This window comes from Parasteatoda tepidariorum, chromosome 5 (genome assembly GCF_043381705.1).
Source record: "Parasteatoda tepidariorum isolate YZ-2023 chromosome 5, CAS_Ptep_4.0, whole genome shotgun sequence".
Classification (NCBI taxonomy): domain Eukaryota; kingdom Metazoa; phylum Arthropoda; class Arachnida; order Araneae; family Theridiidae; genus Parasteatoda; species Parasteatoda tepidariorum.
The window spans coordinates 90,806,694-90,919,928 of record NC_092208.1 but is presented as its reverse complement, the minus strand read 5'-3'; the positions used below and the strand labels follow the sequence as shown (position 1 = coordinate 90,919,928).

Below are 113,235 nucleotides of genomic sequence, written 5' to 3'. Positions count from 1 at the left end.
GTTTTTGTGTCTGATTTCGTAACTTAATTAATAGTTAGCACTAATTAATTAGCATATTTGAGGTCACCCCCAGGAACCATTAAGATTGACACTTAGTTCCTGAAAATCCGATCATTAGAACGAAAGTTATTCAGGGTGATATCTTTTTTTTTGCGGACTGTACAACATAAACAAACTAGTTATGCATCGATGTTGTCAGGTACACAAAAGAAATTAATAATAAATCTAAGAAAGGATTATATTTCAACAAATTCAATGTGTGATACAGCGCTGTATTTAATTAACTTCACTTTGATTAACATTCTAACTCATGTAGAAAAACTTAGCTCAACTTTGACACGCCATTTCATTTACTGACGATCAGTTGGCGCTGACGTCATAGGTCATATGTGCGGGTATATTTGATCGTCTTCTTCTCGAAGTGCACGTACCTAGAGCTCCTGAATGATAGTATAAGAGCCTTACACGTACCCAGTTACTTTATTTCAAGTCACGCTTCTTTTTTAAAATTTTTCTTCGTTTTCGAAATTGGCTTTGTTAATTAATGTTTACCATATTTTGAGAAAGGCTTCAAAATAAATGACTTACGTTATTAATATTAAGAGTTTTTTTTTTAATTCGTTTAAAATTTTCAATTTTTGAAAAAGTAGCCAGTGTTACAATTGCTACATTTGGCTACTGACGAGTAGCAAAATCTCCTTATTTTGCCCTATATTGTGAGAGTAGAATCTTGTGATCAAAATTTCAACCATTTAATAATTCGAGGGAGCACTTTACTAGAATTCTGTGACAGTTGAAATTGCAAATTTGAATCAATCATTTCCTTAAAAGCATAAATTTATCGCAATTATTTCGCCAAATAAACTTCATTGCCAATCAAAATTCCAACTAACTAGATGCGTCAAATCCCATCTGTAGTCCTGTACCTGGTGACAATGCAAGTTTCAATCTCATCAGAAGGCGATGAAATAGGTTCTTATAGATTTGAAACAACAAGGAGTGTCACTTACTTAGGAAAAAGAATTTTCATTGATAACAGAATGTCTTCTGAAATAAAAAAACCGACTCTATCTGACGAATGGAGCTGTCTATGGGCTGAGAAGATTTGTAAAATCTAGCTTTCTTTCTAGAAAAACAAAGTTCTTAATTTACAAAACTCTATTTGGGCCCGTCTTGACAAATGCTTCTGAAACTTGGAGGAAAATCGTATCGCAATATTTGAGAGAAAGATTTTGCAGAGTATACTCGGTAGTGTAAATGAAAATAGTAACTGGATATTTCACCTTGAACTGTAAAAGATTTATAAATAACTTGGAATTATTAAATACATAAAAATAAATTAAATGAATTGGATGGATCACGTGATTCGAATGAGTGCAATAAAATAAAATAAATGCAATGCAATAAAAAAGTTATTGCTTTTTAGACCCACTGAAACAAGAAAGCAAGGAAGGCCGTGGTTGAGATGGGCTGATTTGGTCGATATTTTATATGGAGTGATTTTAAATATTTTTTAATAAAATAAAAGCGTTATGTTAATAATTAAACATCTTATATAAATTTAATTTTTGTAGAGTCCAATAATTTCCCCTGGAATAACTATATGAAGTGATTCTAAATATTTTTCAATAAAATAAACGACGTTATGTTAATAAATAAATAAACCAACTTCTATAAATTTTAATTTCGAACAGATAGAAATAAAACAAAGATAAATAAGTGAATACAAAAATACTCTTCCGTACATGTACAGTCGCTGGAATGCTGAAGAGAGTTTAGTCGTCTAATTGGCAAATCAGGGCTACTCCTCGATTTATCCAGTGCTCTTGGGGTTTATCGGTGGGCAAGAGCATAGATATCACAAAATTAGTAGAGTGCCCAGTAGTCGATAGAATACCTCGTCTCTCGCTCGTCTTGTACACTGGGCACAAGTAGCTGTTTTTTCCAACGAAATCTTCTCGTTTAATGGGTTTGAGCCACACCTGGAGAAATATTCAGGTAATAATTAAAAACAAGAACACTGTGACGAGATACTATGTTCTGTAAACAAAAGGGTAGGATTAATCAGGAAATTTACGATTGAAATTTAAGAGATAGAAGCAATTATTATGCAAATGTTTAAATAGGCAGAACACCTAATAAGATTTGAGCGAGTCGAGACACTGAGATATTCTTGTCCAAACCATCTAGTATACGAAAAAGAGTAAGACTGTCTGGAAAAAGACCTTAAAATATTAGAATAACAAACTGGAAAACCCTAATCTGGAACAAGACAGCATGATATGGAATTCTGAGGTAGGACAGGGCCCACTTGTGACTGTCGTATCACTGAAGAAAAAGAAAGTGTGGTCTTCGTATATAAATGCATCTTAGTATATGAAAACTGAAATATAACTGAAGTTATTCAAAATTATACTTTTCTACATGATAGAATTTACATATACTGGGAGTTCAAAAAGGGGGAAAACGATCAATTACAGCGAAAAAATTGTATTATATTAAAAACCTAAAAAAACAGAGAAATTTTCAGAAAATACATAAAATGATATCAAACTTGACCCCCAAAATCATTTCTGGAGAGTCGGGCGTGGTTCAACTTCAAATTTTTAAATCTTCAATTTTTCATTTCAGATTTGGATTTTCCAGAAAAAGTACTTTAATTCGATTTGAAGGTGTTTAAAGTTTGGTTCACAGATGACACTGCAATCGCAAAATTAAAATGCGATAAAAAAAATTTTTTGTAAAGCCAGCTATTTCAAAAATACATCTTCATTTAATAAATAAAAACAAACTTGTTTAATATTTTCAGAAACCTGTCTCATAACACCAAACTTGACTCCACCACAACCTCTAAAGTTTGGTTTCTTAAGATATTCGACCGCTTCTTTAGTTTTCGAACTCTCGTACTACTTGATATGTATACTGTTACCGAGAATGGCCGAAATCACATAGTCATTTTGCGAAAGTTAGAAATATTTGTTATATCAGGTTTGATGTTAATTAATTTGTCGATAATATTATATTTATTCGATATTTTAATATCTGCTGAGGATTTATTACATCAGTTTTCAGAGTACTGGATAAACATCAGTGTAGGGCATACCGGGCAGTGGCACTTCACTTACCAAAGCAACAATGAGATTGTCAACAACCACCCATTTCGGTCATTCACAGTAATATGTATAATTACGTGTACAAGTATGCGTACAATGAATGCTTACTATGGGTACAGGATCGTACAATACTTTAGGTAAGGATTCACCCAGAAGCCAGCGATCATGGTCCCAACGAGCTCCATCCAAAAATAGACCTCTGACATACACTCCTGAAATAAAAATCATTATCATACCTTTTATTAATCCTACGCAACACTAAAGAATTCCTTTTGTAAAGAACATGGATCAAAATAAAGAATATTGATATGATACTGAATTCTTCAGAAAAGCTAATTCTTATTCTGCGCCTTTCTAAATGCTTACTTAGTTTGTTTTTTTTATGTTGCGGGTCTTTGTTACCTTAATCAGTATTGCATCCTGACAAAATGTTTTGTGTTTGTTGAACTGTGTGAAAAAAATATCTTGTTTCATAATGAGGGTGATATGAGAGTCAAAAGAGATCACATAATTTATGGACAGCTCTACCAACATGAAGTCATAAAACAATTTGCCTTTATAAATTGGGGCATCATTTAAATTTTAAATCGAGAAAGCGAACATATTACTTCCTGCACCAACAATTTTAGGTTAATCACAGTACTTACTTTATTGGTGACACCAGATTGTTGATTTGTGATGTAACACATACCTCACATACCTTACATACATACCTCAATAGATTTACCTCAACACATACCTCAATAGATTTCAGTATTACAGCCACGCATTATTTTCAATAATTGGTATATTCTAGTACACTAAATGGCAGCACTTCAACGAATCTTTTCTACATTTTAGTAAGTGGTTATAGTTTTCTCTAGCAGCTTCGAAGTGGAGACACCTTTCCTCCAAAGCCTCTCACTTTTTTGTTCAATTTTTCTGAATAGGAGAATGAGTATAGCATAGGTTCTCAATATTTTTTGGCTCACCTTCCATTTTGCAAAACAAAATCTTTTCTTTTCTTAACAAGATTTATTAAATACTTTAAAAAGATTTATGGTACACTTTTATTCCTATCGTTAATTTATTGAAAGTTCCTACTGAACAGAGATTATATGTTTGAACCTTTTCCTTGGCGATTTTTTTAATAAAAGTAGCCTTTAAGAGAAAAATAGAAAAAAATATTCGCTGCGAAGTTCAAATTATAACTATAAATTAATTTTTAAGCACAATGTACTAAAAATTTTGAGTTATTGTAACACTGTATTCATGATGAGTAAGAAAAATGGCAACATAATCTATAAAAAATTCGAGGAGAATAGTTTAAATTTTAAAATAAAATAAAAAAAATGCCACTTCTAACTGCTTAAGAATTTTTTTTTTACGTAGAACAGCAAGCAAAATGCTATTTTCGCTGTAAAATCATCTAGTAATTGTTATTATATATATATANATTTTGCTGACTTCCTGTTAAGAAAGCTTGGGTGAAGTAGAAACCAGATATCCAAAACACGTTTGGTGGTCCATTGTCAAACCAATCCTGTCAATTCGATTGAAACAGTAAGAAATTAATTTTAAAATTCACTCCATGCACTGGATTCGTGAAAAGTTTATTGGGAAAAAGTATATACAGTGAAACCTCTCGGGAGAGACAAATTTCCGTTCCAAAAGGGTCGTTGATGGAGGTTGGACATTCTTAGAGGTTACCTCCATTGACTTTAAATTTGTTTTTGAAGGAACACGATTTTTTGTAAAATATTTTAATTTTAGTCAGTGTTTTCTTGGTGTGGAAATGTCACTTCTGTTGACGTCATGAAAAGACGGATCCATGAATAAAATTTATAGCGTCTATAAAATTGATTCCAATTGATATAATTATATATAAAAACAAATTTACCAAATATGAAGGATGAAGTTATTTTAAATAAATAAACTATCTTTAAAGCTATTTTAATTAAATAAATAAACTATGTTTTTTGTTCAAGTTTGCATTTCATTTTATATCATAAAAAATAAATAAGAGGTTTTAAAAAATAAGAGGTTTATTCATTTTTTTTAGATGCTTGTTTTTTTAAATAACTTTCTTAAATTTAACTTTCCACTCTGAAAGTAAATCATTGATGGCTATGTCTTCAGTGAACTCTTTCTACAACATGAGATTGTATCGTCAAAAAGAGCACTCTAAATAAGAGCTTCACTCATATATTTTGAATGCATTTTAATCAACTTATTTCTTTTGTTACATTTTTTGTTTTAATGTTTCTTCATGTTTCCTTATTTGACCTTTACCAAATTTGGTTCAGATGTATGCCTGATCGATGGGAGAGGTCTCAATGGTCTTTCCTTAAAGGTTTCCTTCAGCACAAAGTTCATGGAAAAAATTCCGTGCCTCCCAGAAGTGGTCGCTACGTAGAGGTGGTCTTTCCAGGAGGTTTCACTCTATTGAAATAATACACATCAGAAATAAGTTTCACCATGCAATCTTACTTGATGGCATGCCAATAACTTATCATATTGTTTCATCGTACTTCAGATAGCGGATGATTGTAATTTAAGTTACCCTACTTGAAACAACGCACATTTCGGTGGGTAAATGTAATAGAACGGATAAACGAAACTTTTCATACGCGAAAAAAAGAAGAAAATATATACTAATTAGTGCCGTATAATCAATTTACCCAATACTGGTGAAAGAACTGCAAAAAATTATTATTATGTTTGGAAAGACTAGGAAATTGTGAGTAAGAACTGAGCTAAAGTAATATAATTCAATAAAAACCTTACTGAACTCATTTAAAACGCGTTTTGAACACGTGTTTGACAAAAATCGAATGAATATAATAGGCTATGATTAAATAAAGGTACATTTTTGCTTGTGGCTTAATATTCATTTATTTATTAATTGTAACTTGTAATTATTACTGCTACAAACAACTACAGGGTAGCTACTAAATACTGTTACAAATATTGAATCATTTTATTGGAAATTTATGGAAAATGATAACACAAATATGATGAACACTATAATTGAAAATTTACTGTATATATATATATACACACAGTAAATTTCCAATTAATAGTGTTCATCATATTTGTGTTATCATTTTCCATTTCAATAAAATAAACACACAATGATTCAAATTGTCTTACCTGGAGGAATTTGAGTCTTTGAAAGAAATCTGCAATGTAACTGCCGAGAGGCTTGAGGGAGGGGTAGGATTTACTCATCCACATGTTGGGAATCTTACCTTTCAAAATGCTTTCCACCACTTGCTCCAACTCACATGACATCACTACTAATCCCTGACAAGGAATAAATTAAAGTTAAAGAGATTCTTATTTCATTCATTGCGAAGGACGAGATAACTCGTCTTCTAGGAATATTCACTGTGCGCTACAGACGACATAACTCGTTCTTTACACAAAGTTTTTTAATATTATAGCAGCATTTCCAGCGACTCATTTACAAAGATTTAGTATAGATTATTATTTTTATTTTATTATTTTTATGACTGTAAACGCAAAGTGAGAGTTTTTATTGGTTTCAATTGGTTATTAATTTTTAAAGTAAAAAGCACAAGTTTTAAATAAATTTGCTTTTTTTTTAAAAAACATTTTAGCTCAAAGGGTGAGATGCCGCGATGAAAGTGTTCTGCTTGCACATTCTTGTAAGTTTTAAAGTTTCATGCGCCTCTTTTAAAATCAAAAATACAAAGTACAGTTAAAAGAAAAACCGAATACTCTAAACAAAGTGATAATGGCTTATTTAAAAATAGTCATCAAAAGTTTAATCTCGCTGGGAGACGATCGGTCCATTCCAGAAGGAGGTGAGGGTGTCTCGGATCAAGACAATAACTCCCACAGGCTTGCAGTAATGTGCAAAATCTTTCCTGTCACTTGTACACATTTGCCGGAGACATGCAGGGACACAACCAACCAGGGCTGGATTACCCATTAGGCCAGACTAGGCCATGGCCTGGGGCCTCCAATGATTAAGGGCCCCCTTAAAATGGTTTTTCTTTAAAAATAAATTTTAAAAAATTGAGAAAAACAATGACTTTTCAATTTTTTTCAAAATCTTATGATTATTTTTTAGTTCTAATTTAATAAAATAAAGTAAAATTTTATTTATTACTATTTATTTTAATTATAAATATGCTTTCTTAACTGAAAAGGTGTATAAATACTTTTATATTTGAATAAACAAAAAATATATGAGAAAAGAATGCAATCTAAGGGACCCAAAAATTTGAATGGCCAAGGGCCCCGCGTACGCTTAATCCGGTCCTGGACACAACAAAATTTCACATTTCTCAAATATCTATGCGTATATACATAAAACTCAAAATAAAAGAACAGTTTTCACTTTGAACAATAAATATCACATACCAACTAAAATAATTTATTTAAAAAAATTCGATATAAATATGCTTTTTCAATAACATAACACATTGGCAAAGGAGTCCTGATTAAATCTCATCACGTTTTGAGGTGTGATCGCGAGCCAGCCTGTCAAGTGCCAACAAAACCTCTCGACTAATTAAGCTGTAGTATTAAGAAATTCAAGAGGATTAAATGTAGGAGGAATAACAAAAATTAAAAATAGTCAGCAAATTTGTTTTTTTAAAGTTCGAATATAAAAAAAAATTATACAGACATTTCCCAGGTATATGAATATCTTTGAATAATAGTTGTGTAAAATTAGAGAGTTAATTTTCCCATATTCATAACAAAATATTTGAAGGTTTGCTTTCTTAGAGGAAAACAAACTTCAGATTTACTGTTTATATTTTTTATTCGATGAACTTGTCTTCAAGGTGGCTCAGGGCATATAGCACGCACATTCTGATGAGACGATCGACACATATTTATATCACAGAGATGGTTGATCAGTTTGTATAATGCCCTTGGCATACACCGACCATTGCACTGCAGTAAAAAATGCACAGTGGTAGATATAACCTTAGTAAGTCTCTTTGCCGTCAGATTAAATATGGAAGATTTCCGTGGTATTTTTTTCTCAATGCAAATGCAGCTTATTTTCACTGAAAAAGTTATCAGCAAAGACGATTGAGTTGAAAAAGAGGACCTAATGTAAAAGTATTTTTTTTTTCTTTTTGATAGGGCAAAAATTTACAATATTGCAGCATTGAACATTTTATTTTATTTTATAACCGTCGTCGAACAGTCGACCCAGTTTTGGGTTTACGACTGCTAATGTTCTCCTCTTAATTTTGTAATGTTCAACTTGTAATTTTGAACAAAATCCAGAAGATAAGGGAACTCCTGGATCAAGTATGGGGAGAAATTGGCCTTCGTCGAAGACTTTTTGATGAAACTAACCCACATTTGCTTTACATGGAGAGAAAAACCACAAAAATCTCTCTTGGTCAGCCTGACGGTAAGGGAGCTCTAACCCATGTTACGTCTACCACTGAGGATGTTTTGCGTCAGCACTGTGGTCGGTGCAAGCCGGATGCGGAATTCGTACCAATCAGCCATCGCTGGGATTTGAATTCGGTTCACCTCAGGGGAAGGCGAGCACTCTATCTCCTAACTGAATTCAACACATGACGCTTAACTGAATCAATTGACCATCAGCAAATGTTATTGTCTTCTGGGCACTTTTGACAACAATCCGTTTCTTAATGGGATTCAATACACTTAGTGTTTCTCCTTGTGGGCTGCACGCTCTTCTTAAGATCAGTATTAGAATTGCTAATGAATGACTAAAGAATTTTACCTTGATTGCCTTTTTAGTGTTTACAAGAGAATTTCGTATGGTAGTGAGTAGTGAATTGAATCTTCCCATCTCCTGCACGAGGACTGTGTTCATACTCTGTTGGTACATAGTCGGATATTTGAGCAGAGCCTGGCCTATGTCGAAATTTCCTGGGAGACGATTCAATATGTCCGATGCGACTTCTTCAACCATGCTTTCCGAAGACTGACCGCTACTTCCTGACACACGAGCCTACAGGATGCATGAAGAAAAAAAACAAGCTATTAAGATTTACGTCTTATACTTAGTAGAAGTTGGTCATTGCAATTTCACAAGGAGTTCTGTAACTAGCCCTGTACAGTCCACACACAAAAAAAAAAACGAATCACCCTGAATAACTTTCGTTCTAATGATTAGATTTTCACGAACTAAGTGTCAATCTTAATGGTTCGAGGGGGTGGGGTGACTTCAAATGATCCAATTTACAAGTGCAGATGATATTTTAAGTTACAAAATCAGACACATTTTTATTGAGAAATTAAATTTTGAAAAAGTCGTATTTTTAGAATTTGATTTCTCGAGAACTATTCAACCGAATTCCCTCAAATTTTGTATTTCTCCATATAAAATTAAATACTCAGAAATGATGTAAAAAAATTTCCTTCCTTACAATAAAGTTTTTTTTCGACTATTATTAAATAGAATAATTAAAAAATAATAAATACTTAAAAAAATTTATTTATTGCATGGAATTATCTTTGGCTAAGCGAATTTTACAAATGTGTGCAAAAATTTTTCAGTTCGCTCCAAACTTTAGCAAACTTACGAAATACTCAAAAAGTACAATTAACATTAAGTAGTCTAAACTTTGATGTGCTCTCCTCACCGAACTATTGGAACCAAATTTTCTAAATTGCGGCTACTCCCTATATTTTGGGGATCAAAAATTTCAAATCTGTCGGGAAAAAAATTATTTTTATTAAGCGATAGTACGTTTTTTTGTGTGATTTCGCAATTTAAAATATCCTCTGCACTTATTAATTAGCATATTTGAAGTCATCCCCTTGAGCCATTAAGACTGAGTCTTAAAACGTGAAGGTCCGATTATTTTTATCAAAAGTTATTTAAGGTGGTACATTTTTTATTTCTCGCAGTGCACATTAAGAATAAAAATTTATAGAAAAGAGAGAAAAAATTAAAAAAAAATTCCGAACTCCGAACAATCGTTATTCAAGTCAGGAAGTCAGAAATCGAAAATTGTCCGTTTATTCATCATTAGAAAGCGTATGATTTTTGTTGCTTCATCATTAACTGGTTAACTATTATTTTGTGCAAGAAATACAGCATCGAATTCATACATTTGATCAACATTCTTAACACAGATATTTGGGTTGCAACGATTTATGGAATATAGCCTTCCAATAAAGTGAACTGGGTTCAAATCCCAGCGATGATATGAATTCCGCATCTGGGTTGCACCAACTCCAGTACTGACGTAAAATATCCTCAGTGGATCAGGGGTTAGAGTCCCCTTGACGTCAAGCTAACCATGGGAGGTTCTCGCGGTTTTCTTCTTCATGTAACGCAAATGCGGGTTAGTTCCATCAAATAGTCGGAAGACAAATTTCTCCCAATACTTGATCCAGGAGCTCCCTTTTCTTATGGATTGGGTTCAAAATGACAAGGCTGCGGAATTGAACATTAATAGTCGTAAACCCAAAAAATTGGGTCGGCCGTTCAACGACTTTTACAAGACATATATATTTAGAATCCTTTCCAATACATAAAGAAGTTATATCACAAATTAATAAAATCTGACGAATGAAAAGATCAATAACAGTAAAATGTGGAACGCAAAGTATTAAAAATAATTAACATCATCAAATAAAACTGAAAAATGATGCCTTTCAACTAACAATCAAACTAACCCTAATAACTTTAATTCTATCTTCTCTGCGGTCGACTTCGATAGTTATTCATACGCGTTTGATAGTGTTTTTTTTTCTTGCCTTAATATATTTATTGAGGTCCTTAGTTTGTATTTACTTAATTTAATTTAAAAAAGTGTTTTGAAAATGTGTGGAATATTGCCTTTAAGGAACACCAAAAAGGAAACACAAATCATGTCATTTTTCTTTTTCTTCAAAAAAAAAAGTGACGTTGCAGTACATTTTAATTCACAGAAGGAACATATTTTAAAACTTGATTTGAATTGAATATATTAGTTAATGTCATTCATCATAATAAAAATCACAAATATCTTACAATACTTTAACACAGAAATTTACTGAATTTATATTTGTAACACAAATAATTTTTGGAAATTTAAAAAAGATATAAAATCTTTAAAAAATAAAATCTTAAATTGCACAATTATAAAAACGTGTCATTACAATTTCAAAGCATATAATGTATCCTTTTTTGAGAGGGGTATTAGCAAAAAATACTAAGAGGAAGTGATTTTTTTTGAATAAAAGCATCCCTAGTTAATAAGACTAGAAAAATTGAACTAAGTAAATGAAGTAAAATATTATTTAGTCATTAGATTTAGATGATAAGTAACATGCATGTAAACAAAATATTTTAACTTTTTGGAACATTCTAAAAATAAAAATCTAATATTTCAATTTCTATGTTTAACTAACTTAAGTGATTTGAATTATTAATAATACACTGATGTAAGGAATAAAGAGAATTTGCAGACTAAGTCGATTATCTCCGGAACTCCTGGACCGATTTTAATGAAATTTGATCTGTACATACATTTATACAATATGAAACAAATAACCATTCAGTGATTGAAATACACACGCATAAAAAATTAGGTTAATAGGGGGTATGGTCCCCTCTTACAGATATACAGGGTTTGCAGCGTGATTTCATACTTGAAATAAGGGAGTTTATTATTTCCTGTGGCAATTGTCCTGAATTGTGATGTGGCAGTTTCATACCTTCCGACTCCAACGAGTGTTTTGCATGATCATGCGTGTGTATTACAATTGTTGAATCTGTTTCATATTGTATAAATGTATGTATATATTCAAATTTTAATGACAATCGGTCGAGTAGTTTCTAGAGATAATCGATCCAGTCTGCAAATTTTCTTAATTTCTAATACCAGCGTAGATCAAAATTTAAAAATACTCAAAACAAACTTGTGTGGTTATATTTTTTCACGTGACAAAATAAAAACTTGTATAGTACCTGAGTGAGAAGGATGCTATCAAAAAGTAGATTGGTCTCTTGTTGATCTTTGGTGATTTCAGCATTCGGGTGCATACCAAAAACGTCAGGTTTGGCAACGAGTGGCAAGGAATTGGTATAATCCAAGTAAGATTGATACTGAAACGCAAATTCAAATAAATTCAATGATACACGGTGACAGAACTGACGCTTCAAGGCCCCAAAACCAGAAGTTTTGTAAATATTACAAAATAGTTATAAAAAAGTGTGTGTACAGGAAATTATTTGGAAGAAATGGGATTCCATCAACTCTACGCGAATCATTTTATCGTAAACGCGGTTTTTTCACGAATTATTTTACCATAAAGATGAATCCTTCACAAAGTTCGACAGTCGTGTTATCTAAACTAGTCAAGAACTTTAAAAGTTTTGTTTACTTTTCTCTCACATTCGATAAAGAAGTTTTAAAAATATTTTCAAGATTACTTATTTGTATTATTTATGTATTATCCCTTTAGTAAAATAATTAAAAGGGATGTTATCGAAATAAACTTTGGATTTCTTATTGTTGAACTGGGAAAATATGTCTCCCTGATTTGATTTTGAAATATGTTTTACTCAGTATACGTTTAACTAAAAAAAACATGTAGATATAATAACAATCATAAACGACCTCTTCAAATTTTTTATAATGTATAAGAAAAATATTCGATTTAATATGCAAAGTGATAAGTTGAATTTATACAAGCATTTAAAAATCTTGCGGCTAAGTTATTTTTATCAAAATTAGTATAAAAAATTCCGTTATTCATTCTTGGGTCAACAACTTAAAAGCATGGTTATGGAAAAGTATCATAACCAGAATTTTAAAAGATTTAAAATGATACAAAAAAATTTTTATTAGTATTTTTCAGGAAGAAGATGGCGTTATAAATTTTCTACCATGTTAATTATCAGTGATCTAGAGATCACTGATACTTTACATGGCAGAATCAGTTAGATAGATCAGTGATCTAGGCAAATTTCTCCCAATACTTGATCCAGGAGTTCCCTTGTCTTCTGAATTGGGATCAAAATGAAAAAGGCTACAGATTTGAACATGAGTAGTCATAAACCCAAAATCGGGTCTGCTGCTCATCTGCGGTTATAAAATAAAAATAAAATATTTTCTGAAGGAATGGACAGTTTTTCAAAGGAAAAAAAAATTACTTTAAAGGAAATCTATGGTTTACAATTTACTTTTAAAAAAATGATTGGAAATTAATATCAGATAAATTAAAAATCAGAATAATGAATGAAATAAGCTCTTACTGATCCTTCTGGAGGAGAATAATATATTCCAGCTGTATCAAATCGGTAATTGTCATCGAAGACAGATTCCTTGCAGTAGAATTTCGTGAGAAGGGTGTTGAGTGTCCTCCTGTCCCAATCATCGGTCACACGTCCTCCGTAATTACACTCACCGGTCAGGTATTTCAGGGCATCGAAAGGAATCTCATCCTACAATCACAAAGTTTTGCATGAAAAAAATAATAATTTTACGTGCAAATATATTTTCCACAAAATAATTACTTCATTCATAATTTACCTTATAGTAATCTTTAACTGCTTTCAGTGACAGCTAATAAAATCTTTCTTCCTGTAGTTGTTGCGAATTTGTTAAAAAAAAAAATTTCCTGCTGGCCCTGATCAACGTGAATAAAATACAAATAATGTCATAAAAAAAGACATTCTATTTAATTGAAGTAAAAGAAAAAACGTGAAAAAAGAGCAAATAAATGTAGCTCTTTCCTTAGTGAATAAACCACACTGCACTTGTTTGTCTCGTTATTTTTCTACTGTCACTTGGTGTTTCGAAACTGAGGAAGTGCTTTTGAGTATTGAGTATATCCACCATATTTTTGACTTACTCTTCTGCGTAGCACAATGTATGTCCTTTTAAAAAAAATATACTTTAGTTTCGGTTCTATAAACAAGGACCAAGGATAGTAAATAGAACCAAAACTACAACATATTGATTTTTGCGCCATTATTTGTGTTTTATTCACTTTTTTCAGCTTCATTCAAAAGCAGCACAAAAAAACTTCATTTTCACTGTATATTGAAAAAAAATATATTTCCAGCAACGTTCTTAAATATGCATGTAAACCAAACTAAAAATAAAATTTGAAATTATTTTTAAAAAGAACGAAGTTTAATAGATACAGAGCATTCCGTAATGATTGTGTTTTTTTCCGGTGTGTTTAAAGAATCCAAATTAAATACAGAGATGAGAAAATAGTATGGTTCACAGCCTTACTTAAATTAAAAATTAAGTAAGGAAAATACTAAAGTGACATATTACTGTTGTAGAATGGAAGGTAAAAAACTTCAAAACCAGAGTTTGATTGTGTGATGGAACTTGAAGGTGAAGAACTATAATTCTTCCTCTGACAATTATTATAGGTTTTGATATTTTCAGTTCAGTTTTTCTCAGAAGTAATTCGTTGGATTTTGATAGTGTTTTTCGTATTTTCCCCTGATTATTTAATGTGTAACTCATAATGCGTATATTTTTTGACTATGTATTTGACAAAAATTCTAGAAATTCATTTGAAGAGTAGCTATTACTGCCATGCAATTGAAAAAACAACATCTATAAATTTCGAGAAACATGACTTGTCAACTAATTTCTTTCTATTGCTAATGCTACGCATGCTAAAATAGAATTTCAGAAAACTGATAGAACAAAATTTGATTTTTGTTGCTATAGGCAGCTTATCAGAACTTTGGGCTACAGTGCAGAAAAGGTGACTTTTTTAGAGACAAATATGTTAAATAATGAGAAAGGAGCATTAATTATTAAAAAAAGAAAGGAAAGAAAACAAACAACAACACTTACAGGATATTGATTCAAAAATCTGGATAGTTGTTTGGCGCTAATTCTTAGATCAGTTTCGTTGAACTCATAAGGAATATTCCAACCCAAAGGACCGAATTTTCGTCTCTCTTGAACCAAAGCGTGGAAGAATGTCAGTGAATACAAAAGCTTCTTGAACACTGTCTGAAAAAGTGTTCATTGGGAAATTAATAGTAATGTTTGAGGACTTTCTATTCAAAAGTTTTACTGTGATAACTGCGCCAAATAATATGTTCCAAGCAGATGCAAATTAGAATTTTTCAACTTACCTAGGCTAAAATTCAAATGTTCTCTGTTTGTGATTTTAATGTTAGAGTGCTTCGCATTTTTGAACAAAAACTAGTCTCTGACAACACGAAAAGAACTTACAGTAGGTGCTTAATTTTTTTCCAACTTTTTCTATTGTACAATAAAATTTAAGGGACAGGTATTAAAAAAAGTTAAAGTAATTCACCCCAGTCATGACACATCTATTTATTCATAAAATCCTAACGCTGTCAACATATTTTCTCAAATAATATGAAACAAATGATGCAAGCAACGAATAAGAAATCAGTAAATGTAACTTATAATTGGGTAAGGACACCACATACATAGTTTCTTACTGTCCAGAATGATTAAATATCTAAAACAATGGCGAGAAGAGTGTTATAGACTTAAAGAATAGAAAGAAAAAGATAACAAACTTAAAAACTATTAAATTTTATAGCCTATTTTTTATGAACCAAGATGCATAGTTAAAAGAACATGCATTAACATGCTAATAAATAAGTGATACTTTATATAAAATAACAGGAGATATATACATACTATTTCAGCACAAACATTTAAAAAAAATTTGTATTTTATAGTCAAAAATTTTTCGCTCATTACGAAATTAAAAAATAAATATTTAATGCAAGAAATCACCCTTATGTAAATGAGTTTCATAGACGGGGTTTTTAAAATCAGTTCTAAAAACACATTCAAGGACCCAAAGTGTTAAAATTACATTGATGGGTCACAAAAATAAACATTACATTGATCTGTCTATCGAAACTTTATTTTAAGGGTACAAAATCCATTAAAAAAATGGTATGTTTGTCAAGCGAAAGTACGTTTTACAACTTAATTTATCACTACTTAAATAACATATTTAAAATAAGCTCTTTAAACTATTATGATTTAAACTATTATTAAATTTGCTCTTTAAACTATTACTATTTTAAACTATCTTTAAACTATTATGCATCCTAGTGAGTGAAAATCCGATCAAAAGTAATTTAAAGTGATACCTTACTGCACTATTCGCGTCTTCAGTTATGATTCACAGTGATTGCCTCAACTTGTGAATCAAGGAGTAATTAACACTTACTGGTTGCATGCAGCCATCAAAGAATTCTGATTCGCAGAGGGGATCACTGAGGTAAGAGCGAATAATGTTGGCCTTGAGACCTTTTGGAGGTTCATTCGTCATTTTCACAGAGTTCTGAAGAACCATTACAGGGAAATGAGCAGCGGGATACGATGTCAGCCACAGCCTGAAATCCTGATGAGTATTTTCAGTTGTCAATTCCTCGCAAACCTAAAAATAATGAAATATTGACAGTCTAGAAAAATGGGTTAGGTTATGTGATTGGACATACTGTAGCGCTACATCGGTTAAAGCTGATTTACTCAAATTAAAATAACATGTCTTTATCCACTCTGAACTCTTAAATTACCTTGATGCGAAAGACAATTTATTAGTATTTATTTCTGTATATGTATAGCACTGTATGTATACTGTACTGTATTACTGTTAAGCACTCAATTATATTAGAAAAGGTATTTTACCTTTTCAAGAGTGGGCATCCATGACTTTGCAAGATGACAGTTTTGTAAGACAACCCAAGAGCCCAAGGATCTACCGTCTTCGATGAGTTTCATGGCTATAGGACCTTGCCCTTGTCCCAATGAAAGTGAATTCAAGCGATATCCACTGAAACCCTAAATATATACATAATGTTAAGAAAGTATTTATAGCAGATCTATGCAATATAACAATAGATCCTAAATTATTAAATATTTTTTAAAGTTATTGCTGAAGTGTTATTTAAAATATAATCTCACGAGGGAAGTCATGATAATGAGTCATAATAATAAATATTAATAGATATCACTCTTTATAAATATCGTCCACGATAAATGTTAATAGTTATCGTCCACAGTAGTTATCATTAAATTTTGTAATAAATCGATATTTTAAGATAGCAGGTCTTAACATATCGGTATTTTTTTAATTCTCTCGGAGACTATATTAAAAATAGCTTTCGATATATTATGAATACGATAAATATTGTAGTTATAAATATCGTTCACGATAAATGTTGATAGTTAACGCCCACAATAGTTATCGATAAATATTGTGTCATGCTCAATCAATGGAACCTCTTTCTTGAGGAAGAGTACCTTTTAATTTACTGAAGTGTTTCACAGTTCAAGGACATTGGCAACTGATTTGCTTTGGTTCTCTTCCATTTGATGGCCCTTCTATTTGTTTCAAAATATAATGGAATCTTGATTACCAGAGATTCTTTCATCCTAATAATTCCCCTGCTTAATTGAAGTTAACTCCGATTTTTTTTAAATTTTATTTATTACTGAAAAGAAAATTTTTGAACAGGAAATGCAGTGTGGGTATCTCGATCCTGATTGGTTAGTGAAGCGTGACATTTGCTTACGTTAGCAAAAATTTTCTTTTCCTTTTATTTCGAGTAGGACAAGCCCGTCAAGTTTCAGTTCTCTTAAGAAGTGACACATTCTAAATTCTTTCTCAAAGATTTCAATTCTTTTTCTACATATTTACACAGAAACTTAACACAAAAAAGCCAGGAAGCCATGCGGAACATAAACAAACTAATTATGCATCGAAGCTGCCAGGTACACAAAACAAAAATACATCACTTACAATAAAATACATAAACGAGTAATAAATCTAAGTTAAGTAAAAGAAGTATCAGAGAAAGTATTATATTTCAACCAAGTCAATGTGCGATACAGCTTGACTAACTTTAAGTTAATTAACATTCTAAATTATGTCAAGAAACTTAGCTCAGCTTTTGCTGATAGAGATCAGCTGGCACTGACGTCATAGGTATGTGTGTATTGGAGGTCTTCTTTTTCTTGAAGTAGAAGTACCCAATTGGAAAATTGAAAAAATATTCAAGTCAAACGCTTAGAGAGAAAAATTCAGATTAAAAGTGCAAAGCAGCAGTTTTCAAAAAGTGTTTCAGTAAACTCTAGCGTTTCGCGGATCGCTAGAGATACAATTGTTCGGAGAGTGAGGACTTTTTTGTGACACACAAAAACCATTTAAAATCCATTGTATCTCTAATAACATCCACAACTATTTCTGTCTTACATTGTATCTCTAATAACATGTTTTGTGACACACAAAAACCATTTAACATCAATTGCATCTCTGTATTGTTTCGCGGATCGCTAGAGATACAATAACATCATTCTTGTTAAGTTACAGGATGTAGGAAAACCATTGCAGGAAATCTAATTAAAAACAATGTATTACATTGAATGACAGAACAATGTATGACAGACAATGTATGACAGAAATAGTTGGCTGAGTACTCGGAGAGGATGCGGCAAAGAAAGCTGTTTCTAGCTTGTCGAACAGCTAATTTCTAAAGACGTGAATCATGCTGAACTTTATTACATAACACTGGATTGGGAAATTGGCATTTTCGGTCAATATATTTGATAAACTTAAGTCGGACTTGTGCCAAAACTCAGTGTTGTTCCTTTAGTGTTCCATAATCGAAAAATATTGGTAATCGCTGAGTAAAAAGGAAAACTCCGATGTTCAACGGGAAATTAGAGGAATACTGTACTTGCTGTAAACTCTTGAGAATAACTCACTAAACCATGTTTTCATGTCATCTATTGAAGTGTTCTGCAAAATTATGTTTAAATTCATTGTGTTGTTAATAACTTTACATAAAATTGAATGGCATACCTGGTCATCGGCGAATTTTAAGAGTGCAGCGGTAGGATCGGCACCAGGTGACAAGACGAAGACCAAAGGAGAGCAGCAGTTGCTGTCCATGAAAGCTTTGCCCAAATCAAATGGAGGTGGCTCTATAAATGTCTGACCGAGATTACCAAGAACGAACTTTTGGACGGCAGGAATCATCTTATCAAAACGCACGCAACGCATAATCAGTAACTTCTGAAAATTCGACAGCTTGATGTTCCACTCACCAGGAATAGGTTCATCTTCCGGCGTCTAGAACAAATGATACGAAAGAAAATAGGTTTTTGACATGACATTTAAGATACAGCGGTTAAATTTTGGGAAATATTTCAAAAGTAGCATGTAACTATGATAGAATGTTTTAAGGAATTTTAGAATTCGGTGCTCCCCTGGCCTCGTTTATCCAAAATAAACGATGTAGTGTTATGGAGATGATTTTAATTTGTTGTGACTGGTCTACTGCAATGATTATACTTTAGAAAACATCACAATACTAATAGAAAGGCATTTTAAAGATTTTTTGTTCTATTTACTAGAAATGAGTTCATCTTGTTTAATCTTAACTCTGTTATCGTGAATGGCCGAAATCAAGAGAATGTCATCTTTCACCGGTGAATATCAACAATCGCATAGACGCTTTGGTGAATGTCCGAAACATTTGCTACATTCAATTTGATATTGATTTATTCGTTGATATTATTATATTGATTCGATATTTTAATAACTGCCGAGGATAGATGAGGAAAGAACTTCAGCGTTCGGAGTACGGGTTAAATGTATACAGAGCAGTGACACTTTTGACCTTAAGAAACATTGATGTAGGGCATACCGGGCAAATGTACACCGGGAAGTGGCTCTTGACCTTAAAAAAACATCGATGTTGAGCATACCGGGAAGTGGCACTTCACTAGACCAAGTAAATATTTCGGACATTTACCAAAGCTATTATGTGATTGTCAACATTCACCGGTGGAAGTCAACAACCACCCATTTCGGACATTCACAGTAACATCTCTAAAGAATATGAGAAACAATCATCATTTGATGTAACTGGTCCGTTAAAAAAGTTGTATTTTTAGAAATGTCATTTATTTATTTATGAAAGCCAATTAGAAAATAATCATCGGAATCTGCAATTTGGCGCATTTGAATAAAGTTTATGTTTCAACTTCAAGCGAGGTTTCTATGAATCTAAGGGCAGTTCAAGCTAGTGTATTAATCTCCCACATGATCCACAGCAACAGATATGAAATATATAATTTATAATAATTTACCAGACTGTCAAAAAGTGCTCTGAAGGCCGCCTCCTCTTCCACAATGGATTGGGCGAGTCCCCTAAAGTTGTCCATGTCACTGAGTCGGCAGATCTCGTCCCAAGACTTACCGGGCAGCCATGGCAGGGGATTCGGGTGAGGATTGTCCAAACCTATTCCACCGGTAAGCAGAAATCGCCACTCCTCATTGTCGATTTTTCCTTCCGCTTTCAGAATGTTCACACACAAAAGGAAAGAGAACAGTAGCTGTGGAACAAATATTTTCTGTCACACTGCTTACTGATGACATTTTCCATAAGTACAAATTATGTGAAAGCACTTTACTACCATCATTTAAAAAATAAAGTTTTTAAATTAAAAAAAGCAAGGGTAATTAGTAGGCTATTTTTTTTCCAATAAAATGACGGTTTCACTGATCATGGTCAAGAATTTTGGGCTAATTCAATTTTTTGACCAAACTATGTGCTTCCTCAATAGAAAGTGTATCAAAATGATGCTAAAACATTACAATAAATTCATGTATCTGACATCATACTTGTGGTTTCTCTTATTTTCTGGTACAAGAGATAAGAAGATAGTCTACTTTTTTCTTTATGATTTAAATTTTTGGAAATGAGGATTTTAGGTCTTAAAGTGAGGGCCGAATATCAGTTGCTCATATATTGTTTTGAAACCAAAGTTTAAGTCACTTTTATTTATTTCGGATGTCAATATATATTTCCTTTTTTTAACTGGAGGTCTACAAATCAGCAAATCATGGGCGCACAAAGCAAAAAATCAGAGTCCAGTATTTAATGTCATATTTTTCTAATGCAAGAAGTTGTTGTGCTACTTTCTATTTCATAATATGCTGGATCCTAGAAATTTTGAAATTTTTTAATCACAACTTCATGTCTAATGTAAAAAATGTATTTGTCTGCATCTTTCATGAAACTCTTTTTATCCCTCAAAGGGACCTTTCAAATATTACTGTGACATTGTGTCACTTAATTTGGATTTTGTTACAAAATTGGACCTAAAATTAAGCCGACCCCTGATCCCTCGCCTTTCTGTCTGTCGTCCTTCACGGCTTTGACCTTCGGCGGCCTTTGATGTAAGCACATGGGAGGTGGTCGGAGGTGGTCGCAGTTAGTTTATAATTGTGATTTCGTTTAAGCTTTTTATCAGTTCACTTCGGTTCCCCTCTTAGCCACGATTCTTGCTGCATTTTAGGAAATTTCACTTTAATTTTTAACCTAACGATATAAATACCGCCCATTTTTGGAGCCGGAATTATTTGAAACGTGATCATACAAAACAACACTACGATCCTTTAACAGGAACTTTTATTTTTTCCACCCCTCCCCCCAGAGGGTGCTTCTGCTGTCATTCAATGGCAGTCTTCATTGTGCAGAGTTTTCTTCGATGTGACCATCTCTTCTTAAAAAGTCAATTTATGGCTTTCGATATAGTTAACGCCAAAATGGGAGTATTTTTGAGATAGCGTCAGGGCCGACGCCATGTTGTGGTGTCTTCGATGCTATGTCTTGCCCACCGCTCCAGATACCCACGGGTTGTACCTCTGTTGAAAAAATTCTCTCATTCCTGAGTTACTGTGCTATGTGATGTCCGCATGATTGCCATGATGTCGAAATGTTGTGACTTCAACGATCTGAATAAAATAATAAAGTGTTAGTGCCCATAAATTGGATTTATTCTTCTAGTGGATTGAACTTTTTTCTTGTAGGTGAAAAACAACTTCTATGGAGAGCAAGAGGTATGTCTTTTTGTGAAATGTATTCTTCTTCTGGTTTAAACAGAAATTGCAGCATGATGTTGTGTGCAAACCTATATAGATTTGCTCGGCCATTATCCCCTCTCTCTTTAATTTTATTATCATTAGTTGTTTTTTTATGTATTTTCAATACAATAGCACCAACCCACGTAACAATTACGTAAGCATGTTTTTAACAACTTTGGTCTCTCATTCTTCTCCTAGTAATCAGCAAAAATAAGCAAATCGCAAACCTTCCCCATGCTTACGTAAGAAAGTAGCAACAATCGTTGTTTTGAGCTTATCAAATTTTGAGATTAAATTGAAATAAGCAATGCAATTTCGTTAAAAGCAATATTCTGGTTTCAATTAATTTAATAAAACTTTGATAAGAATATGTTTTAGGAATCTTTTGCTTTTTCGTTCAGTAGTTCAAATTCTACATCTTTGAAAATCGCAGAAAAAAAAAATTTGTTTCATTTTTTCTTTCTCCAACTTTTATTTCAAATTTTTTGACATTTTTATCTGAGTGTGATTTGTTTGCTTTCAAATTCTTCCTGACGATTTTTTTTTGCTTTTTAAGAAACACTTTAAAAACAATACGATTTTAATGTCGTGCGTAGGCATTGCTTATACCCCTCCTACTCGCATGTCAGTAAAAATAAACAGATCACAGAACCCCTCCTCCTCTAGGTAGGTTCTTAATGTTTGGACGGCCCTTATACTCTCGTATACTCTCGATATTTCGAAACCTTGTTATGTCAAAAAAATATTTTTCCCTTGGCATTATATATCCGCATGATGTTAATTTGAATTTCTATGTCGATGAGTTTCTCCTAAGACCTTGTTAAGTCTAATTTTTTACGAAATAAAAATTGAATTTTTCCAGGAAAATCACAATGTAAAACTATTGTAAGTCAATTCTTTTCTGATTAGTGCATATTTATTTTCGTCTTACTCTTAAAAATAAAATTATCATTGTTGCACTTAGACTTATAGTTAAGTATCATTACAAACCTATTTGATAGTAGTTATTTTGTTTCATGACTCCATTTTTTAGAATAATACTTTAGAATACATTTTTTCGCTTTTTAGATCATATTTAGTTCTGAGATTGCTACCTCAAAAACCCGCTATCTCGAAATTTTTTTAGCGTCCTTTCAACTTTGAAATATCGAGAGTATACTGTATTTTTTTATAATAGTGTAGGCATCTCAAGGCTACACGATTTTTTTCTCACCGTTACCATGGTATATAAAAAATCAAGCTTTTTTTTCCCCAATCCAGTATATTCCAACTTTTTTCTGAAACGTACAGCCGCGGAGAAAAAGCAAGAATTTTCGTAACCATATGGTAATGGAGAGTTGAAATATGTGGAGAGTAGAAAAAAAATTGTGCAACTTTGAGACACCTATTTTATTTACAAAGGATTATCAAAACATGAATCGTTTAATTTCAATTGTTACGCTAAATTTTATCTTCAAAACGAACAAACCTTGTCCTTCTCAAACAGACTCCGGCACACATTAACGTACAAAGACTCCATGAAAAATTCTTTCAGAATGGAGAGTCTCTCTTCTACGTTGTCTGTCACTTCCGAGTTGTCAATAGCGTTCACATAGAGGTTGATGAACCAAGGCAACGAGTACTGGTACATGGGATCAATGCTCGCCAGATCAGCGATTGTGAAGAACAGGATGGAAGAATGGACAGCGATGGGTTTGTACCCAGACCGTGTCTTGTCTATCTCTGCTTCAGTCTCTTCAGCGAAGACCTGAAATTCACCGATGCTGTTGTTAATTTTTTTTTAAAGTCTAGTAGAATGCATTCCAAGTGAAAAGTGTGATGCATAGACATGTATGTGGCTACTGAAATTACTTTATTTTACTACATTTTATTGAATTGAAGTAAATCAGAGTTAGNCAAATATGCTAATTAACTTGTGCAGACAATATTTTAAGTTAAGAAATCAGGCACAAAAACGTTCTTTCTTTGAACAAACATTCTTTTGTTTCAAATGATTTCTGACCCCCAAAATAGCCACAATTAGGAAAATAGGGTCCCCATAGTTTGGTCAGGAGAGCGATCCAAAGTTTGCACCCCTTGATGTAATTTTACCTTTAGCGTATTTCACCATATATCGAAAACTTTTTTGCACACAATTATAAAATTCGTTTGTTCAAAGATAATTCCATGTAAAAAATAAATTTTAGTAAATATTTATTATTATTAGTTCATTAAATAATAGTCAAAAAATTTTGAATTGTACATAATTTTTTACGTCCTTTTAAAATATGTAATTTTATGTGGCAAAATATAAAACTTGAGCGAAGTCGGTTGAATAATTCCAATGAAAAGTAGGAACAGAAAAATGAGGAAAATCGCAAACTTCAGAACCGTGACACCCTTGCATTTATTGAGAAAAGAGAAATTCTCTTATTCGTTGATTACTTACAAAAATTGGCTCTTGTATATTAAATACAAATATATAAGTTCCATGAAACACAAAATTAACATATAAAATAGATATATGAAGAATCTCTCTTTAATTTCAATGCACGCATTGCTTTTGTCAGTTTTTCGAAGAAGTATATAAAGCAATTCACTCCTCCAAACGTCACATTTTATGACCAATGGTTAAAGTTGAAACGATATGAATAGTAGCAGCTTTACAAACAACAGATACGTGAAGTTTATATCTTAGTAGAATAAATGAATGTTCTATATTCAAAATAGATTACAGCACAAAGATATTTAACTTTTTTCGAATTGGCACCCACTTTAAGAGAAAAATAATCTTACTTGTTTTTGTTGAATTTCATTCGATAATTCTTTACTTGATGATATTACTTTGATGGCTGTTTCATCTTCCAAAATATTTGAACCAGAAGTCAACAACTCGAGAATTTTGTCTTCAATTGATTTCAGTTGCCTTTAATAAAAAAAAGTGAATAAAATAAATTTTGATTTCAGTAAGCATTTGATCTCTACTTAACAAAAATCCCTAATAACCAATTTGATTGATCCATGAGCTTCTTTTATTTCATAAGAAAAGTAAAATCAAAACTTTAAAATATGATTGATGTGAAGAATTGCTGTTTTTCTTTATATATAAGCATTTCATTTTTTATACATTTTTGGAAGTTGATAATTTGTTTGGAAAAAAAGTTAAAGAAAGATTTATGAGATTTGAAACAAAATTTTTAAGAATAAGGGCCGATTTTTTAGGCTTCATTCTGTCATGAAAACAAATGGTAAGTAGTTAAGAAAATTGTAATATACTGGGCACCAATTCGAAATTTTTAAAAGCCATTTTGATATCCTTCAGAATTTTTACGTAAAACGTATTAAAGTTAAGTAAATTACGCAAAACGTATTTCTAAGTGAGAGAGAATAGATGAATCAATGGACTATAGCATGCCAGAATTATGTCAGTAGAATATTCTATAGAACTATAATACATTTTTAACTTAAGTGACATTGTAGATATCCAAAACGTGAATATCTTCTGCAACTTCGTTCCAAATTTAAGCAGATATTGGGTTTGAAGTGCGCTTCTGCTCTTCTAACAAAGAAACAAACAAGCTCGTTACGTAACAGAAACGGTTGAACTCATTTTATGACTTCGGGTTTTGGGTATCAACAAAAGTTGAGGCAAATATTTACAGAGAAAACGAAACCGTTAAGAGGTTCAGACCTCTACGCGTTGAGCACTTCAAAAATTAAACAAATGAAGAAAAAAAATCTCACCTTTTGTTTTCCGCTCCTTGCAGTAGAAGATGGTTCTTTTGCTCCTCCAGTTCAGGCTTCTCTCTAGCAACTACGATTCCCAAGAGTTGGTCTTCCAGGCCAGCTGGGGTGATCATGAAATTGACCACAGTCACTTTCACCGATGTCTCGGGCAGGTAGTGTGGATTTCGTAATTTAGTGGTGATGTAGAATCGGAAATCAGAAGAATATTCGATGGTGGAGTCGCCTAGTTTTAAACACACCATCCCGCCTTGACGGAATGTTTGTTTCAGCAACAAAGGTTCCAACACAGGATCCAGTTCTTCTCCAACATTCTCCAGAAGGACCTGAATATGATATTTATTATGTTACCTTCAGAAATAATAATAAAAAAATGGACTAAACTAATTTAATTTAAAGAATTTCATAACAATTCATTCGCCATTCATGTCTTGACCACAAGAGAGCAGTAAAGTTTTTAAAAAAAGTTGATATCATAGAAAGAAATGCATTATTCTCGGTTCACTACATTCTGAAACATTTACAATTCCCTAGAAATCTCTAGAAATTTGCATTTTCCCTAAGTATATGATGCACCACATGTATGATTAACGTTATTCGTAATTAATAGTTCATTGCACAGCGTTGCGACTCAATCATTATCGTGGTTAGTTCAATTGTTGTCACTATAAACACTATCGGATAGCACTAGGCATTGTTCAGACTTACAGTTTTTGACGGACAGATTCGACATGGCTTTTGCAATCTCAGATCACACTTGAACTTCATGGCTTCAAATACATTAACGTAGAAGAGTGTGAGAAACGGACTAGTCGAATTTATCCTGTGATCCAATTTACATAACGATGTTAATCAAATGATAAATGTATGCTAATTACTAACTATTACAGAAAAATATATGCCAATTCTTCGCTTATGACGTACAATGTGCAAAATAAAGAACGGACTACTGTAAATATAGTTTTGATCTAATGATCAGATCTTCACGTTCTAGAGCTAATCTTAATAAATCATAAAAGTGACCTCAAATATGCTTATTACTTAGAATAGACATTATTTTAAGTGATATTTTTCACTGATTTTATTAACATACTCTTCTAATTGTAAGAAAGAAGTTAAGAAATAACAAAAATGGTAAATGCTACGCTAAAATAACAGGCGTGACGCAAATTCAATGTCGTTTTGTTTAAACCAGCCAGTATAATTTTTAAAATACAAGTAAAATATGAAAAGAAAAAACAATATACAGTGTGCAAAATAAAGAAACGGATCATCATTAAGTAATAACTTTCGATCTAATGAATGGATCTTCACGTTTTAGGGCTCAATCTTAATGGTTCAAGAGAGTAACCTCAAATATGCTTATTAATTAGAACAGATAATATTTTAAGTTACAAAATCAGACACAAAAACGTACTTCTCTGATCCAACATGCCTTTTCTTTAATGGATGGATTCGGATTTCTGATCCCCAAAATATAGGGTTAGCCCTAATCCGTTAAATATGATCCTAATAGTTTAGTCAGAAGAGCTTTCCAAAGTTTAGACCCGATAATGTTGAATTTTACCATTTGCGTATTTCGTCATATCTCGAGAACTTTTTAAGCGAATTAAAAAAAATTTGTACACTATTATAAAATTAGTTTCTCCAAAAATAATTCCACGCAAAATGTAACTTTTTGTATGCATTTATTTTTTTATTATTTTATTTAATAATAATCGAAGAACTTTTGAATAGTAAGGTTTACAATTTTTTTACATTATTTTAAAGAATTCAATTTAAGATTGCAAAATCCAAAATTTGAGCAAAATCAGTTGAATAGTTCCTAAAGAATCGAATTTTAAAGAAGTCGTATAAAAGGAGAATCGTTTATTTCAATCCCTCCGCCCTTGACGAATCATCGCGCAGCTACTAAAAGAGTAAATACTAAAGTAGACGAAAACCTGAAATTTGATAAGTAACGGTAGTCGATCGATGGCACGTTAAAAGTATTAGCGTAGCAGACTGTTTTTTTTAATTTCATTCATTTATTTATTTATTTTGGTCCAAACACTATAAAAATTATTTCTAATATCTTGAGAGAATTCTTTTATTTGTATATTTCTATTTTGAATAAATACTTCAAGAACAAAAGAAGGAATTACTGGATTTCCAAATGTGATGCAGTTCTCGAGGGTTCTCACGAAATCTGAATCTGTGAGTTTGATGACATGCATCTTGTTTGCTTTTTCCATGTTTTTGATCCATTTGCTCGCCTGTCCCTGAGGATCAATCAGGAGTGGCCATCTTCTAGCATTCCTGTATAAAATTATAATAATATAAAAATTGTAAATGGAAAGTCAAATTAGCAATCGATATCCTCTCAGGATCGTTTCAATGTTGCCAATCAAGGCACTCCTTTTTACGAATATAATCATGTGCGCTGAAGAAGAGATTATATCTTTCAGAGATTATACCGAATAAATATAATAATATCAACGAATAAATTAATATCATTTGGATACTAACAAATATTTCGGACATTCACCAAAGCAACTATGTGATTGTTGACATTCTCTTGATTTCGGTCATTCACTGTAGTGAGGGGGAGTTATGAAATGAAATTCATTCTAGGTGAGCATTAGATTTGACTCCATATTGCACGATTCTATTAAACATTTAAGACTTGCGGCAAAATGCGATAATTTTTTGCCAAATTAATTCTTTTCTAGGGCATTTTTAAGGAGAGATATTAATGATATGGAGGTGAAATATTTTAGTTATTTTATTAGTTTTGAATGAAAGATACACTTGTGCTCAAAGTTTGTGAAACCGAAGTCTATGAACAACGTTATAAGAGTAAACTGTTGAAAAGAACGACAATTAAAAGAGATTACTTACGTGATAATGATGCCATTTTCAGTAGAAAAGCTATCGGTGGGGAGACCAGCCAAATTCCAATCTCTGATGAGAACGGGATCTCCCAGAGCATCTTGCAGAGAAAACTCATCTGAGCAAGGTATGCCACACTTCTGACACAAGGAAACCCAAGTTACGCATTGATCCTGAAAATGGAAATATAATGTCTCAGAAGCATCTGTCAGAGAGAACAAAACGTCATTATACTAATTAAAATGCTTGTTGTGTCCGTCAGAAAGCTTTTTTGTTCGATTTGAGAACTTTTTTTAGTGTTTCTATAATGTAAAATAGAAAATTCCCATTGATTCATCCGATAATCCACCAAGTGAGGATTTGTATGAAGCTAAGGGTCTGTCCAGACATTTTGTGAAAGGTCCGTTTTTTCAAAATTGTGAAAAAATAACTTGCAATTTGTGAATATAAAATAACCGCTAAGTTAAATTTTTTCAACCAGGGTCCTGCTTTTGTGAATGTGTGCAAATAGGGTCCTGTTATTGCAAAAAACTTTTTCAAGGAGTTTTTAAATTGTAAAGACATACAAGATTATGTTCAACACTGTAAAATTATAATTAATAAAAAATTAAATTTTAAAAAATAAACAGCAATTGCTGCTTCTAAATTAGAGATGCAACATACACATATTTGGTATTTAGCCTATACTGAAGACAAAACTTAGTTCGTTTACATCTGTCTTTCTTTCCCCCCACTCCCCAGGGAAGGGTTTATTCGATTAACAAAACAATAATGAAGATAAATAAATTTATGAAGGGTCCGATTAAAAGATAAATTATTTTGCGAAGGGTCTGTTTTTAAGTTAAAATATTTCGTGAAGGGTCCATTTTTATAAAAAGATATTTTGTGAAAAATTCGTTAACGGACCCAAATTTCTTCTAATTTCCAAATTTCTCTAAGCAATGAAACAGTTTAATAGAAAATTCGTAAATCACTCTAAAAAAAAAGGAAAAATATATTTCATTTATAATTTGTTTCTTATATCACGAGATAAGACATAGATAATAGAATGAAACGTTACAACGTCGAAAAATAATGATTTTAGAATTTTTAATTCAAAAAACTTTAGTGGTTCGAAATCAAAAACGTCCTATATCTTGATTGCAATCCCATGCAGAAAATGATTTTTAATAAATATTAATTAGTTTTTATTATTTTATTTAACAATGTCCAAAATTTTTGAAGTATGAGATTAAAAAATTTTTACATCATTTTAAAGAATGCAGATTCATAAGCCTAAATACAAAGTTCGAGCGAAATCGGTCGGCAGAGAAAACAAAACGGAAAAAAAACTACTTGTCTAAATGCAGAGGTAAAAGCTCCAAGGTAGGCAACAACAGCAGAAGCGATCAAAATATCTCCTGTCAGATTATCGTATTGGATACCCAGTTGATCAGCAGCAATATTCCAGCGATCCTTTTCTCCTCCTAAGCCTCCAATCAAAAGTTGGGCACGCTCCAGCTGAGTAGCACACAGCTCTACCTGCTTCTCTAGATCTAAAATAGAGGTTTCATTTTTAATGTAAATAATTAAAATTTCTTTTTCAAGTTGGGAATGGAAATATCGAGCATGTGAGCTGTCAAAAATATGAAAGCGTAAACATACATGCTTTCAAATTTGTGGGTGAAAATTCTTTGCTTGCGTGGAATCTTGGGAAAAAATGAATGGCTAAAAGCGAATAGTTCAACAAACTAAGTGAGTAGTAACTTTATACTTATGCAGATTGAGTGAGAATTATTTTTTTTCATTGCTAATGTTACTCATTAAAAGATGAGTATTTGTCGAGCTGTTACGCTTTTTAAGTATAATAAAAAAAAAGTATGATCGAAGAACAAAAGAGAACGTTGATGACAGTTATGAAAGACTTAACATTGAAAGAACTTGACGTCATACATATTGTTTTGTTTCTGCACATTTTTTCAGTGCAGATCATTTATTTCAGTTTAAAATTTTTATTTCGATAACTTAATATTGACTAAAAATTTTATTTCTACAAGAGGAATTAGTTTTAGAGATTTAATAATTGGTCTAAATTTTTCAGATTTTGTGCTGGGACACATTTCAAGGGGTTTTAACTTAGTTGTTGTTGTTGTTAATTTACGTCACACTAGAGCTGCACAATGGGCTATTGGCGACGGTCTGGGAAACATCCCGGAGGATGATCCGAAGACATGCCATCGCAATTTTGATCCTCTGCGGAGGGGATGGCACCCCCGCTTCGGTGGCCCGACGACCTGCGCGCGAAGTCGAGCACTTTACGATAGCACAGTTTAACGAGGACCCATACCGCACACTCTCGGTCCCTACGCAGACTGATCAAGTGGACACCCACCCGCACACTGACCGTAGCCAGTGATGCATGACTTCGGTGATCTGCTGGGAACCGTGTCTTAACGATCAGTTCACTGCGGGACTTTAACTTAGTAGAGAGCGAAGTGAGCATGGTTTGCGAAGTAAACCATATAAGATTGCACGGCATTCTCTAGAAATTTGAGAGCAGCAGCAAAAAGGGGGAGGAACCCACCATTATTGAACAAACTTCTTACCGCGACTTATGCTTTTGCCAAGTAAAAATACAGTTTTTTTTGCGAATTCTTAGTGTAACGAGTTTATTTCAAAAGTAGGATTCCAGAAACATTTCTTCTCATCCCATTCCAAAAATCAGTTTCAAACAGGATTCATCTCTCCTATTTCAAATCCACACAAAGGAAACACAAATTTCTTTCACTCAATTGCTAATGAAACTGAAATACATGTCGTTCCATGAAATCAATCATTCAGCTAAAAGTCAGTGTCCAGCAATTCAAGAATTTTCTTTACAGAGCCTATGTACTGCTTCAGTTCTGACTTCGATTTAAGCATTCAAGTCTAAGTGTGACTTCCGGCCTCTTCCTACTCAAATGATTCTTGTAACTTAGAATCTTGTATTATCGTCTTGGAATATAACCCTTTGAACCAAGCATTCTAATTCTCTTAAGTCAAATGGCAGACTTCAGTTTGCTCATTAGTCTATTCTTCTAGTGCTGGTGGTCTCTAAAGTGAAAAAATTAAGCAATTATCATCCGACATACAGTTCCGATCTTGCATTGTTACACGTTATCTCTTTTTCCAAATTTAAGTTGGTATTTTTTAAAACGCAAAATAAGTAGCACCTGAAAGAAACAATAGGATGAAAAAAGATTATTCTTCGTCTGTTATTATTGTAATGAGATATTTTTAAGATCACATTAGGACGAAATGATGATGAGCAATGATTATGGATCATATATAAAAATCTAATGGATGGTGTCTCAGTTTTCATTGTTGTCAATACATTTTTATTTTGTCTGATACATAAATTAAGAGTTTAGGAGGAATTATTTTTATTATTATTAGAATAATGTTGCATTAGAATAATGTTGCATTTTAAGATAAAGTTACTTAAATCGGTAAAACATTTTACAATTATTATTATTGGGTGCAAATGACATCAATATACTCTGTTATGAATGACGGTTAAAGAGATTCATTAAATGATTTAGAACTTTCAGCTTCACGCACACAAAGTGATGAATGCAAAAATTGTATTTAAAATATACATCCGTCCGTTTGGTAAGCAAAAATATTAAATTGCAGTTGGGAACTCACCCAATTTGTCATAACAATACAGTTTTGAATATAAGTGTTATTTCAAAAAAATGATTACTTTTAAAAATGATTTATGTTGTCGTATTCTTAATAGTATCATAAGGAAAATATGTGGACTTAGGAAGTGGGGGCACAAGTGTTCAGTTTAATACATATATTTTTAGTTGAAAAATTTCAGCTTTTTTGTGACAAGAAACAGAAATTATTGCGAAGCAATCATCGGAGCTTCTATTTTAAATATCTGCACCCTCTGCTGACGATTTTGTTTTCGCTATGTAATACATTCATACCTTTAAAGTTATATATTTTCTCAACAAAATTATTATATAAATTGTTGTAAATTATCGGTTTGTTCCAATTGTTCATAATCACCTTTGCATTATGCTATCGAAAAATTTGATTTCCAGGGAAATGAGGCATGCTAGATTAGATTTAACAACATAAAAAAAAATATGGTAGGAAATTTATGATGATATATTTTCTCTTGAAAGGGTTCGACCAAAACAGAATTATGAAACATTTAATTTTGTCAATTGAGGAATTAAGAAATATTTCAGACCTTCTTTCTCTTTCTGGGCCTCGTCTAGTTTTTGCTGCAGTTCAGCCAATTTGGCTTGAATTTCTCTCAGGCTGTCTTGTTTCACTTTTAAAGCAGCCAATGCTTCACTGAGATCGCTTTCAGCATGTGCTAGGGCTTCTTTCTTCGGTGCCACAATTTTCACCACGCTGTCGCAAAATTTAAAAATATCAAAATGACTTTCAAGCTAATTTTAACTAATTTGATAGAAATGAGACCAAACAAGAATTTTGTGCGAGTACATGATAGTAAAGCATCGTTAAGATGTAAAATTTTGAGTATTTCATCTACGCTGGTGTAAGAAGCAGACCTTGGTCGATTAATGCCTGATTTTCATCAAAATTCGATATGTACATACATTGATACAATACAAAACAAATAACAATTGTAATACACACCCATGATGGTGCATAACATTCGTTGGAGTCGAAAAATATGAAACAGCGGTTGCAGAATAAANAAGATTGGCAAACGATTATTAGCGAAAAAAATATGAATGAAATTTTATGCTACGCGTGCGAAGTCAAGTTCCTTGCAAGTTTATCACATTTTAATATTAATCGCCCCATTTAATTATTTTTTTATTGTCGCCAAATTATTTTTTTAAAAATAATTAATTTTAATTTTTCTCAGCTTCTAATAAATAAAAGCAGTTGAAACTTTAAATGTTTCAATTAAAAAATATGTAGATTAATATGGTATAAAAAAATTCATACCTTATAATTCAAAAATTTTTCATCCTCAATTTAATTAAATAATAAAAAATAATTAACAATTATTAAAAATTTTTTTCTTCATGAATTTATCTTTGGGTAAATGAGTTTTATGAATGGGTGAAATTTTCTTTGAATTTCTTTATTAGTTTTAAAAATATGACTAAAAACTTAAAAAGTGAAATTAACATTAAGAGGTACGAACTTTGCATCGCTCTCCTGACTAAACTATGTGGACCATATTTCCCAGATTGCGGCTACCCCCTATATTTTGAAGGTTCAGAATCCAAATATGTAAAAAAAATTATATGTTTATTAAGAGAAAGTACGTTTTTGTGTCTGATTTCGCAACTTAATTAATAGTTAGCACTAATTAATTAGCATATTTGAGGTCACCCCCCGGAACCATTAAGATTGGCACTTCGTGAAAATCCGATCATTAGAACGAAAGTTATTCAGGGTGATATCTTTTTTTTTTTGCGGACTGTACATACATTGATACAATACAAAACAAATAACCATTCAACCATTGTAATACATGATCGTGCATAACATTCGTTGGAGTCGAAAAATATGAAACAGCGGTTGCAGAATAAACAACAACAAAAAATGGGCTATAGGGTCCCCTCTTACAGATCTTGCAGCGTGATTTCATACTTGAAATAAGACAGTTTATTATTTCCTGTGGCAATTTCATACATTTTGACTCTAACCTAGTTTTACAACTGTTATTTGTTATGTATTGTATCAATCTATGTACATATTCAAATTTCATTAAAATCGGGCATTAATCGACCAAGACTGCAAATTCTCTTAATTTCTTACAACAATGTAAATTAATTACTAATAAATTAAATTCCTTCCAAAAACTGTCAGAATAAATTTTCATTTTCCATAGTTCAGAAAGTTGTAATTTAGATGCGTTATTTGTATTTCACATCAGCTAGGTTACTTAAAAAACTTCATTGTTCTATTACAGAACAGAAGAAAGAACATATTTTTTTAACTAGCAATAAGTGCAGTATGTGTCGATGAGTTAAAATCCGAACTACTTATTTTATACATTTCAAACACGATCAAATTTCGATTGATTAATCAATCGAAGTTTGATTAATGAGAAATTTCCTCCAGAAATATCAAAAATTAAAATTTTTGACATTTCTGCAGGACGTACGATATTAAGTAACGAAGAAATATTAATCCTTTGAAGCAGAGGGGATACAGGTGTCCCTTTTACATGCATTTTTTCTGTCCCTGAGTTGCTAGCAAAAATGCATTTCGGTATTTTTTTAATTATTAAAAACAATCTAATATTTACTAAAGAAATCAGTTAGGAATAATAATTTGAACTGAAATGGAAAGTTCAAAAAATGTAGTTTGAAAAAAAAAAATTTCTTTTTTCATTCATATTCAAAAATGTATCATTAATCAATTTTGTAAATTAAGGAAATTTCAATGATGAATAACTGCTTCTCTTAAATCTAACTGCAAATAAGTGTGAATTAAAAAATTTTTTGTTAGCAACTTGTGTTTGCCGTATTTGAAAGATTTTACCGTTAAAACAGAAAAAAGCCACCGGTGTTCAATTTTGTATTTCATAACCACAAATTATCAAAATTCTAAATATAATATTTTTCACTTATTTTGACCTAAATTGATACAAAATAAAGAAAAAGTATGAAAAATATGTTTAATAAAAAATCTACGTCAAAGGGTTAAATCAGATTTTTCTTTTATTTCTTGTTTCTAAAAAAAGTGCTATTTTAAGTGTCTATTTAGTTATCTTATCTCTAAAGCTCAAAAGCCGTTAATATACACATTACCTAGTTAATTTGCAGAATACCTAGGCAATTCATTAAAGTACGGAATCAAGAGTTTTCTGCAATTAACATTAGTGTTAATTGCTAGAGATTGTAATGTTTGCATTAACGATCACTATATCGATAGAGATTAAAAGTTTGCTTCTTTCATTTGTTGGAACTTTAACTTGACTCCTTGTTTTGACTTAAATCTTTAGACTTTGGAAAAAAAATGGCATTATGTTAATTTCCACAATTGCAATAATATTTTAAACTGTTTGATTCTTTGTATTATAGTTTATAAAGTGACTGATTCTTTCAACTAATGCGTTTCATTGTGTTTAACTTGACTCTTCAGATCACAAAGTAGAAATAAATGACATTACGTAATTTGAAGCGTGCAGAAATGTTGCTGTTGTGCCAGCAAAAGATCTTATGTTTGCTTTAACGAGTGTCTATAGTTAGTAATGTGCTGTTTATCTAGGCAATTTATGAAGTGAAATAATTTTCGATGTTTTAACAGATCACTAAAAAATTACAAGTTAAGAAAAGACCATATTGCGGCATAGGATTTAAGTAATCATCATATAGTTCCGTTTTACTTATTTATCAAATTATACGAATATGCTTTAAAAACAATATAAAAGAATTTAAAAGTTAAACACGTCAGACAGAAATTTAATTCCTACTATCTTTTGCGATATATATCATAGAATTATTTAAAAAAAGGTTATAGTTCCGTAGTCTAACTAAAATCCTAGACTCAGCGTCACATTTCGATAAATAAGGAGACTATATGACGTAGCAAAAACATTGGATTTGATTGAACCACTAAAAATGGCGCGTCTTATACTGACTTGCTCGTAACAAATCAAATGCGAGGTAAAGAATTTTTACTTTTGTTATTCGCTGCAGTAGAAAATAATCTGTAAGAAAAAATATTTATTATTATTTCATCAGTTTCTTTAAATGCGAATATAAAGTATTATTTAAATATGATGCAACTCTCTACTTTTAAGGGAAACAAAACAGTTATTTTTATTCAATAAGTTTTGCAAGGTTTAGAAAGAAAGCAAGCAAAGAGGAGGCCGTGCAATGTCGTTTTAAGAGTTGGCAGTGTCGATATACGTTTGCGCTGGGAGATTAGCACCCATTTGGCGTGCAATTAGATGCAAACAGGCTCTCTGCATAAGAATAATGGTTTTTTCTTAACTTGCAAACAGAGTATAGACAATTTGTATGCACTTCAGTGAGGTCACCTAAGTATGCGATGAAAAGAGGAATCTTACGCGTCATATGAATCCATGGCGATGACCCATCGGCATAGACCCTCAGCAGCAGTGGAAGCACTTTTGATCTTTTCAGGATCGAATTCTGGGTTCGATGTGTATTTACTTCGAATTTCCTTCATCGCTTTAGGGTTTATGTTGTCCTAAGAATAACATCAAATATTTTATGGAAAATAAAAGATTTTATCATAATCATACTAAAGACAAAGCGTTCCATCCCTGTAACTTTCTGTAAGCTGTGGAAAAATCTGAAATTCATGTACACTATTTCACATTTCAAACAATGTGACAAATTGATCCAAAAAAATGTACAAAGGGATCTAAATATAGGAGGGAGTAACCAAGTAACCCTTGTTATCTGGTTATTAGAAAAAACTACAAGTTAAACCTTAAAACAAAGTGAGCTTCATCCCAATGTAAAAAAAAAATTGATTGAAATCATAATTTTTATTTTTGAATTTAAATATAATGATAGGTCACATTTTTTAAATACTTCAGAAGAGCTGTTTTGGTGAAACATATCATCATTTCCATACAATGGATATATTAATGCGTATTATTCTGCTATCTAGATGTAAATTCAATCAACTTGTAAAGTATGTATCTGAAAACAATTCTAATCAAACCCTTGACCACAAAACTATCCTACTGACGCAAAATGTAGTCTACAACTGACCACACCATTTAAGTATTACGCCCTCTTATAATTTACCACTATACGAGGACAAACATATTGTCACAAATCAATATTTTGTCGGCAACAACTTAATAGGGACATAATTTGTCACTTAAATATAAATTTGCATTTTCAATATTATAGGCGTGACGGTTGATTTTTGAATGAACTGTCTTTAACGCGCATTACTTCATTCTTTTTCGACTTTACATCCTCTAGTTTGTGGGCAACCATGCTGTAATAATGCTTGTTTGGTATTATGATGTTGCGAATGAGAACAAAACTTTATCATTTGAAATATTTTTTTACTTTTTATGTTATTTGTTAAGAAAAATGCGATTTCTATAGGGCAAAATCAATGGTCGCGCCACCGGACTCTCTAAATATAACAAACCACTGACAATTAAAATAAATATCAGGCACTCGCTACTTTTTCTTAGAAAATGCACTACATTCGCATTTTATTATAACTTTTTTCAAATTTTGGAATAACATTTTGAAAGCTACTTATTTCACATTTGTTCTTAAAAATTTCATTGTAATGTTTTAAGAAATGCTTCAAAAGAATTGCCTTACTTAATAGTTTCTTTTTAATCATTTGAAAAAGTGATTTTAAAAGAGGCCACTGTCAGAAATGATATAACTGGCCATAAAATTTCCTAATTTTGCCTTATATTAACCAATACATATAAGGAAAGATAACTTTTAGAGCAGAAAATTATTTTAAAAATGGAAATAAAATACAACATTATTGAAAAAACTATGAATAGAAAATAAAAGCGTGGTCCATATCGCATAGCGAAGACTAGACTAAGTAATAAGCAGGTTGATGTAAAAATGTCAATATATCACTTCAATTGTTGCAGTTACTAATTTTAATTCTTTAATAATCACACGATACATTGACTAAATGTGGTAGGGGTTTTCAATAATTTAGAGTTGATCAACTTCAATAAGGATAGATTAAACAACATAAAAAAGTAGAAAAATAAGCTTTGGAGCACAATATTAAATTCACCTATTAGATAACTTATCGGAAATAAGGTTAACAAGTTACTTTCGAAATAGACGGGATTCTATTACATATATAAAATATGTCACACAAAAATATTAAATAACTCTAATAATGGTTGCAATTAGAAATTACCATTTCTATATAGTTTGTATTACAATTTGGTTCAAAAGGTCACTTAACTATGATTACAAAATAAAATAAATACAAAACTGATTTTACTTTTTTGTTTCTGCATTTTTTTAAAAGTGATAAATTTATGCAATTTGGTGACTTCATTTGAAAAGGATCTGATCTGGGAAAAAATTTAACTCATTTATTCCATAACACTTGTATTAAGAAAATTCAGAATGAAAGAAAAAATTATGATCTGTTTCTGTTTTAATTTACCACAAAATTCTTTCGAACAAATTAAATGATTTGGAGTTTTATTTTTCACTTACCTTGTCATAGTTTTTCAAACTTTCTAAAAATTTCATGTCCCCTAAAAGCTTCTTGGAGGGTCCCCAATAATCTTCAATCATTTTTCCTATAAAGGTGGTACACGAGTTCATGCGCATAAGTGTACAAAATTACATATTGAAGAAAGAATATCTACCAAATTCATTTATTTGCAAATAAATCACAAAACTTAAATTTCATTATTTAGTTCACAAATAAAAAATCAGTAAATAAATGCTCGTTTAAGACTAAATAATGTGCCTTTATGTAAAATGTTATGTAACTACAACCCTTAATCTATGTCTTTAGAATCCTTTTACAAAATGAAATTTAAAAAAAAATAAGAATATGCATTTGGGCGTTGATATTTAATCAAGAAAAACACTACTGAAGTGTAACGAATCACTACTGATGAAAGAAAGTCTCTTTGATTGCAAGAGGAAACGATAAGAAGTTGAAAGTCAGTTAATAGAGTTATCTTTAGTGTGTAAAATAAAACGTCATTAAAAAACTTAGTTCAAAAATCAGAAATAGTAAAATCTTTTATATAAAGCGTTTCTGTGTTCCTTAGTAGTATGAAAGGTCATTCAACAGAATTTATTTCACACTAAAGAGGTAAATATGCAGCTAAAAGTAATAACATGAAACTGTTAGCAAGAATTCAAAGTGCTTCAAGACATCTTTCCCTATTTTTTCAAAAGCTTGGAAATCACTTTTAATTAACTCTCACTTTAAGGTTTTACCTTTAACTGTATCTCTTTTATATGACGTAACCTCTGACGTCTTACCATTTCCTGATATTCAGCCGAAGGCTCCTATACTATGACCTATCAGAGCTGACCTATCAAGCAATATTGGAGCAAAAAAATTCACAAGTTAACGTTATGTTAGTATTGTGCTTATGTTAGCTCTTTGGAGCAAAAATAGATGATGAGTCGGCCTGTCTAATTCAGGGGCTCTAATTCAGCCTACTGATGAAGATGTGACACTGAGTATCGGTTTTAATAAAAGATTCAACTTGCTGTTTAAAAATAAAACACTGAAAAGGTCGATGTGTTGTTTTTTTACATAAACTGAATGAAACAATTTTTATTTGTAGTATTGACATTAATTGAAAGAAGATACAAAAAAAATCGCTTGCCAGTTCCAGCAGGATCTTTTATTCTGTTGGCTTTAATTCCTTTGAGTACACAGATGGCTTCCATGACGAGTTTAACACCTGCGGGAGGACTTTTCATTGACTTAACTAGAGTAATATCCTGAAAGAAACGCGTACCTTTTAATATTAAATTTTAAAAAGAAATCCATAAAGACTATTTTAGTAACCGTGCCGCTAATAGGCCACGGATTCTGTTCTCCGACCTCGCAAGACTGACTCAGCCTTTTATCCATTCAGTGAATCGATAAAAATGAGTACCAAGCATGATAATAGACTAAAAACTGATTATTCCGCGTACGGCTGACTACCCAATCAGAACATCTACTCCTACGTTCTAGAACTCAAGTTCAAGAAAACTGAGACGGTCACAGTAGGCTTTGACCCTCCATGGGCCGTCGTACCACTGAGTTTAATTTTAGTTTTTTTTTTTATTAATCAGACATATCAAGAGAAAATAACTGTTTCTTGTTTCAACATTCTCATCAACCATTATAAGTCCAAAAAATTCTATACATGCCTTATTTTTTTTAATAAAAATAATATTAATATTCTTATTAATTCTAATAATATTAATTTTCTTACATACTTTGATAGATAATCAATTCAAACTCGGGTTAATTTTGTTTAATGACAATCAAAAAATCCCAGCCACTGTTCAGCCGTTAATGAATAATTTAACAATAACTTGTTAGAAGAAATCTTTTCTTATTTGTTATTTGTTGATTTGTAACGCATGCGCTCTGAAACTCTTGCTAACTGGAACAATAAGTCTGCTTGTAAGTTGGATTAGCGATTTCGCATAGCGTGTTTACCTTAGAATTCAATCGTCGAATTCTTCAAGGTTTTATTTATTTTTAGTACTTTAGCTTTATGCGAGCTTCAGGGAGCATAGTTTTCTTTTCCCAACTATTTTGGAAGTTGAGGTATGTTCTAATTCAGTTTTCATTTTAAGGTTTCTAATAAATAGTTTATTTTGGCAGTTTAGTTTTATTTCATTATTCGATGGCTCATACTCGTATTAGTTTAATTCACGTCAGTATTTCCCACAGCCACTGATACCAGAGGTACTGAAATCTCATCTATTAGACGGAATGCAATTAAACTATTTAAGCTTTCCTAGTGGAAACCGGAACTTGAAATGAAAGAAAAATAAATGCTTAAATTCAAGCATAAGTCCGTTTAGATTATTTCTTTCAATTAAAGTTTGTAAGAAATAAAAACACATGCACTTATTAAGAATTGTCAATAACTGGAGCAGATATCAATAATATCGATAAATAATTCGTCTCATCTCTTTACTGAGGGGTTCCTTTTGTTGGCGTGATGATGCTATTTTTAAAATAAAAAATGATTAAAGAATTGTTTTTTCTTGTCTCACTTGATCGACAGCAATGTCTAAATCAAGACCATAAACCCATAGGTTTTTAAACACCTAAACACCACACCAGGAATATTGCGCAGGTGGCTTTTTTGACCACCAATTAATGATAACGCTGAGGCATGAGTCAAATTGCATTACCTTGGGTGTTTTTAAACAACAAAAAATCCAGGAGGTTATGTGTTTTTAAACAACAATGAACCACAGCAGAACTGTAGTATAGCTGGCAACTAATTGATGTTGAGGTATCAACCAGACTCAAAATGCATTTCGCTCATAAAAGGTAAGCTTTAAGGATGAAAGGTAGACAATGCAGCCTGAGGAGGTCCAGGATTATGAAGTGCCAAACGATTGAAGTCTGACTTTGACTCGGCACACAATACCTTAGCTAAGGCATAAGGGAATGGCTCTTTATGAATAGGATGGCCCTAGACATATACGCTCCAGTCATACTTGTTTCATTCTAGGACCTCAACCACAATCAGGCAGCAGGACAGGATTCTATGAAAGCAATTGCACTTAATCTTGCGAACTAGAATAAAAAAAACACAAAAGCAACTTTTCTTTTTACAGAGATAGCGAGTAACTCTATTTTTACAGAGGTCTTCTTTGCAGGAAAGTTAAAAGTAAAATAATCGTGACATTTATATGATTTTATACTAACAAGTGAAATATAAAATGTCTGCCTTACTGCTGGTGTCAATATGTCAAGAGCTTCAAGAGCAGATTCTAGAATTGGCACAGCCTTTGCCAAATCTGAATCACATTCATCCTTGATGGCCTGGGCAGCGGCTGCCTGCTCATTTGCCAAGGATTCATCTTGCTTCACCTTCTTTTCCACTTCGGCAACGTCTGCTGATTCTGCTTGAACAACTGCCATCTGCTCCTCCACCTTCTTCCCTGCAACCACTAGAGTGGGCTGCAAGCTGGTCAATTTCTCCTGCATCTGCGCCACTGCACCAGCTGCATTCTGCAATTCCTGCAAACCCACTTCATACCTGTTTTTAGCCTTCAGTATAGCCCTGAAATATAATTTTGAGATGAAGTTTGAGATGAAGAAGTGGATTATTACAAACAGAGTGTGACATAATGACCATCATCCTTAATGTATATTATCGGAATTTGTTTATGTAAAAATAATTGTGACTTTAGAGGTCACAGATTTACATTTAATTGAGAAAGGAAAGTAACTAAAAATATACAGGAGAAGCTAAGTTATGATATACATGTACTGCAACTCAATATAAAGTATAGTATACTCTCGATATCTCGAACTTCAAGAACAATAGAACAATATCGCACAATCGAACTTCAAGAACAATATCTCGAACTTCTTTTTATTTCTTTACCTCGGAAACCTTGTTATATCAAAAAAATATTTTTTCCCTTGACATTATATGTCCACCTAATGTTAATTTCAATTCTTATGTCGGAGAGTTTCTTCTAAAACCTTCTTATGTCGAATTTCTTTCGAAATAGAAAATGAATTATTTTGGAAAAATCATAACATAAGTTTATTATAGAAAATTATTTTCTATTTAATGCATAACTATTTTTGTCTTTATCTTTTAAAAATAAAATTATCATTGTTGCATTTAGACTTATAGGTAACAATCATTACATTCTTATTTATTAGTAGTTATTCTTACGTTTCATGATTCTACTTTTTAGAGTAATATTTTAGAATATATTTTCCTACTTTTTAGAACCTATTTAGTTCTGAACTTGTTATCTCGAAAATCTATCATCGTCCTTTCAACTTTGAGATATCGAGAGTATAATGTGCAATGATAAGTCATACTTTTTTCAAAAGTGATATTTTTAGATTGAATTCTTTCCTAATATTTTTTTCAGCAGCGTACTTTACATGTCTCTTCAAATTTCTGCAAGCGGGCAGCACAATACACAAATATCTTGAAATTCAATTTTTTCTCATGAAAACTGATCGTAAGGAGCGCTCTCTTATACATTTTTTTTTTAAAAATTGACTTATCATTATATTCACTCAACTCTTATGTAATTGTAATTTAATTTACTCAATGGGCCTAAATAAATTTTGCTTTTGGTTTTCCAGATAAAGTTTTGCCGTTATGGAAAGAGAAATTTTTTGAGCTTCAGTATTTTACATATATATATATATATATATATATAAACTGCTGTTTGTAGAAAATGCAACACCATGAAAGAATCATCAGAATCAAATGAAATTTAATGCAGNATATATATATAATATATATATATATATACTTTTTCTCTCGTAAATTAATATCTTTACTGTCTAATAACAATTCTCATTCTTAACTAATTTATATATTTTAAAGAAATTCATAACAATATAAAAAATTTACATTCACGATTATGTCTAACGAAAGCATTGGTGGTTGCGTATTCTTCTTGTGAGTAAAAAGTTTTCTGATCTTGTAAGAAAAAATAAAAACTTGTAAACTTGTTGATGAGAAAATAAAAAATAATGAAGTGTGTCCCAAACTTCATTCAAGAATTGAATTAAAAAGAAAACACAGTTTTTTTTTTCAATATATTTTATATATTTTGATATTTTTTATATATATAGGTATATTCTCCTCAATATATTTTTTCTTCTCAATATACATATTTCAATTAAAACTTAAATGATATAGGATAGGGTTATGAATAGAATAGCAATTTGGGCAAATTAACCTCCACAGCTTTGCTGGCACATGCGCACACTCTTTTATTGAAATTGGCCCTTTTGCATAAATATGGCTAAGTTTCGTTGATGAAATGTTGAATCTCCTCCTTCAATGCACGGGTAGGTGAGAGATTATTGATGATTGACCTTTCATTTCAAATAACCCTATAGAAAGAAGTTCAATAATATTAAATCGCATGATTGTTGGTGGTCAATTCTGTTGAAATATTTCTGCAGTAAATGGATTGCTTCATGGGCTTTGTTCGATGAAAACGTGTTGTTCATAATTGTAAGACTGAATTTCTACAAACCCTAAACTGCCTGCTGTCAAACTGTCTTTTTCTCTGGTTCAAACGATAAATAATTAACTTTCTATTTAATTCAAATCTTGCGTAAATTTTGAGACACCCTTTAGGTAGCGGATAAAATTCAAACGAAGTGACATACTTTCTTTTCTTCTCGAGTAAAGTCTTAAAAGTTGATATCAGTTCTAGGAAAGATGTTGGGGTGACATAGTTGTGGCGCTGCAGTTTCGAGAAATAATGTTCGGAAAGATCCTGGGTGGTGGTGTGAAAAGTCTTGCACATGTAGATGCAGCCCTCCCTCTCTTTGTCTGTCAAATCAACATCTTCCAAAAATTTACTGGCAACTGCTTCCAACGCATCTTCAGGCCACGCCTTAAATTTAAATATGCTTTCAGTTATTAAGATGAATATTTGAAATAAGCCGATATTTTTAGATTTTAGAGAATTTTGAATAGTTCTAAGCACTTTTAGATATTTGTATTTAAGTGACACAAAACTCCATTTTACCAGCTGTCGTATGGCTAATTTTCCCCAATCTTTAGTGAATAATAGTGAAAATGGCGTAAAATTTCAATATTTTTTTTAATTGAAAAGCTTTATTTCATTTTTTAAGCATTCAACTGTGGCTCCATTCCATAGCAAAAAAAGAGATTCAAAAAGAAATTTTAAAGAGCTTAAGATAAGATATTAAGTATTATATTAAAGAATTGAATAACATTAAGAATTTAAATGCATAGAAACACTTTTATTTTATTTTATTTTTTTACTTAGGAAAAAACTTTCATTGAAAACAAAGTAGAATAAATTAACTTTCCTTACTTATCATAGACCATGATCGATAAATGAACTTGTAAATTTTAATATACTTTACATTATTACATACTCTTTAAATTAAAGATTCGTTAATTTGTAATTGTTATTCACCCCTACCATGTTTCATGCTCTCCACAGTAGGGGGCAGTATTTGTAAAGGTTGTTTCAACTTCCGGTAGGAGATTCAGATAGAAGAATTTCTGCTGGTGTAAACTAAATTGCGTAAATCCACATCTCAATAATTAAGTAATTGCAAATCAATATAGGATACCTTTTACCAAAGTTCTTTTTTTTAATCTTCATCTGATATTTCAAAATAGGAAGAACACATTTTTTCTCAAAAATACAACACAAAAATTAAATTCAGAATAACTGAGTATTCCGAGTATATACAAACAAATCCGTGAAAACGTAAAAAAACGAAACAATGCTATGACGTTAGAAGAGGACCTCAATACTTCTGGTAGGGTTTGTTTGCTTTTTTAGTATATATGGTGAATATTATAAAAAGAAATCAAGATTTCAATTCTCTCTCATTAGATGGTAAATACAATTTTTGCATGTTACCCAAAAGTCGGTTAAGACTTTTGTTTTGAAGTCTTCTTTATAATTATTTACCTGAAACCAATCAATGGTGCAACAGTTGACCAGAGAAGGGAATTTTCTTAGCCTTGTGCGAAAGGAGTCCCCAATGGGACTCATGGCCAAGACAATGTGCAACTGGTCCCTCACTCTCTGGATGAACATGTTGAACAGAGCAACAGGAGTACCGTCTGTTTGTTGGGATTTTTCACGTTGCCTAAATAAACAATTGCAAATCAATTCCATTCATGTTGCAAATTTTTAACATCAAATATTTCACTATTTTAAATAAAAAATGTAGTAAAATTTTTTTTTACAAATATATAGTTTGTGAGTATCTATATAGCTTTATTTACTTTAATTCAGATTTTGTACAAGAAATCTCGCTTTTTTTGGACAAAATACTCAAGAACAGCTTAATTTTAGATAAAGGTCACGACTTTGACCTCTAACATATACTAACAGACGCGTCGATATGACTTTTATGCAGTTAAAAATTCCAACACTCATTTTCCTGCCTTGATACTGATTGCATGCAGATTTTAGCTCTGAGTACAATAATTAACTGTTAAACTTCATTGTTTTTTAATTCTATAATATCTAACTTTGTGCTGTACTTTTGGCCTACAAATCACTCTATTCAATAATATGGAATTTAACACATGCATGGTATTAAAACTATGTTTCAAAATAACCGATGATTTTTAAACCATAATGTTCTTGGTAAATCTTTTTAAACAAAACAGCTATTTTCAAAATGGTTTAAGATCTCGAACTATCATATCCATTTACTACACCTCTGATTTTCTGTATCACACAAACCTATGACAATGAAAAGAACCAATGAAGAGTCATTTGATACATAGTGCCAAATGTGGTTAAGAACTAGATTCTACATGGTTTTGATTCCCTTTATTACATATGATTTGCTAAATAAAGCAACGAGAAAAAGTTGATGTAGTGCTCCCTGCAATAGATCATCATGTCAAATTGTTTCATTTATTGTAGCAAGCCCTAAATATTTAATGAAAATTATTACGAGCAATAATTTTATGCAACTTTACAGTCTTAAATCCTTTTCTTTGTTCTTAAGCATATTGTTCAAAGAAAGAGTTGCACGAGTTTCTACTCATGCATATTAAAGCAGACAATAAGGTCATAAAATCATTTCTCATTAAATATTCTAAAATGCATTCTGTGGATTCAATTACGAAAAATAAGGAGTGTTATTTACTTGTCAATCTGTCTCATCTTCTCGCAGATCTCCTGTTTCTCGTCGGGTGCGAAGAGGTTTGGAACCTCTCCCACATTCAGGAGGTTGTTGATGTCTTCCAGGAAGGATTCCTCCTTAATCTGGTTGTCACTGAAGAGAAAAACGCCGTGCTGATCGGTGGCCGTGGATTTCCGTAGGATCAATTTGAGATCGTCTCGCCACTCTGTCATTGTGTAACTCTTACTTATCTCCACCTGAATGCAAAAAAAAGCCTAAATTAATTCTAACACCTTTTTACACAACTAGATCTTAAAAAAATCTCTCTGTTTTTCTTGAAATTAGTTCGGGCTTACTGTTAGAGGCCAAGGGATCTCAGAAAATAAGTAATTACCTAATACATAAGGAATTTTGCAATAACAAGGAAAAAATCAGTTATAAACATTTTGCCTACGAAAAAAAAGCTCCTAAAAATTTCGGCTTAAAAGAAAAATATTTGAAGGTCCCGTCATTTAAAAATGCAAGCAACAGTTTTAAGCTGATAATATTATACAGTTACTTAAAAATTAATAAAAATAATAAATAACTGGATAATATTATACAGTTACTTTTAAAAATGCTAATTAATTAGTGCGGACGATATTATTAGGTACGAAATCAGAGACGAAAACATGTTTTTTCCGAATAAACATACCTTTTTTCCCGATGAATTCGGATTTCTGACTCCAAAAATATAGGGGGTAGTCGCAATCTGGGAAAAATGGTCCCAATAGTTTGGTCAGGTCAAGTCTTGTCTCCTTAATGTTAATTTTGCTTTTTACATATTTCGTCATATCTCGAGATTTTTAACTGAATTAAAGAAAAATTGGAAAACAATTGTAAAATTCGGACATCCAGAAATAATTCCATGCAAAATATAACTTTTAGTACATATTTTTTTTTTATTATATTATTTAATAATAGTCGGAAAATTTTTGAACTATAGGGTACATAATTTTTAACATCATTTTAAAGAATGCAATTTTAAACGGCAAAATACAAAATAGATTCTGAGATTCTCAAATGGAGGCTGAGAAATAGAATTTTGAAAAAGTCAATTTTTCAGGAACTAACTATTAGACCCATTTACTCATATTTTGTATTCTGCCATTTAAAAATACATTCTCTAAAATGATGAAAAAAATTGCGTACTTACAATTCAAAATTTTTCCGACTGCTATAAAATAAACTAACAAAGAAATAGTAAATACTCACAAAAAGTTGTTTTTGCATAGAATTAATAATCTTTGGCTAAATGAATTTTATGATTGTGAGCAAAATTTTTTTTTAACTCGTTTAAAACATTTTTGAGTTAAGATGAAATACGCAAAAAGTAAAATTAACATTAAAGGCTCCACATTTTGAATTGCTCTCCTGATCAAGCAACTGAGAACCTATTTCCCAGATTGCGGCTATATTTTGGGGGTTAGAAATCCGAATAAAAGGTGAAAGTCATTCATAACAAAATAAGAATGCCTCACTACCCACCAGACAAATAATTTGGTTTTGTAGCAGGATAATGTTCTTAATATTTTTACATTTTTTGTAGGCATTTATCACTTATATAAGAGAATGCTTTTTCTTAATTGCAAATATAAACCGTTTACCTGAAAAAGTTCGTAATCAGATATGTGGGCAGCTAAGTGAGTTAAGGATTGCCGGCCTGATCCTCCAACTCCCACCAGCAAAGCGTGGCTCCGTCGCTGCTTCAAAACTCTCGATATGCGGCACAAATGTTCAACGGCGAATCTATAAAATATCGATATAATGAAATACATAAAATTCTCTATCACTACAAATTTGCGAGTGAGTGTCAAAGAGGATTAAGCATTCGTCTTCCAATGAGGTGAACCGAGTTCGAATCCCAGCGATGGTTGGGCGAATTCTACATCCGGCTTGCACCGACCCCGGTGCTGACGTGAAATATCCTCAGTGGCAGGCGGATCATGGGCTAGAGTCCCCTTGCCGTGGGATTTTTTCCTGGTTTTCCTCTCCGCTCAACGAAAATGCGGGTTAGTTCCATCAAAAAGTCCTCCACGAAGGCAAATTTCACCCAATATTTGATCCAGGAGTTCCCTTGTCGTCTGGATTGGGTTCAAAATGACAAGGTTACGGAGTTAAACATTAGTAGTCGTAAATCCAAAACATTAGGGAAGCTGTACAACGACAGTTATAAAACAAAATATCTAACGCAAACAGGGCGGATCCTCTTAACTACTTCGGTTTGAATGCTGATGTTTTCCTCATAGGTGATGACCTCCGAAGCAAGGACAGAAGTTCAACCTGTTCTATTGCGTAACAAGCTCTGCTTTGTATGTTCAAGAAAGAAAAAAGCAATTCGAATGCTACAGAACTGGTTTTTCGTTTAAATTCAGAGCGAAGATGAGTCTTTTATGAGGAAAATATTTACGCTTTGGCTTTACACACAGTCAATACAGTGAAACCTCACCAGAGCGACCACTCTTCGTTTCTCTGTAAAATGGTCGTTGATGGATGTTCTTGGAGGTTAACCTCCATTGACTTCAAAATTGTTATCGAAGGTACATGATTTTTTGCAAACGATTTTAATTTTAGTCAGTGTCATTTTCTTGGTGCCACTTCTGTTGGCGTCAATGAAAAGACGGATCTATGAATAAAAAATGATCCCAACTGATATAATTATGTGTAAAAAAAAACAAATTTACCAATTACGAATGATGAAACTATTTTAAATAAATAAAAAAATTATGCTTTTCGTTTACGTTTGCATTTAATTTTAGATCATAAAAATTAGTTAACTCTAAAAAATGAGGAATGATTTGCTTGTTTTTCCTGAAATAGCTTGTTTCTTTCTAATTTAATTTTCCACTCTAAGAGTAAATCATTGATGGCATCGTGTTTAGTGCACTCTGACTGCAACATGATCGTCGTTGTATCGTCAAAAAGAGCTCTCTCTAAATAAGAGCCTCATACAAATATTTTGAATACATTTTAATTCGTTTTGTTAAAATTCCTTATTTGACCTTTGGTATCTCCTGGTTGTTTTCACCGACACAAAATAGACGGAAAAACTTCCGTGTCTTCCAAAAGTGGACGCTACATAGAGATGGTCTTTCCTGGAGGTTTCACTGTAGTTAACGTGAAAAAATGAGAATTTGACTGGTTGCCCATTTTAACCACTCACTTTCGTAAAAAGAAGTTAACTTCTTCTTAAAGAAATCTCCCGGTATTTTTTAAAAAATCCTGCCACGCACTTCAAAAGTCTTGACTCATGAAATGAACATTCACAGCGATGTCAAAAGGAATCTCATTTTCTTCTCGCAAACATTTTTGCCTTTCATGAAGCACGTACCTGCGTAATGAAGTCTACAATCATTAAGCAAACGAAGCTTTCATACAGTTTAGTTCCAATTCTTTACTGTAGAGTGGATGTAGCTTCGTTATAGCATTGAAGTATAATTTTTGGCCGTCTGAGATACATCCTAACGTTGTTATGAAGGGGTATTTCGCCCATAAAAATATACAAATTAATTTGAAGAAAAATTTATTTATTATTTAGAGAATATGACCATACTTAGAAATAATGAAAGAAAGAAAGAAAGTCCCTCAAAGGAATCAAGAGAATCAATTCTCTTCACATTAAGAATTTCTGCAGAGATAAAAATTCAACAGTTGGGGCTGAGAGGCAGAAGTGAATTGTTCCCAACGGACAGTTAGGGGCATGAGAAGAGATCCATGGTTGACGATTTATCGAAAGATTAAATAGCAAAAGCAGAGCCAACTTCATAATTCAAAATAGTTTTGATTAATTATAAATTTAAAAAAATAGGAATAATAATAAATTTTTTTTGCAAAAAATGATCGCCTGATAAACAAGTTTTGATTCACGTAATTAGTTACTGAATCCTAAGATTTAGCAGAAAGTAAAATTAGCATAAAAAAGCCTTTCGACAACTCTTTTAATTAAGGAATCTAGAGGGTTTTTCAAAAATAATTCACGATTTTTTTAAACAAGTATTAATATTTAATTTATTTTGAGGTATAATCCACTCGCTGAAAACCTATTTTTAAATCTGAAATCATCTGCAAGTATTTTAATTGAAATTATTTATTTAAAGTATTGTTTTTCTCAATTCAAATTTTTTCATCTTGCATGCAAGATTACTCAACTTGTAATGAATCTAATAAGTTAAAATTTGGTCATGCTGCTTAAATTGATGCTAGCACTTGAATATAGATAAAAATTCATGATTCTTTTCCTCGAAATCATTTCCTTTTTTCTAAAAAAATCCAAAGAAAATTATTCAAAATAAGTTTCTTTTAGTTTAAAAAATACTTTTTATTTTTGAATTTTTTAATCTAGTATGGGTTTAAAAAAAGTATAAAAGAGTGTTATATATTTTATTTCTTTAAAATAACCTTTTTTTATATAAAAATACAAAAGAAATTAATTCTTTTAAACTTTAAAAAAATACTTTTCATCTATCAATTTCTTTGAACTAGAATAGTTTTAAAAAGACTATAAATTATTGCTCATATAAAGTTATTTCATGTCACTAACATGATTTTTATGACTGTGTTTTATTTGATTGTGTGTTCAAAACAGCATAATATCTTTATTTTCATCTTCAAATTTACGTTTTGAAGTAAGTTAAGTAATAAAGGTTCTTTGATTTCTATCAAAAAAGTGTTTACATTTAAATAATGGTTGTACTTATGATAAATTCCAGTAAAAAAATTCAGAATCCTAAGTTAAATTTCTAAAAGTTATAGAAAGTCGAAAAAAGTTGTACATAGATGCCTTCCTGATAAAATCGAAATTATCAAGAATCCTTACACTATAAGAATAATACATTTAAGATTGAAACTACCTCCTACATTTTAAGTCACAGATATCTGAATTAATCGAAAAAAAATATTATTCAGAATGATTTGAATTTTATATTTGATTTTGTAGTATTAAATACCATGTTGAGCATTTAAGTGACATTTTTAAGGTGTGTCTCTCAAACCATCAAAGTTTCATCTTTCATATTCTGAATTTCAGTGACATATTTAAGGTTCATCCCTCAAACCATCAAAATTTCAGCTTAAATTCTTATTTCAAAATATCATTTCATTTTCAAAATTTTTTCAAAAGAACGTAGTAAAAAATGCAACAAAAAACTACATGAAGAAATATATCAAACTTGGAATAAAAGTTAGATTTAAGGAAAAAAAGATTGGAATTTTTTTTTCCGACTGGCTTCAGAAGGTCGAGAGTTATGAACACAAAAACAAACCGTAAAAGATTTCCATAGAGAATATTCTACTCAAAAGTACTATTTCTATTGAGAGAATATTCACTCAAAAGTATTACCTCTATTGTGAGAATATTCTACTCAAAAGTACTTCTTCTATTGAGAGAATATTCTACTCAAAAGTTTATGAAATGAATTCAAAAGTAATTTTTTGTTTCATACTAGGTTACATCTTTTATTTGAATTTAATCCTATGATTGTATTACTAAAGCAAAAGTAGAAATTAAAGCAAAAGTAAGGGGCGATGTTACGATTTTTTTACGTAAGAAAATCGTAATAAAAAATTATGATGAAAAATTGTAATTAAAATTATCATGTAATAAAAAACGTAGTAAAAAATGGCACAAAAAATTTGAGGAAGAAAAATGTCAAACTTGGATTTAAGGAAAGAAAAAATTGGAAAAAAAAATTTCTTTAGAGGGTTTTATTTGTTGAGAGTTTTAAGCATTGTGAATTTAAGAATGTTGGAACTTTTTTACGCAAACATGGAAGGGGATTGTGTTTTGCTTATTTCTGCTGACTACGGAGGGAGTCCAAAATGATCAAAAATATGCTTACTTAATATTTGAGCGGCCCTCAGTTAAATTAAAAGTAATTCCAGTCATAATTTTTTTATTTTGTATAAATTATTCTCTATCGTTACCTGAAGAGTACTAAACTCATGGGTTTTTTGCTCATGTTATTGAATTCATCCAGATACCCTTCGATGATTGTCTTGAGAGAGTTGAAGTCCTGCACCTCCATGTAGAGACGATTGTCGGCCTTTGGATCACTGAAGTCACAATACATGAGGGATCGCGTGTCATCCTCTGTCACGACACCCCCTTCATCCTCACTGTAGTTGGATAACAACTGATCGAAATCTTCGTGGAGTACAGATTGACTCACAGTTTTAACGCAGTTGAAGAGCCAATTTCGATCTGCCTCATCTACAAGACGATCGTAAAACACCCGCAAAACCTGAAATGAAATCATTCCTAAAAAAACAAGCTTCTTGGTGATAATGAATGGTATTTTGGGAATTTTCAAATAATTGTTTGAGAGAGGAAATATTTTTTATATCATTTAAAAACAATCTCTCACACTTAAACCAAATCATTATACTGACTATCACATAGCATTTTTAGTAATCACGCGGCAGACACGTTAATATGAAATTTTTAGCCATTTTTTTTAAATCAAAATGCAAATTTTTGGCCTTTCTACGAATTCTCAGGATTAATATGGCTCTTGGGGCAAACAAGCGACGTACAGCGGCAAAATAAATGAATAACTTTCGATCATTTTTATAGATGTACATTCTGAAAAGTGTATGAAAATACACTTGTGTCCATAAATTAAGGATAATTCAGAATCACACGGAACTCCAAAGTAAAGCTTTCCCCTGTAGAGTTATCCCTCACATCTTCAAGAATATGCCGTTAGATGACATTAATATAACGAGAGTGTAAAAGAAGGATAGAAATGGCAAAGAAGTAAAATTAATCACAAGCGTTCTGAAAGTCACTCACTATGCCATAACCGAATAGTTACGACACATACGGACGATTTTTTGCTTCGCAGAATTATCAGCCGTCTAGAATGTGGGCGTACTCAGACAAAAGTATCCGTGGAACTAGGAATTGCTGTAAGTGTCATCTTTAGACTTTGCCAACAGTTATAAGATGATTGAAAAGTCAGTAGAGGTTACAGTACAGGCTGCCCCCCCCCGAGTTATAATGCCGAATGAAGAGTGGTAGTTGGCAGTAACTGCCAAAAGAAGCATGGCAATTGACTTGTCTCATCAGCTACCACAGTTTCAAAGCAAAACGTGTACAGACGTTTAAGAAATATTTGTATAGATGATTGCAGGCCTTTAAGATGCGTTCCACTCATAGACACTCACTGTTACCAGTGATTAGCCTGGAGTAGTGAACATGAAATGTGGCCATCGTCAGAGAGGGCTTGTGTGATGTTTTCCGAGAAGTATAAAATTAACTTGCAGTCTGATTCACGCCGGACACGTAAATTAAAGATCACCAGGAGGTACTCGCTACCATCAAGTAAGCATCAAACATAACGGCGGTGCACGATTGCTCATTTAGGATGGATTTATACTAAGCTGCAGAACAGACCTGCCTTTCAAATCGAAACCATGACTGGCTATATTTGACATCATTCTGGAACAACATGTACTTTTGTTTAGGGATGCCATAGGTGCAGAATTTCTTTTTATGGGAGACAAGGTCCATCCTCTCCGTAAACGAATGCCTTCAATCAGAGGATATCACCAGCATGGAATGGCCTGCATTATCACCTGACTTGAATCCTATAGAGCATGTGTGGGGCATTCTTGGCTGACGAGTTGCAGCGCCGTTAACCATCTCCTACTTTGCTGATCATTGCCTGCTGCGTGAAGTAGTCAGCTCTAAGATTTGATACTCAGCATGCATAAGCCTTGTATTTCATCGAGTGGGAGATATACAATATGTTATCAATCATACCAACTGTATATTATCAAGTTTTTGTAAAGGAGATATTTTTTATGATATATATTTTTTATAATCATGCCTACATCATCTTTTTTTATTCTTAATCTTCTGTTTGATAAATTATCTGTTCTTTATGAATAAATCACATTTGTTTTGTTTCTGAACCTTTTATTTACCGGACCAAGCATTATCCTTAACTTATGGATGTGTATTTCAATGTATTATGTATGTTATTTGTTACCATGGCGAAATATGCTTTTTTTGACACAAAGTCGTGATTTTTCTGAAGAAACAGGACAATTTTTATTGCATTCGATTTCGCGTGTAAAAATAATCTCCGAAACCGAAATTCATGCAATTCTGATTATTAGGGGGTCGACAAAGACAAATGAACGTATGGCATGAAAAATGGGATGCCGACAACTTTTGGCGTTGGCAGAAACAGGCAAAGCATCTCTCCGGAATCGTGCTGCCTTACAATTAAACGTAAACTTACAATTGTGTACAATGAAGTAAATGAAACCCCACATTTAAAAAATAAAAGTGTTAGCAAGATTTTCAAAGTTATTCGAAATTTCGTCTACCTACGCGAAAATTCGTCAACCTACGCAAATAAGTCAGTGTGAACCCAGATTAATAAAATAAATATTAAGTGGTAGTAAGATTTTATTTATTGCGTAAATCTCTTAATAGACGCGATGGACTAAATCTTACTTTAAATTAATAAACTAAATGGAANCCTCTCTCGGAGCTCTGCCACTCTGATTTCCATCTATTTAGGTTGGTGGATTTGATGATTGTTTTGATCTGGGCCTTGGAACTTGGGACCTCTAAATTGATTTGGCTGAGATTGACGGCTTCCTTGGCTGCCTGATCCGCCTCCTCGTTGCCTAGGATACCAATGTGAGCCCTGACTCAGTTACATGTAATGTTTAGCCTCCATAGTTGTTTAGTATTTTCTGTTAAGGCCTGGTTTCTTAGGACAGGACGCCGTCAGCTGGAAATCAGCGCTAACCTCTGATTGGTCCATTTGTGAGTTTGATAGTATACGTCATCGAACGCTCATCTTGAACTACAATTGCCGTTCAACTCAACTGCAGTTGGATTACAGCGTGACGTTAACCACAGAAGCAATGGCGGACATCCTACAGCACATAAAAATCAGCCAAGATTTTGATTTTGACATTAAACATAGCTTCTTCATTAAACATAGCACTCTTCATTTAGCTCAGTTATAATGTGTATTTTCTTGGACAAAGTCATTATTTGTTCTCTAAAACACTGGTCGACAATAACAAAGTCAATACAAATTCAAAATAAATATTTGTTTACGTTATTAACGCATGCGCAATGAGAGATAATGTCTGCGTTTGACCGACTGCTCACGCTGAGCTAACAAAAAAGTATTTTTTTGGAGTCAGCTCTACGCCAACTTTCCGCTGACGCCCAGATAAGGCGCTAGTTCTAAGAAACCAGGCCTTGAGCTAATAAACCAGTATTTTGTTGGCGTCAGCGAGACGTTGACGTCCCGCTGACGTCCAGATAAGGCGCTTGTCCTAAGAAACCAGACCTTAAGAGCGGTAAAAGTGATTAACTACAATCTACATATTTCCTTCTATATTTAGTAAAATAAAAAATGTATGTGTGGTCTGCCTGTGTATATGACATGAACGGAGCGAAATGGGAGTATTAAAGTCAAGAAACTTAACTTGAAGTTAAATGTAAGGAATAATTATTTAGCGTGGTGTCAGAAAATTATTTATTTCACCCGTAGTGACAAAATAATTGCATGATTATTTCTTACCTCATGAACCCAGATCCGTTTGAGGGCGGTAACAGTTTGGACTGTCTTCGGAAAAGAGAGCAGCAATCCCTGGACGACCCGAGAGAAGTCACGTAGGTTGAAGGTGTAGTGAGATTTGGCTGGAGTGGGTAAAAGTTGAAGGATGGCCTCTTTGTAGATGGTCAGAGTGCCATCAATCACATCACCTATGCACGCTTTAAAATCTTCACCAAAACCCCTAAGAGAAGCAAACATCTAGCATCATCCACACATAGAACAACCCTTATAACTCTTTACCTTTTTTTTTGTTATATATATAACAGTCATTGAACACCGGATCCAATTCTGAGTTTACGACAACCAATGTTCAACTCTGTAGCCTTGTCATTTTGAACACAATCCAGAAGATCTCCTGGATTAAGTATTGGGAGAAATTTGCCTTCATGGAGGACATTTTGATAGAACTAACATTTGCGTTACATAGAGAGGAAAACCACGAATACCTCCCATGGTTAACTGGACGACAAAGGGACTCTAACCCATGATCCGTCTATTACTGCGGAATTCGTTTCGACCATCCATTGCTGGGATTCGAACCCGGATCACCTCATTGGGAGGTGAGCGCTCTATCTTCTGAGCCACCAGCGCTCTCTCTATTTTTAGTGGAAAGATCCTTGCACTACAGCCCTTGCAGAGCCCTGGACTCTCTAAGATTTTGGACTATTATTTTCTGTTGGGCGACTATTTCTAGTAATTTCAGGTCTTCTTCACATCTAATGCTGGGTTTTCCACTAGACCTTGGTTCTCCTGCTTTCTGTCTTATTATCTTTTGACATTTTTTCCCGAGTTCATTCTAAAGATATGTAACCCTAAACAAGGAGAGCACCCTGGTCTTCAAGGTCGAGTTGGACTACCAGCCCCACACAAGAAAAATACTCATGTTACGACACGTTCAAGTGATTTATGGGAAACCAACATAAGGTTTTTAAAACAGATAGGATTCTTAAATGACCTCTAAAATTGAACCAATAACCTGGATATTTTCAATGCGAAACTTAAGTACCCATTTAAACTTGTTGCTAATCATGGGGATATTGCATTTTTGCATCAAATTGATTCATAGTATATTTATTTTGCTAATAAAACTTTTCTGATTGTTGAAGTTTGTAAGAATTAAAAAATGCAATTAAGTAGAGCAAAAAATAAAAATAAGGTAAAAAAACAATGTTTTGAAAAAATTAAAAAAAATTAATAAGAGAGAAAAGTTTTGAACAAATTGTATTATAGTTCATTAATTTTGAAAAATTTTAAATTTTGTATGTCACCGATTTACAATTTTATAATTTTTTATAGCCTATTCAAAAAATACTTGTCACAAATTTAGGAGTCTTCCTGAAATAATTTACCTTGTTTCCATGTGCCACATCAATATTTTGTTAAAGATTGTTCTCATAATGTCATCCTGGAATTCATTGATTGTGATGGTGTTAAAGTGTCTTAAGAACCGAGGAGTGACTGGATTACGTCCTCCACCTAAAGAAGAATAACAATCATTTTTAATTTTGGAAGTATATGAAAAATCTCAAAGAACTGAAGTGGAAATGACATTCAGTTGAAACAAGAATTTAAACAAAACTCTACAAGCTTTGAATGCTCAAAAATAGGCGCTCATTCTCAAGACTCGCAACACGTGAATGAATAAATATGAAACGGAGAACGTAAAGTTGCCAATGAAAAAACGAAAAATAAATAAAGGTGAAAAAGAGAACTAGGCAAATCGTAGTGGCCAAAACAGACAAAGCTGAGTAGGTTGTATTTCCAACCACTACAGGGAGTTAGTGAGGAACTTATTTCGTTATCAAGCGAATCGCCGTTCATATGAATGAAACAAGATAACAAGGTATCAAGGCAAGCTGATGTGACAGGAATGGAAAAAATTTTGAAATTATCGAAATTGAATTGATGCTCAAGGTTCTGACAATGTGCGGCACTCGATGAATTATTGAATTCTTAATGACGAACCTTTCTATCATGTTCTTTTAATCCAAAATAAAGCTTGCCTCATTTTACCGATCTAGCGAAAGTTGCAGTGTCAAGATAAGTGGTAAATGCCTCGGTGATATTCAATACTGTCAGTGAATATAACTGAAAATGACTTAAGAACCAAAACTGATCAATTTTGTAGCAAGCAGGGGAGAAAAACGGTATAACAACAAGTGTACAGTAAGGATTAGAAGAAGAGAGGGTTGAGTTCAGTAAATTCAGCAAGTATCTGAATCAGCAATAGAAGGGATAAATCCACAGTTAGCAGCAGAGGAGAGGACAAAGTTAAGTTTGGAATTTAAAAAAAAATGAATCTTAGCAAAGGTTAAGCACTTGTAAAAAGAAAATATTAAAAGCAAAAATTTTCTGGTTATTAGGGTGATTAGAATTAATATAAAGGAGAAGCAAAATTTTTACAATAAACAGAAGTGGAAAAAATGATCAGAGTATTTAGTTTTTGTTCCTCTTTAATTTGAACAACATAAAAAAGTCATATAAACATTTTCATTCATTTTTTAGTTTTTTGAATTTTTCAACCTAAAAAAAATGGATTATTTTTAATCACTGTGTTTTGTATGAAGAGAACTCATTAGTCGCTGCAAGACTAAGTTTCTTAATCTATGAGGGATGTCTTACCAGGGGGATCCATAGCAGCAATGAGCTGTGTGTCTACTAATTTGATTGGAAGGATTTCTTTCATGTCATACCATGTCCAGTGATCGAGCCACTGGCGCAACAACTCTATAGGGGGCTGGGCACCATATGTCTCCAGTTGAGGCATGTTAAGATCATCCACAAATATCACCTGCAAATATCATAAATGCGTTTTAGCATACTGTGTTATGTTGCATTCCTTTATAATAAAAAACAAAATATACAAGTCCTTTCGTAACAACCGCAGTCAGTAAAATCTCCATGTAACAAATATGGCACATTGCGAGAAATTTGCTATTCCGATTATTCGGTGTAAGCTGCCTATAACCAAGTTATCCTCCAACTTTCAAGAAAAAATCATGTACAAGTTTTAAAAAAAAAAAGTGAACCTTTTGTTGATTGCAATACTTTACTATTTTCTTCTTCGCAACTTACAATTTAAACAAATATTCAGTACTATCAATGAGATCAAACTAACTAAAATCTGTATGACTAAAAACTATATTTTTTATTACATCTAGCAAAAACTTCCACACCAGTCTATAATCTGTAGATAAGCACAGCTAGTCTAGGTATTTCAACTCAAAATAGTTGGTCAAAATAAAATAGAAAGTGGAAAATATGTTTATTTCATCTTTTAATTCCTTAGTTGCTAGTTTTATATTAAACATGGGCACTTGTATGTAACGACAAGTTTATTATTGAGCATAATCATTAAAACGGACACTGTATAAAGATCCCTGTCAAAAATTGAAATAAATTAAACAATTATAATTATTCGACTATGTTTGTGATTGTTAACGAAGCAGCTAAAATGTATGTTTTCAAGCATCAAGAAATTTGGTCACAGTGGTTTCATTTGTTATAAAACTGTGAATTTTCTTCCTATTAAAAAGCTAGATAACAACATTTTTAATTTTCAAAAAACTCTGGATTCTCATATTTTTTCATTGTCAATTCAGACGAAGAAAGATAAAAGTGGACAAAATTAAACCTAACATTTAAGAATAACAGTTATGCAAACAGCTAGGTTTACAAGCATTAAAAAATTAAATCACAATATTTTTATTTAAAGAAAAATTTAGAATTTCTTCATATTGAAATCTTTCTAGTACCAGATTTAAAAAAAAGTATTTTTTTTTACTCCATAAAAGTTATAATTTCATATGAAATAAGGGACTCTAAAAAACAATTCTTATTGAGTTGTCCATCAGATAGTCTTAGGCCATTACTTCAGTTTTAAATTGATTGTTATTTTGGTTAAAGTTTTGTACTTTCAAAATGAAAAACGCAGACACATTATATTTTCTTACCATTTTGTGTCCGAGTGGAGGGCCATAAACACCTTTTCTTCTCTTATCCAACTTTCCCATAATAACATTCTGCGTCTGTCCAGCACTTGTTTGAGCAGAAAAGTTTATGAATAGAGGTTTATAAACATTGGTATTAACAGAATTCAGGAGGAAATCCTGGAAGAATACACAAATAAAATGTAATTAAAGTGGAAGTTTGAAAAGAAGTTCCATTTGTTAGCTTGCGTTTCATTCCCTCTTAAGTGGTTTCGATTTTGCAATGTGTGCCTTGATTGAGTAATATTACCATGACACTCTTAATTTCTTTTTAATTACTTTTTTTTTCAAAATGAGTGACACAACGATGCATTTGAAAAAAACAGCCTGTATAGTTTAACAGCAGTGACCTTTAAAAATAAACAGTGAATTGAAATGACTCACAGTAATGTAGACAGATTTCCCAGTACCAGTAGGTCCCACAAAAAGAACAGGCTTCCCATGGTTCACCAACAAATTCAAAAGGTTAGCATAGCGTACAGTGTCGACTGTGGCCACAATTATCTGATTCACTTGGATATCTTTGGGAATGGCAGGTGCCTTGGCCACTTCATCTTTCCACTCCACCCACCTACCATCACCATCTCCCTGAAACAGAAATCAGCAGTCACTTAAAAACTGGACATTTTATCTATCAATCTCTGAGACTGTTTGAAAAACAATAAACCTCAGCAAGCACAACAATCAATTAGTTTTTCCATGATGGTCATTTGGTGCTAACCTTCCACATTCTATATTTTTTAAAATCCTTGCTAAAATTAAAAACAAGCATTGCATGGTAGGGATCAAAAAGTAATGTTTGATAAAGAAAGAAAAAGCATTTTTTTAAAAATTGTTTCACAAAGATTCTAAAACTATGCTTTAAGAGCTATCATGACAAAGCACTATTACGATTATTAATTAAACTTTTTTACACATTGTAAGATTATTGAAAGTTCAACCTGCATTTGAATATTTTGGAGTAAACAAAAACACAATGTAACTTTGGTAAAATTTAAAGTTGATGTTGAATTTTGTACATAGATATAATAGTAATAGGCATAATAGTACAATTATTTAGCATGAATGAAACCATGATTCAGCTAAAGACGTTCGTATGGCCAATTGCAGCAAATTTGCATTTGACTATAATTCAAAACGATGACATTACAATACGAATATATGATTTAATACTGTGGCTTAACAAAACAAAATTTCAAAGAGAGAAGAAAATATCGATCATTGTAATAATAATGCTTATGATCAACAAAATAATTATCTTTTCAAGTTACCTATTTCCTAGATTAGGTTTTGAATTGTCTGTATCATATAAGTATGCATAGACACGCACCTAAAATTAACGAGAAACCTGAACCTGATTTTACAATGAATTTTGATTCTGTGAGGAAACAAATAAAATATTGTGGAAGGTGTTCCAACTGATTCCTATCAGGTACAAACAATCCCAAAGTAGAAAAATAGAAAAAAAATGCTTGATTGCTTGGTGCTTTTCCTTCAAAGCTTTGCACACTCTGTACTGCATAAACTGAACAATTGGTATCGACTTTCGGTACACTATCTGCTTTTTTCACTTCTTGCATTTTTTTACTAGTGACAATTGCTTTAATTAAAAATATTAAACACCAATTACATTTTTTATAATTTGATAGTAATTTTCTTTAAATTTCTTTATTAATTGCTAGAAAAACCTGTGCAGTTTCATTTATTTATTTACATATCTACATTTTAATCTTAAGCAAAAGAAATTATTATCAATTATCATCAATTAATTGTTATTAATTAATTTTTTCCAAAACAAAAGAAAAAAGCCTTTTTCCTTTATCAGTATTGCAAGTTTTATTTCATCTTTGCATTATTTATAAATGCATGTGCATTCCTGAAAATCTGTTTATCTATTGATATCACAGTAATGACAATTTATTTTAATAGAAATTTAATAAGTGCAATCCTGTACGTAGTACCCGAGGAAAACGTTTAAAACACACAACTGAAACGCATTTTGTCCACTTAACAACCTTCCGTTAAAACTTAACTTCTATCTCCTGAAGTCTAAGACCTTAGAACCTACTTCTTTAACATATTGGCAGTCGAAAATATTCCAATCTGCGGGGAAAAGTTGGCGCAGAGGAAGGGAAGTTTCGTGTACTTTGTCATCTGGTAATTTGCATAAGGAATACATTTCATCAGATAGCTTACTCTAAAAAAGAAAAAAAAAACATTAGAGCTAATAATAAAACAAACTTTCATTTGATTATGGTTTACTTATTGTGTACTTAAATCATGATTCTTAAATCAAATATTAGCATTTGAAAAACACTTTAACATTTTGTGTAACAAAACAAAAAAACTTTCAGCAGCATTCAACTTTAATTCATCCATAGCAAACCTTTTATATGATCAAAGAATACGCGTAAATGAGAAAACAACGCGAATAAAGCAACGCGAATAAAGCACAAAATAAAAATACAGAATTGGACATATTATAGTTTCGTTTCGATAAACAAGAACCTTCCTTAGTGTCGAGATACTAAGTGATATTATAAAAGTACAGAGGTTAGCACGTGTAAAGTGGTTTAACCAATCAGAGCAGAGGAGCAAGCTTAAACTAGAATTGAATGACCATTTCTGTAGTTTATGTGTGCTTTATTCACAATGTTTCTTGCTTAAGTCTCCGTAGCACATTGAAGCCATTTTTTATTTATTCTCTTAATTTTTATCCAAGTGGAATGCCACTTTTTATGCAGGGTATAAATAACAATAAAAAATAAATCTGTATTAATTAACGCTACATTATATAATCATGTTCAAAATTGAAAGGCAGCTGCACAAGATTGTAACTAATTTAATTCCTGGTGTTTTCACATAAAAAAAAGCTTAGTTACGTCTGTATAATTCAGCACTGGAAATAATTCAATTGATAGCAGCTAACACACGATAGGTTAAGATTTGCTACAATCTGTCCCCATGAATTAAGGCTTTAGTGCATAGCGTAATTTTTGTTTTGAATTTATATTATAGATTGTACATGGTTTAGAATCGCAAAAACACGTTCCAAAGTATAATTAAAAATTAAATTAACACACAGTTTCGAGTAGTTAACAAACTACTATTTTCGACAACGTTACTCGAACGCGTTGATTTTCCTTATTACTTATTAGACATCATGGGATACCTGCAAGTTTCGCAGTCTGGGTCCTCCTGATCTCTATTATGACTGGCTGTTGAAACGTGGCATTTGTTTACGATGGAACTGTTCTTTCAATTCTATTTCGAGTAAGCCAAGCTAGTCAAGCACCAATTCTCTTAAGTCACACATTCTATATTTTTTCAGAAGCCGGCCAGGTGGCCGAGTGGTTAGCGGGCCTGACTGCGGAGCCAGTGGCTGCGGGTTCGAATCCTGCTCTGGGCATGGATGTTTCTTTCTCTCTCTCTTTGTGTTCTATGTCCTTTCTCCTTTGTGTGGGAATGTGCGAATGTGACCCGTCCTATAAACGGGTTTGTGGTTGTGTGACGTGGGCGACGCTGCTCCACCGCCGTGGCTTCGCCACAGGTGCCCACTGGGTAACGAGAAGAGGGTGGCAGTTCTGGCACATTCTGAGGCCAATAGACAATAGTTCCAAGTGCCCGCCATTAAAAAAAAATTTGAAAAAAAATATTTTTTCAGAATAATTCTTTCGGATAAATTCTCGCACAAATATTTAAATTACTTCGCTATTTATTTATTTCCTAGCACAAAGACCGGCACGAAGCCATGGGGAACATAAACAAACTAATTGTGCATCAAAGTTGCCAGGTTCGCAAAGCAAAAATGTATCAGGTTTACAATAAAATCTACAGACAAATAAAAAATCTAAGTTAAGTAAAAGCCGTAGAAAAGAAAGAATTATATTTCATCAAATTCGATGTGCGATACGGAGTTGCATTTCACATTAATTAACATTCTGACTTGTGCGAAAAAACTTTAACACGTCATTTTGCTTTTGCACTGACATCATAGGTCGCATGTGTGTGCAGGCAAAAGGAAATGATCATTTGGGTATTCGGAGTAATGACTAGCCGTCACGAAAGCACCCACCCTGAGCAGTTAGTGTACACAGGGCAAGGCCCCGAGTCACGCAAAATTAAATAGCACCATAGTCACGTTCAAGAGCAAGGAGACCAATAAACGGGAACCGCAACGATGAAGCAAAAGACCACGAGTCCAAAAACCCCTCCGAGAGGTGGCATCAAATCCTCTGCAGACACAGCTAAAACAGTGTCGACAGCAGGAAGACCACCACCACACCGCGATCCACCGAGCTGCCCCAAGCCTGGAAGGTCCTAAACCAAGGAACTTTATTAAAATTTACAAACAAATTGAGCAGAAAAAATACATTTCAAAGTTGGTATGTACAGCAGATTGAATGGAGCCATCAGGCTTACAAATCGATGTTGTATTAAATTAGCTCCAATAGTCGGCTCTCCTTTGGATTCTCTAGACTACTCTCTTCTGTGACATGCAGTTCCTTCTGAGGGCACTATGGTCTGTCAGTCCGCAAGATAGAGCCGAACTGAATGTTCGTCTCATGACAGTTGACGCACTTAGGTTTACCTTCACAGGTAGCAGCATGGTGACCTGCCTCGTTACACTTTGAGCAAGATTCGTTGTGGCCGCAGTCTTTGGCCATGTGCCCGAGTCGGTTACAGTTGTAGCATCTGAGCTGTCTTAAGTACTCTTTTACTTTATGACATTTCCAACTGATGTTGACACTCTCTCGTTTTAGGAGCCTCTTAAAACTCATTGGCCTCATAGTAACGTCCCATTGCACTCCTTTTTTAGCTTTTATAGGGAATGTTACTTCAAATTCCCCTTCTTTAAAATCATCACTGTTCTCTCTTAGGCTTTTGGAGAGGTTTTCTTTGGTGATTTTTTCAGGTAGCTCAAATATTATAATACGCGGTTTGCGTCTAGGAGGCACTTCACAAGTCATTTTGTTACTAAGGTCTTTCTCTTTTAACAGTGCTAGATCTTGTCTAGTCTCCAACTCTACCATCATGTCTCCCTTTTGTGTTTTTCTTAGCTCTTTGACTTTAAGTTCTATTTCTTCAGGATCAATCTTTTTCTTCAAAGCCTCTTCGATCGCCTCTGGAGTAAAGTTTTCTTTTGATTTAATCATTAAGATGTGTATTTTTGCCTTTTTCGAAAGATGTGCTTCTCGGGTGAGTTTCACTGCATCTGCGTATGTTTTCGCCTTTTTTTTTCATTATCGTTTTTGATCATCTCGGGAAGTGCTCTTTCAGCCTCCATCTGCAAACCCTTCGTTTACGATTAAACATCATTTTGTCTCGCATATTCAGGACAAACTCTTGTGTTATACCCATTATCTTTATGACTGCAGTCGTTGTTAACATTTTCCCTGTTAGCTCACTAAGAGTCCGATTCAATTTTTCCAGCAAGTATTGGGCCGTGGCCGTCCACTCTTTCTGACTTTCTTCAGAAGATTCTTCATAGCCAGCAAGAGCAAACTTATCTTCCGAGCTCTCAAGCATCTTTAACTCAATCAGGTAGCTCTACCATGTGTGGGTATCTGTGATCTTCTTCTTCCTGAAGTGCATGTTCCCAATTCATCAAAGTAAGTATTTAATAAACGTGGTAAAAAAAGCTTTCTGCATAACCAGTTTTTTTTTCATTAAATAAAGCTGTAATCAAGAAAACATGACTGATTTTTATTTTTTTAAATAATTCCAACAAAATCATTTGCCGACTAGAAACAAATGCGTTTTAAATACAATAATGCTTTTAATGTTAAGCCTATGTGAAATTAAAGGGGCAAATTTTAGGTTCACTGGCTAATATTACCTCGTCCACCCGCTGTTCAAATTTCAGAGTTATAGCCCAAATAGTTCTGAAATTTAAAACAAAAAAGGCAAACAAGCTTTTGCTTCCTTTTATTATAACAGACTTTCATTCTATGAAGATTTCACATAAAATAATAAGATTATTACTACATTATTCTTATGGAGTTTTTCATAATATTTTTCAATTGATTTCTGTAATATTTTACATCAAACTTATGATATAATGAGATTTAATACAAAATGTACATAGAGTATTCCATAACCCTATATACGTTTAGTTTTAGACACCTGTATAATAAGTGAAAAATATTCACTTTAGGAGTTGCAAATTAATATTTAGAATGATTAAATCAGAAAAGTACCAAGTCAAACTACTCATATTTTAAAAATAACAAAACAAAAGAGTAGTTAAAAAGAAATTTAAAAAAAAACCCACTTTACTTAAGAAATGAACTTAGAATAAGGAAAGAGCATTTTAATTTATACCAACATATATACTAGTCTTGATGATTTTAAAAACGTACTGTCAAAGACTTTTGCTTTTCCTCACTTAAATGTTAATTTGTGATCCCTGACGTGAATATATTTTTAACTTTAATGTTTTACAAATATTCCAAAACTATATTTGAAAGGAACACCTGCTATAAAACCCCATACGTAATGAAAAGGATAAAAATTAAAAATATATTTAGAAAATTAACAACTGATTTAAAAACAAATAGCTATTTATTCAAAAGTAACAGATCTACACATATTTGTTTTAAAAATATTAATTACTAAAAAAGGTAAATAACTTACGTTTAAGAGATCTTGGAAAATTAAATTCAGTTCTTTTCGGCCATATTCATTAGTTGTAGAACACAAAGACCAAATTGCAGAAAATAAGAAACAACACTGAAATAAAAAATAAAACAATTAAACATAGTAAGACTATTTAGTCTTCTCTAACTTAAATTCATGCTGACAACCGACCCATGCGATAATTCCCTCAACATTTTCTCAAAAATACTTAAAACTAAAATAGTTATTAAATTAACTTATGCTTTAGAATAAAATTTTGGTAACGTAGTGTAATTTAAATATTCTAAAAACTCTTCTAATTTCGGATAATAGAGGATAGAAAATGATTTTATACAAAATGATACAAAATAATGATTGACAAAATGATGAAGTTAAATTGAATTTTCTTCAAAAATAAAATTGCTTTCACAATAAATTTTCAAAAGGAGGTATAAATAAGACACAGAAAGGGAGACACTGTTTCATTTATTCTATTGCAATATTGTTCTTCCTCTATTCAGCCCATTCCCGACCGTAGTTTCATGTTCTGTACGATAGAGGGTAGTATTTGTAGAGGTTGTTTTCAACTTCCGGTAAAAGAATTTCTGCTGATGTAAACTAAATTGCATAAATCCGCACCTCTACGATCGGGAAATTGCCTATTAATATAGGATAATTTCCCAAAGTAATTTTTTTACATATCATCATCTGATAATTTAAAATAGGAAGAACACATTTTTGTGCAAAAACACGTCACAAAATTAAATTTAGAGCAACTGAGTATTCCGAGTATATACAAACAAACTCGGAATGTCAAAAAAAGAAAAAGTCACGTCAATGCTATGACGTCAGAAGAGGACCTCAAGACTTCCGGTAAGATTTATTTGTTTTTTTACGCTAGATGGTGAATACGGGACATTTCATAATCACTACACATAATATATATTTTTGAAATCCTTGCCCAAAGGAAAGTAAAAAATATAAACGTTAGCAGTTACAAACCTTACATATTTCTTAAAGGCAGGAGAATGTGAAATACCATGTATATAAAGATTGATGAAGTCAAAATTTTAACATTTAAAAACATACTTACATATTTAAATAATAAAAATCTAAAAACATCTTATTTTGTCCCAAGCATGCTTATACAGAGATAACAGCAGAGAAAAGATTCCTTTAAAACTGGTTTTACATTAAAATTTGACAATTATTCTTAGTTTTATTTAGTCCAAAAGACGTGAAGTCTAGTAGATATATTGAATTGAAATTAACATTGCGCGAATTTTTATTTACTTTTGAACACGGGATTTCTTTAAAACTGATTACATTTTTAAAAAACGGCGTTATACTTTCCGAAAATACCCATTGCTTATAGCCATAACAAAAAGAAGAAGAAAAATTCTCTTTTAGTACCAACAGAGCGCTAATATAATGAAACTATTTTACGAATTTTCAAAATTTCCTACGACGAGGAATTCTTATTACAATAATGGCATCGCATACATGCTGAAAAATATCATCCTAAAATTCGGTAAATTTTACCTAAAACTCATTAGGCCTAGCACATATTTAGAACAAACATCGGGTGGACAATCTATAATTTTTTTTATAACTTTTTTCGACACAGGATTCCTTTTAAACTTGTTTCATATGAAAAAAAGGAAGTCATAATCCTATTTTTCCATTTACCATTGTAGATAACATCAGTAACCATCGGAAGTGATATGATCATGCCTACTTCGATGAATGGCTCACATTGAACAGTTGAGAAGTTTTTTGTGACTACGTCATCGTCCACCTCACGCCGTAGCTTCTTAATCTCATTTACACAAAACGGGATCCTGCCCTCACTCGACTACTAACAACAACACAGGAGAGACCACACAAAACCGTGAACTTAATGCAGCTCTCACGACAAACCCTCCAAATTCGGCAAATTTAATAGAGTTCTCACCACAAGCTCTCAAAGCTCGATGAACTTAATACAGCTCTCCCGGTCTTTCGTAAATACGGCAACTTGTGGTATCAGTTCATTGAATTCTATCCCTGATAAAATTCTGGTGGGGAAGTGGCATGACTACCACTAATATAAGTAAACATCAATTCAGCAGTGCTAACTCGACTCAATCTTGAGGTTAATTAGTAGACTATAATTAGTAAATGTATTTATAAAAAAAAAAATTTAAAAAATTCTATTAACTGCAAGGTATTAAGTTATTTCTATTGGGTTCACATGTACCGCTAACGTAAGGAAGGACAATACACAAACTTTTTGTATTTTTATAATTTTCTAATAACATCGCAATTTTTCATGGATGTGAGTCTTTGATTCCTTTACGAGCTGCACAATCATTACAAGTTTCGCACTAATTTTCAACCCCTGATCGCGATTCATCCGAAATGAAACGCTCTAAAACTTAATACAACGTGTTCAAGATTCCGAAATGCGCTAATATGCATTTCTTTCATCACACAGGTAACCATTGAGCATAGTAGCATAAGTTGCAGTTTTGCACTCTTTCCATCATTGGAATCCTCAGTTTTTGGTACGAAACACCTTTCCCATAGCGTAGAGAATCCTATACAGCCTTCGTATCATTTCGTTGCTGAACTAAAACATGATAATTCACTTCCTCATTTGAAATTGTCATCATTTCTGAAACATGTTTTATCTGAGTATCATTCAATGGGATACCTGCAAGTGATGTAGTGTGTGGTATCTCGATCCTGATGGGTTGCTGACACGCGGCATATGTTTACTTTAGCAACTGTTCTTTCGATTCTATTTCGAGTAGGCCAAGCCCATCAAGTATCAATTCTCTTAAGTGACATCTCCTTCACAAAAATATTTTTTCAAAGATTTCAATTCTTTCGCTATATATTTCTTAACACAAACACAAGTATGAAGCCATGTGAAACATAAACAAACTATATATGCATCGAAGTTACCAGGTATGCAAAATAAAAATGTATCACGGTTACAATAAAATACTTAAACAAATAATGAATCTAAACTAATAATAAATCAAATCTAATTCGATGTGCGATACGGCGCTGTATATAATTAACTTATCGTTAATTAACATTCGAACTTATGTAGNTTAAAAGTGTATAAATTGAAATTTTGAGTGCACATGAAGGCATCTGGAAATGATCGGGATTGTGTTTGTTGATAATTTATAGTTATAATAAAATTTACTTTTTATTGTTAAAAGTTTCATGTACTTCATTATTCAAGTGTCTATTTTTGAACCTGGGTAACCGTTACCAAACTTCAATTAAAAAATCACAGCCTTGCCAAAGTATGAAGGGTAACGGTACAATAAACAAACTATATATGCATCGAAGTTACCAGGTATGCAAAATAAAAATGTATCACGGATACAATAAAATACTTAAACAAATAATAAATCTAAACTAATAATAAATCAAATCTAATTCGATGTGCGATACGGTGCTGTATATAATTCACTTATCGTTAATTAACATTCGAACTTATGTAGAGGAACTTAGAATACATTTGCTGATAAGGATAACATTAGATTTAAGAACTTTTTGCTGATAAAGATTAGCTGGCGCTGACGTCATAATTCACATGTGTGGGTATAAAAGATCTTCTTTTTGACGTGCAAGTACCAACACAGAAGAGACCACACAAAACCTTGAACTTAATACAGCTCTCAGGACAACACCTCAAACTCGATGAACTTAATCACATGGTTTCTCACAAATTGTTGTTGCCATCCAAAAGTCCACCTGGGCTATACCTCTTCCATGAAGCTAAACACTCTCATGAAATCCAAGACTGGTAATGGACTATCAGGAAGATCTTAATAACTGAGCCCCATACACTCCAGCTGTTGCATCCACTAGGTATAATTTATGCAATTACTTTAACTAAAAATCGCATAAGCATGGAAAATTTGTAAGAATATTGTGAATTTCTTTGTAACATTTTCTTACGAAGGACTCATTTAAAATTATCTTCATTTTAAAACGTGAGAGTTAAATTTTTGGACAATAACTATAAACGTTGTTAAAAAACATTGACCTTTTTAAAAAACATTGACCTTTTATATTGACCTTTTTTTGTTAAAAAAAAATCAATCTTATTCAGCCTTAAATATCGCATCGTCCATGGCATATATAGCGCTATCATACAACACTAAACCAGAATTATTTATAAAATTTACAGCATGATTTCTGGATAGTAATTGCTGGATCGTATACTGCAGTGCAACTGAAAAAACCGTGTTTCATTGTGTGCTGCTACATTTTCTACAATAAACATATTGAGAGCCGCGATGGCTCAGAGAATAGAGCGTTCGCCTTCCAATGAGGTGAGCCGGGGTTCGATTCCGGTGATGGCTGATAGATACGAATTCCGCATCCGGACCACAGAGCTCACGTGAAATATCCTCAGTGGTAGACGGATGATGGGTTAGAGTCCCCTTGCCGTCAGGCTAACCGTGGGAGGTTCTCGTGGTCTTCCTCTCCGTGTAAAGCAAATGCGGGTTAGTCCTCCAAAAAGTCCTCCACGAAGGCAAATTTCACCCAATACTTGATCCAGGATTTCCCTTGTCTTCTGGATTGGATTCAAAATTACAAGGCTACGGAGTTGAACATTAGTAATCGTAAACCCAAAAATTTGGTCGGTTTTTCAACGTCGGTAATAAAATAAAATCAGCATATTGATGGCCGGGATAGCCTGGTTGGTAGGGAACCGGGTCCATGTCCGAGAGTTCGTGGGTTCGATACCCGCCGGCCGAAGACTCCCCGTGTAGTACATGGTGACTGATGCACATTAAATCTGTTGAGTCACAAAGTCCTCCATGTTCCTATGGCAAATCATACGTCTGGGGGTACTGATCTAGGAGTTTCCTTGTCTTCTGGATTGAGTTCAAAATGACAAGACTGCGGAGTTGAACATTAGTAGTTGTAAACCCAAAAAATGGACCAGCTGTTCAACGATAGTTATAAAATAAACATTGTATTGGATTGTTTTAAGCGATGGGTAGTAACTCTAAATTTAACATTTTACAAAATTTACTTGAATGTGTGTCTCAACTTGAGATTCAGACATGCCATCTATCCAGCTGAAATCATGAAACAAGCAATCCAGCAATGTCATCAGGGACCTTACACGGTTCGTCTCAGTTGTCGGAGATAGTTCCTACAAGATAGATATTCACATTAACATAATAAATCCTAAAATATTGTTGGTTTTCGTCATAAAAATAGACTATGCAAATATAAAGTATCTCTATAACCAAAATCAATTAGTTCTAATAAAGAAATTCGCTAAAGACAAAATTTTATTAAACGAAAGTTAGAGATTTTTGCCGTCCTCAAAGTAAACGTTACAAAATTCACATTTTGGTACACTTCGCTCTTACAACAAGTGAAAAAGTATACAAGTATATCTTTAAACAAACAGTTTTTTCCAGATATTAAATTCTCCTATTTTTATTAAATACATAAAATTCTTAAAAATTAATACGATGCGTCCATTTGGAAAATAATTTGTAGAAGTACGTACGTGTGTTTATTTTACTTGAAACTGTAATCTTTCATTACTTTGAAATTCATGATGTCAAATTTTCATAAAAATTTTAAGAGTAAAAAAATAAAGTTGGTTGCATTTTTTCTGGGAATGAATAAACTGAAAGGTAAGAAAGAATGAGTAGCATAGAAATTCCAACTTTAAAATACTCTTAGAAAAGACTAAAATCGAAAAGATGAACTTCTGAAAATTTAGAAAAAAGAGACAACCACTTCGCTTTATGGGAAATATTTTTAATGTTATTTCGATCAATTATAAGGAGACATATTCTCTGGGGGGAGACTCTACTGTAAATGGAAGAAGGCATACCTTGGAAGCATTGTGTGTGACATAACTGAGTAAAGGAGGACAGAAATAATCGAAGAGTTCTAATAGGAGATCTTTGCTGTCTTCATTGATGGATTCCGGTAAAATATTAAGCCATGACTGTAACAATGGCTCCCATCCTAAGGCTGTAGGCTCCATATAAATCATACCACATCGAGATACCTAATAAAAATATAGTAATACTCTTTAAAATATTAACTGTATCTTACTATATATAAAAATCTAATGATGGTGTCGCAGTTTTCCATTATTGTACGGGCATTTCTATTGGCTGGAAAATCACATGGCAGGATCCAGTTTTCTCATTTTAATTTTCATATGGGTTTGGTTGTCATCAGCATAAAATTGATATAAGTTTAAGTTACTGTTCTTCCTATGAATATTTTTGTTTCCCTACTTTAAAGGTTAAAATTACCTGCACTGTTATTATTAAGTTTTTGATTTCTAAATTAAGAGTTTATGTAGATTGTTTTTATTATTATTATTATAATTAGAATAATACAATTCTACGCTAAATTTTGAGATAAATCTATTTAAATAGGTCTCTGATCGTATGAACCGTTTTACAATTATCATTTTTTAATGCAAATTACATTAATATAATATTACGGTTAAAGAGATTCGTTAACGGATTTCGACCTTAATTTTCAGCTTTATGCACTAAATGATGAATACAGAAATTGTATTTAAAATACACCCGTTTTGAAAGCAAAAATATTAAATTGCAGTTGTAAACTCACCCAAATTTGTTATAACACTATACTTTTAATTTTAAACGTTATTTCAAAAAATGATTACTTAGAAAAATGATTTGTGTTCATTAAAAGATCTCAATAGTATCATAAGGAAAATATTTGGACTTAGGAAGTGGCTGGACAAGTGCTGTTTTTAGAACATATATTTTTAGTTGAATAATTTCAGCTGTTTTATGCCAAGAAACAGCAATTATTGCGAAATCCATCGGTAATTGTGAGAGTCAGCGAACAGCTGGTTTAGCCCCCAGTAATAAAAATTAAAAAAGTGTGAACAGGGGAAAAAATTAGAACCAGAATAATTTTTGATCAACTTATGGATTTTCATACGTTAAGATAGGACATACTCAGAAAATGATTATTTTGGTTTCTGTTAATTTTCAGTTTCTAAGCTGATGATACTTTAGGTTGTGAAATCATAAGAAATAGTATTTTCACTGAATACGTTTCGAATTTAACGGCTCTCAAATGGATTCATTTTCAGCTATAATTAAACGGATTTTTAGCTTTCAAAATATAGTAACAGTTGTCATTTTAGAGGTATCAGCAAACTTTAAAATATTATCTCAGTAGTTTAATTAGGAGAAAGTTCAAGACCCTTAATGTTCCTTTCTGCATATTTCGTAATGTTTCTAAGACTGTTAAATCAAATCAAAAACATTTTGAATTCCAATGTTATCGCCTCAAAGTATGAAATATCAAAATGTGGAAGGAATTGCCTGAGTAGAAATTCTGGTGGTTCCCCTTTCAGATCGAAAAGGGATTCTACTTCCTTTATGTAAACCTACTGAGAAGTCTGGAATTTATCTATTTATTAAGCAACTAATTAATTTTTAGTAAAAGTTTTTGTTTCATTCAAAATGTGTTCTATTAAATTCTGCTAATTAAACTTAAATTACAACATTGTAAGCATTTTTAATAATTTTTCGAAAGTAAAATGCTTAAGATTGAAAAATATTTAAAAAAACAAATGTTGAAATTCGGCAACTAATTTCAATCTTTTTTGCAGTAGACCATTAAGGCAAGGTGTGCGATTGTTCTAGTTTTCCAGTGGCGCCATCTATGGACAAGAATTCGACTTTCATTACACTATACGTCACATTCGTTCATTCACAGATCGTAATTTTGACCTGAACTAGAGAATGGTCAATCTCCAAATCCTATTGCATGATTTGTTGTGGGAACATGAAGGACTTTGGGACCAGGCAGATTTAACATGCATAAGTTACCATTTACTACATGGAGAATCATCGGCCCCCTGGATTCGAACTCCTGTTCTCACAAACGTGAGTCAAGCTCCCTGCCAGCCAGGCTATCCCAGCCCCCACTAATTTCAATGAAGAAAAACATTTCAATGAATGAAATGAAATTTCGGATTCTGCATTCTTCTCTAGATGACAAAGTCATGTCATTAGATAAGGATACACATTCTTTTAAAACTGCCAAAAAAATTTAATACGCTGGAGACTTAAAGACTAACTCACAGTGGCGGGAGATGCAGCCTCTAAATCCATGGGTTCAAATATGAGATTGGTGGTGGGGGCCAACTGAATGATCTCTCCGCTCATCAAGCACAGCTTCTTATTGTCATCCAAAACTGTGTTCATATTTTCAATCCATATGGCATCGACCGGTCCATCAAATATCAGCCATTTCCTATCTGGAGTCTAAATGCATACATACATCTTTATACCATCTGCACTTCTAAACAATTGAATATGTGAACAAGCTTAGTGGATACTCACAGTGGATTGTGCAAATGCACGATAGCTGACAGCCAAGACACCATCGGACCATTCGTGGGAGACTGGATCAAACTGCCCATACAGCTGGCCCATGGTAATGGATTTTGGATTGATGATAGTAATTTGTACTTTGTTCTCATTCATTAAACCCTAAGAGGGATACAATTAAATAAAATTTACTAGGTAAAACAGTAGACAAAAAGCAGTTCAGAAGATTGTTGGAATAATAAAACAGTACCGTGCTATGTGATATACGAATTCATCAGTTTTCATGATTCAGAAGAAAACTGCTTGTTTAAATCTCAATTTTAATTTGTGATAAGAAGTGCTTTTTTCACTTATATAATTTCCTAATCGAAATTAATAGTAATATTTATAATAGACTCCTTTTATTCAATGACATCAATGGAATCATGGGTAAATTAGCTGACAAAAATTTGGTTAAAGCGAAACGTTTAAATAATAGATAAAAAAAACAGCAATAAATATAAAAACAGCAATGTAAAAAGAGTCATAGATAAAAAAAATCAATTACGTTTAAATGCTGCACTTTAGAAAGGTTAAGTCAAAAAAGGAAATGGTAAGAGTGGCACATACACTGTAACTGCAATACAGGTAGTACAAACCTATCGAAATTTAAGCAACGTTAAAAAGAGACTACAGAAATCAGCTCTCAATCTAATAATAATATGGTATCATGGCGTCTATTTGCGCAACAAAAATATGAATTTTCGAGCAGAACATCACCTCAATACACAAGTCTCTAATTGTGTTATGCATCAATGGGTTCAAGAATAAACTGGTTGCCAAGAATTTGGTTGAAGAGGAAAATTTAGAATAAATATAAAAAGGCAATACATATAAAAAAATAACAATCGAAAAAAAATGAAAGATGAAAATAAATCATTTATGTTTAAACGCTGCACTTTCTTTAGAAAGGATAAATCAGAAGGGAAAATTGCAATTGTCAAACGCTCTGTAGCTGCAGCATAATCAGTACAAATCAGTACAAAAAGTGAAAACTATAAAACAAGAGTTTTGAATTGTCTGTTTCAATGGATGTGCACACTGATGAACCAAAATATTCTAACCCCCCACACTTTTCAACTAACTCGTCTACATTACTCTGAGTGATTAAGTTGGAATAGTATTTAACTGCTGCTGGAGAAGGTTAGAAATAAATCTTTGTGGATGATGGGAAAGGCGAATAACCTTTTAAGGTTTGAAACAAATTTAATAGAGTGCAGGTCATAATGGCCCGAAGACTCGAAACGAATATGTTCAAAACTGCACAACTAGTACGTTGTTCATGATCTGTCGTTAAAAGTATTTAAAGCAAAGTGGAAAATTCACGACGAAACCAGTAGTTGACACACACACCAAGGTGTTGGACGTACAAGCGTCATCCAAGGAAAGGAACGCCGGTGATTATTCCGCTTGGTAAGACAAAATCTCAACCCAGTACAATACAGAGGCAAGTGCTTTGAAACACTCAGTTTAATGGACTGATGCTGGAAATGCACAGCAAACGTACCACTTGTGTGCCTGTGATCACCAGGCATCATCGTCAACTACGCCTACAGTGGGTCCCGGAACATCCCCACTGGACCAGATGCAATACGATTTATCATTCATCATGCCGACGGTCACATCAGGGTATACCGTCATACAGGCTAGCAGTTTCTCCTCAAGCTCAGCAGGTCATACATAGGCTGATGGTATGTTATGTTTTGGGGGTCGTTCACATTCGCGTTTCTGGGGCCCATAGTAGCGGTAAGAAAGATCCTGAAAACTACGGACTGATCATAACTGCTGATGTATTCATTAGGGTATCATCATTGCTCTGTATTCATTAGGGCCCTTATTTCCCCAACAAAAAAATGGAATCTTCGAGAACATCGCCTGAAGTCTGTAATTGTATTGCACATCTATGGGTTCAAGAGTAAACTGTCATTTCTATAAAATAAAAGTTTGATCCGATTGCCTGTTTCAATAAGTGTACTACGACAAGAATTTAACTTTTTGATTATGGAGCTTGGCATTGATGAAGACATTATGATCTATTTAGTGCACCAGCCGTAAGCAAAGGGTTAACTTATTTTGATTCTTTTAAACAAAAATAAACTTAACAAACTAACTCTCCTTTAACAATCGTTTGATTGTAGATATTATTATTAGACTTATTAAAAACTCTTACTAGAAAGAATTGTAAATAAATGTTCATTCCATTTTGATAACAAGCAAACAAGAACGTAAGCAAAAAAAAGAAGAATTTCTTTAGTAAAGGAGAACTTAACATATACTTTGCAAGAGTGTAGAAATAAAAGGAGATATCACCTGTTCGTGCAAGTCAGCAAGAGCACCAGCGAGAACTCGGTAAGCTGAAGTTTTACCCCCAAATGGCATTCCAACTATCATGAAACCGTGACGGACAATCATCATCTCATAAATCTATGGACACGAGAAGCATCCATTATAGAAATTTAAGTGAAATATTCAAAATATATAATATAGTTCCTCATCACTAATGATATTGAAAGAAAGTTTTTCCATGAAATGCTACTTTTCCTACTTTTTTTAATTTAAAAAAATACAGTAAATCTTTGACTCATCCATCCCGCATGTATTGTCCAGTTTTAGCAGTCTCGTCCCAAATGCAATTTTTATAATATTAATGCTGCACGTCAATTGAAAAATCAACGCAAGCGACAAAAAATTCAAAATTGAAATTTTTGTACTTGTGACGTCATTTACTGGTATCCAATTGTGTTCGCTAATGTATTTTCTAAATACTAAATAGTAATTAAACGAACTGAACACATTTTTTATGGTGAGGGCATTGCAAAATTAACTTTTAATTCGAATCTAAATTAAGTCTAATTACATTACCAACGGGATACTTGATATGTGATGGTATTGGTAAAATTTAAAAGAAGGGAGTACTTTGAAGAAATAATGCATGTTAAATTTCAATTGAATTTTTTTATTTTATGTTATAACTGTCGTTGAACAGTCGACCCAATTTTCATTTACGTCTATTAGTGTTCAACTAGGTACAATTTTTAACCCAATCCAGAAGATTCCATGGATCAAGTATTGAAAGAAATTTGCCCTCGTGGAGAACTTTTTGATTGAACTAACCCACATTTGGGTTACATGGAAGGGAAAACCACGGAAACCTCCCGTGGTCATCCTGACGGCAGGAGTACTCCAACCCTTGATTCTTCTACCACTGAATGATATTTTTACATCAGCACTGTTGTCGGTACAAGCTGGATGCGGAATTCGTATCGACCAGCCACGTTGGGATTGGGTCGTCTCATTGAGAAGCGAGCGCTCTATCTCCCGAGCCACCACGACTCTATACATGGTAGTTTATAAGGGACACCTACTGATTACCATCTCTGAAAAGAACTAGAAAAACTAACAGTTTAAGTGGCACTAAAATTCATTTAAATTATAACATTTATTTATTTCTATGATATAGTAAAATTCAAGAGTAGGTTAATAAAGACCTGCTGAATTTTTTCCAAGAATACAGGTGGGCACTGCAAGTTAATCTCTTTGCAGTATTTGATGATAGCAGCATTCAAGTGCTGATATTCCGGAGTCGGCAGTTTTATCCCAGGAAAAAGATCAGATGTGATACCCTGAAAATTTTAACCAAGCATTTACACATATTTGTAAATATCAAAAACAAGTGCTTAAAAGTGAATACTTACAGAAAACAAAGGCAGATCATGAGAGAGAAATTTTGGCAGGTTGACGTCTGTTATTGATCTCAGTACCAAAATGTCTTCACTCTCCTCCAGATATTTAAGCTATGAAATAAAAGAGAAGCAAATTTCAATAGGATGGAATTCAAGTACACAGCAGTCAAAACTGTAAAAATAAATTATTACGTAAAAGAAACGCATAACAATCGAGTTTCAAGCAGATTATAATTAAATATGAAAAATACAGGATGTTTGGAACGCATAGCAATCTAGACAATTATATTTTTTAAAAACCCTTGACAAAAATGCATTCCCATCAGAAGTTTCAAATCGATGTTCAATTTTTTTTTAAAAAGGATATTACGCTATCATTATGCAATGGATTACTATTTAGGAAGGCGAAAATGAAATCACCATATTCATTGGTTAACCTGACAAAATCTGGACGTGTTTTCTTAAACGCCTTTCCATTTCTTCCCCTAATCAAACAGGTTTTTTCGATGTTCCGTACATCTGCCTTCCTCACAAGTGATTACTTATATTCTGATTTTTTCTTCTTCTCCAAAACATTAATTTGCAGCCCCCTAATGCATGTACTGAGCTTTTTGACTATATTAAGAGTGGAACAAGAGTGTAAGAAAGAATTGAACGCATTAGGAGTGTAATGAATTAAGAGTGTAAGAAACATATTATAAGTGGTCATTATGAAACACCCCAGAATTATTTACCAATAAATTGATATCAATAATTTATTTATGAATACAAGATTTAAGAGTACATGAGACAAAAGCAACTATACTGAGTCTAATTTAAACCATATTATACACTTAAAACAGGCTGATGAAACAGTGCTGAAAGGAACCGAATTATCGAGGTAACGTACGGTCATGTGACTTATGTTTAAGTACAATTAAAGAAAGAAGACTCCCTTGAAGACTAAATTAAAACTGAACTAGTTTCAATTACTATAAAAAAAACTTATTACGTATTTTCTGAAAATTACAATGAATCATTGGAATCATATCTACTTTAAAGATGTGGGAAAAGAATGGAGTAAATTATTTGAAATTACTCTTTAAATTTTCAAAAGAATAAAATATTTTATCAATTTTTCTTTTTTAAAATTTTCATGAGTTATATTTGTTGGTGTGAACCAATTCGTTAAATATTTCAGATATACAAACCTCAAGACTATGGATACATGTTTCCAATTTTTGAAACACAATCCAACTGCAGCAAACAAACAGGTGAGTTTTGTCACATTATAGGAGAGTTAAGAATTTATTACCACCAAATAAGAAAATGCACGATTAAACACAGTCAATAAATATTTCATGATTTTGAAAATAGTTAGGCACTGCAGGGCCCATGCCTAGAGTTAAAGGTTTAATTTTTTTTGTGATTAAATGTGACTAAGTACTTAATTGCATGAATCTCGAATTGTTTACCTTCACTAACTAAACTAGATAATAGAAATCTCTTTTACCATTTGGTTTAATTAATCCTTTATTTACGCGAAAGACTTAGTTGATCCTTACATAGTGTGTATAATTAAATTTGTGTAGTGCAGCTGCTTATGCGTTTACCTTTAAGTTCCCAGCTGCAGTAAGAACAGATTTGACTGCTCTCATTCCGTAATCGTAGTGATATTGGGAGGAAAGCTGTTCAGAGCAGAGTCTGTAGGTGGCTACAATCTTGACAGCAAGAGGACGAGCATTCACAAATCCACACGAGTAGAGCACAATTTCAGATATCATGGCATAGTCTGGTACCATCATGGCCACAGGTCGAAACAGTGCCTAATGCATAAAATTAAAAACAAACATCGTTACGAGATACAATTAACTAAATAACCAACTATAATTAACTTAATTATTGTTGTTGTTAATTTACGTCGCACTAGAGCAGCACAATGGGCTATTGGCGACGGTCTGGGAAACATCCCGGAGGATGATCCGAAGACATGCCATCACAATTTTGATCCTCTGCGGAGGGGATGGCACCCCCGCTTCGGTAGCCCGACGACCTGCGCGCGAAGTCGAGCACTTTACGGTAGCACAGTTTAACGAGGACCAATACCGCACACCCTCGGTCCCAACGCAGACTGATCCAAGTGATCACCCACCCGCACACTGACCGCAGCCAGTGATGCTTGACTTCGGTGATCTGCTGGGAGCCGTGTCCTAACGATCAGTCCACTGCGGGACTAACTTAATTATTAAGTTTGTTCCTATGAACTAATTTTTATACCGAGTCTCGAAATTAGCAGTGGTCCGTGAGTTTGGGATGGCTAAATTTTAACGCAATCAATGTAAAGGAATGGTATGCTGTTTTGATTTTTTGGTTTTCAATTTCATGATTAGGTTTTCGTTATTGTCTCAAAATAGTGGTCAGTTCACAGTTTTTGTTACGTAATTTTTCGTTTAAATTCACTTTATTAACTTTTAACTATCTTTTTCAAAACAAAATAAAGTATAATCTTTGTAAATGGAACAGTGAAAATGCCTACTAACTAGTTATATTTTTTAGTTTCTAGTTCAATGGACTAAATTTTCTTAATTTGTACCCCTGCTTTTACAAGAATTTAAAATTCCAATAAAATGCCGTTCTTAGCTGTATAGTTCATAAAATATTTTAGGATAAACCTCTGCGCATCCCTTCGCACAATGTAAACATACACATGCAAAACATTATATAAATACATTATATAAATTCATAAACTACATCAATTTTGTGGGTGAAAACAATGAAAGCTGTAGTTAAGAAATTTCAGAAACTAAGCGATATATCTAAAGTCTTTGCCAAGAGAAAAGATAAAAAGTAGATCTCAAATAGGGAAAGAAGTCACAAAACTTATTTAATTATTATTAGAGAGAGAACATACATCCAAGTGACACACAAATCGAAATGCTTCTCAAATAAAAGTTAGGGAACATATTGCAAAATATGTAAATCCATAAAATGTTTCAACTTAAAGAATAACGGAAATCTGAGTTATTACAATTGGTCTATTAAATAGATCGAGGGAAAAAGTCTTTCTCACTGTTCAAAAGGGGGGAAAATATAAAATATTAATTCATACATAACTTGAAGACAAAAATGGATCAAAAGACAGGATGTGAAAATTAAAGTGTGAGAAAAAGCGTTTAGTTTAGAATTAATTAAGAAAAAGATTTAGATAAAGGAATAACATAAAAAAATTACTTGAGGCTTTTTATGTTGTATATATGTTAACAGTTTACGTTATTTGTTTAAAATTTGTTTGAAAGCTAAGCCAATAAAATTCATTAATTTGTAACTAACAGCAATACTTTAGAAAATTTCAATTCTTTTCTTTTCAGTAAATGATAAATACTTAAGTGTATACTTTTGTGTTTGTTTTGTGCATATGCATCTAACGATTATTTTAAAGCATTTTCTGACTGATTTGTTCCAAACTAATATTGCTGCCATCATGGGCGTCACATGAGCTCAATTTTTGAGGGGGACGTCGAAATTAACTTAGGCAGTCATAACAGTTCACACAAAAGGAAAAAAAAATTCCCTATGTGCTAAATATTGTGAAAAAAAAATTCATTACTTTTAAATCTTTCAACTTTAAGTAATTTAATTAGATAATAATTCACAGCAATTTCCTTCCACTGTCTGAGGCAGGCTTTTAAAGATTTCTAATTATTAAAGGGCACAATCCCCTGCCAACGATGCTCATGTCTGCCATGCTTAGACGGTAAGTTTAAAAAAATGTAAAATGATCTAACACAAAATTTTATAAAAACGCTAAGCCTCGCGTTTCAAGATTAGCGTTATAAAGAGCTTCTATTTCTGTATTGTTATTAAATATTTTCCAGAAGACTCAAAATATTGCTTCCATCCTACACTTATTTTTTGTAATTTCATTTATAAGAAACTAAAGAATTTTGTACTCCAGTCATTAAGTGGAAAAATGTTTTGATTAAAACTTCATCTCTGAAAATTTTGACATCACTTCTTACAAGTCATGAACAATCACGCAAACCTTCAAATTATCCGGTAGTTCAGAGCGACCAGCATATCCGGGATTCATTGTTATAAACACAGAGCATGTGGGATCTAATTTGATGTCTGTGCCTTCGAAGAACAGTCTTTTGGATCCAGCCGCAATCCCCCGCTGTATGGTTAAAATCTGTTGAGCAACAACTGATAGAACTTCTAGATCTATTCTGTTGAATTCATCAAAACAGGACCAAGCACCGCACGATGCAAGTCCCTGAAACACAAACAAAACTTTAACAGTTTCTCAGGCTTTCAAAAACACCTTTATAAAATTTTACAAATAGTTACACCATTAAACAAAAATAAGGAATTTCGCACTTTTACGTTAGCTTATGTACGCTCCTGTAAGTAAGATTTGAAGGAACTACGCATACTCGCGTTAATTTTAGATGCTACGTTACTTTACGTTACGTTGGCAGGATTTACGCTGCAAAGATAAAGCTAGAAGCACGCTGTTTATAGCTGTTAAATGCTGTTTTCTGTCGACTTTCAAACATGGACATAAAATGCGGATTTAAAGAAATTTATTGATGACACATAAAAATGAATCGTGCTATATTGCTAATAACTTACATGTGTAGTTTAGAGCCAAATACTGTAAGTTATGGTTACTTGTGAACCTTATGGAGAAACTAGATTTCTTTAATCTTCGACCACAAATCTGAATAATAAACTTCATTCTTTATTGCTGAATTCATCAAAATCTACCTTTTTCTTCTGCTCACGAAACCGTAATTTTGCACAGAGCAAAGCACCTTGTCTCGCATGCTACAGCATTGTAGAGATGGTTTACGTCTATCGCAAATGTTTGTTTTGATTTTGTGGGCAAAGTTAAAACGATATTCCACAACGTTAGGGTTTTCAACTTACGGATTTTTACAAAATCTCTTAATTTCACTTACGTAAATTTGATATTTTTTCACCGGCGCATTTCACCAGAACTAAAATGACTTGCGCATGCGCACTAGAAGTGCACCTCCGTAAATTTGCGAAATATCCCTATTATCGTCACCTTGAACCGAAATACGGTTCAAATTTTTGCAATATTAAGATCATATTAAATTGACGTGCGTTTCCATTCAAATCAAACCATAGTGTCTTGTAATCAAACTTAAAAAATATTATAACATGGTTCTCACATTATCACCCTATAAAAGTAATGGAAAATTTAAACGATATTATTTTTCTAACATCCTCCAAACTTTCAACAATGTGGGAACCTAACTTTTTTCCATTAATGAAGTTTACAAAAAAGATGGCAGATATTATGGTTCGAATGCCATCTTACAATTACATAACAGTTGTAGACATTTTAAACGCTATTATGGTCCAGCACCTTCCAAATCTGTGTAGTAACTCAACGTGTATTTTTCCTTTCAAAAATCCTTAGATTGTAATCGAAATTAAGAAATATGATAACATGTTTCAACTTAGCACCCTATTAAGGTTTCAGAAAATTTTAACTATAATTTGGTTAAACACGCTTTGGTCACTTAATACTTTTATCCAATAATCAGTATCTTGCAGTCGAATTTCATAAATATGACAATATTGATTAACTTCACCCTATGGTTTCTGAAATTTATAACGATATTAAGGTTTTAAAAGGTTTCTGAAAATTGTAACGATATTATAGATCAGCACGCTCTAGTCACTTGACTTTTTGTATCTGGTCATCAGTATTTCGTAGTAGAATTTAATAAATATGACAACAGGGTTCAAGTATATTAAGGTTACAAAAATTGCAATGATATTACGGTTCAACACGCTTTAGTCACTCGACACTTTAAACAAGTAATGAGTATCTTGTAAACAAACTAAAGAAAGAGATAATCACACTCAGGTTAAGTGATATGAAGGTTTAGCAGGATTTCAAAATGTTCAGTAGAGTTGTTCTTTTACCAACAAGGGAGCTGAAGAAACGTGAGAGAGAAAAATGAATGTTTTCAATTTACAAAACTTACTTTAAAAAACTTTCCAAGGGCTATATAATCCAGACCATCTGAGCAGTTAAAGACGACGCACTGCTTGGCCACAGCTTTTGCCAAATCCTTAGTAGTCTCTGTCTTTCCAGTTCCTGCCGGACCTTCAGGTGCCCCACCCAGATGCAGATTGAGAGCACCGAACAAAGTACGGTAACATCGATCCGTCAAGGGAGTGATCACGAGGCGACCTGAGTTTCCCAAATATTCGTAGCCATAATCCAGAAATGAGTTAATCATGCGTGTCGTCATGTTATCATCCTGGATTTAAAAAAAATAAGAGGCCAACATTTTAGATCAATTTTAGGCTGTGTATATCTTACCCTTGAAGCTTGAAAGCCGATAGCGTGCACTTCACATAGCTAAGCTACATATTAACTGCTTTGCTCCACTAAAATGCGGAATTAAGTATTTTACATATTTTATACACCCTAACAGCCTCTGTATCGTTAAAGTTCAAAAGTGTGTTTCTCTCAATCTATCAACTAATTTGTTGATCGTATTGACTAGATTCTTATATTGAGAATGAATAAATGATATTAGGTGCTTTTCTAAAATTGTACAAGGTAACCAATTAAGTTCTAGGCATTTTTAACGGCTAAAAAGAAATTGCACAAACTGTTACCAATTGTTAGTCCTCGAAGTAATCTCCATCGGCATCCAGCATCTTCTGTCAATCTCTAGCTGTGCAATTCCCTTGATGTTAAAATCGGAGGGTTTTGAAAGTTTTGCTTCATTTGTGAAGGATTATGCACATATATGATTGAGCAAGAAATCGAAAAGGTCTGATGGTGCAAGGTGAGGTGAGCAAGGAGGTTGGCACAAAGTCTTCCAACCAAGTTGCTCTATCGTATCCCTTCCATGACAACACCCTACCTGGGCGTTGTCATGCAAGAAGAATACACCTTTCTCATTTACTAGTATTATCTCCTTTTGTCCAATGTCTGTTACACGCTTCCATCCCATGCGAGTACATGTCCGCAATGACCGTTTGGCCCATTTCTGGTAGCTCATAAGGAACCACTTGACGACTAGTCCACCAAACACAAATCATGGGTGGTCTGGCGCTGTGAGGGACAATATCCTGAGATGACAATCAACATTTGGAGAGCTTGAGAGTGTCTTACAGGAACCACTTTTCGTCACTTGGGAAGTACTCTATTGAATATAAATGCATTACGGTGGCGAAAAAGCAATGACATACAGGCTGATACTCGTTATTTCCTCTTAACTTCCAACAGTGTGTGTGGAACCCGCTTGCTCATCCGGAGACGTCCGTTTCATCGAAAACGTTAAACTGTCTTGCAAGTTCACATGTTAGACTACTACCCTCTTTAATTGCCACCAGAAGGGCTTTCTCATACGCGCATTATTTTGCGACGGGCGAGAGACGACGCTTTTCATCATGAAAATTGCGTGAGGTTTGAGATATTACTCATAACTAAAAGGAAAAACTATGAAGAAAAGAGACCCCATTGTGAAACGAGTTAAACAAAAGTTTATTTCTCGGCTTACTGGTTCAAGACAGTCGATTATGATATCAAAATAATAATAAGTCATGAAGGATGAAATTTGTAGGTTTGATATGTCAACTTATAACAGCTTATTATTTTATATTAGTTTAATTTTTCACCTCTTTATTCTTTTGTTGAAATTTATATACCTCACTTGCTTATTAAGCTATAAAATATTAATATTTTTAAAAAAATTTGGAAAAGTAAAGGTTGGAAATTCACACTGTTATGAAGCGTGAGTAGCTTTGTGGAACAATGGCATCGCTTATTGTGCTAAACATAATTGGGTATTTGGTTTTAGTGCTTGTCAGCCTTATTGTAGGTTGAACAAATATTAATCTTCAAAGTTCACAGCGTAATAATAATAAAAATAAAGTTAATGGTGAATGTTTTGTGGGCTCTCACAGGTGGGATCCATCATGATTTAATAAAACTTGGCTCTTAGATCATAATAGAAATACAAGACGAAATTATTCAGAAGCTTAAAAAGCTTAGATTGGTCAACAGATCGAGTCCTATCTTAGTGGATGACATTTCCAATCCACACACTGCACTATGGCCAAACATACAGGAATCGGAAGTTCTACATTCTCCTCCGTACTCACTACATCTAGCCTCCCACCAGCAACCATTTCTTTCTTGATTTGAACAACTCTTTTGAATAGAAAAACAATTTAACTCCGAAAAGAAATGAACCTCAATGAAAGCAAATAAAGCATTTACCCACCTAAATAAGTTGATACTTGAAACAACATGCATTAGTTATCCCGATACATCGAGACCGAGTGGTAAAGAAAACACGGCGTCGTAAACATATATCGTTCAGTTTACAGTCACAGTCAAAGTTTTGTGTCTTTTACCGAATTTTGGTGCATTCAGCTGAGCCATGGAAGTATTTATCAATCCTATTTCACAATTTATAAGGTGTTACTAAAATTAAATAAGCTTTCATTTACCTACACTGTGGGATAATGATAAACTTTGCATCAAATACTAGTTAAAGGTATATCTAGTTTTTTTTACATTGTAAGTTGTCAACCAACTTTGTCTTTTTCTCAACACATTGATGACTAATAATCATTGATGGCCTAATGATGATAATAGCGATCTCAATAGCGTTACTTATAATGATAGCAGCAGTACATAAATACATCTTTTTTAACTTACTATCCAGTAATATCTCAGCTGACTCAACCAAGCAAAGTCCTGGTCAGAAGTAATTTGGGCCTTGCAGAGATATTCTACAACGTCCCTAGCGTGAACATCGAGCACTACAAGAGCTCCCAATGTGATACGATTCTGTTTAGAGAGATCTCCACGAACTATGGAGACTATCTTGTCAATCTGATCATTATTCTGCTTTAAATAGGCTTGTAGGTTCTGGAAAAATATCGAAACAATACATGATTAGAGCATTTTTGAGATCTAAAACTCTAAAAATAAATGCGTCAGACACTGCTGTAAGCAATAACAACACTATATATGAAAAAATATTTTAAGCCTATTGCAGTAATATGTTAGAAATAGTTATTACAATAGCTCATAATTAATTTGCTATATATATATTATTAACTAATTAAATATGTTGATTCTCTTTACATTCTGCAGCATAGTTTCCTTTCAGAGAATTTCTTCCAATAACGAAATTTTTAATCGCTACGTTTCATAACACTCAAAATATTTTCCATACAACGAAGTGGTTGTCTACCCATATCGAATTTTCTAGACGTTTAACTGTCTAATTTTCGTCATGTTGAAAATGTTTTAGTGGGTTATCCTTTTATTTTCGCCATTTTTGAAGAAAATTGTTTTTAAATGTTGGAAGTCCTGTGCAACCATTTCGCTCTCCCACAGGCCTGTTTCTGGAACCACTAACATTATTCATTTCAGCGAAATGACTCATATTAAGCATTCATTTTTAATGTATATATTACTTTATTTTTAGTTAAAAGTAAGGCTTATATACTTTCGAATTTATACCATGCATAGAAGTTTTATTTTAATACCTGCCTAAAAGGGAAATTAACGCATTTTTAATAGAATTTACAAGTACTTACAATAAAAAAATTTAAAATTATTTTTGAATCAATCACTAAAATAGTCTGGAAACTCTTTTTTAAATGGAATACCTGAGGACCACTCTTGATGGCTTCATGCATCTCTGCAGTCCAATAATTCTGAGAGCAGCACAGGACCGCCTGACCAGGCCATTGAAGAACCCATTCTTCGCGAGGCACATTGGAGTAAGATTCAAGAGCATCAAAAATAACCTAATAGAGAGATTAGAACTTTTCAGATATATATTTTGATTCTTTGCAAAAAATAAAGAGAGATTTTCCAGGAAATATTTATTATGCAGAGTGAGTTTAAAGTTACCCAAAGGTGCCGTCTGTAGTACAGAAAAAAATATTTTGAATTTTGATTTCCCCTTTTTAGATGGCAAGACAGACTCTTTTGTGTGAATTTCGATCGGTGTTGGTCATCTGGTGCTCAGAGACTTCATTTGTGATGTAATTGTTGGTCAAGGTAGTGACGTGGAAGCTTTTTCTTATTTTTAGAAACAGCATTTAGAAGTGTTATTTCACTCACAAATCATACTCTTATGTTTTTGAAGAGTTTTAAGAGAAATAACCCGATCTAGCAATAATTATATAGTGCTGAGGAAAGTTCACTGTTTCTGGGCAAATGGATCAATAACTGACAAGGAGAAAAGATTCGAACAATAAGCTAAAACTTTCAGGTATTTTGAACAGAAACTGAGACTGGAACGAAGCTTTTGCTCTCGCAGACTGTAAGCTTTAGAAATTGTGAGATAAAAATGCACATTCTAACATAAATACAGCCATTCTTCGCAGAATCTCCACACCCAGTTTACAGAAATACCATTTGATATTCTTAAACTAGAACATCGTACCACATTCGATTAATCGTAAAACACGTTATCCACTAAATCGTCGAAATCAAGAATAACTGGTTGCGGTCACGACCCCTTTTTTTCAGACTGCGAAGTAACCGAGAGTGTGTTTTATCGAACCTCATTAAACTGTTCTACCATAAAGTGCTATACTTCACGCACAGGTTACCGAGCTACCAAAACGAGAGAGCCATGCCCTTTACAGAGGATCAATATTGAGATGGCATGCAGAGGGATCATGCTCTAACTGATCCGAGGCCAATAGTCCATTAGGTAGCTCTAGTACGATGTAAATAAAGTACTAATATAAAAAAGAACATCACATAGAAACGCCTAGAGTTCGTCAACTTATCGCTGCGATATACTTTATTTTCATTTAAATTCTCTAAAACTAGTGCTTTTACGAATCATTAAACTTCGAGAGTTTAAACTCACCCTTCACAATTTATTAAATAGTATTCCAATATTACCTTTTTAACGCTGGATAACATGAGAGACTCCAGCTCAAGCAGCCATTTTTCCACCTGACCGCGGGCATTTACGACCGATATGACTCCAGTCAGTTGTATGACTTCACCCTCGCTGCTTTCCATGTGGGTGATGTCGAGATTCTCCAGAAACTTCAGTTTTGCAATACCTTCAAAGCATTTCTTGAGGTGAGGTTGAACCCTGTACAATTATACGAACGTATATTTTCACGAGCACATTCATAACTTAGTTTTGGGATGAGAAATTTTTATTCTTCAGAAATTATTGAAAGTAAAAAATATATGCAGGCTTTATACTATCTGTTTAAAATATCTTAAACCTTTGCCAACTAGCAATTTTACACAGAAACTATGTCATGTCACCAGCTTTTATTTTTGACTAAACACGATATGCTAAACTCTTGCAATACCATTCTGGGTCTCATATAAATTGAAATAGATAATGCAAGCACAATTACGAAGTAACTCGTCATCAGTCAATTATCTGAGCATGAAAAGACGAGTTAACTCGTTACCAGTCAGTTAATCGATTCCTCCAACAACACTAAATGAAAAGGAGCATTACCTACATTTTTAAATTGTTGACTAAGAGGAAAATGGAAAAGTTTGTAAATTGGACTCTTCATTTGTTTTGCACTCAACTGTTTCCATTCGTATACTTCTAGCATTTTCCATTTTTAGTCTCCAACGTTAGAGGCGAACTTGACACAGTTTTCATAACCTAAACCAGGTAAAATGTTCGTATACCAGTATAATTAAAAAACTCACAAAAAGAGCAAAATTATTTTTATTTCTCAATGAGTTTAGCCCAGCTTTGTCTGATCGAAATTTTGCTCAATTTTGAATGCCTGAACCAGGTAAAATAATATTAATAACGAAACAAAACGATTTTTGTGAACTTGTTTAGCTTAAAAATAAATTAAACGTGATTTGCAGTCTGAGATTGAATTTTTTCTAATGGCTAGCAAAGCTTTGGCAGGAACAGGTTGTCCTGTACTTGTGAAAAATCACATTGGAAGTAGAGATACAAAGCTGCTGGGAGTAGTTTCCAATTATTCATAGAATACAAAGAAAATAAACAAAATTCATTCTAAAGCATTTTATTTCCATTGTATTTCCACAAATTAGGCGGTAACCACCGATACTAGTACAAGAGACTCTCAAAGTTTTAGCCAGATATCTGGGGATATGCATGGAACGTTACATCTTCTCAAACATAGCAGATGGATCTTAAACACATATTGCTGCTTCAACAGTTTGGTAAAACATTTCCTGTAGCAGTATTTTTCGCAAATGTTTAAAATACAGTTAAAAAATGTAGAATGATTTTTGTTTATTTTCTTAGTGTTCTCGTATTATGTATAATTTTTAACCCCATCAACTGATTTCAAATAACATTTGTGATATCATGTTTCTATGTTCTTATTCTTTCAAGGAACTGTTGCAGGTTAAAACCATCCAAAGTAGTCTCTGCCATCTTATCCTATCCCCAGCAAGGCTTTTCCAGTTTCTCTTATTTATCTTGTTTCCCTATGTTATCATTTATTATTTTTGAATGCCTACTTTACCCATTTATTTTGACTACGAGTTTTGAATTAATTTATTCACCTGACTCTGCATTTTAAACCACTGTTTCACAACTGGTGAAGTTAATAAAAAAAAACTTTTGTGCAATTTTAGACTATATTAAAAGCAAAAAAAAAGTATGTAAAAGCCAAGATATAATTATTCACAAATATCAGAAATTTATGATAGAGTAAAAAAAAGCATACTTCTTCGGATCTTTGGTTTCTGATAAAATTTCAAGCAGTTCATCATTGGAAAGAAAGAAGAAACGAGGAAAGAAAAGCCTTTTCTTCTCTAAATAATCATTGAGACCCTGAAAAGATATTTTCATACAAATTTTCCGCAATATGCTGGCTATATACATTCAGAACACTAATTGAAAATTATTAAATAACAACTTTCTTGATTAGAGTTTAAGTAAAATAGCTTTAATCAGAAAATTTTTTTAAAAAATTAGGAATTTTCCTGTTGAAGAATCATTTAAAATTAGTTTTAAAACACCAACTTATTGTTGACTTTTCTTGACCAGTTTTAATAATTACTTTAACCAATACTAGTCACTCAAGATCATCTTTCAGCTTTATATTTCAAATAAGTATTATTAATACATAAAGATGTTTTATTTTTCTCAACTCACACTATCCTTTACTTATTAGTTTTAAGAAACTTAATGATATTTGATTTTTAAACCATGATCTCAAAAGAGTATACTTTTAGATTATGTAATAAAATTATTAAGTCAAGTTTCTCCAATTTTCTCAAGTTTTCAAGATGCTTAAAAGGGTTACCCCATAATTTGAAAAAGGTGATATTTGCCACTTTGACACCATTTTAAAGTAAAGTTACAGCTATTATTTATATTCTAGTTTAAGGACTTGTAAGTGTGTCAAACAATATCTTCTGTTGACAAAGAGGTCACGATTTACGACATCACATTTAAGTGCCACCAAATACTATGTTCATTAATTTTTGATGCAGTAACTAAGAACACATTTTTTGAGCACTATTCACGGCAAATAAATAAATCTGGCAAAAAAAAAGCAACAGAAACACATGAACGACAATGTAATGAACGTGTTACCTTCTGTATGAGATCCAAGAGGTCGTTGGAAGCCTTAAGAGTGTCCAGCAAGTTTTCAATTTCAATAACAGCCAAGACGTGTTTGTCTTCAAGAATGGCTTTCATCACTTCCCTCCAATTTTTATCAACAGTATTGAATCGCCTGCAACAAAATACTCAATGCAGAGAATGTGACCTTAAATCTAGGTAGACGTGAAATTGTGTACAGTGTACAAAAAAAACACATCCTGAATAGCTTTTGATCTAATGATCAGATTTTCATGTACTAGGAGTCAAGCTTAGTTATTCAGAGAGGGGACGTCAATTATGCTAATTAATAAGAGCAGACGATATCTTAAGCTACGAAACCAGACAAAAAAACCTTCCTTAAATAAATGTAACGACGGATTTGGACGCCCAAAATACATGAGATAGGAAAATTAAGAAATGGGGTCTCAAAAAAGGAAAACGTTCCATTTCTTTGTACAATGCACACAAAAAAAACGACCACCCTGAATAACTTTTGATCTAATGATCGGATCTTCACGTTCTAGGACTCTATCTTAATGGATCGAGAGGGCAGTTTCAAATATGCTTATTAATAAGTGCGAAATAGAAGTTTTATAATTGTTCAAATTCTCATGGTGGAACAAATACGTTGACGATACCTTTCTCCTCATAAACAGTCTTACTGATTTTCAAGAGTTACTTTCTGTTGTCAATTTTGTTAACACCAACATTCAATTTACATTAGAACACGAAATTAATTTTTCGTTATCTTTTTCAGATGTCCTTGTAACTAAACACCCTGATCATTTTTCCACCTCTGTTTATCGCAAACATTTTGCCGGCTCTTTGTACCCCTCATGTTAATTCTAGTAACCCTAATTGTCAGAAAATATCTGCATTTCCTTCTTTCGTTTCCCAGTGACTCTTCTTCTTTAAACTCTATACTTTACCTTCTCCGCTAGCTTGCTGCTGACCATGAATTTAACCTTTCTATTGTTGATTCAGCTCTTGCTAAACTCACTTCATTTAGTCCTTACGAAGATATTACTACTTTACTGTTCTTTTCCTCACGTTTGTTATGAAATTGCTAATAATCTCCTCCGTTTTGGCTTTAAAGTCATTTGTCCCACAGTTGACTGATCGTAAAGACACGGTTTCCAGCAGAACACCGAAGTTAAGCATCACTGGCAGCAGTCAGTAGGCGGGTAGGTGACCACTTTCATCAGCCTGCGCTGGGACCGAGGGGGCTAGGTATCAGTTCTCGTTAAACTGTTCTACTGTAAAGCGCTCGATTTCGCGCGCATGTCGTCGGGCTACCAAAGCGGGGGAGCCATCCCCTCTGCAGAGGATCAAAATTGCGATGGCAATGTCTTCGGATCATCCTCGGAGATGTTTCCCAGACTATCGCCCATTGTGCAGCTCTAGTGCGACGTAAATCAAATTTAAGACTCTTTAAGATCCTATTTGCTTCGATAATCGCAGGATCATTTACCACATTCATAGTCAGTGTGACCTTGGCTACATCGAGGCAAACTAAACGCGCTTTAAAATTCAAACTTAAAGAACACCATAGATATGTTCAATATCTGGAGAAATCTTCAATTACTTCACATTGTTGGATTCTTGAGCATGAATTCAATTTCAACAATGCTAGAATTATTTCCACCCCAGTCGCGTCGACTCATCGTGATACCCTGGAATCTTATATTATTCATTTGAATGCTGATTTCTTGTTAACGGTATTAGTTCCTCGCCACCTCTCCATAACGCATAGAAATACATTTTACCCTGATTTTCCTCTCTGCCGCTGCGTTTTTTCTGTGTTATTTCACTGTGTTCTCACTCGACTTCTGTGGTTTTCTTTAGTTTTTGTTTCTTACATTATTATTTTTTACGAAACATTTGTGTTTAGTTACATTCATGTCCGCCAAGTCTTGAAAACAGGTGACTATTCCTGATGCACTTGAAATATGTCAATTGTCATTTTAAATTTGTACATTTTTGAAGCGTATGAAGTTTTCTATCGGGTAATATTAGTACCCTATTTTACGGATTGCGGCTACCTTTCGTATTTTGAGGTTCAAGAATCTGTTTGGGAAAAAAATGTGATTACTAAGAGAAAGTACATATTTTTATCTAATTTCTTGTAACTTAAAATATTTTTTACTCTAACTGATAAGCATATTTAAGATTAGGGTCAAAAACCATTAAAACTGAGTCTTAATACGTGAAAATCTGGTCATTAAAACGAAATATAATTTAGGATTTTCACTTTTTTTCATACAGTGCTCATAATAATAATAAAATAGTTATATATTATAGCAACGCTACTCAGTAAGAAGAAGAATTTTATTGGGAGAGGAGGATAAGTAAATTTATGTGATAATTAAACAGATGTTGAGTGAAATATGAAATAAATGCGCAAGGTAATATAAATTAATCTCTGTGATATCTTCCTAATAAGCATCACATTATGAAAACTTTTGACAGCTGAACGTTTAGTTAATGCAATATTCTTCTTATTACGATTATTTCTTTCAATTACATTTTAATAAAAGCAGGGAAACCTCTCGGAAGCGACCACTCTCTGTTCCACAGTAAAATGGTCGTTCTTAGAAGTTAAATTCATCGAAGATACAGGATTTTTCTCAATCGTTTTTCTGACTGCAACATGAGGTCGACGATCTCTCTCAGAGATCGTCAAAAAGAGCCAATCTGAATATATTTGAATGTACTTATTTAGTTTGCTAATATTTTTTATTTTTATAGTTTTTCGTGTTTATTTGATCTTTCCAGCATTTGGTGCAGAGCTTTGCCCGGTCGCTGAGAGAGGTTTGGGAGATCTCTCCTAAAAGTTTTCTTCAACACAAATCATTTTACTGAAAAAATTTCCGAGGCCTCCCAAAAGTGGTCCTATATAGAGATGATCGCTACACAAAGGTTGTCTTTCCTGGAAGTTTCACTGTATAACTTAAATGGGCCTGTTTAAACAATAATGCAATGCTTCTTTTTTTTTTAAATTTTGCACACTCTCTAGTAAAGCTACCAAAAATAAAATATCTTGAAATGCCATGCTTTAACAAAATAATCAGAATAAATAGGGTTACACTATGAAAGTTTTTGTCAATAATGGTAATTAACTATATACTTTATCTAATTTTCTATTCAAAAAATGGGCAACTTTTTGTACCTTCCTTCTTCAGGCATTTGAGCCATAATGTCGGGTGAGCTGAAAATGGGTTCCAAATAGAGCCACGTGACTTGAACTTTCAGCCATTCGTCTATAATTTCTTGCAAAAGCATCAGTTTGCTCTCCCAAGTTCTGAAAAAATATAACAAAATTTAAATTTAAAAAAATATTAATTTCTTGACTGATCCAATTAAAAGTAACCAATTTGGGTAAATTTAAGAATTTCGATTAAAATAGGCATTTAATTGTAAAAGTAAAGTAATTACAGCCAAAAGTAGTACTTTACAAAGATTTCAGCTTTCACTACCGTTACTAATTATTGTAAAAATCACAGAACTTAAATATTAAAGGTCCCAAACTAATTTCTAAGGGATAGTGGAAAATATTATCCAAAACTGACAAATCCTTATCGAGATCTTTCAGAGAAAATTAAAAGCCAGTTTATTTGCTGAATAAAATCAAAAGACCTTTGCCTTTAGTAAGGGTGAGCTTTCACCTCAAACAGAAAAAAAAACAGGTTTTTGATCATTACACCTGTGCTGTAATATTTTTTGATTATCCTTATTCAGATTTCGATACATTTTTATTTTCTCTAACTTAAATATTACTTTCTTTTAGAATTCTAGAACTTTTCGATTAATATGAATCATACAATAATATCTACTTGTACATTGTAGTTGGGGCAACTTGAAAAACTAGTTTTGTAACTCTTGTCACCAGAGGTCTCTTTTTCAGCAGCAAATAGAAGAGGATGGCAAGCGAAAGTACTCAATTTTTAAAACTTTATAAACAACCGTTTTTTTTCTCAATGGGACAAGTGACGTAGTGTATGCATCTTGATCCTGATTGGTTATTGAAACGTGGTATTTACGCTATTAACTACTCTTTTTATTTGATTTCTAGCAAGCCAAGCCAATCAAGCATCAATTTTCTTTAGTGATACAATTCTATTTCCTCTCACAAAAATTTCAATTCTTTCACGATATATTTCTTACTTAACACAAAACAGTCTCGAAACCAATAACGAAGTTGCGCAATCATTTAAAATTACGAAATTGCGAAGGTGGGGCGAAAAACCATCAGGGAGTACGATGGGATGAAAGAAATTGAACGTTCAATAATTAGCTAGTGAATTAACTGTTTAACTTGAGATAAAAAAATATTATGCGGGATACTCTGCAGGCCGCAGAAATGCAACTACACACATGAAATTTGGCGAACTGAAAGACCCAATTTTGTTTCTGAACTTAACATCAAATTGTTCTTCTTTTTTATTCAAAATTCCAATATAGGACTGGGATAGCCTGGTTGGTAGGGCACTGGGCCCATGTCCAAGAGGATTTCGTTCCCCGCCTGCCGAAGACTTCCCGTTGACTGGTGCGCGTTAAATCTGTCGAGTCCCAAAGTCCTCCATGTTCCCATAACAAATCATACCTCTGGGGGTACTGATCCAGGAGTTTCCTTGTCTTCTGGATTGGTTCAAAATTACAAGGCTATGGAGTAGAGCATTAATAGTCTTAAACCCAAAACCTTGGTCAGCTGTTCAACGACGGATATGAAAATATAAAATAAAATTCCAGTGTGTTCGAAATTAATCACAATTTTAAATGCTTTTTTGCGAAATTTTGCTAAATGTTACATTTTGAGTTGCTGCATAAGAAACTTCAAACTACAAAAACGTGTAAAAAAATGTTCAAGGAGTACGATGAGAATAAAAAGTTTAAGAGTTATCAACTGATAATCTTGTAAAATAAAATACCATACAGAACTATCTAAAATGAATTGCAACAACAGGGTGGAAATTTGACATTTTAAACTTAATTTGACTTCATTTTTAAACTTAACATGAGTTTTTTTCCCGGATTTTAAGTGCTTTTATCATATTTTTTTTTGCTCTAAATAATGATTATTTATCTACTTTGTCTGAAAATGCATCTCGCGATCTTCAATCTAAAAGCTCGCGCTTGACTTGATATCAAAGGTACCAAAAAAATAATAAATAAAAAATAAGAGAGAGATTAGATGCTGCCATATATAAATCTTAACATTTATATCTAAATTTTTAAAAATATAAAGACAGGAAGAAAAAAATAAAAACTGTTTCCAAGACGAACTGATATATGGGGGTATAACTACATTGGGCGAACTGATATAATTATAGGGATATCATTAAATATTGTAAACAAATCTTATTATTGCTTCTTATTGTGTTACACATTCTGTACTCCTAAGTTTAGGAATTTATTTCCCATTGATTATTTTTCAATTATAGATAATCGTTCATTTCTTTACGATTAACATAATACTCTTACACAATGTTATAACAATCGAAAACCTGCAAGTAACGTAGTGTGGGTATCTCGATCCTGATTGGTTGTTGAAACGTCGCATTTCTATACGATAGCAACTGTTCTTTCCATTCTATTTCGAGTAAGCCAAACCCGTCGAACTTTAATGATACTTTAATTTTACTTAACGCAAAGACAGGCGTGAACCCACGTAGAACAAAAACAAACTAATGATGCATCGAATTTGCCAAGTACACAAAACAAAATCACGGCTACAATAAAATAACAAAACAAAAAATAAATATAAGTTAAAAAGACGCAGAATAGAACGAATTATAATAAATAAGAATTATAATAAATTATAATAATTTTAATAAATTCGATGTGTGATTCGGCGCTGTATTTATTTAACTTCACATTAATTAACATTCCAACTGATGTGGAGAAATTTAGCTCAACTTTAACACGCCGGCGATTTTGCACGTGAACAATCAACTGGCGCTGACGTCATAGGTCACATGTGTGGGTATCTGAGATCTTCTTTTTCTTAAAGTGCAAGTACCCAATTCTATATTTTGTACACAAAATGATATTTTTCTTTGAAAAATACCAACATTTAAAGAAAAAGATATAAAGATGAATAAAACTCAGCGTTACTTGCAGGGGGCATCATTAAAGTTTAGCTAAGGAAAAATATTCTTACTTGACTTTTTCCTCTATAGGTTTGACAGATGGAGATCCTCTCATTGTCTGAGTCTTAATTATGTGGTCGTCAAGCAGTGCCTGAATCTCGTCCACTGATGACAGCACATAAGTTCCAGATTCTCGAAATGGGATGATAGAGAACAACATCTAAATTAGAACAATACATTCAAATGCTTACTTCGACAAGTTAATCAAACATTTTGATATGGAATAATTAATCAGCATAAAATTGGTGCAAGCTTCAAGCATAATATCAATCTCTTGAACCAAATCAAATTCAAGTATAAACATGTGTCTTTCATTGTATGAATAATTTCAAAAAATTATGGTTTCACTTTCAGTTGTTTTGCTCTAATTCTTTTCGGTGCCTGCAGTCAAGATACAGAAAGCCTAGGATAAAACACTTATGCCCCGTCGCATGAATTTAGCTGCAAGATCATTTTTTTTTTGTCATAACTGTTTTCCTGCAATAATTTATTAAATATTTTTTTAAATATTTTTATTATATTAGTCTAATTTAGGTCAATCAGTAAGAAGGGTTTATAAATTTACATCACATTACTAAGACATCTGGGAAAATATCTTTTAACGTCACAAGAATCGGTTTTCAAAAAACTGTAACATTGAAATAAACGTTCAGTTTCTTATTGAAAATGTGGGTAAATAGCAGCTGTGGTATTAGATTTCCATTTTTCTATCTAAATCAGAATTTCAGTGAATTGAATATTTCAGAAATATGAACCAGGACTAAGCAGCGTTACCAATGAGTAGAATTTTACAAACGGTCCCAGTCACAAAGAAGTTACGGGACTGTGTGAAAAACAGAAGCATGTTATAGAAGATAAGCCAATTAAGCCAAACTAGCTTAAAAAAAATAAAGCGATGCGCCATGCTACACATCTGAGCCTTCAACGACGAGCGCCACAACAATTTTCCCATTCTTATCATATGAATTAAAAACTTATGCTGCTTGATTTTTCATTTGAAATATAAAAAAATAATATTTGATCTGAATACTCTTAGATGTTCACACTTTTAAAAGTGCGCATTTTCTGAAGAGACTTTCTATTTTCTATAATGAAAGTTAATGATGAACGTTCACTTTCTTTAAGCATCACTATACCATACCAAAGTTAATAGTTCCATGAAGTTTTTAACTCATTGTAATCAAAGATATCGATCTATTAAACAATCATTCATTTATTATCTGATTTGAATAATAATATGGTTATTGTGATCAGTCAAAGACGAACCACCGGAAACCAATCAGTGAAAAGAAAAAATAGGAAGAAAAAAAAAACCTGAATAACTATTGATTGAATGATCAGATTTTCACGTACTTGGACTCAACCTTCATGGGGATGACCTCAAATGAGCAAATTCATTTCTGCTCACAATACTTTTAGTTACGAAATCAAGCACTAAAACGTACTTTCTCTAAATAAACAAACCTTTTTTCGACAGATTTGGATTCCGTGCATTCAAAATTTAGAGAGTACCCACAATCTTTGAAATAGGGTCCCAATAGTTTGATCCGGAAGGGTGTCGAAAGTTTGGAACCTTTGTTATTCATTTTATGTCTTGCGTAATTCGCTATATCTCGAGAATCTTTTAAAACGAATCGAACATTTTTGGAACATAATTATGAAATTCGTTTATCCAAAAGTCATTAAAAAATTTATAGTTATTTGCTATTTGTATTATTTCACTTAATAGTAGTCAAAAAAATTTGGAATCGTAAAGTAACAACATTCTACATCATTTTAAAGAATGCAATTTTACTGACAAAACGCAAACTGAACGAAATGGGTAGTATATTTTCTGAGAAATCAAATTTTAAAAAATAGGTGTATTTAAAATTCGATTTCTTTGGTACCATTCGACCGATTGTGCGCAAATTTTGTATTTAGCCAAAAAAATTACATTCTATAAAACGATGCAAAAATTTGAATACCTACCAATTCAAAATTTTTTCGTCCCTTATTTCGACTATAAAATAAAACAAAAAAAATAATAAAGTATTATTTGAAATTATGTTTCGCATTAAATTTCATTTGGAAGAACGAATTTTATAATTGCGTGCCAAACTTTTTCGCTTGCTTCACTTAGAAAGTTCTCGAGATATTGCGACATACGCTAAAAATAAAATTAATATTAAGGGGTCCAAACCTTGGACCGTTTTCCTGACCAAACAATTAGGTCTCAATTTCCCAGAATGCGGCTGCTCGCTATATTTTTGAGGGTAAGGAATCCAAATCCACTGAAGAAAAAAAAAAGCTACAGAGGATGTACATTTTTGAGTCTGACTTCGTAACTAAAAATAGCTGCTGCACTAAATAAATATTATATTTGAGGTCAACCCTTTAAGTCATTAAAATTGAGTCCTAATACGTAAAAATCCGATCATTCGGATCAAAAGGCTTCATCTTTTTTAGCACTGTATATTATTTTCCTGTGGCTAAATCTTGACGAACTCGTTGATCTTTTAAATAGAAAGTTTCCCACTAATAAGTTAACATGCAATGGGTAATAACAAAGAAATTGTTAACATGCAATGGGTAATAGCAAAGAAATTGTCAACATGTAATGGGTAATAACAAAGAAAATGAAGTTTTTATCGAACCTCTCTCCATTCTCCCATCATCTTTTCAAGAGTTTTTTCTAATTTGTACTCCTTGCTCGCCGATTCGCTGATGATTTCAAACTGCGGTATGTACTCTCGCAGATTCAGTCCTATCAGCTTCTGTAAGGTGGTGGATTTGTCAGGTTTGAGAGGAAATCCAACAATTTCGGATATCTGATCCCAGTGACGGTCCCTCAAACCGGGATTGCACAGTGTCTGCACCAATGGGATGTTCTCTTTGAATTTGTCCACTTCTTCCCTCACCTGATGATAATAATAATCACTTTTGAGCATATATGGCAGTAATTTTACTATCGCTACTTGTACTTTTTACTCGTTACTTTTTAAAATAAAAACTTTTTACTTTTTACTCGTTACTTTTTTTAAAAATACTTGTACTTTTACTCGTTACTTTCTAAAAGTAACGTTGCCATATATGCTTTTAAGTACAAGAAAAGAGAATAGAGTCGATCCATCGTTCCCACATCGTTCGTTTTTCTCGAATGTTTTAGCTGTCCCATCTCAAATGCTATCCTTATGATGCTAGTAATACCCAGGGCCTGATTATCGCCTAGGCCCAATAGGCATGGGCCTAGGACACACAATTTCTGAAGGGCCTCAAAATTTAGTAAAAAATCTAATGACAGATGGGCCAGCTTTGTGTTGGTTTAAGTTCTAAATAATAAATAATTACAGCTTATAGTAAAAAATAATTCAGCTAATCAGTGACTTTTAGCAGAAATCACCGATTTTAATTGATTGTGGTCGCTAAACTATTTTTATTTTGACAGAACATTGCTTTGTTGTGTTATATTTTACTTTAATTTATATATACGTGTAAATTTTATCTTAGAAAAATAATCTTTAATTGTCTGCTTTCAAAATTTCTTAGAATGTTTCTCTTGAATCATGCAGTTCAATAGATTCTTTTTCATTATTAGGACTACTCTTCAGTAATTTAATTTCAAAATATTTTGCAAGGGGACCTGAATTTGTCTTGATCGGTCCCTGATAATACCCACTTAGAGGATCGTTTTTGAAACTAACANTAAAAATATTTGTACTTTTACTCGTTACTTTTTAAAAGTAACGTTGCCATATATGCTTCTAAGTACAAGAAAAGAGAATAGAGTCGATCCATCGTTCCCACATCTTTCGTTTTTCTCGAATCTTTTAGCGGTCCCGTCTCAAATGCTATCTTTATGATGTTAGTAATACCCAAGGCCTGAATATCGCCTAGGCCCAATAGGCATGGGTCTAGGGCCCACAATTTCTGAAGGGCCTCAGAAATTAGTAAAAAGTCTAATGACAGATGGGCCAGCTTTGTGTTGGTTTAAGTTCTAAATAATAAATTATTACAGCTCATAATAAAAAATAATTCCGCTAATTAGTGAATTTTAGCAAAAATCACCGATTTTAATTGATTGTGGTCACTAAACTATTTTTATTTTGACAGAACATTGCTTTGTTGTGTTATATTTTACTTTAATTTATATATACGTGTAAATTTTATCTTAGAAAAATAATCTTTAATTGTCTGCTTTCAAAATTTCTTAGAATGTTTCTCTTGAATCTTGCAGTTCAATAGATTCTTTTTCATTATTAGGACTACTCTTCAATAATTTAATTTCAAAATATTTTGCAAGGGGACCTGAATTTGTCTTGATCGGTCCCTGATAATACCCACTTGGAGGATCGTTTCTGAAACTAACAGAGTCCTGCTTCTGAAATTCTACCGGGAATTAACAAAAATATGGAATTCAATATTCAAAACAACGTGAATAACATATAAATTGATTTCTGTACTTGATTTGTGCTTTATTCACATTATTTTTTACTTTAGTCTGCGTAGCACAAATTATCTTTTTGGATATTGAAGTTAATTTGTTTTGAAAAGAAAAACAGTAACTCCTGATGAAAAAAATGTGTTACAGTTTGCATTAAACGCCTTATGATGTTTATACGTCAGTTATAAGAAATGCTGAAACTTGTTGTGTTGTCGATTCAAGCAGTTGGTGAAGTCAATGGTTGGTGAAGACGTTCAATGGTTGTAGAAGCTGAAGACGTACAGGGTATTACCGACGAAGACCAAGTTCAGCACAACCAATTGGAACAAACATTTGCGTTAGGCCCCGAAGTCTTTAAAAAAATGAGGAATTTCAGAAAATGAACAGCAATCTGTAACAAATGCCGAAATTTATTGCTAAGATGAAGGAGGACCAAAAATTTCCAAATATTTTAAATATATAAATATGCTTATTTATTCTTCTTTTGCATAGTAAATATTTTCCCTGGAAGTACACAACTTCTCAAGTTAAAATTTTTGTACTTATTGCAAATTTACCCATTTCCTTACTTTTTCAAATCATTATGTGATGTTTTAAGTTGACCCCACTCGTTGTTTTCCCGTATGTATTGTTCGTAATAAATTGTCTCCTCAGAAACGAAAGATCGAGGTTATACTGTATTTTTAACTATACGTACTTCATTAGTTTATGTGGTTGTGAAACTTATGACAAAAAAATTAAACTTTATCTCCATTTTATCTCCAACTTAACAAAAAAATAATATAAAAAACTTTTTTGACTAGCGTTCCTGTAAAATTTCACTTATCAACTATCTAAATGAATTAATTACATTCTATAAATATATTACACGATATTTTGTATTAAATTACCTTAGGGTATACTAGTTTAAAAAATTAAATTTACATTGATTTCGCAATGATTTCCAGACTTATGGGGAAATATGCAAGAAATAATAAAGACTAAACGACAGAAACCATCTTCCGTAACAATCCGTCCCTTATCTTGGGAGACGAAAATTTATTAAGGGAAAAAAATATATGTTTCCGAGTCTCATTTTGAACTATAAAATTATTGTTTAAAAGGATAAATTTATTTGAACATTTTAAATTGAACAAACCTTTTGTCCAGCAGAGCAACTTGAATCAAAACTATATATGGTTATATAATGCTTATATATTATATATAATAACTTACATCTTCGGCGATTCCTTTTGGAGCTGCAACATCACTGAATACCTTTTCCAATTTATAGAGAGATCTCCAAATTGTCATGACTTCTTGCTCAACAAGCTCCGGATCAACTTGATCAATCGAACCACTTAACCAATCACTATCGAAACAAACAAAAAGATAAGTACATAATTGGATCAATAGGGAGAGAGGGATGAATACACCAAAACAGTGAGGACATGTATTGTAACTTCCACCAGGGCAGGGCTCGAAAAACCGCCCGTCCTCGGTTGTCAAAAATTTTCCGCGGACAACGAATTTCTCGAATCCGACGTCCGCGCGGACGGCCATTTTCCCGTTAATGTTCGTAATACAGTTTCAATTTTTGTTATCTTACAAGAGTCTAGCACCTCACTTCTAAATTGACCCTCTAATCTAGAAATTCCGTTAATTCGTTGGTCAGACAAAATGCGCATGCTTACATAATCGGTAAACAAAAGAAAAGTTGCTCTGCATTTGGACTTCAAACAAAGGAATTAACAATTCCTCTGATCACGTTAAACGCAATTATGAACATCTACCTAAATGGAAAAACCCTTTCAGATTTCTGTGCAGAAACCTCTGTAAATCATTGGCTTGATTGGGAAACTGGCAAACGTCATATTTGATTCATTTAAAAAACGCAGTACCCTCGGATAAATTGACATTCCAGACAACTTGACCTTGGTCATTTAAATTATTTCATAAAATAAATACTAGGTTACTATTAGTAACCTAGGATTTCTTTTATTAGTGTATAATGTAATCCTAGTAACTGCCAATTCATTGTGCAATTTATATAAATGTTTGTAATAAATAAGAGAAAATTATATTTTTATTTATTCAGAAGCTACGAGTTAGTTTCAAAGGAGGACGGGTAAAATTTCTGAGTTTTTTCGAGCACTGCACCAGGGGATATTTTCATTCTTTTAAAGTGACCACAGTCTGACTGTGGTAGTTGAAATTGCTCGATTGCAATTAAATAGTAAAAACTTTAATTTTTCAAAAAGGAATTTTTTCAATTCTTAAATTTTAAAGGAGTTTTTAAAGATTTTAATAATTGATTTAAATTTTTTAAATTTTACTCTAGAAGGGAACTAACTTAGTAACGAGCAAAGCGAACACAGTTTTCAAAGCAAAACCATTTACGATTTCCTAACAATTTTCGGGGGGTTGGGGACTGTCGGCGAACAGGGGGTGGTGCCCACTAGTAGCTTTTATTAATTTATCAAACAATTTTTTGCGTTTGATTTAGAGAATAACGGTTGGTAGTTTTATGATTGAAAATTTCCGAGCTTAGAAAGTCTTAATTCCGTATTTATATACACTCTATAACAAAAAAATCGACGCACCAAGAAGGAGTCTTCCGATTGAAACAAAAATTGATGGATAGGAAGACAATGTACAGAATAGTAAATGATTAAAATTTCAGAACAATTGAATAATTAATTTCAGAGTTACAGTAACAAGTTCAATAAGATGTTAACCCGCCTTTAGCCTGGATACAAGCTGCCACGCGGCGTGGTATAGACCGATAAAGCTCCCGGATGGTCTTTTGCGGTATTTCCTGCCAAATTCGATCCAATTGTCGAACGAGGTCATCAACATTCCGTGCCAGATGCAATCGCCTTCCCATCATATCCCAGACATTCTCGATGGGAGAGAGATCTGGTGATCTGGCAGGCCAAGGAAGAGTTTGACAAGCTTGCAGACAGTTCATAGCAATACCTGCCTTATGTGGTCTGGCATTGTCCTGCTGAAAAACCAGCCCAGGGCGCTGCAAAAGGAATGATAGACAAACAGGTCTTAGGATGTCGTCGACGTACCGCTGTGCGGTAAGTGTACCTCTAATGACGACCAAAGGGGTCCGGCTGTCAAAGGAAATGGCACCCCAGATCATAATGCCTTGTTGAGGGCCGGTGCGGCATGCAATAGTGAAGGCAGGATCCCCCCTCTGCCTTGTGCGTCTCCAAACACGTCTTCGATGATCGTCAGGACACAGTTGGAAACGGGATTCGTCGCTAAAGACTATACATCCCCAGTGTTCAAAACATTCATGCATACGAAATTTCAAAGCAATCGGATGATTGCTTCTTGGTGCGTCGATTTTTTTGTTATAGAGTGTAGTATGCCCAAAAGATGTCACCAGTATATAAAACATGCTATACTCACGGGAAATAATTATTGCAGGGTGGCCGGGAAGTAACTCTGACAAAGTTTAAACCAAATATTATTGTTGTAACATAATACAAATTCATTTTTAGAGATGTCAAACATTTCAAAAACACAAATGTTCTTTAAAAGCCAAAAATGGATCTTCGAACGTGATTCTGATCCAGCACCAGATCAAGATTAATATTGTAATATTCATGATTTTTAGGTGTTCTATGGCTTTCTATGGCAGTTCGATTGTTAATAACACATTTATAAAGGGAATTAAATTACATTTAGAAAATGGCTCGCTATAATGACTTTACCATTCCTAATATGAGGATGGATCAAAAAAAGGACACTTCTTGTTTAAAATAAAGCATTTCTAAATTTTTTTAGAAATCTTTTCGAACATAGTGTGAAAAAAAGCAATTCATTAACAACGCATACATTTTATGTCGTTGATAAAATAAAAAAAAAACTGCTTATACTTAGGCCTCAATGTTTCACTTTACTGAAACTTGTCACCAATCATTTACATTTTAGAAGAATTAATAAGATTATTTTAAATGGATGTTTACCTTTTCTTCTTAGTGAAGTCAACTCCCAACTGATAGAGTTGAGCGTAGGGTTTCAAATCCTTCACGAGTTTCAGTCGAAGTGGATAATTGGTGATCTCCCACTCAAATTCCTCCTCCTCCAAATTGATGTTTTCTATGTGGGTCTCTGCCTCCAGAAGCCACTTCTCCACGATTTTTGCCTTTTCCAGATACTTTGGCACCAGCTGGAGTTTGTTCCACTGAGACATCCCGCTTATTTGATCGCCATAACTTTTCAAGTCTTCAACGAACGTTTTTCGCTTTTCCTGTAAACACACACCCATTTTTTACTTCAAACTTTTATACTGCGGGATAATTCATGCACAAAATGTGACAGAAACTGGAGAAACATGTGTTTGCAAATGAAAACTTTTATAAAATTGAACAAATCTGTTGTTAAAAAACTAAGTTTTACGATAATTCATGCTCGATGTTATGTATAATTTGATCCATGACATTTTTATGTCACCTGCTATTACCACTGTTTTGATATTGATAATATTAGACCCATGTTGAAAACGTTATGGAATTTAGCGGCAAACTCCTTGTTGCTACAAGGGGTGATCAAATGAAAAGGTACGAAACGACGTAAAAACGTAACAGTTAAATATTTGCATGTTCCGCTATGGGAGAACGTAGCGAGACATCTCGGGATGCGATTGGAGTCTCTGAATGGGAGTGCGCGGGTGCCCGCATGAGAGAGCAGAGGCGTCCAAATGATGCGGAAGTCCGCATGAGGACTGGATGGCGTTCGCGTTGCAAAATTCGACGATTGAGGAGCAGCGAGGTGTTTCCTCGAGCACAGAAAAATCATTAACTCCGATGTGTACTGTGAGACACTCTGACGCCTACGCAGGTCCATCAAGAATAAAAGACGGGGGCTGCTCACGGAGGGTGTGGTTCTGCTCCATGATAAAGCTCGTCCACACGTCTCCTGGCCAAATTCGAGTGGGAGGCGTTGGACCATCCGCCCTACAATCCGGACTAGTCGCCCTGCGATTTCCATGTGTTTGGTCCACTGAAGAAACACCTGAAAGGGAAGCTCTACAACTCGGACGACACACTCAAGGACGCTGTGAAAGACTGGGTCTCGTCAAGACCACATGAATTCTGGGAGCAAGGAATCCTGCGGCTTGTTCATCAGTGGGATCGCTGTGCACAGGCCTATGGTGTATATTTTGAATAAAGTCTACATTTGTACCCACCGTGTCGTTTCGTACCTTTTCATTTGATCACCCCTTGTATGTTATAGCTTATTCGTATCAATCATTATGACTACTCGCATTGTCAAAGGTGTAATAAAATTTAAGTCTCTATTGAATGCAATTGCAAAATTCAGGTTGACTTGTTCGTATCAATTATTATTACTCACAATATCAACAGAGTGGTGAAGCTCTCAATAGCTCCAAGTATTTCAAATTCTAATAATTATTGAAATTAGTTATAAAATCCATATTATAACTAAATTCAATAAAGTTCAACCTACACATAAATTGATTTGCCGATATTAATTATTGTTATTAGTTACATTATCAACAGAATAATGTAACTCTCATTAATTCCTCGATAGTCGATTTCAAGTCTTTATCGAATTCAGTTGTAAAACCCATCTGTGTCAAACATAAGTTATTTAGCAGAATTCAGTTGTAAAGCTCATGTTCATGTCAACTATTACTTACCTTATCAACAGAGTAATGAAGCTTTTAATAAAGTTGTTGAAATTATTATGAGATTTTAAATTGTGAGATTTCATGTCATTATTTTATTACAATAGAATTTAAATTATGCATGGTGCTAGAGACTTTGCACATTTGTTTGTTTTCGTTTAAGTTGCAGATTTTCTATTTATAAATTTACACATTAACATAAGCAAATAAATATTAACATATGCATTTAAAGAAAAACTAACATAAAATTTAAGAACAATGGATGTTGTTGTTGTCGTCGTAGGAATTTGAGGATGCAATTGTTCCTGTTTTCCAGTGACGCCACCTCCGGCCAAGAATTCGACTTTTGTCATACCCACACGTCACACGCGTTTATAGGAAAGACCCATTCACAATCCATTCATTAATCCACAGATCGTAATTTTGACAAAGCAATACCTCTAGGATTACTGAATTGGTGATTGATCATTCTCTGGTTCAGGGCAAAATTACGATCTGTGGATAAATGATTGTATGTATAAATGAGCAGTGACTTGTGTGTGGTAGAAGTCGTATTCTTGGCCATAGATGGTGCCACAGAAGAACAAGAAACGCAACCTCTGTCTCAAAATTCGCTTGGTTTCACCAAGCAGGCTTGTTAGTATAGTGGCAAGTAGCATTAGAAACAACAACAACAACTACAAAAAAACTCGATGAGAATTGATCAAATGTACGAATGCATAACGTACAAGAGAAAATAGCCCTCCTATGTTGAATCTCTTTTTGTCCTGACGCAAACCTTTGCTGTAACCCACATTTATGTACCCATCATTGTTTTTATTTTCTAAAGTTATCAACAGATGGCAGCACAAATCCAAAATAGCTTCCAAATAACGTTTAAAAACTAATGAAGTTTATGGGAAATATAAGCTCACCGGACAAAAAATTAGTCACCCTAGTGCGCAAGCACCGATGAATCGTTATGTTTCCTTAGATGACGCTGTAGTCAAATGACGTGCTCAACTGCGTACCCACTGCCTCAACGTGATCAAAGGCAACTAGCCATCAGAGGAATATTTTTTGTTTAAAGCGGAAATTGTGTGTAAATATGAGTAAGGATGTGACAGGGTGGCAAAAAGGGGCAATTGTGTTTGGCCGTGTCTATGGTCATACGGTGAAAGAAGTTGCTGGATTTGTTGGTGCTTCAATGCGGACGTGTCAACAAGCTGTGGTGTAATACACGCTGTCACGAAAGACGACGTCAGAATTGTGGTCGTAAAAAGATACTGCATTAAAGGGATCGAAGACGTGTGCCACGACTTGTCAATCACAATCACTTCCAAACCAGACAGAAATTTCTTCAGTTAGTGAATGAAGGACCATCCCAACCTGTTAGGGAGAAAACATTGAGACGGGAGCTGTATGCAAAGAACATTTGGAGTCGAACACCTCGTAAGAGGCCATTGCTCACACAATCGCATAAAGTTCCGCGACTTCAGTGGGTTAGAAGTCACCGAACGTGGGCAGTTGCTGATTGGCGGTATGTAATATGGTCAAACGAACCACGTTTTTGCCTTTATTCAAATGATGCAGGTTGTCGAGTGCACGGAAGACCAGATGAAGTATTTCATCCTGACTGTGTGTAAGGTTAGGCTCAAGACGGAGGCGGGTCTGTCATGTTTTGGGGTTGTTTTACTTATTGTGGATTGAGTCCCCTCACTGAGGTGGCAACTAAAATGAACCAACATGTTCATTTGAACACTCTGAATGATCAGGTGTTGCCTTTCAGTGAACATATTCATGAAGAGTATGCTGACGATTCCCCTATTTTTCAAGATGACAACAGTAAATATCATCGGGCTGGAAGAATATGTGACTGGTTTTAGGAACACTCAGACACTCAATTACATCTCGACTGGCCTGCAAAATCACCTGATTTGAACCCCTTTACAAACTTGTGGGATATGTTGGAACAACGGGTAAGATGTCGAAATCAGCATCCTTACTATTTGGTGGATTTGTGCGATCAAATCCTCAGCGAGTGGCTTAAATTAAGTTCGACATATCTGCAAAACCTTGTTGACTCACTTCTAATCGAATCCAGGCAATTATCAAATCCAGAGGTGATGTTACATGTTATTAAATGATGTTCTTTTATGATTTCTCTAAGGGTGACTAATTTTTGGTCCGGTGTGCTTACTTCCCACGGCATAATAAAGGGTTTAAGAAACCTAAACGTTAATCGCTTTTTCAACTTACATCTTCTTAAAACTATGAACAGGTAAATATACTTACAATAAGATCTTCTTGAAAATCTTTCAAACACTTTTTTGAGACTTGAGCATTTTCTTTGATTATTTTAGGAAATTCTTGATGCATAACGTAAATTTTAGCATTTAATTTCAACTCATCCTCTGAAAAATCAACTATACCAGATAAATAATAAATCCATTCGGTGACTCTTCTTAGTTTCGTCTTTAACTCCTCTAATTCAGTTTCCACAAAACTTTTCACAAAGTCCTAAACAAAAAGAAAACAGTTTAGTGTATTGCAAAATGTTTGAATTTTTTTAGCATTTTAATAATATAATTTATCTAAAAACTAGAAATAAAATTTACATGTAACAAGTTTTATTTTCAATCACTAAAAATTCATTTATCCAGTTTTTATTAAAAAGTAAATTCAAAAAAAGAAGAAGAAAAAAGAAAAAAAACATCAAGTTTATTCTGTTTTAGGATTAGCTCTGCAAACTACAGAAACTTTTTGGTTGCAGATTTGGGGGTTCCTTGTCTAAAAAATGCCTAGAATTGCCTTATAAGATTATCATCTATAAATTTTAAGAAATAAATAACACATGTTACCTCAGGAAACTGTCCAGGAGCCATGAGTTCAATTCCCGCAGTCCTAAGGCTACCCGTGTACAAAACGAAGCATGTCGCTAAGTCCTCCAAGTTCCCGTAACAAATCAATACCTCTGAAAGTACTGGATCTGAGATTCATCATGCTCAGGTTCTAGTCAAAATTACGATTTGATGATGGATGGAAGCTTATATTGTTGGATGGATATTGTTTAAGTTTCCTCCCTGTGAAAAAGGCTGTGACGTATGTGTGTGGGAAAAGTCGAATTCTTGGCCACAGATGGTGCCTCTGAAAAAACAAGTAGAAACGCACCCGTCTGCCTTAAAATAGGCTTCTCAGTATTGACAAGTGGCATAAGACAACGACATCTTTTAACAGACATGGTAGAAGTGCCACGCAATTTTGAACCGCTCAAACGATGTGGAGAGCATCTTAGCTGGTATTTCTTTCTCCAAACTTCCACATCACAACCAGCGATAGGACTTTCAATCAAGACAGATTTAATGCGTACCTTGCTGCGAGCGCACGCTGATTGCCAAGATCGAACTCACAACCTACCAGCTGAGTGACCGAAAAAGTACTACGCGGCAGGATGAACTTTTCTTTGCAAATTCTGTAACCTCTTCATTGGTATTTTAAAATTCTAAAATTTTTAGAGAAAATGAAGTTCAGGTAAACCCATAATAAACAATAAAGTTTCAAAAGTCGAGAGTGTTTTCAAACTATCACAATGCAAACAAATAAATTATAGCAGAATGACGTTACTGTGTAATTCTGCCATCATTTGTTTGCATTTTGATAGTCTGAAAAAAATAAGCATTTGAAATTTCATAGATTACTTAGGATTTAGGGGAGAGTCGAGTAGCCCCGCCCACTGTCAATTTCATATGTATAGAATATTTTTTCAAGTCAATGGGCCATTGGACATTAATTGTTATATTAAAAAAAGATTATTTTCAAAGTTTCAAGTATTTATGCAGCTGGTAACATGGTAAACAATAGTTTTGAAAATATGTTGAATACAGTAGTCATGAAATTAAGAAAAATTGGTTGAATGTTTCGATTAAACTTCATTTTAATACTAAAAAAAAACAGTTTTTTCTCTACATACAGCATTAAAGTACGTAGTCTTAAGTTTAATTTGCACAAAGAAAGAAGTTTGTATGTAAAAAATTGTTCGAGTAATTACAAATTTACAAAAAAAATTGGATTTCGGGTAGCCCCGCTCACATGAATCTCGGGTATCGCCGCCATATTTTATTTCGTCGATAAATGTACGGTTGCAAAGATTATTATTTTATTGCTTCAAATTTGAATGTTATATGCATTTTTAACAACAAATATATGTTTTAATATTATATGAAACATAAATTTATATATTTAAAAATGAAAAATTAAATATTTTT

General features: G+C 33.0%; 1 protein-coding gene across 1 annotated transcript; it reads right to left on the bottom strand.

Moving 5' to 3' along the window:
- Window positions 1-1,777: 1,777 nt before the first annotated feature.
- LOC107452390 (Dynein heavy chain at 36C) lies at window positions 1,778-107,584 on the bottom strand (the record flags this gene model as incomplete). The annotated part of the gene is given in 54 exon segments (XM_071180783.1): window positions 1,778-1,982; window positions 3,222-3,325; window positions 6,246-6,398; window positions 8,839-9,069; window positions 12,022-12,159; window positions 13,312-13,500; window positions 14,882-15,043; window positions 16,254-16,463; window positions 16,715-16,867; window positions 18,891-19,160; window positions 20,183-20,428; window positions 23,431-23,709; window positions 24,738-24,867; window positions 25,686-26,011; window positions 27,830-27,983; window positions 28,566-28,729; window positions 29,892-30,091; window positions 32,782-32,948; window positions 36,601-36,743; window positions 38,732-38,817; window positions 39,871-39,988; window positions 41,958-42,288; window positions 44,385-44,614; window positions 45,674-45,854; window positions 46,872-47,104; window positions 48,494-48,635; window positions 52,809-53,125; window positions 56,441-56,657; window positions 57,826-57,952; window positions 59,099-59,267; window positions 60,430-60,585; window positions 60,850-61,053; window positions 62,534-62,662; window positions 67,102-67,197; window positions 72,134-72,256; window positions 72,956-73,135; window positions 75,210-75,392; window positions 75,471-75,620; window positions 77,808-77,921; window positions 78,986-79,120; window positions 79,193-79,291; window positions 80,773-80,985; window positions 83,202-83,432; window positions 85,183-85,461; window positions 87,882-88,094; window positions 88,844-88,984; window positions 90,099-90,297; window positions 91,889-91,995; window positions 92,764-92,905; window positions 95,942-96,073; window positions 98,933-99,081; window positions 101,558-101,821; window positions 104,560-104,695; window positions 107,307-107,584. Coding segments are annotated over 54 exon segments (9,573 nt in total). The 5' UTR covers window positions 107,534-107,584.
- Window positions 107,585-113,235: the final 5,651 nt, after the last annotated feature.